General features: G+C 39.4%; 10 protein-coding genes and 1 pseudogene across 11 annotated transcripts in view; 6 read left to right on the top strand and 5 right to left on the bottom strand.

Annotated features, from left to right (window-relative positions):
* Window positions 1-4,767, bottom strand: part of LOC146450043 (putative inactive peptidyl-prolyl cis-trans isomerase-like 6) — a 10,691-nt gene extending 5,924 nt beyond the window's left edge. The window contains exons 1-5 of the mRNA XM_085100866.1: window positions 4,613-4,767; window positions 4,426-4,524; window positions 1,985-2,109; window positions 1,663-1,726; window positions 550-612 (exon numbers count right to left, since the gene is read on the bottom strand). Of these exons, the coding sequence (XP_084956992.1) occupies window positions 550-612; window positions 1,663-1,726; window positions 1,985-2,109; window positions 4,426-4,524; window positions 4,613-4,693 (432 nt within the window). The 5' untranslated portion in view covers window positions 4,694-4,767. The remainder of the gene's footprint in view (window positions 1-549; window positions 613-1,662; window positions 1,727-1,984; window positions 2,110-4,425; window positions 4,525-4,612) is intronic.
* Window positions 4,768-10,413: 5,646 nt separating this feature from the next.
* LOC146450044 (uncharacterized) lies at window positions 10,414-12,420 on the bottom strand. The gene is made up of 2 exons (XM_085100877.1): window positions 12,273-12,420; window positions 10,414-12,164 (listed from the first exon to the last, which is right to left on the bottom strand). The coding sequence occupies exon 2, from the start codon at window positions 12,161-12,163 to the stop codon at window positions 11,528-11,530; it is 636 nt and encodes a 211-aa protein (XP_084957003.1). The 5' UTR covers window position 12,164; window positions 12,273-12,420; the 3' UTR covers window positions 10,414-11,527.
* Window positions 12,421-15,327: 2,907 nt separating this feature from the next.
* On the bottom strand, window positions 15,328-18,246 carry LOC146450045 (lipase ZK262.3-like). Its single transcript, XM_085100799.1, has one exon. It carries the CDS (start codon window positions 18,132-18,134, stop codon window positions 16,878-16,880), a length of 1,257 nt encoding a protein of 418 aa, XP_084956925.1. The 5' UTR covers window positions 18,135-18,246; the 3' UTR covers window positions 15,328-16,877.
* Window positions 18,247-25,705: 7,459 nt separating this feature from the next.
* LOC146450046 (uncharacterized) lies at window positions 25,706-27,287 on the bottom strand. Its single transcript, XM_085100808.1, has one exon. It carries the CDS (start codon window positions 26,756-26,758, stop codon window positions 25,706-25,708), a length of 1,053 nt encoding a protein of 350 aa, XP_084956934.1. The 5' UTR covers window positions 26,759-27,287.
* Window positions 27,288-34,545: 7,258 nt separating this feature from the next.
* On the top strand, window positions 34,546-49,323 carry LOC146450047 (uncharacterized). The gene is made up of 6 exons (XM_085100764.1): window positions 34,546-34,834; window positions 44,092-44,223; window positions 45,126-45,213; window positions 46,872-46,981; window positions 47,674-47,823; window positions 48,217-49,323. Exons 1-6 carry the CDS (start codon window positions 34,709-34,711, stop codon window positions 48,484-48,486), a joined length of 876 nt encoding a protein of 291 aa, XP_084956890.1. The 5' UTR covers window positions 34,546-34,708; the 3' UTR covers window positions 48,487-49,323.
* Window positions 49,324-49,952: 629 nt separating this feature from the next.
* LOC146450048 (uncharacterized) lies at window positions 49,953-51,630 on the top strand. Its single transcript, XM_085100765.1, has 2 exons — window positions 49,953-50,136; window positions 50,222-51,630. Exon 2 carries the CDS (start codon window positions 50,236-50,238, stop codon window positions 50,812-50,814), a length of 579 nt encoding a protein of 192 aa, XP_084956891.1. The 5' UTR covers window positions 49,953-50,136; window positions 50,222-50,235; the 3' UTR covers window positions 50,815-51,630.
* An 890-nt stretch (window positions 51,631-52,520) lies between these two features.
* Window positions 52,521-60,178, top strand: LOC146450049 (uncharacterized). Its single transcript, XM_085100883.1, has 2 exons — window positions 52,521-52,628; window positions 59,180-60,178. The coding sequence occupies exons 1-2, from the start codon at window positions 52,548-52,550 to the stop codon at window positions 59,846-59,848; spliced, it is 750 nt and encodes a 249-aa protein (XP_084957009.1). The 5' UTR covers window positions 52,521-52,547; the 3' UTR covers window positions 59,849-60,178.
* Window positions 60,179-64,804: 4,626 nt separating this feature from the next.
* LOC146450050 (putative G-protein coupled receptor No18) lies at window positions 64,805-65,822 on the top strand (annotated as a pseudogene).
* A 6,862-nt stretch (window positions 65,823-72,684) lies between these two features.
* On the top strand, window positions 72,685-87,738 carry LOC146450051 (PR domain zinc finger protein 13-like). Its single transcript, XM_085100861.1, has 4 exons — window positions 72,685-72,745; window positions 75,607-75,808; window positions 76,419-76,659; window positions 85,898-87,738. The coding sequence occupies exons 2-4, from the start codon at window positions 75,647-75,649 to the stop codon at window positions 87,388-87,390; spliced, it is 1,896 nt and encodes a 631-aa protein (XP_084956987.1). The 5' UTR covers window positions 72,685-72,745; window positions 75,607-75,646; the 3' UTR covers window positions 87,391-87,738.
* A 14,930-nt stretch (window positions 87,739-102,668) lies between these two features.
* On the bottom strand, window positions 102,669-114,108 carry LOC146450052 (putative G-protein coupled receptor No18). The gene is made up of 2 exons (XM_085100803.1): window positions 113,987-114,108; window positions 102,669-104,608 (listed from the first exon to the last, which is right to left on the bottom strand). Exon 2 carries the CDS (start codon window positions 104,442-104,444, stop codon window positions 103,404-103,406), a length of 1,041 nt encoding a protein of 346 aa, XP_084956929.1. The 5' UTR covers window positions 104,445-104,608; window positions 113,987-114,108; the 3' UTR covers window positions 102,669-103,403.
* A 7,478-nt stretch (window positions 114,109-121,586) lies between these two features.
* LOC146450053 (SH3 domain-containing protein Dlish-like) lies at window positions 121,587-128,715 on the top strand. 2 transcript variants are annotated; one of them, XM_085100863.1, is made up of 3 exons: window positions 121,587-121,921; window positions 123,943-124,560; window positions 127,686-128,715. In XM_085100863.1, exons 1-3 carry the CDS (start codon window positions 121,894-121,896, stop codon window positions 128,144-128,146), a joined length of 1,107 nt encoding a protein of 368 aa, XP_084956989.1. In that variant the 5' UTR covers window positions 121,587-121,893; the 3' UTR covers window positions 128,147-128,715. The 2 variants fall into 2 exon arrangements, with proteins under 2 accessions (XP_084956989.1, XP_084956988.1); XM_085100862.1 differs by lacking the exon at window positions 121,587-121,921 and adding an exon at window positions 123,433-123,834.
* The last annotated feature ends 15,464 nt before the right edge of the window (window positions 128,716-144,179 follow it).

The following is a 144,179-nucleotide window of genomic DNA, read 5'->3' on the forward strand; positions in this document are numbered from 1 at the left end:
GTGTAAGCCTTCCTACACAAGATGGAGAAGTGAAAGGACAACTTGAGTCTCTCTCTTTGTTAATGCTTTGTCTCATAATTGAGTCCTTACAGTAAGTTACACTACTTAAATTTCTGATTTGCACAGATACCTAAATGATTTATTGTGCTTCTCTTTGATATTTTGACAACGAAAATGACTATACCGAAAGGCCTATAATAATACAGAAAATAAGTCTAACTAATTAGTCACAACTCGTTAATTTTCAACTTTTTTGTTTCCCTTGTGATTTCTTTACGTATCCTTAATTTTTCTATCATGATTCTAAATGTTTTTAAATGTTAGTAATAATAATAATAATAATAATAATAATAATAATAATTAATAATAATAATAATAATAATAATGATAATTTTATCCTTTAATAGTTGTCAGTCTGGCCCACCTAGATTAGCATTCGCTACCTGCAGGCCAGTCTACTTCCTTGTTTTTCTTGGTCAGATTTTTTGAATACACTTGAATTTTGCATGTAAATAACAGTCCATCTTGTTAACAGAAAGATGTACCTACCTCAATCAATAATCGTCCGATTTTTTTCTGATTCACTGCTATGTCCATATAAACAAACTGATGCTAAAATGGAACCATAGAACACTTCACACTTAGTGAAACCTCAAAGAGAAGCTAACTGCTTAAGCCTGCCACATACTTGGGGAAAGAGCTGAGCAAACTACCTTGCGAGGCATCGCATTAGGCCACGTGAGGAAATCAGCTCAGCCATTTCCTCAAGTGTGCAGCTGAGTTTCGTGAGAATTTCACCTCGCAAGATGAAGTCTTAAATATCAAACATGACAGATACATGTACAGTCGACTCCCGATAACTCGAACCCTTGCTAACTCAAACCTCGCGCTAACTCGAACCAATTTTCCTTTCCTTCCAGGTAATTTTCTATATAGTTTTACCCTCGATAACTCAAACTCCCGATAACTCGAACCTTTTTCAATTTCCCTTGAAGGTTCGAGTTATTGGGAGTCGACTGTATTTTCCTCATGGCCCTTTGAGCCTAAAAGCTCACAAAAACTCAACCACACGCATGATGAAACAGCTGAGCTAATTGCCTCGTAAGGCAGTTTGCTTAGCTCTTTCCTCAAGTGTACGCCAGGTTTCAGTCTGAGAAAAGTTCTATACCTATCTTTATTATTACACGGTAAATATAATATTATTAATATATAAATTTTATAATGAATGATAAAACTTTAAAATTTATGGCATAATTTATGGAGTGTGAATAGGAAGCTAGATATTTGGAATGAGCATCATTGAAACAACCATCCCTAAATTTCATGTTAGTTCTAAACTGTAAATAGAAATGAGAACTTAAAATTATGGTACCCATATCTCAGCCACAAAAGCAAACAACTTAGTCTTGACAAATGGATGTTTTTATTATTTTCTTTCCATAATTTCACAAATGAATATCATAATATTAAATAATAATAACTCTGTGTCAAAAAGATTTAGCACTCTACCACTCTATATCTCAACGCACTTTTTAGCTCCCATATGAAATGCCAACATGGTGAAATATATTGTAAGGTGGCAGACTACACATATTCATACTTCATGTATTGAGGGACTGTCCAGCAATAGATTTTCGAAGCACATTCTTTGCTGTGAATTACCTTTGTTTGAAGAAGGCAGTTCTTATATGCCTCTTTTGCCATAGCATGCCACAATGGAAGGGGCCTACAAGGAAGATAACACATTAACATTAGAATATCCTTGAAAAAATAGGGGTGTGGGAAAAGATTTTTTTGTGCCCCACAAGAATATTCATAATTTTACAACTTATGCAAATTATGCAAATGGTTAACATATTGTTTATTATTTATCTTACGGACATTTATCTGTTTGTGGTCTTCGCATAGCGTATTTCAATTGACTAACTGCGGCTCAAGAGCAAGTTTCTGTTTTCAGGAGATAGTCAAAAGTGTTTCATCAAACCTGAAGTCCTTGTATCCGTGATTCTCTACTGCCCACTTTAGAAATTCCTCGTGTCCTCCGATCAACTCATCATCCAGAAAAGTGATAACATTTTCCTTGAATCCCCACACTTCCTTTCTCATTTCCTAACAAGCAAATTATGTTATTTAGATAACTAAAGTATTGATTAATACTGCAGGGGGAAATTTTGCTGGGCATGTGCCACAGGGTTCTCAGAGCTCTAACATAGCCCTTTATATTATAACAGTACATTCCACCGCCAATAAACCTCATTCCAAAATGGTTTTCATTAAACATTCTTTTGTTGGCACACAAATTAGCCCTTCTTGCCTCGTTCAAGGTAAAATACTCTTTTTATTTTGAGCTTAAGAACGAGGTAAGAAGGGCTATTTTGAATACAAACAAAAGAATGTTAATGAAAATGGTAGCCATTTTGGAATAAGGTCTATGAGTTTACAAATCAACCTTGCGAACCGTTTGAACTACAAGTCATTTGGAAGATGGAGACTCATTTCATCTGGGCAATTTAAGACTTTGAATTCCCAATGAGGCATGAGTCAGTTTGAAAGTTTGCAACACAATCCCAGGATATCACCACACCCTATTACTAGGAAGTCCCCTGAGTATTAAAGTGTATCTGACTGATATTTTTTTCTCTTTGCTTGATAAAATCTTCATCCTGTTTTTTAATGAAAATAATAATAAATAATAATAATAAAACAATAAAAAATGTTCGTTATCAATTTTTCTCCCCCCCCCCACCCCCGTTTGAGGCATATAAAAGTGTTAAATTACACTTCCGCCAGTCTTGCGATTTCTCCATTCCTCAGTTGTTTTTCATGTGCAGAGGAAGATACTGTGTGGACAAAAATATGAATTTAATACACAGAATGAAACAACTGAGGAATAGAAACTGCGAGGCCTTGCACTCCAGTATTGATGTCACAGCCACACTATTCCCAGTCTCCTGTCTTGCACAGTATTCCACCTAACTGGGAGTTGAAGTTGCCATTACCAGATTTCTATCGGCCACATATTTGGACAAATATTTCCTTCCTTTTCACATAATTTCAAACAAAGTTCTAGCTTTTTTAACCTTGTTGTCAGGCCACTTGCAATGGTCTTTGTCCAATTTTTCATCATTCACTTTTGTGTTCCTGCGAAAATTTGTCCACTACTTGCCAAATCAGTTTGCAAAACTTTGTTGACCAGTCACTCTGGCTGGACTCTAGACTCTGATCACATGCACTGATCACACCAATCGATGACATCATTTGTGCGTCAATTTAACAAATCGATGGCAGTTTTCTATGGTCTGTACTCTTATAGACCATAAAATGACGTCAAAATATGTTCAAAACTCAAGTGGAACCACGAGCCGCAGGGGAGTGGTTTGACTGCCAAGTTTTGGACATTTTATGGCATCATTTTATGGTGTATAAGAGTATAGACCATAGAAAACTGCCGTCGAAATGTTTTTTACAATAACATGGAAAAAGTACGAGCAGAATTGGCTATTTTTTTCGTTGAGAAAGCGCGCGCGTTACATCTGGCGTCATTTTTAATGGCTGTACTCTTATAGACAATAGATACGAGCCAATCAGCGTGCGGGAATTTGGACAGTTGTTGTAAAAACTGTAATCACACACTCTGCTGCACCAATTAAAACGCGAGCTTTACACTGTTCATTGTATAAATCTTAATAGCATTATAGGGATGGACTGATCTTATATTTAAATACTTTCTATGAAGAACAGAATATAGGATTTTTGTTCAGTTGGTCATGAAAATGAATGTCTTTAATCTTCAAGGTGTTCTAAGTATAAAAGCCTTATTTAAAGTAAATTACTAAAATGCACATTTTTGGTAGTTTAGAAATTTCATCTTAATGTAGGGTATTTGCAAATTTTTCCGCTCGGCCCAGCCACTTAGCTCGATTAGCTTGCTATTTCTAAGTGGCTGTGCCCTCTTCTTTAGTAATTTTTCTTTCCTGTTTTAATGTAAATCTGTATAATTTCTGGGCACAAATAAAGATTGTTGTTGTTGTTTTGTTGAGAAGCGTAAATGCACATCAAAGTCGTCAAAGCTTAGTTGTTCTCCCCATGATGATTCAAGTAGTAATATAAACATTAATTACAAAACGGTTTTACTCTTTTATCCTTAAATCTTACTCATGTGTTTAGCTAAAAGGAATTCCTTCAAGATCAAAAGTGACCGTTTAACTCGTTGTCATTTAACGGCAGGTTCAATTGACAACAATCTAAAGCTCTGTTTATAAAGGTTGAGCCCAGAAAATCTGAGTAAGTTGTCAACAGCAGATTTTGATTTGGAAGTTTGCGTGCGCCCAAGGGAGAGGAGCTAGCCTTATCTTTCAGAGAAAAATCTTCGATATAAAGTAGAGATTCACGTTAAAAAAACAGAATTCTTAACAAGTGTCCTACCTTCTTTTTCTCGCGAATAAAGGCATCCCAGTCACACTCAAGCAAGCTGAGAACGTATGGCTCAGTACAAAAAAAGTCGGGATCTTTTTCAGAAACTTTCTGATGTAAGAAACACAAACAGCAAATAAGATGAAAGCATCAAACCATATTTGACGGGCACATATTTAACAGAAATGTCGAGATATACCTCTGCAGCCCCTTTTATCATGTGAAATTCGACATCTTTGAGGAGACCGATGACAGAGATCCGATGCTTCACCGCAGCCATTTTGTTGTGCTTCTCATTTCCAAAGATTCCCGGGTTTCATGGTTGTCATAGTAACGAAGTTGTGCTCATGCTCCGTTCGGTGCAGATCATGGGGCCGGGCACGAGATCACGTGACAGAAGGACAAAGTTCAAACTTGGTAAGCGGGTGGCATGGCAAGCAGGATGAGTCACAACGACAGTCGAAACAGAGCAGAGAACGGCCGGAGCACTGGGGACCAAGCAATAATGTATCACGAAAATTTTAGACCTTTCGGTCACACAAACTGAACTTTGTTAAAGTAGTACACCCACGGAACAGTTGCTCCAATCTGGAAGTTCTGGAAAATGTTTCTCCCAAGTGGCGGACGGTTCCGTAGCAAGTTTTCAATAAAAATGTTAAATACTTTTTGCAGGACTGGTTCCCCTCGATTAGCTTTTGAGCTAATCGCGGCCCAGTCATTCTATGTGCTGAATAAGGTCATGCAATGCAGGGAAATTTAGTTAACAACATCTTCCAAGTGAAACTGTTCTGGCTTGTCCCCTCCCCCCTCTCCTTAGAAAGGCCTGATACACAGGTCATGATACTGCCCTGCCCTGGCCCGGATGATATCCAAAGACGTCCGAAGACTTCCGTCTAGCCAGTACATTGATCGATGCTTTGAAAATTTATAACAAAGAGAAAGTCGATCATTTACATGGACTGGCGTGAGTAACCGTGGCATCGAAGTTTTCGATCCAAAAGGCGTGACAATCACGCCTTAGGCGTGACACCCGAGAGAGCGGCGGAAATCAAGTCTATTCTGACAGTGGACTGAGCAGGTGAGGGGCAGGACTGAGTCAATGCTTTTCTCTTCAAATCTGGAGGAATGGCCAATGCAAGTAGTTGAGTAGTTACACGCTTAATCCCGCTTAATCTAGAGCCCAGATACATTTCTCTGGAAGTTTCAAGGAAATAATCTTTAATTTGGCATCTTAATTTGGTGTTTTAACCTTTTTCTAGTTATGATGCTGACGCTAGCCGCTTAATTAGACAACTCGATTGGAAAGACTTGAGCACTCCATTTCAAATACAGAAAGCCTAGATGGCATACAAGTCTGATTATAGTCTGAGAAACACCTAGTTGGTATACAAGTCTGATTGTAGTCTGAGTATAGCTCTGGCCCTGAGGAAGACTAATTCTATTAGTCGAAATATTGGCCACTAATAAATCTGCCCTTTGCCGTAGTGCCAGCCTTGCATTCAGTTCTGTATTTTCACGTTCAAGTGACGCCTGACACGAGGTCTTTCACAAGAGAGATTCGGCAAAATTACCAGCAAGTTTAATTCCTGCGTTGTGTGGACCTCTGCGTTCAAAAGTTTTTCTTTTTGGTATACAAGTCTTTGGTCTTATTCCTGAATATTTATCCTCTTAATTTGTTAAACGAAATGAAATACATTACTCTCTGAGGGACTCTGTTAACATAACTATTTGTCCCGTTTCCGCGAACTGATTTCATGAAAAACAGTTTAAGGTGTAGCGGAGCAGTTCTCTGGAACAGCCTGCCCTGTGATGCGAGAGAAGCTGAGAAGATTAGTTAACCTTCATTTTTTATGTTAGAGTATACACGGCATTCATAAAAAACAGGTTTTAGTTTATAGATTAATTGTAGTATTTTTTTGCATTTTGTTTACGATAGTTAGGTTATTTCTAATTTTATACTCCTGATGGATTTTACCGTGTTTAAATAAAGAACCATTCTATTCTATTCCAGTTTCCAATTTGTTTCTCAATTCTCCGTTTTTTTCTGCAAGCGAATTGACAGTCCATCCTCCGACGTGTTGCAGGTTTTGCCAGAAAATTGTAAAGTGCCAGGGAACAAAAATTCCCGGAGTATCTATTTTTAATGTTGTTTTTAATAAGGTTTCTGGAGCAAAGAGCTTTAATAGTGTTGGCCGACCTTGCCAGTTCGTTGGGGCATGAACTGAAAAGAGACCCAAGTTTCTCGAATGTAAGTTGTTTGACCTGTGTAAGAATACTGGCTAGAACGCATGTCAGTATTGTGAAACTATTCTCGGGGATTGTGGAAAGAGAATCGCTGAAAGCGGCAAAACGACAGACGAACGCTAGATCGCCGACTGGAGATATACTCCTTCCGCGAAGCGTGCTAACACGCACTCAAGAGATCTACAGGAATCGACCAGCAAATCCTTGGCGGACAGACAAGTGGTGATGACCAAAGTACGTTGGGAGTATCGCCTATTTATATTTGTGGCCAAATCGATTCTGCCATGAATATCGACGGAGAACAAACAGTCATTAAAGTGTTAAGCTCCTTCGTTGTTTATGTCGTGATGTTCAATCGTCTTATGCGCCAGTGATTTTTCACTTTCGTGTTGTTTGGTGAATCAACGCTCGTGGACCAAAATTTATTACGTTTCTGGCCAGGAAACAGGATTTATCCTGACGAACGTCTGATATTTTTTCGCGATTGCAACTCCAGACGTAAACTGATCTCCTTTATCCTTATAATGATCAGAACTGAACGAGACGAAAGTTTACTGCGCCTTTCAACAACATACGGACTCTGAACTTCAACCCCAGCTAACGATTTGCGTGTTTTACTGCCGTCAATCATAATCACGGCGACAACCAATTGACCAGAAAAATACAGAAACCGACAAAGTGGATCGAAATCCGCCAATCACAGCGCACGAACATGACCTTTTGACCCTGTTGAGCCAAACGTTTTGTTTTCTACGAGGTCCGCTGCAGTGATTGACGGCAGTGAAAAGCGTAACGGTTGATTGAATTTTGAACTTCAGAGTCCGCATGTTATTGAAAGGCGCAGTAATGGGCTTATCTCGGCTCAATTAATTTAATGGGTTTTTCCCCAAATCCCTAGAAAAGTAGCTTTTTGCGAAAAATTATTCGCGAAAATAAAGTAAAAGAATTCTCGAAGGCGCTCCACATGCGGAAAATTTTTAAGAATGTTGTTTATCGCAGATTTGACACTCGATGAAAGGATCGCCGCCATATCGAATTTCTCATCTGCGTCAGCAACGTTGTAGCGTTGACAAAATCTGTCAAAATTGACCAATCAGAGGGTATACCAGATCCTGGTATACCGGAACGACCGTTTGTCAAGGGGTATCTGTAAAACGCGGACCGGATGGCTGCGGATGGCGGATGGGAAAATGCGGATGGAAAAATGCGGATGACAAAATAATAATAATAATAAAAAGGAAATAAAAAGTATAAACAAGAAGAAAAAAATTGAATGGAAAATGACAACAACAATTAACAAAGGACTAACGTTACCGTAAAAAACCACCAGTAAACAAAAAACGGCGCTGGGAAATCAAGTAGGGTTTGTTCTGTTTCACAGCTACCATGAGCCATCAGGAAACCTTTTTTTTTCATTTGCAAGCACTCTCGCAGGGAACAAAATTAGTCGAGTTTAAATATGCAGTTTTCAATAAATGCGCGCGGTTAGTTTTTAAGAGATAAAGCGCATGCGAGTCTATTTTCCTTTTACGAGCAGATTGTTTCGAGCATAGACTAGATAATAGTAATAATCTTTTATTAGGAAGCTTCCGTTCACTAAACGTGGTTTTCAGAAAGGTCCTATAAAGATTAAATACAAAAGGTTGAAATCTGTTGTCAAACCCGGCGTCATTGGCAACTGTCAATCAAAGCATCACATCCTACACAAAGTGTTGTGTCATGAGCAAGATTGCGGGGGAAGGTAACAGGTAATTGGCGAATCCATAGAGTTACGGCGTTCACGCATATGAGCTGTTTTTGCCGGTCGGTGAGTTATCACCCTTCAAATTCTGGGTGCCGAATTTCACTTTAATTTGTCTCATCCGAAAGTTTTAGCTATCCTGATGGGTCTTGCTGAAAGTTCGAGGACACGTAGTAGCAATAGTTTCATTAGAAAAGTCGCACTTTATGGCGTTTGAGTGTGTGTGTGTTTTTCTGAGTTAACGCCATTTAATCGATTTTTTTTATTCCCGGTTTAATAAAAGAAATACGAGTGAAAAACCGGGAAGCAAAGAAAGCGATACAACGAACGGAACGCAAGGAGTATTAACACGTCTTATGAAGACTACCGACTAAAAGCAAATTGATGGTTGGTTTAGTGGTCTCTTCAAGTCCCAGCGCCTTTCTTTGTTTACTGGCGGTTTTTTGTTAATTGTTGTTATTTTCTATTCAATTTTTTTCTTCTAGTTAATCTGTATATTTATATATTTATACTTTCTATTTTATTTCATTTTTAATTTTTTTTAATTTTTTTATTTTATTTTGTCATCCGCATTTTTCCATCCGCATTTTCCCCATCCGCCATCCGCCATCCGCATCCGCCATCCGCAGCCATCCGGTCCGCGTTTTACAGATACCCTTTGTCAAGTTTGCCCACAGGCGTTCTTTCGCTTCCCTTCGCGCGCTTTTTCTTTATTTTTTCGCGCTGCGCCCCAACTAACTGAACGCCTGGAAGAGGCTAGGAAAACAAACATTTTGCACCTACGTCACGTTCGTTCTTACGTGTTCTCTTCTAGAAGATGGGAAAAATATACGCCAAAAGTTGATAATAAGTAGATTGTGGTAGACGACGATGTAATGCTCAATTTTCGAGCGAAGGCATTCTCGTCCCCAGAGCCTCCTGTCCCTCTCATGCCCAGCCTCCAGCGGCTAAGAAGGCCAGGGCAGCTCTGGGGACGAGAATGATTCAATCAAAGCAGCGACCATCACCAGTCCCCTCATCATTCACCCTCGGGTAGCTAAGTGATTCGGGGGACTAATGATGTTTCTTATTAAGTCACGCAATTGACTTGAATATGTTAGAGCATTTTTGTTCCTAATGGAAAATGATAACATTTTCCAGCTCAGGAAATGCAATGTCATATACCCTTCTCACCAAATGAGTCTAGTTAATAATGACATAACATATTTGAAAAGGGCAAGAAGGTGAGTTTCTGAGAAAAAAAACACTTTTATTTATATGAGAACTTCTATAAATTAGACTTTGCAAAAAAGTATATATATAGCATTTTTTGGTTGATTCTGTTGCATACATAATAAACAAAATTATGTACATTAACCTCTTAGATTAAATCTTTGTTCCTACTTTACCTGGCCCCACAAGACTACAAATAATCAAGGTTTGAAATTAAACCCAACATGATGATCTTCACCTTAACTGGCAAATTATCTGCAATTAAGTCCTTTGCAAACTGCAATTCACATAAAGTTTGTAAATTGCAAATCGCCATTCTTAGTAAACTAGTAATCAGTTTCTTCTTCTTTATATTAGTAAATTTGACAGAGAGAACCCTGGAGATCCATGCACAAGATCTTCGCTACACCCTCATCAGAGCATCAGTTTTGTACAAAACATGGGTACCAGATCAGAGTTGCTTTTCCTATGCATGCACATGGGGTAGGATCATCAACGACCACAAGCTGACAAAAATATGAGAGACTGACCAGAACCAAAAGCCATTCAAGAAAAGCCTCACTGCCATTGACACACAAAATACAGAAATTAAGATATCAAGTGACCACATTGTGCATGAAATAAATAGAGCATATCACATGACAGCATGGAGATACGAAATTTCTCTTTGAGTGTTGAAAAATATTTCACGAGTGAGCGCAGCGAACAAGTGAAATATTTTTCAACACAAGAAGAGAAATTTCGTATCTCCAAGCGGCCATGTAATGTTCTGTTTATTATATAAACACCAATGAAATACTAAATCAGTACAAAAGGTATGATTTATTATGTAACCATAGCAGTGGTGATCTTTTCACGCGTGAAGATATCATGTTTTCGTGCTAAAGCTCACATGGTATTTCATTGGTATTTCTATAAATAATTATTATAATATATTTTATCTACACTTTGTTATTAAATACAAGATAATTTGACATCAGCAGCATTCATTACACTGCAAATTGTTAGCTCACTGCAAAAATACAATAAACAATAGAGGGAAAATACCATCAAATGAAAATTAAAGTATTTCTGATATTATAGCCATCCATAAACACACTTCCCCTAAAATAACTATTGCTCTTATGAAAACAAAAGCTATCTTATATTTACTAATAAACTGTAGATATATTGTTTCACTCATGATGAAGTCACTTGATTTCTTACTTCATGCTAAATTTTTATGTTTTACTTACACACTCTGATAATAGCAGCTAAATTCCGGCAAAAATAAATTACAGACAGTTGACTGAGATAATTTCTTGTCTTAACAGAAGATGGATAACGTGCAAAATGTATGAACGTCAGCTTTAAATCCCAAAAGGAGTAATAACAATGCATCGTTTTTACCAGAAGCCCATAATTTCAGAAGGTATCCGGTCAACTCGCCTATGTGCAAACTCGCCTACAAACAAACTCGCCTACAACTTGTCAGCTCGTCTACACTATACGTAGGCGACTTCGCTTCCTGAAGTAGGCGAGTTCCCTCAAGTAATGTATGCCTTTTATAACTTTATGTTCTATCTAACTCACTCTTTAATCCATGAACTGAAATAAGCGTGCTATGTTCTAAATTCTCCTATGTAGGCGAGTTCACCAGTGGGCGTAGGCGAGTTGGCATAGGCGAGTTTGCACGTAGGCGAGTTGACCGGTAACCTTTCAGAAGTACTCCAAATGGAATGATGCGTACCATTTGATTTTCCAACTTTTTTTCCATGTAAATGGTAAGCACCCCATAGCACCACAATTACCAAAACGAAAACCCGCGAGGGGATTAAGCCATATATCTTTCTACAGGGGAGGAAGACTGTGGAACAGAGGTGTTAACTCTGGGTTTTTAATTGAGGGAGACCACTTATTTGACAAAAGATGGCCTCCTCAGAATCTAAAACCCAGTGAATGAACCATGATGAAATAAAAATTATAACAGGCGGAACAGAAAAACAAGACGAGCATACACCTTGAATTTCGCCTTGCACGCTTCATGGCGCTCAAAGCTTTCCTGTTAAAAGCTTGGAATTTCACTTTCCCTTCGGACACATTAACAAATCCTATCCCAGCCCGGTAATTCTCCAGTGCTAGTCCTCGCAGTTCTGTGATAGTTACTTCGTACAACGCGTTCAGTGAGAGTTGACCGTCAAAAACAGGCTGACTCAAAACAACCGGAAGTGATTTTCTGTTGACGATTTCGTGTTGGCTGAAAACACCGATGAAAATCGCACACACCACAAAGCAGTAAAATGGTGTCCCCTTGAAATAACCTCCTTTAAGAGCCAAGGCACCGAGAAAAGACGCCAAAAACATCAGCCGTGTTAGGAACAAGAAACACACACAGTCGAGATAAGTCGTTAACCTTCTTCGAAAGTATGGTCGACTCTGGGTAATGAAGTGGTTCGAATAAGCGTACACTGTGTTTCGTATCCGCACAGTCTTTCCAACATCTTTTACCGTCACTTGCGTATGCTGAACTTCTCTGACGGCAGTATGGGGTAAAAGCGGATCTCTCTCGGACATCCTGATGGAAGAACCAAATAATCAATCAACCAATATAAAACTGAACTCAGTTGAACACTATAGCCTGACAGGCACCTTGCCAAGGCACGGCCTTAAAATGCTATGATACCTGGTCAAGAAATTCGCATCCACTGAAGAAGAAACGCAATCGTCGCCCTTCAACAAGGTTCATGCAACGTTAGGTTCGATGTTTTTCCGGGAATTCGAAAGCAGACCAAGATCGCATGAAAGGCCTTCTAAGTGTCACACAATATCTCTTCAGCGAAGGCCAAACTCGTACCCAGTCGTAAACGAGAGTGGATTGCGGCGCGCGGGGTTTCATGGGGAGGGACGACATTCCTCACTAACCATGACACCTTGCGTGCCTCAAGACTTCTTCATCAAAAACATATTTTTCTAACCCCATCGAACGAGAAGGTAAACTCGCACTGGCGATAGCCTACACCACGATGGGAGCTTTACTGGATTCTTGTAGCAGTGAGGAAACATACCATCACATCCATTTCGCATCACATTTACCGTATTTACTCGAATAAGCGCCGCGGCGCTTATTTAATTTTTCGTGTCTCCTGTGCGGCGCTTATTCGAGGGCGGCGCTTATTAAAAGGCTCAAACCACAAAGCCAAAACATTTTGATTGTACAAGCAAATGCTGACTATCTCCATACTGCAAATGTTACAGGGAAGAGAAAGAGGGAGGTTGGGCTTGTCGTACCGGCGAAGTTTACAGCCTTCACGCAAGAACTGAAGAACGCGAACATTTTGAAGAGAGAACTGAATGAAAGAGCATCTTGAGATATACTCACTTCGAACTGAAAAACATCACTATTGATGAAAATAAATTCCCATTGCTGGCTAAGAACCGCATTGCAGCGATTGCAGTGTATTTTTATCATCTTATGGAAATACTCGAATAAGCGCCGCACCGGAGCTGCGGCGCTTATTCGAGGGCGGCGCTTATTAACCATTCCGCGCTTAATCGAGGGCGGCGCTTATTCGGGGGCGGCGCTTATTCGAGTAAATACGGTATCCCATTGCGCATACGCCACACGTTGACATTCCAATCCTAGCAGTATGCAGGATGTTTGTTCCATGGACCTAGTTTAATGGCCTTAGCTCCCACGAGTCTCCTGTAGCTCAGTGGTAGAGCATCCGAACTAGTAATCAGTAGGAACGGGGTTGGAGCACTCGGATATTCTTTTCCCGAGTATGCCAATGTCCGGTTCACTGAATAATACATCATTCTCAACAATAAAACCTATTTTGTTCTAATATTCTCTTTGGGTTCTCCTGAGTAAACCCCGGATGGCAGTATTAAGTCCAGGCCCCAGTTGTTAAAAGAGCGGATAACTTTATCCAGTGGATAAGTCACTATCCAGCGGAGCAAATCTACTCCAACCCAAACTTTTGACAAGTTTTTCATACAATCCTATTGTTAAATTTCACATATGCTTCTACTCTATTCACAAACTAAAGGACTATCGGGAAAATCTTGCACACATTTTATCTGCCGGATAGCGAACTATCCAGTGGATAAAATTGTCCGCCCTTTGAACAACTGGGGCCAGGATCGCTTGATACCATGACGTAAAAAGACGTCTTGGGAAAAGGAGGGAAAGCGTTTCCAGATCTATGTTCGTTTGCAGTCTATGCAGCTGTTAGCTGTCGGTCAAAAACTGATAATGATGATGATCATCGTCATTTTGACTATTAGTTGTTGTTGTTCTTTTTTTAAATTTTATTCCTTTTTAATGATATAATGCAACAAAAATGAACAATTTTACACTAGTTACTATGTACAAGATATTATAAGCTAACACTACAGCTTTTTGCATCTGAAGGGGCTACCCTGAGCGGTATAAATCAATAAAGATTCTTCTTCTTCTTCTTACATTACTTTTTATGATTACAAAATAAATACAGTCCTTAAATTACAACACCTACACTACAAACTATGGATAATGATGACGACGAGAAACGATTCAAGTTAGATAACAGCCACATAGGAGAATGTGTCATTTCTCCAGTGCCTGGCAAAAGTGGACGGAAATTAATTATCGCCATCTGTATCGCCTGAAATTTCTTGCAGAGTAACCTTAAAAGAAAACCCTTCACTGATCTCCTAACATTTTAGTAGCAGTACAGTCGACTCCCGATTAACTCGAACCCTCGCTAACTCGAACCTCGCGCTAACTCGAACCAATCTTCCTTTCCTTTCAGGTCATTTTCTATATAATTTTACCCTCGGTAACTCGAACTCCCGGTAACTCGAACCTTTTTCAATTTCCCTTGAAGGTTCGAGTTATCGGGAGTCGACTGTAGTTTATTCAGCCATGTTACACAGACTGAACAAAGTGTTCGTTTAAATTTGGACGCGGAAATTACATATATACTAAAAAGGGTAAAACAAAGTAGGGATAATACATGTTAAAATAATAAATGATTGGCTTTAAAACACGAGCAGCAGTGTTTTATCGGGATTTAAAACCACGAGGCGCAGCCAAGTGGTTTTAGACAGGTTTTAAAACCACTGCACGTGATGTTTTATCGACCATTTGATAGGTCAATGGGCTTAGGAATTATTTATGAGTTTTGAATGAGCAAAAATATACAGTCGACTCCCGATAACTCGAACCTTCAAGGGAAATTGAAAAAGGTTCGAGTTATCGGGAGTTCGAGTTACCGAGGGTAAAATTATATAGAAAATGACCTGAAAGGAAAGGAAGATTGGTTCGAGTTAGCGCGAGGTTCGAGTTAGCGAGGGTTCGAGTTATCGGGAGTCGACTGTAATGGTGTTCAGGATGCATAGAGGTTTCATAAAGCAGGCACATGTAGTGCTGGGTGAACAAATTGATTCTTTTGTTACTTAGAATTAAAATTTCCTTTGAGGATGTGGTGCTAAAGCTACCAGGAAGGTTATTCACATGCAGAACTTAGTAGTAATGCTAGTAAATGACCTGTGCAGAAATTTAGTATTATAGATGAGGGACCAAAGAAGAAGAGTCGGCTCTAAAGATTCTTTCAAAACGCACATTTTGGAACAGGTTGCGCAATTTTGAACGAACACGAACGACTGGAGCTAGAGCAGTCAGCTTTGCGTGCCTATGTCTTATATGAGACAGCTTTTTCACGGTAGTCATCTTGTTAAATAATGTTACACCAGTATAAAGTCGAAAATTTATAATGCTCTATTTTTAAAGTGAAGCACCCTGTCAGGTAGGCATGATAACAAAGAAACATAAAAAAATGGAAATGACGTAAATCACACAACGCAAAAACATATTTACACGGAACTTTTCTTAAAACATGCACGATAAATTTTAAGTTGCTACGAACTAAACAATAGTTGAAGTAATAAAGGACTTGAAATTTGACAGAGCGATTTTTGAAAACTAATCAAATTCAAGATGAACTGAACTGTACCTCAATCCCAGGATAAGTCCTGAAACCAACGCGTTCAACTTCAAATTTTTTGTTTCTATCATCTAACACATTGTTTATATCTTAACTGATTCTCAAGCTTTTTCTAGGAATCACACTATAAATGGGCCAAACCAGCAGTTTCCCGAAGTAGTAGTCCATGTAACAATTATACTCCCAACTGTTAAAACATACCGGCAGATCGTTCTGTAAAGGCTGGTTTCCATATGATCGCGGATCGCAGATCGCAGATCGAAATAAGGTCTGCGATCGTCTGCGATCATATGGAAACTACTTCTGCGATCGTCTGCGATCGCGATCGCAGACGATCGCTGAAGATAGAACCATGTTCTATCTAAAGGCTGGTTTCCATATGATCGCAGACGATCGCAGACCTTATTGCGATCTGCGATCCGCGATCATATGGAAACCAGCCTTTAGACAAGCCAGCAAAAAAAAAGTACTAGGGACCTTAAGCAGCGACGACGACGACGGCAACGAGAACGTCAGAAAACAATAGTTTTAATTAGCAAAACACTGGCTCTGCACGTGCATTATACACTTTGGTACATTTCTTTGTCGTCCTCTGCAAAACAGCAAAGTGAAATGACTAAATTTAAGGTTTTATGGAGAACGTCAACGAAAATTGATTAATGTTCCTTTCTCTTTCTGAACTTTGAAGGCGCCCCTTCGACGTCAGCTCCTCGATAGTTTGGCTACATTGCACAAACTGAGAGAGTACAAATCATCGCGAATTTATTCAGAAGACGCGAAGGTAATTTTTTAAGTTTCGTTTTCGTCGGCGTCGTCGTCGTCTCTGCTTAAGGTCCCTAGTACTGATACTGATATACTTCGGCCTTGTGCAAAACAAATCCTGGTTAAAATGCTGTTTCTATTCTCCAAGTCAGTTTTTTGGCCTTCAGCGAAGAATGTTTGAACAGGTTAACACTGCCGGTTTAATCTCGGCGTTTCAGTTGAATTCTTCAGTAGCTGAATGCATTCAAGTGGCAGAAAACTTTATCGATTCCGAATTTCCGAGGCCGCTGTCGGATTTCCGGAAATCCCAGCTAGCCGGCCTTGTCGCGCTGCACATATAAAGAACATTTTTCTCCCTAGGAAAACGAAAAGGATTATAATTTTTATGTTCAAGTCTTAGGCGATGATTTATTAAGGAAAACGTTAGTTATCATCAGCTTGGGTCAGAGTAGCATTTGCTCAGTACAAGGCTACGCAGCCAGTGTGCACGTCTAAACATCGACAACATCTGACTGATGCCGGAAAAAAATGGCTTTCAGTTACACGACAGCTGTAGCTACTAGGGCTAATGACACGAAACGAAACGATGCCATTAGCATTACCGAATTAGTGCTGGATGAACTGACTTCTTGAGCGTACAAGCCCTTCTTGTATTTGTACTTCGTGCAGCGATCTTTCAAAAACTGGAACCTTTTCGATGTATTATTATTGGTGTCGTCCGATGTTTCTCGTTTCTTGCGCATCGAGCGAACACATTTTGATTCCCAGAATGTTCCGACTGGAATGCTGAAGTAGATTTTGTGTCGCTCAAAAGATGCTAATTTTGAGAAACTGCATGACGCGTCTTCGTTGTAAGGTTTCTCGTGACATTCCTTGTGTTCAGAATAAACACTTGTAGCAGTTTTGCTGTAGAAAGCTTCGACTCCGTGGTGGTAAGGGCCGTTAAGAACGGACACAGAGACTACAGAAGGGAAATGAGGAACAGCATCATTGTAATTGACCACTCTCCAACTGTTGTTTACAAGCTTATCGTGATGATAAGCGTAGTCGTAGTTCCCAACTCGAGGCATTCCAAAAGTGTACGAGATGATGTTCTTACGAGCAGCAAAATTATTGTAACTGAGCCAGGCACTTGCCAAGGATGCCATGGCGCCACCCAGAGAATGTCCTGTAACCCACAACTGATACGAAGGATTCTCTGAAACAAGGGCTTTCACTTCCGCCTTCATGCACTGCCATAATGCCTCGAATCCTCGCTTCCAGTAGCTTTGAACTTCGCCGTCCAAAAATTTTATTTTAGGGACGGCTAAGGCCTTTACAAATTGGATAAATGCTTGGCCGAAATTCTCGGAACCTCTAAAAGCGACCACAATGACCGCTAATTCATGGGAAACGGCAACATAGCCAGAGCATTCGTTATCGAAGAAGTCACATTTCTTGGTAACAACAGCTTGAATTCGGAAGTTGGCGGAAGGCAGAGAGTTGTCAAGACATTCCTGAGGATGATCGGGATCATAAGCTACTGCTGAAAGAAGCAGCATCTTCATGGATAAGTCTGGATCATAACGGGACAACACGTCACTGCAGTGAGATTCTTCGACGATATTTTCTGCCCCCTTGCAAGGGTTGGTTAAAACGGCGCCTGGCGTGTGACATTTGTTATCTCTCTTACACCATCTGCAGTTAAAAAGATGCCGGGATGAGTCGACGCAGTCTCCGCAGTTTTTGTCGCTACAAGAGCCGAACACGATGGTTAGCTGAAGAAGGATTACATAGAAGCAGAGGGGGGTGAACATTTTGATCAACTGACAATACTGATCAGCTTGCAACTGACGCAGTGAACGACCGGAGGACTTCACCTTACTGAAGGCAAATTATGACTTGCGCAGTAAGCATACTGAAAAATAAATAAGACAAGGATTAGCGGTGAGGGTAAAAGGTGGAAAGAGTTTGCGGAATGGTATGTGGCATGGCGTGCGGAATGGCATAATTATGCGAAATACGATTTACGCGGGGAATAAATTAACTGAAGAGCGCATTCTGTTTTCGCGTCAATTTTATAAGAGCAGCAGTTTTTTCGATGTTGCGGACTATTAAACAACCAAACAACAGATCTAGGATTAGAAAATATACGCCTGGGATAGAACATGTCTGATCGCTGGTTAGGAAGTGAGAGTGAAGAAATCGATGAAGTTTCGCATTCAAGGAACTAAGAATAAATTAAATTTCTAGTTGACAAAAAGAACGTGGCAGCGAGTAGCCTAGACAAAAAGCAACACCAGACTGGAGAAATAAAATCAGTTCAAGGCCAAAACTATTATGTGAGAAATTTTAAATTTAAACTCGGTCATTTTATCAGACTCTTTGATGGTTACAATTTGTACAACTCATGGGAAAAATATGTTCTACTTTTTCTCACCTTACATTTTCGTCGAGCGACGAGTACGCAAGTCACTGTTGAGCTGCTGAGCTAGCTACCTAGCTATTCAATACGGCGATTCAGGTAGCTATAGTTCAGTTGCGCGTTATCGAACTAAACATATCCGTCTTTAATTAAGGTCTTTCAGTGCCAGACGTCCCAACCTAAAATGAGATTTAAAAGCGAAAAAGCCCTAGAGCAAAAAAAGCAGATGACAAGTATGGTGTCTAATTATCGACACTGGTTGTGTGAAAGGTTGTGAAACTATTCTTATCACAAATGCATTTTGGTCAAATTGTTGTTCATTTTCCCGCTCATGATAAATGAATCATCGAGCATACAGGGTATGAGAATTAATCTTTTAGCGAAGGTTAAAAAAAAAGAAAAAAATGTTTATTATTTGCCCTCGGTAAAGGATCAATCTTTGTCCTGAGAAGACTTCACGCTGCCACGTTATTTTTGTCAACCGAAGTCGCATGGAGTAAAGTGAACATGAAATTTAATTTACAACGGATTTATTCATAGTTCCTTGAATGCGAAAACTATAAACAGTTTTCATCGCTTTCTTTACCCTCACTTCTTCCAAATCAACAATCAGACGATCAAATCCTCGAATTGTTGTTAATATTTAGCAAGAGTCGGCAGCATCAAAAAGCTGCTGCTCTTATAAAATTGGCGCGAAAACCGGATGCGCTCTTCAGTTAATTTATTCCCCGCGTAAATCGTATTTCGCATAATTATGCCATTCCGCACGCCATGCCACATACCATTCCGCAAATTCATTCCACCTTTTACCCTCACCCAAGGATTAGGTATTCAGTCAAATACGACAAAACAGTAACAAAAATACATTATGAAATAATCAAGAACAGAGGGTCGAAAAATGAAGAAATGTATAGAGCAAATAATGATAAAACTCCTGAAAACTGATGAGAATTGTGCCGAGGCACTCAAAGCTTTGAGCCACTAAAAATGAGAATTGAATTACGTCAAGATGGAGGAAAATGGATGAAAACGTTGTTTAAAAATTAATGATTTAAAATTAGCCTAACAAACGTTTAGCTATTTGCATTGGAAAATGAAATTTTTTTAAATAACTAAGCCCCCATTCAAATTAGCCAATCAAAGTTACATACAATTTTCCACAAATCACGAAATTATAAATGGATCGAAATAAAATTAATTAATTTTGGAAATTAACATTTTTATTCTTAATTTTGAAATGCGCCTAAGCCCTCACGTTGCTAACTACTGAAAAGGGAATAATTTTCATAATTAAAGCAGTTTCGATTGTTTCTAATTGAGTGGCTAAACGGTTTGTTACGAAACGTTTCAACACGTTTCGTTGCCGGATCTCTTGTGGTAGAAATGTACGTGCCAGACGTCACTTTACATGTAAATAAAGCAACTCCTAACACTACAGCAAAGGGTAATTTATTTGGACAAATATTTCAACCAGCACAACTAGTCTTCTTCAGGACTAGTCTCCTCCGCAGCTGTCGTTTGGCTTCGTCACGTTTCCATTCCTGTAGCCAATCACAGAATCGCTCATATAATTCTAAGTGAGTCGCACCAAGACTACTCTTCCAATCCCAGCTCGTGTTTTATCGGTTACGCGTGACAAAAGAAAATGGCGTCTCTCGAAGAAGCTTTCGTTTTGACGGCTTCCAAGATAAAACTCCCAGCTTAAATAAGCATCAGAAGCAGGAAATCGAAATAATCGTTTTGCCAATGAAAGATGTCTTTGTCAGTCTGCCAACGGGGTTTGGAAAATCCCTGATTTATCCGGCCCTTCCACGTTGTTGTTGACTTGTTGGGGCGTTGTCATCCCAGAGGAACTAACGGCCTCATGTCTGGGACACAGTGGCCCAGCAAGTTGAAGTGTTTAGGAAATGCTGCTATAGCATAAGAATGGTTAGGATTGTTAGTGGCTTGTCTGTGTTCTTTGAAGCGAGGCATACGTTTAGTTTCTCCTATGACTCTAGAGCTTTTCTTAGTATCATCAGGTGCCTTTCGCTATCCTTTTCGTGGGCGAATTTGAAAAGAACGCTATTGCAGGTTATGCCCACAAACCTTCTCTCTCTTCTCTGGAGCACACTCGAGCTGCTTCCCAATCCCCACCCCCTCCCCCCACTTTCCCAGGGTGCTAGATTGGCGCGTGCACTACAAACATACACTATGTAAGTTGCCGGAAGGGTCTGAATTATGCTGGGGCTATAGATATCCATGCCCAGTGACAGAGTACATTAAGTGACTGGACCAGTTAACAGACAATGAAAATCATACATATATTAAGGACGGTGCCTACTATTTGTAAGACGGGAGAACGGTCGACGCAAGGAACAATAGATTTGAGTAAAAGATATACGAGTTTATTAATCACGCGGTCGAACGTCTAAAAAACGGGAACGAGTAACACAAGGGTTATTGATAAATTATAAACATCTGAATTACAACTTGGGGACTTCAGTCCTGCTTGGTGACTTGTTCTTGTGAAACCGACTAATGAACTGAACTAACCGAGCCAAAAGGAGGCTAACTTATAGTAGTCTAAAGTACAAAATCTAAACCATAAAAGGCAAGGGTGATCTGTAACCTACTAAAACAGGATACGTGGGAGTAGCTATTACACAACAAACTAAAGTGTGTGATGAAACCAGAAAATTCAGGAAAATAACTAAATAATGATTAATTCAGAATAATTAAACAATGCAAAAATAATTTGGACTTGAAACTAAAATAGACTTAATGTGACCCGGTCACACTCCTCCCTGCTTTTGCTTGCCATGTCCTCATGCGAGCAAAATAAAACAATAATAAAACTAGAAAAAAAACCCATTTGATAATTAAGAGTAGAATAGACTCCAGTTGCTTAACTATTGGTATTAGTGAAACACAGTTCTTATTTAGGTTGATGGTGTGGGTTGCTGTGATGTCCCTTGTTAAGCCTTGCAGAACGGCGCAGCTGTGGTCTGTCAGGCTCTGCTACTGGAACAGGTGCAGGTCCATGAGGGGCATCAAAAGCAATCACAATGTCATCATTATCATCCGAGGAGTCATCAGAACTTGCACTGTTGTTTCTCCGTAACGGTGCTCTAATAAGTCTGGGGTTGGGTAACACTGTCCTTGGTTTTGGCTTGGGGCAAACTTGAATCTCTGAGCGATTGACAATCTTGGTTGCGCCATCACCATCAGTAGGCTCAATCTCATAGACGTTGTCACGCCGGTTGACAACCTTGTAAACCTTGGAGTTCCACTTGTCCTGGATTTTGGATCTTCCTTTGGGGTGGCTGCGGGTAAGAACTCTTTCACCAATTGGTAGTTCATCCGGCTTCACATGTTTACGACGGTCAAACTGCTGCTTCCGAAGGGTAGCTTCAGCTTTCAGTTTGTCCTGTGCCTGCTGGTGGGCTTCACGCAATCTGTTCTGATGTTGGGATAACCATTGTTCAGTTGGTGGGTTGTCATCTTCATTATTTTGGAACATCAAGTCAACAGGCAATTTAGGGTCTGTGGCAAATAACAGGTAATGTGGTGAGTACCCCGTAGAGGAATGTGGTGTTGCGTTGTATGCATAACACAATTCCTTGAGGTGCTCTGGCCATCTCCTCTTCTTCTCAGGGGGAAGGGTGCACAGAAGATCATGAAGGGTCCGGTTGAAACGCTGGCACTGGCCATTTCCTTCAGGGTGGTAGGGAGAACTTCTGGATTTCTTGATACCATACATCTGGCAGAGTTCTCTGACAACCTCAGCTTCAAAGCACCTGCCTTGGTCAGAGTGGATTCTTTTGGGGACACCGTACACTAGAAACCAATCTCGAACCAAGGCTTTTACCACAGTGCTGGCTCGCTGGTCTCTGGTCGGTACTGCTACAGTGAACTTAGTGAAGACATCAGTCAACACCAGTACGTTCTCTCTTCCATCAGATGCAGGTTCAAGTACAGTGAAGTCCATGGCTAGTACTTCCAGGGGCTTAGTGGCAATGATGCTTGTCATTGGTGTCTTGACGGGTAGGTAGGGCCCTTTCGCAATTATACACCGCTCGCATTCTGACAGGTACTGCTTGACATGGTCATGTAGTCCAGGCCACCAGCAACGTTCTCTTACCAACTGCTCTGTTCGCTCTAGTCCTTGATGACCACACTGATCATGGACACCAGCAAGGAGTTCAGCGCGGATATTGCAAGGTAGGAGAAGCTGTAACTTCTGGTTGCCATGGTTGTCATAGTGACTTCGGTAAAGAATGCCATTCTTCTCTGCAATACGGTCCCACTGGTTCAAGAGCTGTCTTGCTTCACGGGTTTCGGTTCTTTTCTCACAAGGGGAAGGCTTGCGGCCAAGGGTGCGGTAATGGATGAGACGCTTAATGGTAGGATCTGCACTCTGTAATCTGGTCAACTGTGTCGCATTCCAGTAGGGTAGTGGTATGGTACTAGATAGCTGGGGAGGGTCCATTGTTAGCTGCTGAACTGCTACACTTGAGTTCTCTGCCAAGCATACTGCTGACTGGAGAAGCTCCTCTCTAACAGACTCCGGTACGGCAGTGGTGCTGAGGGATGAGGCCAGGGAGGCTTCAACTTCCTTAATGTCACACTCTCCACCTTCCTCCTGGTTCAGGCGACTGAGTGCATCAGCATTGGTATTCTGCTTTCCTGCTCGGTACTTGATGCTGAAGTTGAAGTTAGCCAGCTCGGACACCCATTGTTGCTCGACAGCTTTCAGCTTACACTTGGACAGCAGATAGGTCAATGGGTTGTTGTCAGTTAACACTGTGAAGGTGGAGGACATCAGGTACTCTCTGAATTTTTCCGTCATGGCCCACTTGAGTGCAAGGAGTTCCAGTTTTCTGGAGGAGTAGTTTTCCATGTTCCTTTCAGCTCCTCTGAGGGAACGGCTGGCGTACGCAATTGGTCTGACTTTACCATCCTGCTCTTGTGACAGCACTGCTCCTAGACCATCATGGGAGGCATCTGTTTCAACAATAAAGGGCTGTGTATAGATAGGGTAGGCTAAGACTGGGGGGCTTGTAAGTGCTTGCTTGAGGCTGTTAAATGCTTCCTGGCACTCTTGGTTCCAACTGTTTCCGATGGACTTGTTTCTCTGCTTCCCGTGCTTGCCACCTTCATACAGCTTGGACACCACCTCATGTAGGGGTCTGGCTAGCTGTGCGAAGTGTGGAACAAATCTGCGGTAATAGGACGCGAAGCCCAGGAATGATCTCAGGTCCTTCAGGGTCTTTGGCTGGGGCCAGTTTGTCACTGCTTCTGTCTTGGCAGGATCAGTGGCAACACCATCAGCAGACACCACATGGCCAAGGTAGGTGACCTTTGGGCGAAAGAACTGGCACTTCTTGGCCTCGATCTTCAGTCCATGCTCTCTCAATTTACGGAACACCATTTCCAGGCGCTGCAGGTGGGTCTTGATGTCTTGGCTAAACACAATGATGTCATCCAGGTAGACAATAAGGACCTCCAGGAATTCATCACGAAAGATGGACTGCATAACTCGCTGGAAGGTTGAGGGCGCTCCTCCGAGACCAAACGGCATGCGGTTGTACTCGAACAACCCAAAGGGGGTGGTGAAGGCTGTCTTGTGACGGTCTACAGGGTCAACTTCTACCTGGTTGTAGGCTGAAGCCAGATCAATGGTGGAAAAGTACTTGGCACCTCCCAATACGTCCAGGCTCTCGTCTATCCTAGGTAGAGGGTAGGCATCACGCTTCACTTTGCGATTAAGGTCTCGGTAGTCTACACACAGACGCAGGGCACCATTTTTCTTCCGGACTAGGACAATCGGCGAGGCGTAGTTGCTCTGGCTCGGCTTAATGACCCATTTGTCTAGCAGGTCTTGCAGGTGTTCCTTCACCTCTGTCAGTTGGTTTGGAGGAATCCTTCTGTGGCGTTGGTTTACTGGGACATCATCACATGTCGGTATACGGTGCTGAATGGCTGTGGTTCTCCCTAAACTGTCTCCATCTCGTGCAAACACATCTGAATAGGTAGTGAAGATCCGCAACGCTTCTTGCTTCTCTTCTGGGGTTCCGGGGAAATCTGTCAAGGTGATTTCAGCAGGGAGATCTTGCTTGCTCTGGGGGGCTGCAGGGCTTTCAGGCTCTGGTGGGGAAGGCTCCTGGCTCTCTGCTCCTAGAGGGCAGGACACTATCACCTCATTGCTGCGTACATCAAACTCCAGCTGGTCTCCACTGGTGACTTTTGCTGCACCACGTACCGTTCCAAGGCGTGTCCTCGGCTGTAGCCACACATCCTTTGGTGTAGAGTTCACCACTTGGATCAAGAAGCACGTCTTAGAGCCATCAACTAGGGTACTCGCTACCTGGATGTTTCCTGGTACTGGTACACTGAGAGGTTCAACCAGTGCGTTAGGACCACAGGCTGGGCCAGTCACAGCTATACTTGCTACTGAATTTGGGGGGACTAGAACTGGGTATTTTCCGGCAACGCGCACAAAACCAGAGGTGGGGGTTTCTGAGTTCCTTGTCTTGACATGAGTCTTTTGCTGGAGTAGGTCACCAAACTTGGGAATCTGCGCCAGTACATTAGTACCAAGGAGTCCAGGTACCTCACGTCTCTGATTCGCAGTGGCAGGGGTGTCTTTCAAGACGAGTACTCCACACCTGGGTATCTTCACCCCATCCACCTCTACGTCTAGTTCAAGGTATCCCAGGTATGGAATCTCGAGCCCGTTAGCAGCACGCAGGGTCAGCATTCGCCCATCTTGTTGTACGCGCCCACAGGTTGGCTGGAGTTTCTTCTTATAGAATTCTTCCGTAACAAAAGACACCATGGAACCAGAGTCTACCACGCACAGCACGTCAATACCACCAAGTTTTGCTTGGACTGTTGGGGTACCACCAACCATGTGAATTGGCGTGTGCTTGTCGTCAGGCAGAGGTTTAGAGCCACTGTTCACTTCCTCCACGGCATGGCTCACTGCCGTGGAGCTTTCTCGTTTAACGCTGGTGGCTTGGTATTGGGGGCACTCTTCTTACCACCACCTCCCCAGTTTCTCCGCTGGTTACTTGGACAGTCTCGTTGCAAGTGTTGCTTTGATCCACAACCATAACAGCCGGGTTGCCAGCAGTTTTGGTTGGATGACATCAGGCTTTGAATAGCATTCTGCTGTCTGTCCAGGACTGCCTGCTGGTTACGGATGTGGTCAGCCAGAAGTTTCTGTTGCTTCTGGAGGCTGTCCACAAGCAGCTTCTGGCCTGCAACAAGGTCATTGACCACCTTCTGTAGACTAGCTGTCTCCTTGACTTCACAAGAAACTGCCTGGTCTGGAGGATCTTCAACAGCAGCTTCACGTGCCACAGCGCTTCGTCGCGGGGGTCTGCTATCCTCATCCACCCAGCGTTGCACTTCCTCCCTAACTTGCTGGAAGGTCCTGGTGGGGTGTTCCCGCTGCCAACGTTTGATGTCCCGTCTCAGCTGGAGATCATAAAGATTCCCAGTGAACTGGTCACGGAGAAGCTGGTCTCTATCACCCACGCTCTCAGGAGCTAGTCGCTCAACCCTGGATAGGAGGACCATAAGAGCGTGTGAGTACTCCTGTATGGTCTCCCTCTCCCTCTGGCGTCTCTCGTAGAACTTTTGCATGGCCTGGTAGGGTGTGAGCCCCTCACCAAACGAATTGCGAAGAATCTTGTAAACGTCCGCGCTACTGGTGCGCTCCTCTGGTGGTCTCAGCCTCACTTCTTCCTTGGCAGCCCCATCTAGATGATACAGCAGGAAGTCCACAGCCTCAGCGTTGCTCATGCCCGTGATGGCTCGGTCCGCATCAAGGATCCAGTCTTCTATCAAGTGGTCGTCACGGCTACCCACGAACTTGCGCAGTTTCCGCTCGCGGGGGACCTTCACAGTGATCTGCCCAGGAGCTGTGCCAGAGGGACCAGCGGCCTCAGTTCCTGGTTGCGCCTTCAGCTGGGCCTCCAGTGCAGCCAACTTCTCTGTGAGAGCTTGGAGTTGTTCCGTCGTTGACATCCCTGATAGGTTAGCTCGTTCCCGTTTCTTAAACTCTACTTAAATAACTCAAATCCCACTTCTGACACCAAAATGTAAGACGGGAGAACGGTCGACGCAAGGAACAATAGATTTGAGTAAAAGATTTACGAGTTTATTAATCACGCGGTCGAACGTCTAAAAAACGGGAACGAGTAACACAAGGGTTATTGATAAATTATAAACATCTGAATTACAACTTGGGGACTTCAGTCCTGCTTGGTGACTTGTTCTTGTGAAACCGACTAATGAACTGAACTAACCGAGCCAAAAGGAGGCTAACTTATAGTAGTCTAAAGTACAAAATCTAAACCATAAAAGGCAAGGTTGATCTGTAACCTACTAAAACAGGATACGTGGGAGTAGCTATTACACAACAAACTAAAGTGTGTGATGAAACCAGAAAATTCAGGAAAATAACTAAATAATGATTAATTCAGAATAATTAAACAATGCAAAAATAATTTGGACTTGAAACTAAAATAGACTTAATGTGACCCGGTCACATATTGTTACTGCGCATACGTTCTGCGCATCTCGAGATACTCGGGTTTCCTATGGGTGGTGCCTGCTAATACAGGAATATTTTTGCGCGGTTTAAAACTATGCGGAGAAAGCAGAACTTAGCAAACGCTTTTGGTATCTCGAAAGAAAATTGGGGGTAACCATGCATTTTTCAGAGCTTCAATTTAGGAAAAAAATCCCATACATTGCTTCATATTTTGGCCCTTTTTAGAGATATTATTGCTTAATTATATCTGAAAAATGCGTGGCTACCCCCAATTTTCGTTTTGGATTCCAGTAGGCCTTCCTAAGATCTGCTTTTCCTGCATAGTCATAAACCGCACAAAAATACTTCGATATTAGTAGGCACCGTCCTTAAACTACAACTCTTGCTAAAGGAAAGTTTGAAAAGCCCACTCCCTGCTTCAGCCAACAGCAATTAGGCCACACGTTGGGCTACTAAAAGCTGTATTCAAAAGATGATAGAAGGTCCAGGTCCACCGTGAGCGACCTGGACCGTCTGAGAATCAGGCTACGAGTGACGGTGCCCTGACTACAGGCCCAGAGAAAATAATAAAGGAAACCGAAAGTTTTTCTGAGTTATACGCAGCGAATGACAGATCAGTGAATGAAAACAAAGAAATGAAATTCCCAAACTTTCCTCTCAGTGAAATGAGAAGTATTTGCGAAGGAAAGTTGTCCGCAGTCAAGGGGTGCTTTTATAATCTTCAGTCATTCGAAAAACAAATCAGCTGGTAACGTCTCTCTCTTTCGCAGAAGCTGCTTTACAAAAAAGGAACGAAAATCGGAAAATATGGAAAAAAGGGGCGCGGCCGCGCGCGCTGGAACCTCCGCTCGGTCCGCGTGCTCCTCGTTATTTTACTGTCTCCAGTCCCTTATTCGACTCTTCTCGAGCGCGAAAGAAACTTCTGAGCAGGAGGAAGCCCCTACAATGAAACCGCTAATCGAATATGACGACTGACGGCTCCTAAGCAGGTTTGTGATGTCACCCCATAGCAACCAGAATTCGCGAACATTCAGTAAGTTTACCCCCGTCCGGCTCGGCTCTAATCTCGTACAAAATATTAACGGCAGACTGATCCCAACGGCGGAGGTGACGAGCTTGAGAGAACAAACAACAAAAGCTAGAATAACTGAAATATATTTGTTTTTTAAAAAAACAAATTTTTTTGCCCGATATTTCGGTTTGCAATTCAAACCTTCCTCGGGGTTTGAACGAAAAAGAAAAGTGAGAAACATAAAAGGATCGTTACAAAGAAGATTTAAAATATAAAATGCGTGACAATGATTGGTTGTTTAGGACTAAGTTACAAGTGTGAGACATGTCGTTGGCGTGTTTCGTAACGTCTATTTATACCAAGAGGGTGCAATGTTTTAGCTTTGTTGATTAAATGAGCTTCACGAGCCTTTCTAGCTGAGTCACGTTTGCTGCGTATAAGTTCAAGCGGGATTAGTTGGACGTCGTTGATTGAGTGGCCAGGTTGGTTGAAATGTAGCGAGACAGGAGTAGGGTTGAGTAGTTGATGGTGATTCAGGATAGATCTGCGATGCTAGTCCCCGAAACGTTCATTAAGTTTGCGCTTTGTCTCCCCACTGATTGGGAGTGGCACTTCTTACATTGAATTAAATAGATTAGGTTTTTGGAATTGCAAGATATGTAGTCAGTAATTTTGCATGATTCGTTAGTGTTGAAAAAAGTGTAGTTCGTTTGACCTTCTTGGAGAAATGAGCAAGTTAGGCATCGTGGGTGGTTGCATTTATGAATTCCAGCGGTTTGTTGATTGGAGGGCTTGTTTTGAGGTAGCTCGGAATGGACCAGGAGATCACGTAGACTTGCGTTACATTTGTAGGCGATAACTGGTGGATGAGGGAAAACTTGTTTGCAGTTGGCGGAGGACTGGAGGATGTTGATATGTTTTTTCACAATAGATGAGATTTTGGGAAGAGCAGGATGGAAGGATATGACGAAGGGTGTTCTGTCTGTTTTTGTGGCTTTCTGTTCTTGTGGCTGTAGTGTTGCGTGACGTGGGATGGCTCGTACGCGATTTGCATCTTTTTGTAGGGAATAGCGGCTATAACCACGTTGGACCAGGTGCTTGATGAGTTCTTCGCTTCGTCTATCAGAGAAAGCGTCAGTAGAGCATATGCGACGGATTCGCAGGAAAAGGCTGAATGGAATAGTTTGTTTAGTGTGGTTCGGGTGGCATGAAGTTTTGAGGAGGTATTGATGCTTGTCTGTGGGTTTTGTGTGGAGATCTGTTTGGATGTGGTTGTTGCTGAGGTGGACTTGGACATCTAGGAAAGGGAGTGTCTGATGAGAGGAATTTGAGTATTCATGGGTAAATTTGATACTCGCGTGAATAGAGTTTAAGTATCTGATGAAATCTTTAAGGTGTTCCTCTCCTTCTGTCCATATCATAAAGACATCATCGATGAACCTCCACCAAACGAACGGTTTGAGAGGAGCGTTTTCAATGGCGTGTTGTTCAAATTTACCCATGAATAGATTAGCGTATGAAGGTGCCATGCGGGTTCCCATAGCTGTCCCGTGTACTTGTAAATAGTGTTCGTTTTTGAAGGAAAAGTTGTTCATTGTTAGAATCATTCTTATGAGATCACATATACTTTCAGCAGGAAGGGATTTGTTTTGACGAGTATTTAGAAAATGGCGGCAGGCTTCGATGCCTTCGTTATGAGGAATGTTAGTATACAATGAGGAAACATCCAGGGTGACAAGGAGGGCGTTTTCCGGTAGAGGTCCCAGTTTCTCGAGTTAAAGAAGAAAGTGTGTAGTATCTTTTATGAATGAAGGAAGATTCTGAACAAGGGGCTTTAGGTGGTAATCGACGAACTCGGAAATGCATTCAGTAGGGTGGCCATTGCTGGATATGATGGGTCGGTCAGGGTTACCTTGTTTGTGGATTTTGGGAAGAATGTAGAAACGACCAGTCTTGGGATCAGAGTTGGATGAGAGGTATTTAAATGTCTCATAGTCAATGAGATCATTTTTGTGTAAACGGGTAGTGTATTCTTTGACGCGTTCGTGTATTTTGCTTGTAAGGTCTGAAGATTGTTTTTGGTAATATTTAGTGTCATTGAGCTGTCTGCGGCATTCATCAACATACCAGGAGTCGTCGATTATAACAGTTCCAGAGCCCTTATCAGCTGGTTTGATGACTATATCTGAACGTTTCCTGAGTTTTGTGAGAGCTGTGCGTTCTTCCATAGAGAGATTGTTGTGGATAGTGGCTGGTTTTGAGGTCATGATCTCATTTTCGACTGCATTGATAAAAGTGTCAAGGGCTATGTCTCTTCCATTAGAAGGAGTCCATGATCCCTTGCATCTGAAGCGCTTGACTTCATGATCAGATGAAAGATTTGGATCAGTTAGGTGTTGTTGTTGTTGTTGAAAGAATTCTTTTAGTCGTAAACGTCTTGCAAAATCGTTGATATCTGCTTGTATTTCTGACCAGTTGACACTTTTGGGGGTGGGGACGAAGGTCAGTCCTCGTGATAATAGTTTGGTCTCAGAGTTTGAAAGTCGTACAGTAGAAAGGTTGATCACTGTTTCCTTGTCTTGTAGTGGTTGTGATATGTTATTGTTTTGGGAGCGGGTTCTGCGATTTTTTTTGTGTTGGTTGACGTTTGTTGGTGTTCTAGGAGTGGAGTTGGCTGTATTTCTGTTGGGAGGATAGGAAGGAGCAGTGATGACATTGCGTACAGTGTTGGTACTTTCAGCATCAGTTTGTTCCGCATTATTCATCGATGTTGGGTTACAAATATATTTCAGTTATTCTAGCTTTTGTTGTTTGTTCTCTCAAGCTCGTCACCTCCGCCGTTGGGATCAGTCTGCCGTTAACATTTTGTATTTGAGATAATTTGCTGATCCAGGTCTACAAGTGATCCGGCACCACTCATTGGTTTGTCGCTGTGGAATTGCAGATTTTATTCTAATCTCGTACCCAGATCTCCCACGTTCGACATCTCCGAACCGACTGAGATCTGGGTACGAGATTAGCTCGGCTCGTGATGATCAGATTTTTATGATCACGTTTATTACATTGCAGATGTGCCATACATGACATTCCAATCCTCGCAGTATGCAGGATGTTTGTCCCAGGAACCTAGTTTAATGGCCTTAGCTCCGACGAGTCTCCTGTAGCTCAGTGGTAGAGCATCCGAACTGGTCATCGGAAGGTCTTAGTTTCGACTCCTGATAGGAGCACTCAGATTTTTTCCGGGTATGCCTGTGTCACTTATTAAATAATACACCATCCCCAGATTTTAAGTAGTTTCATGACGACGATCTCGCCACTTGATCGACTTCGCTACTCGCTATAGATCTATCAAGGCCATATACTTTGACTGATACCGTACGCGCCGTTGCCATGGAGCGAAATTTCATTTCCAAGCTTGTCACGAAAAACGCCGTTGTCATTCCAGTCCTCCTTGGTCAAAGTACGAGTGAGCATCTCGTCGCATTACATATATTTAAGGAGGCCCGTAAGGGTTTCTCAACTTACCAGGTCACTCTTCTGCGGACATACGACTCATTCCTCTCGAACTACAACCCCACCATCAATGCCTCCCGCCGTAAGGCACGCGAGGCTTTTCTAATTTATAGAGGGAAAACGTTATCTCCAGAAGGCATTAACAGGAAAAAAGAACACTGAACCTTGATTATACACTTCTATATCTTTGTTATCTCATATTTACAAGTACGCTGTCTTCATGTCATGTATTAGCCAATCATTTTTTCCCATGTATTTTTTCAAACTTTAATTTTAGGAGCCGTTACTATATTTTTGTTATCTCATATTTACAAGTACGCTGTTTTCATATCATGTATTAGCCGATCATTTTTTTCCATGTATTTTTTCAAACTTTAATTTAAGGGGCCGTTACTATATTTTCCTTCAGTATAGCTCTGGCCCTGAGGAAGACTAATTCTATTAGTCGAAATATTGGCCACTAATAAATCTGCCCTTTGCCGTAGTGCCAGCCTTGCATTCAGTTTTGTGGTTTCTCAGTGTTATAGCGTTTGCAACTGATGATGAAAAATTACAAAAATTGTATTTGATCATGTGGACAAACTATAAACATCTTTGTAACTCAGTTGTTGGGCAAAAGTTTAAGGCTAGTTCTGACGTCATATCGGTTACCATAGCAACAGGTCAACTGAACAAAAAGGACCTCTAAATTACAGTTTCTGCAAAATATCTCAAAAACTAAGTCGGTGACTTTATTGCTTTGTTGGAAAGCACCTTTAATTCTTTAACTCCTCTGGCAATGTGACAAATCGTATCGAATAAATCTTGTGTTATATCAAAAAGGCATTTTTTCACCTACAAAAAATTATACTGGATAAGTTTCTCCCAAACGTCTCTATCTGAAGTGCAAAAACTCAAGATTGGTCACCGAGCAAAATTCCGTTCCATTTCCGGTGTAGTGCGCGCGCGATTTTTGATAGACATTTTGATTCTTTCAGCTAACGCATACGCCTTTGTTATGGCGTGGGTGGGTTACGAGGCTGAAGATGACTTTGTTTTGATAAAAACTCCCTGTACTCTTTATTAGTGTAAATCTGAATGTGCTTGTTCTTATGCGGACTACTTTGTATTTTACATTTTAGAAGTACTGAGGTTTGTATCAAAGACAAAGTTAACTGAAGCCTCGTTTCTACCAAAAGGCCAGGTCACTGAGCACACAAACCAAACTGATGGGCTGACACCACGGCAAAGGGCTTATTTATTTGATAAAATAAGCAGAGACCGATACAACGTAGAGTTTACAATACATAGGAGAGACTAAACGACGCTTAAAAGACCGCTTTAATGAACACCGCCGCACCATAGATAAACCCTAACACTAAATCTAAACCCACCACAGCCGCAGAACACTTCCTCACCGCTCCTAGCCACACCGCTAACGACATGCAATTAATCCCCATAGAAAAAGTCTACTCTAACCGAGACTCAATCCGTAAGGCCAGGAAAGCCTTTTTAATCTCAAAAGGCAGAACACTTTTTCCACATGGCCTTAATATTCGCGAAGAAATTTACTAGCTTTTTTCCTTTTATTATTTACTTATTTTTTTGTTATTATTATTTCATTTGCTTCATATTTTTATACTGTCAATCAATTTAGTTAAACGTAGTTCCGCTATTGCGCAAATATTTGTTAGCTATATAAGCGTATATCCCAATGTAAATTTTCATTGTACCTGAAGAAGGCTGGTTTGGCCAGTCGAAATATAGTAACCTTTAAACCGTAATTCTACGTTGTATCGGTCTCTGCTTCTTTTATCATTTGTATTTGTTAAGCCGATCAGATCAACAATTGATCCAATGTATACCAGCAGGATTATCGTCCACGGTTGTTGCTTAGACTTTACTTATTTATTTGGGCCAATATTTCAACTAGTACAACTAGTCTTCTTCAGGGCCAGAGTTACAAAGCACCCAAGTGTAAACTAGACTATTCTGCGAAGAGAAAGTGACAAATGCCCGACAAATACTCGGGCAGGGAGGGGGGAGACGTGCTGTGGAGAAGGGTTACGTTTGGAATTGACTGAGCCATTACGGCAACCTCGTTCCCAGGATTTTTCCATTGCGGTCGACATGGGCCTGGGTTTGATTGTTTTGTTGATCACGGTCACGAATAAATGAACTTTGTGCAACTGATGCATAAAGCTCATTTTTAAAATATTCAACTTGTAAACAAAATATTTTCTCCATGAATCCTTGGAAATACTTGCTGTCAGAGACTATCTTTGTAGGGGAATTTTGAGGTTACCCATGAGGGTCCTTAGATCTGATAAAATTTGATGGCTAAAATCTTTTCGTCGCAGCTGGCAGGGAGCTATTTTACTGTACGAGGAGTGTTTACAAAAGCAACACAATGGCGAACAAAAAATGTCTTTATTATACCGAAGATTGTAATTATAAAACGATTAGCTCTGTAACGCCTCAAGCGAGACCAGATCTTTAAGCTTTCCACTCCACTGACTACAGGCACAGGTAAAGTTGGTTGAAATACGAAACTAAGAATATAAGCATAAATAAGGAAACTGGGTGTCAGCACAATACAAGATTGGTTCCCTCTGAGTGCAGTACAGACAGACATCAAATCAACACTTCAGATTCGCTTAAATCGAGCAGATCCCTTAAATTCTGAGAGAGCTTTGATGACAGATGAGATGGAACAGCCGAGAAGATTTATGCAAACAGGATCAGTTTGGGGATTGATAAGCAGCAACTGAACTGAACAACCGGTTCAAAACAGACGAGTTTGCGCGGGGTGTACGCGCACGTCATCTCCGCTTCTTTTAGTTATCACGTGAAACAATTTCGACGAGTTTCACCAGGGATCCTGGCTCATTGAAGTTCTGATCAATGACTTTTCTGCATGGCACGCAGACGAAACGCTCTCCCAGTGATATCGGAACCGACTTTAGATCGTGAACATTTGACATCTTTACTGGAAGAAGCACCTCGCCGCAGACACTCCACTAACTCCGTCCCAATTGATGAGGTCAGTGCGAGTAACCTTGTTGAAAGTAAACGTGTGTTATGAAAGTCTATATATGTGTTTAATGTGCTGTGTTGGAATTCAACACATTTGAAAACGTAAATAGTTTAACACGCGCGAATCAAATTCGACATTCATGCCGTTATGTTTCACCGTTATATTCAACGTTTCATGATATTAATTCTTCTGATTTGGGCGATACGGGCAGTCATTTTGTTTTGCGTAATGATTTTACCAACATTGTTTGAGTATAACTTTTCAATCACGTTCGTTAGATTAACACTTCATGAGTGCTTTTACATCCGCTAATTAGTATGTAATTGTTCTTATTCATAACCTGCACTAAAAGCCGCATTCAGGGAAGCGAGATTAGTCACGAGACAGTTTTATCAAAGATTGTGGCTCTGCTTCCAGTTCGTCACGTATATCTATCGTCTGGCTCCGTGTCTCTGATAATATTATCAAACCAGGTTGTCGTTTTTAATCTGATAGTTTTTGCCGAGTGGGTGGAATATTGGAACTGGCATTGACTACTTATGTGGTAAAGACGTGATGCGGAACTTGAAACGGTTTCCTATCTGCATTTGAGTACTCTTCTGAGCACAAATTTTGTTTGGAGATAATGAACATTACCTCAAACAAAAGAACGTCTTAAAATACTCCAACCCAGCGGGGGACGAATTTTTTCGTTCTTGACTCCTGTCCTCAATTCCTGACTTGTTTTGTTCACTTGGCCAGTTTCACGTCATTTCTCTTTTTGTGACATGCAATCGAGTGTTGAGTAAATATGGAGACAGAAGAATCCAGTTCACTCCAAGTATTCCTTTCTGACTTCACTGTACCAGCATTCATCATCATCCCTAATCCCGTTGGCCGAATGGCACTTAACGTGGTCCTGAAATATCAACATATAAAAGACCGAGATAATCCTTTCGTCGTATAAACCACACGAGTTAATTTACGTTGTGGAAGTTAAACCTTATTGTTTCATTCATGCATGAAATAATGAGGTGATAAATTTTATGAAATCATCAACAAGGGTTTCAAAAAACATCGGCTGAAAACTGTCGACTGAAAATTCAGGGAAAGTTTTCCAAAAGTTTGCCTTTGCATCATATTAAATGTCCGCAGGCCAGTGAACCGGAATACAACTGGTTCTCTGCATGAGCCAAAACGTGTGGGAAGTAAGGCTGGCCCAAAGTAATTATTCTATTCTATTTTTTCCCACCCACACTTCTCCACGCTGAGTTGCTGCCCGTCCTTAAATCAAAGAGCAGAAATTATTTATGAAAGATTTAAAATCGGAAGCAGTACTCTTCTCTTTCTTTGCGTGTTCCTTTACATTATCGAGCCCGCATTTCAAATGCTTGTGGAACTTGCGGTCAAGATTAAATGCATCAGCGTGGATATACTGCGACATTAGAAATATTGGCTCGATTTTATTGTCATCATGCGTATATATTCATATTTTGCTAATTCACTGTTCAAAGGAAAATTATTCTTTTCACTCCAATGGGCCGTCTTGATTGCATTACAGGAGTAAAATTCTTTGAATATTATGTCCAGCGAAGAGCAAATTTCATGAAAATTGCGCTGGAACAGCGCCAACGATTAAGACTCGTTCATTCATGGGTCCTTTTATTAAGCCTTGAAAGTAAACTTTGCCAGTGACAACAGTCATAATTTTTTTTTTTGCTTATATTAATTAACTCGTCGTTATTTCAAACGTAAAAATGCTAACGTTTGGAATTGCTGCCATCCGCAAAATAGTACAAAATTGTGGTAAGGAATTCAGCGATAGGAATTTAAGTTTTGACGAAAGGGTTAGCATAATAAACTGGTAACTGAGCTGTCAAAGTATTTTATAATGGGGGCAGATGAGGCGCTAATGAAGCCACGTTTTGGAATGTTAAATATTTAATTTAAAAAAACTTTGAAGTTATTTGTGAAAATTCAAAATCCGTAAATTATTTTGGGCACTGATTCTGAAATATCAGGAAAGTAGAATGATGGTTTCTTAATAGATAAATCTCCCAAAGAACCTCTCCGGCATACAATGATAATGTCATTTCTATCAATCTTACGGTCAATATTTAACAACACTGCCTTATTCAGCGTGTAGCAACATAACAATTGTACTTTAGTATGGGTAAAATACTGATTAATTATAATTTTAGAGCGAACTATGATTTAATATTTTCTGGAAGTATAAGCGAAGAGCCTTAATAATGCAAGAAAGTGATGCATCATTACGCGACCCCTCTTCATTGACTTCATCCGTTATATAGGCGCGCGGACACAATACCACCGCAATTGCTAAACACAACTGATTTGTCAGCCTGATGGCATGGTAAAACATTTTTGTTAGCCTGACTTTCAGCTTCTCAGGTCACTTTGGTCTCCTTTTGTTCGGTTGAGACAGCTGTAAAAACTATTTTGGTAGCTCTAAAATTAGCTTTTAAGGACAGACTTACTAATAAAGGAGTATTTCCGTTTGGTTTATGACTATGCGGGGAACGCAGATCTTAGCAATCCAAAAAGAAAATTGGTGGTAACAACTCATTTCAGTTAGACTCGAGTGAGCAACAATTATTCTAAAAAAAAAAAATAACAGAAAAATACAAAGCAATGCTTGGTGTTTGTTCGGAAATTGCATGGCTACCCCAAAATTTTTTTTTGCATAGCAAGAGCACTTGTTAAGGATAGGATAGGATAGGATAGGATAGGATAGGATAACTTTATTTATACACGGCTTTTCCATCAGCTACTTAATTATCATTATCAACTATCTATCTACCCGACTAGGATTATAAAAAGTTAAAAATAACAAAACAAAGCTAAACAATAAATGCTGCTTTCTTGGAGGCCGTGTTTAAAAATGTTACTTACAACTGTGGCGTCTCAATTTAGTCCTTAAGTCATTCAAGGAAGTTGTTTGCCGTAATTCTATTAGTAAACTGTTCCACAACTGAGCTCCACTGTATGAGAAACTTTTCTTCAAATAATCAGTGCGCGGTTGTGGAAGAGTTAGCGTGTTTTCAGTATTCCTTGAATGATAAGAATTCAAATTATCGCGAAAAACAAACTTGATCTTAAATATTCTGGAGTCATCCCATTTAAAGTTTTATACATCATAATGGGTTTTTTTATCCAATCTTTGATGACAGAGTTTTCGCCACCCTAGTGCCCGGAACAAATCATCCAAATTACTATCATATCCAGCGGACATCAAAATGCGCCGGGGCTGCGCGATTTTGAAGCTTTTGAAGCTTATCAGAAAGGCCTTTGTTACAATTTCCCCACACCACATTACGATAATCAAAGCGAGGTTGAACAAGGCTATGATAAACATTGATTAAAATATTAAATGGCATTAGATGTCTTATGCGCTTAATTGCACCAATGGCGGAAGCAATCTTTTGGAGATATTTCCAATATGACATTCCCAATTTAAAGTTTGGTCGATGTAGACGTCCCTCAAGAGATTTGGCTGATGCTACCTGTTCCACAGCCATGTCATTTATAGCTAGAGAGGGTCTCTCTGAAATATTCGATAACTTCTGCCTAGATGCAATTAGCATAAACTCCCTTTTTGTTAGGTTTAAAGTAAGCTTGTTGGCTGATAACCAAGTATACACTTTGCTTAGATCATAATTAAGACAATTATTCAAATGGTTAACGTCAGTACTAGCAAACGTCAAGCTGGTATCGTCAGCGTACATCCTAGTCTGTGAAAACTGCAAGCAATTCGGTAAGTCATTGATATATAACAAAAATAGAAGAGGTGCTAGAATTTTTCGTTGTGGAACACCGCATGACAATAATTTCGGGGTTTTTAAGTTCTGCTTTCTCCGCATACTTCAGTTTAAACCGCGTAAAAATATCCCAGTATTAGTGGGCACCACCCATAGGAAACCCGAGTATCTCGAGAAGCGCAGAACGTATGCGCAGTAACAAAAGTAGGCACCGTCTTTAAAGGGGCGTACAACTTGCAGTCAGATCTCTAAACAGAACAAACCCGACAAATTTCATTATTCTGAGCCGTGCTTTGTCAGTGTAGCGATGTAACTGTGTAACTGGCTGCGAGCATTACAAATAAGTAGATTGACCATTAAAACCTTAAGCTGCCGAAAACTCCAAATATAAACCCTTCTGCTGTCTCAGACGCGAAAATCTTCTAAAATCCTTCCGATGTTTAACCTCCTCAGAAAACAAGCCAGAAGAGTAGCTGTTTTAATCTGTTTATTTAGTGTTTCAATCTGTTTTTATTATCAAATCCGACGAAGTCTGAAATCAAATACTAAGCCAAAAATAAGCTCCGGAAAGAATCCTTTATATTGGGATAATTACTGAATTTCCGGATCTAGAGCTGTCTCAACGAATGCATTTGTAGAAGGCTTGTTTCCTGTTGTTTCCTAAGAAGTCAATACAAGGCAGCTTCAGTCTGAAGACTGACTTATGACGATAAACTCTTAGGCATTTGTTTAAAAATAATCCAACGTAAGTACACCTGTAACCTAGATTTTGCATATATCTCAATATCGCGATATAAATTCTCTCAATTCATCCTTAGGTATTTTATATAGTTGTAGTCAGGCGAAAGTGTTTAAATTAGCACCAAGCCTGTTTTCTTTGTTGATCAGTGCCATTATTCTCCTGACCTGCTGTATTTTTTCCCAGAGGGGGAGGGGGGGGGGGGGTACTCCGGATTTCAATAGACGGGGATGATCGAAGGATTTTTTGGGGTTTGAAATTTTCGATTTTGGGATTTTTTTGGGTAGCAAAATTTGGCAAGTATTTTTTTTTTGGAGGTTTGATTTAAGTAGCGATTTTTTTGGGTATTCAAAACAATCTGGAGATTCGTGGTGTACAGTGCCCGCGTATTCCGGCCGCGTTGTCATTCTGCATAATGTAACAGAAGATGTTGTTGGGTGTCTCGAGTGTTGTTAGAATGACTACCAGATGCAGGAAAGATTACTTCAGATGGTATGATGAATAAATAAACACAAACATTCAATTTCTAATGTTTTTACTTTTTGCGTTATATCATTTAATGCTTTCTGAAAATTTTTAAGGCTCGGAAATTCGGCATGGGATTTTTTGGGGGTTAATGTTTGGTTCTCGGATTTTTTTGGGTTTTGTTGGAAGCCCTGGGGATTTTTTGGGGTTTTGATTTTTGCAGCCATTCGTTATCCCCGCAATTGAAATCCGAGGTACCCTCCCTGCGATTTTTTTAATTATAAAGTTGATATTACCCAGAAGAATTTAGATGTTAATCACTATTACCGTTGGGGTATGAAGGCTTTTAATTTGACGCAAAGTAGAGGGAAATAATTTGAGGGAATTTTTTTTAAGAACCCTAACTGAATACTGAAGCGGGTACGATTGAAATTTAGAAATGCTACGAAGTTTGTTTTGGTCAATGTTTCTTGCTGAGGATAAATATAAAACTCGAGTTGGGTACTTTAATTGCATGAAGACTATTTATGAAAGTAAAGGTGAAATGTTACACGAGAGAAGTTTTTTTTTTTACTTTTTTTTAACCACGATTTTTAACGCAACATAGCGCGCGGACAACTTTTAAGTTGGGCATTATTTGGTTTTGAAGATTAAGGTCCAAAACTTGCAATGTGTTGCCGAAACACAGTTGCTTCGTAAAAAGTTGCCCGCGCTCTGTTGTACGGTAATAATATATGTGCTATATTTGTAAATACCTCCTATGCTTTATTTACTATTTTTATTATTTATGATTTGGTATTTATTTGTGATTATAGTAGGTCTCGGGTCCACATCAGCAATTGCTGCTATTTCTCTTACTTAACTTGCTTTATCAAATAAAGTATGTATGTATGTGTGTCTGTATGCGTATGTTATTGCGTCAAAAATCGTACCTTTTAACATTACCATAAGCAGAGCAAGAGGATTGAGAAAGAAAGAACCTAAAATAACAAAAATAATTTATTCCATTGTATAATCATCTCCATGCTACAAGTTCAGAAAAGTAGCATCCCAAACCGAGCTTGTGCTTCACACAGGTGCTTCTGATGTTAATTTCGATAAAAGATATAATTTACATATCTGGAACTGAAATACGGTAAATTGTGCTGTTAATAAACCATTTGATCGACAGGAAATGGGACTCGATCGACCGAAAATATAAATGTTGCCAGGCAGCGCAATGAATAATTATGAATTTGAATAAGCTAACAAATGATTTTTACTTAAGCGATTACGTTTAAACGCCTTCAAGGTTTTCGTATACTTAGCAAACGTTTTTACACTATCATTTCTACTTGATGCGTCCATCAACGGGGAATCGCTCGTGATGATGAATTCACACAAGCATCGTAAGCAAAGAGCAGTCAGCCTTCCATCTGTGTCGTTCAAGGTTAGCTGCCATTTTCATTTTTCGTTTTGCTTCGTTCGTCGATTTTAGCATATTAAATGTTTAAGTGATTACACTTCGTCGCCATTGCATCGTTATTGAAAGGGAAAAAGAGCAAGTATATGTATTTGCTTTTGACGAGAAAACGTTTCTTTTCCTGAAGGTATTAAATAAGAACAAAATGACTTAGCACGATTAGGAACGGCATTGTCTTCACAAACAGACTGTAAGATTTCTCCTTTACTTTGGATCAACACAACATGATGAATAAAAATTTTGTGCTGAAATAGGACTTTCACCTGATAACATTAAAATGAAAATATTGGTACTTGTGTCATTTATAAGAAAGAAAATAATATTGAGAATACAAGATATTGCTGGATACAATGATGGCTGCTGTCATGAAGGAACAGGTGGTACAATTTAATCGGAATTAAGTACTGAACTTTATCACCCCAGTTTTAATATAACGATACATGTTTGGTTTTCGTTCTGAGTTGAATGTCTGCAAACTGGCTAGGTAGTTAAATGCACTCAGTTTAAAAAGACATTTACTGCATCGCACATTCTGACTTCAGGGTCAATGCTCAGTGCCGTGATGTGGGCAGCTTTCGTAGCGCGCGCGAAGTTAAAAAAAAGTGTGTATTAGTGTCGTGGCCTATTTAAATAAATAGGTAGATTTTTTTTTTTCTGAACAAAGCTCACTGAGTTTTACCAGTGGAATTTGAAAATCTGTGATTTGTGATTGAATTATTTGAGAAATGCGACTGAAACAAACTAAATTACTGTGCACTGGAGGGAACAATTTAACGTAAACAAAATACGCGTAGCCGATTTTGACTTTGCTTTAGTGAAAAGTTGGAAAGTTATCAGTTTAGGTGAAGAGCACACTAAATTGAAAGCTCGAGATACTTAACATTCTGGACCAGACTAATGAATCTTGTCAAACATATTTTCACACACTTAGGGTTTCTAAAATCACAAAAACATTCGATCAGTTATAACGGCCAACTACTCTAACGTTCCAAGAACGAAGAACTACAGCAAGCATAATGTCTCGACCACCCCATTAAGTGATCGATGTCAACGTACGCTTACAAAGAAATGAGAGAGATAAAGCACCACACGTTTACGGCAAACGGCAAACGTGAGATTCGCCTTTATGTTTTCTTGAAAATACAGTCAACTCTCTCGTAAGCAGACAGCCTCGGGAATTGAAAAACGTGTCCGTTAGTAGAGCTGTCCGCTTACGAGAATTATTCCCGTAAGCGGACACCAAAGAAAAATAGGGTGGATGTCCGCTTACGGGAGAGTTAATTAGCGGGTGTTAATCGTGTTTTATTGCGTAGACAAAAATAGCAACTGAAGATATAAAGCGAAACTCTTTATTGATGTCAAATGTTAAAACTCGAAAAAATATATATACAGTATTTCTTCTACATTTAACAAACCGTTCAACGGTACAATCAGTGATTGAAAACAGAAACAAGAAGTAAAGTAGACCATGACGAACGTGGCCATAACTAGCCCCTTCACGGACGTTTATTTTTTTCGTAAGATATTGGCGAGCGCCAATATCTTACGAAAAAAAAAACGTCCGTGAACAGGCTAGGCCATAATTAACGTGACACTACAAATGTTTCGTCGGATTCTTGTTAATGTCAAACGAACGGACAGCTTGCTTTGCCGCGGACAAATTGAAATTTGTAAAAAGCGATCCCCGCTGTTCTGTTGCTATGTTAAAGGTCATATTTTTGTTGATTTATTGCAAATTAAAGACAAATTTCATTGCCAAGAGTCAATTACGTACATGGTGCGTCCGCTTACGAGAGAGCGTAAACAAAAGAAAAATCCAATTTTCATTTTCAAAAGTGTCCGCGTCCGCATACGAGAGAGTGTCCGTTTACGGGAATGTGTAAATAGAAAGTTTGACTGGGAGGCAAAAACGGGGATTTAAAAAGCCGTCCGTAAGTAGAGCTGTCCGCTTACGAGAGTGTCCGTTAGCGGAGAGTTGACTGTATGAGTACGTAGATGAAAATAGTACAAGATAATTCTGACCTTTAATTCTAACGCAAAAACACTCAATTTTGTGAGAAACTGAAAAAAGCGAGCGGCAAATGAAGGATAAACATGGTCACGTGGTCACTTCTGTCTATTATGTCTACTTTGCGCAAAATGGATTCCCAGTGAAGAGCCTATGCAAAATGTCCCTTGTGGGCTTAGCATCTTAATAAGTGTAGCCTCGAGCGGTATACATTTCAATCTCTTAATCCGAGAACCGCGTAGATTTAGGCCCCATTCACACTTATGCGCTTTCAAAAGTATCCGTTTTCGTCGCGACGAAAATGAAGTAAAATATTTTTATTCACACAAGCGTTTTTGTATCGTTTTCACCTGTCCACACCAAAACGCTCGAAAACGATGAAAACGACTGGGACCTGGGATTGCGCATGTGTTAACCATCTTCCATCTTGGATAGATGCTCCGATTTGGACTAACCAATGGCATGTGACGCTTTTTACGTCACCGTTTTCAAAAGTCTCCGTTTTCACCTGTCCACACTAGAAACGGAACGTTTTCAAAGTGATACGTTTTCAAACGTCTCCACTTTTGCAACTGTTTTCGAAAGTCACTGTTTTCATCGGCGTTTTCGGGCGTTTTAGTGTGGATGATAGGCGAAAACGTATCAAAACTAAAGTACGCGTTTTCAAACGAAAACGCATTAGTGTGGATCGGGTCGGGGATCATTATTATATTTGCGGGCCTGTACAGGCCTTAAACGAAACTCCACTCTTTTTGCGCCCCTTCGGTTGAAATCTGGAGATAATGATCAACCCTAAACAGTTTTTAAGTTGTTTATTTATGATCCAAACAGAGTGAACAAGGAAAAAAACTGCTCGTTGAATGCCCATGTCACACAACAGAGCGTTACAAGTTATCAGTGGTAGGAGACGGGCAGTGTGGTAAAACAAGTTTGCTCAACGCACTTGTCAAGAGCGACTTCGATGTAAGTAGCTTTGTTCAAGGTACCAGAGTATTCTAAAACCTTCATTTCAATTGCCCTACTTTATTATTTTTTTGACATGTTCAAAAGCTTGAACCACCTTGTACATCAAAATTGGAAAGGGGGAGGGGGGATAGGTGGGTACTCCATAAAGCGAGGCATAAGAGGGGCTCCACCCTAAAGATGTTTGCTACGGTGGTAGCAAATTTTAACATGTCAGAATTTAAAAAAAAAAACTCGGAACCGACCGAAAGGAAAGCAAAACCTAGCTAGAAATTCCTTGTGTACTGAATTTAAATAGCAAAGAGCACGCTTACTGTCATGTGAATAAGACCTGCTGTTATGTCAACCGAAGGGATACTCTTCAGTCGTCTTTGGCGTATTTAATGCTTAACAAGGGGTTCCATGTTGTCGCTTTATGTATATCAAGGGGGTACTACCATTTGGACAAGAGTTCGGATGACAAAAGGTACGGGATTAAACCTCCGAGCGGACCCCTATGAAAATAAACTGATTACATCCTGGCCCCAGTTGTTCAAGTGTGGATAACTCAGTATCCAGCGGACAAAATGTACTCTAACTGACACATTTATCCGCTGGATAGCAATTTATTCACTTTGTAACGTTATCTATTCTTGAAACAACCGTGGCCAGGATCATAACATAGCATTACCACAGATTGTTACATGGTAGTCGTGAGTAGCTTCCCTTCCAATATCATTCTTGATGTCGGGGTCCCAAACGTTCAACCTCGCCTAGTGTAAAGGAAAAAAAACATCAAGGACGGGAAACCTTCTGTCCATTAACTTTCATCCGTGAATGGCCAAATATTGTATAGCAGTTTCATCTACCAACGTAGCAGTGAAGGATCTTTCATGTAATGCTGTACTTCATATCCTTTGCAGGCAGAGGAATCTTGTGTATTTGACGAATGCGTAGCAGACATCATAACACAAGGAAGCAGACTTGAACTTATGTTGTGGGAGATATCTGGTAAGGAAACAAAAATACTGATATTGCGATGATTTTAACTTGATAGCACGGCACGAAGATGTTAGTTTTTCTTGTAAATTCAGTCGCGCAAACGCACGAAGAACCTACTTAGTGACAATTCTGCAACTGGCACTGACCTCTGCATCAGGAGGTTGATTTTTCCGTCGTTGGTTCAGTTTGTTATCAATTCCCGTTTTCTAGCCTCCTAAGCAGCTACTATCTTTAACCAGTGAACAATACCTGTCGATCTTATCATTTTAAGGTGATGCCATTGAATTGCATTGTGCCTTCTTACTGCGCATAATTTCTAACGTCACTAGCGCGAGTTAGGCGCGCGTACGTTGAAAACATTGTGTGTTTTATGACTGGATGCTAAACCCAGACGCCAATTACTAAATGGTTACAGTAAAAATCCGCGTGTAAGAACCTAGAAAATTAAGAACCTCCTGGCAGAAATTGGCTACTCTAATACCCCAAAATATAAGAACCTGTTTAGCCAAAAAAATTTCCAACAGGTTCTTATATGCGGGGTTAAACTATTTTATTTATAAAATTTTACCAAAAAGGTTGTCTTTAGAGATCAAAAAATTGCACAGTGAAACTAAAAATGCACAATGTATGTTAAATGTGAACTGTTGTTATAAAACAATTCGGTTACAATTGATTATAAGCATTTATTCTATAAAATACTGTAACAGTTTATAATGAAGAACAAACCATATATTATACTACAGTATTATCCACTCCGTAAAAATTAAGAACCTAATTAAGAACCTACTTAGCCTAAAATGCCAGTAAGTACCCCAAAATATAAGAACCTGTTTTGCCAAACTCTAAAAAAGTAGGTTCTTACACGCGGGTTTTTACTGTATTCCCAAATTAGCACCGTCACCTATCTTATTTGTCTCATTATATTAACTTAGCTATCATCCTCTTTATGTTAATTTTTTTTAGAAAACAATTGACGATAGAAACATTAGTTTATTGCCAGAAATATGATCTTTCCCACCACTCGCGGGCATAAAATAGAGATGCTAAGAACTCGTACACAAGAAACGCTTTGGCGGGTCGGTACTCAGTGCTTCATCAGTTGTGCTTCCCCCGGCGCCAAGAAATTTATCTTTAATTGCAGATTATGCTTCATACATTCTATGTAAAACGTTTTTCTAAGTTCTGCTTTATCTATATAACTCCTAGCCTGTTACCACCAGACATGGCAATAACTTATCAAATAAACTCATTTTTGAAAGTGAATATTGCAAGCGATTATGAGGTAAATTGAGTGGGTCATAGCTCTTTCGCCGACACCGTGACCGATCTTTTCTATAACATTCCTTGAGATAAACCATTTATTCGGGACGAGATCACTTGTTCGGGATCTTTCTTTCCTTCTCTTTCCTCCGATCGAAGCCGGCGATCAACCGATAGTGAACGAGAACCGCCAGGGCTCATGGCAAATGTGTACACTATAGTAAATTGTATATACATGTGCAGTTTGGCGTTGTAATTATAAAGCTTTACTAAATGGACTGATTACTTAGCATAGTCTTCCTAAATAAATCTTAAGTACGAGGCTGACCCTAATTCCCCATGCTATTTTTTTAACACATTTAGAACAGTTCTATAATTTTAATACTGTTTTCATATTTTGTCTTCAGGTCTGGATGATTACGAAAGCATAAGAAGAGAGCTGTACCGGGACTCTGACGTCATACTTATATGTTTTGATATCGGCCACCCGCCATCTTTACAAAGTGTGGTCAGCAAGGTACATAACAGTACATTTCCGAATCGCTTTTGGCCTCTTCATCAAAGCAAAGCCTTGACAAAATTCACTGGCTTCGCCGCTCTCATCAACTATCGCGCGTTCAAGAATGCATTAATAATTCATAGCCCATTGACCTATCAAATGATCGATAAAACAACACGTGCAGTGGTTTTGAAACCCAATAAAACCTCCTCCTTATTAACATGCGGTGTTTTTAAAATGTTTTTCTCGTATGCTAATTTCCAACGTTCACAAAAGCATCATTGTTATGAACTCTCTTGACACACGCTTTTCCAGGAATGTTTTGGAAGCCGTTCAAAAAACTCGTAGCACTTGTTTTATCAGGTCTAAAACCACTCGGCAGCGCCTCGTGGTTTTAAATCCCGATAAAACACTGCTGCTTGTGTTTTAAACATGACATAAAAATTTTGAGCTCCTAATGTAATTGTTGAATAGAAGGCAAGACCGATCCTTACGGTTACCGCAGTAGAAACGACGGAAACGAAGAAACTGGACACATAAAGGGAAAATTAATGGATAAACATTGCTCGATATCTTTGGTTCCTAGTGAATTCAGCTACTAACGAAGAAAAAGTTACGCCTTTCTTTCACTCAAGTCACGTGCCCAAGTCACGCAACCAAGTCACATACTCAAGTCACGCTCTCATGCAATGTTTTCGTATATTTTGCAGTGGGTACCTGAAATCAGTGACGCATGCCCAGGAGTACCTTACTTGTTGATTGGTTGTAAGAATGACCTGCGCACTGACACTGCACTTCAGTATTATCTGACTGTACCAGGACAAGGGACGGAAGAGAATGACAGCATCAGTAGAGCCGAGGTACAGTACAGTGTCTCTCACATGAATGTGTGATCATAAGATAGTTTGAAATTAAGCTCATTTTACTTGTCCCACGTTACTTACCCCTTTTTCTGGTCTCTGCATTACTGTGTTGTTTCTGTAGACAAAAAACTTTGCTCCACATTGTCTCTCTTCACTCAGGTGTATAAACTAGGTACTGGCAACATACTGCTCTAGGTACTTGCAAGTCACGCACCCAAGTCACGCTCTCAAGTCACGTAAAATAATTCAGATAATAAAATATGTCGACACTGTCCTTTTGCACTAACACCTTATATAGTAAAGGGAATTCTGGTATTTCAGAGTAGGGAGACCGCAAAAAGAGTGAAATGTTATCGAATAATTATAAATGTTTTAATGCTTGGTTTTCAGGCTATTTCTGTTGCTCAGTCTACAATGGCACGTGACTATGTTGAATGCTGCGCCAAGACCCGCTGGAATGTGAAGGAAGTGTTCAAGAGCGCTGCCGACGCTATTCTTCACAAAGACGACGACAAAGTTGAAGAGACTAAATCTCAGTCGGTACTTCGGAGGTTTTCGTGGTTCACTCGGAGATCTTCGGGTTCTGATATTACTGACTATAACAACGTTCCTCGCTCACCATCGAGTAGTCGGAAACTTTCTTTGTTTTCAACAAGCTGACAAAAACCCTCTGAGACGCATTCACCGCCGGTTTACGCACCGGTCAGCAAACCCAGCACAGAGTTTGTTTCAGCTCAGTTACTGATGATCAGCTTCAAAGAGGATTTGATCTTCTGGGGAAGACCGTATACTCTAACAAATCCTTGCGGGGACTTCAGAAAAAATATGATAATTGTCGAGAATCTGACGACAGCAATTGATTGCCCATGCCAGTTTAACAACCGACAACCATCAAAATGGAGATTTGAACAGCTGGGCTCCTGTGAACACCTAAAGCAGTAAACATTACCCTATGGTCACGATTTGTTTAAAAATGATTGATGAAAAAGGGATGAGCGAGACTAGAAGTAAATCTAGACAACTTTCAACATTGACGCCAGTGTTTTTGTTTGAAGTAGAACCAAAGCGACCATGAGCATAATGGCTATGTGCCTTTAAAGCAACTTGTTTGTTTACAAAGCAAAACTGGAAAAACAAAGGTTTAAATTAACTGGTTCGTTTACAATTATGCGAGCGATTCGGCAAGCAAGAGGCCTTTTAACGACAGCCAGCATTCATGTTTATCGGTACTAGGGCGCAAAGTGGGTCATAATAGGCAATTTTCGTGACGACGTTATTTTACTATAACTACCAGAATCCTCAGTCTTAATTTTTCTAATTCCAGTGAGGTTTAGAGAATAAGATCCCTTATTTGCAAGAGAAAACAACAAACTGAAGGATTCTGGTAGTTGTGTAAACGACGCCGTCGTAGAAAATGGCCTATACTTTCCTTTAATCTCATCCCTTATATTAATAATGTTCAGTAATAAAACATAAAATAAATCTTCTCTCAACCAACGGTTTTATTTTGATCTTTATCGTCGTTTTGGTTTTCAAACTGAAGTTAGCGAGTGTACGAGAAATGTAAGTTTCAACGCTGTGAGATAAATGTCCGACTTCAGACAATGCAGGTTCAATAGCGACCAGTCATCGTTCCTCGGCCGTTTTCCGGGTCCTTTATTTGGGCGTTGTCCTGACTCGGCTTTTTTCCTTATTTCTTCTACTTCCTTAAAATAATTCTACAAATAAAAGCGTTAATGACAGAAGGGAATTCTTTTTACTAAAGAATTTATCAGGATTCAGGACGCAGTTAATTTTATCCCACATAAAAATACGAGGAATGCAGCATTTTCGACATGTAAGGCATTTATTTCACACGTTGAAATTTTTCTTTTTTATCCATATTGTACCTGAAGCTGCGCAGAATATCTTTTCAATCATACACGTGATACCTTGGGCGAAACACGTGAGCGAGCAAAACACATCACCCCTGCGAGGAGACGCGAAGTACACGCAATCCATGAGACAGCAAATGGGTGCCTTTAATTGGTACTCCGTGAAAATGTTTACAAGAGTGGGAGGAGTCCCTGGGACATGAAGCCGGAAGTTTAGATCCTGATACAGTTTTCCTAGAAAGGCTTTGTTGACAAACACCACAAGCGTTCCTTGTTAACTACAATAGGTTGTCGTTGTATTATTTATCGTAAAGTGGCGAAACGTACTGTGCGTCGTAACTTCTTTAGATTTCCTCCAATAATTCCTCTTTCCGTGATAGCAACGCATTGAAGTCAGGAATCTTTAGAGTACGACTACAATTTCCCACTGAACGAGGTATGGTATCTTGATACGACAAAGAAATTTAACTCTATGCTATGTTTGATTTCATTTTACAACTTTCCGTTCCTTCTGCTTGTAGGTTACCTTACTAAAATGCCTGTAACGAGCGCTCAGATTAAGAAAACAACAATTGCAAGTTATGGCAACAAGGTGGATATTCCGAGAAAGTCCGTACATCGCTACACGAACATCTTTATCGAGGAGAGCAGGCCTTTCTATCCGAGGGAAGTGTTACCGATTTATCGCGTTCCTCCGTTGTGGCTCATAGTACTCATCTTTCTGTTTAGCTTAACTGGAGCTGCTAGTCTAGGCGCTTCAATAATTTGCTTGATCTTTGATATTCCCTTCATTGTCGTCTACCTCCAGAACGAGTGGGTCAGTCACATGTCACTTCCAACTGTCAAGAAACAGAAGATCATCAACGAGCTGCAGACGTTGAACGCCTTGTACGAGGCTACATACGCGGAGCTTGAAATGATGGCTATTTCAACAGATGATACAGAAATTGACCTCGTTCGTACCGCGGTTGGAAAGTACAAATTCCAAGTTTTCCACCCAGCTGCTTTCCAAATCATGGATAAAGCCAAGAGCACATCGCGCCAACTGCTTGGTCTTTTCCTTGGCTCTGCACTTTATAACATAATCTGCATCATTGTGCGTTCTTTGATCTGAAAAAAATTGCCAACGACCAGCTTGAAAGTGAAATTATAATCTCACTGAAGCAGTCTTCGAGAACTGAAAATAGGGCTATGTAGAAAGTTCTGAACGGTGGTGGTGGTGGTGGGGAATCCGATTTCCCAGCCAACCCAGATTTTGCCTCAGCCTCCCATAACTAGCGCCCAAAGTTAATAACCATATCCTATTCCCAGTTCTTCAAACTCTCATTTCCTCAAAGAAAACAGGGCAAATCCCATTTCGCACTAAATACCTCTTCAACATCCTCCAAGGGTAATCTCGTGTGTTCTTACAGCTAAAGGTTACCTAATTCGCGGAAACGTAAAACGAATGTAAACTAGAAAAGTTAAGTGCGTTGCACCATAGGTTAAATGCGTAACGCAGTAACACAACCACTTAATGGAGAGGAAGCTTTATTGTAAAAAAGACTCGATCAGTCTCCTGTTTTCGTTAACTTAGGCCATGTATTTAACGTCCCATACCGGAAGTAAACCTGCTATTAGTCTAAAAGGTTTGTACAAAGGAACTCAGTTTACTCGATAACGAACTCCGCTTAAAGGGACAATATTGAGAGACTTTTGTTCAGCAACAGATGTAAGGAGTAACATTATTGGCTCTTTTCAATGTAATTATGTAACTCAAGTCATGATATTATCCTTAGTTTCACGATCAAGTTTATTCACTCCAAATAGCCAAATTTATGTTTTATTATCAAAATCAATTATTACCTCCAATGTTTTTGAATTTGTTTTTATCAAGTAGCCAAGTGCATAATTATGGCACCAGAACAGCCAATTGCAATCACTATCGATCGCATAGCCCACTTTGAAAAAGAGTGATAGCCTGGGTCGAGAGTAGCTGTCCAAGCGATTGTGGGAAGGTTTGGGGGACGTTGGCTATTATCATCGCATTCATCGTCCCCCAAAACAATCCAACAACCGCTTATCACTCATTTTTAAAGTGGGCTATTCTTGTCGAACAAATCTAAAGCAATTTACAGTCCTTTACCAAGGTCTCAAAATCTGGAACTCTCTCCCAATATCAATTACTTCTTCATCTAGTTTTTTCACCTTGAGAAAAAAAAGGTTGCAGTTTTTATCTATAAAATAATGAATTGACCAAGCCGCACTTACGCAGTACCATATTTTCTACTTATAAATATCCTCGTCTTAATTCCTGGGTTAATTAGAACTTAACACCTGAATAAGTTTTGTCCTTTGGCTGTGATATATTCTTTTGTACAGGATAACATCTCTGCTATTCCATATCAAAGAGTTCCAAACCCTTCATCGTAAATATTCCGGTCAAAAATGTAAAGCTGCAAAATGAGATAGCAAAGACTTTGTGCAAAAGTGGCTGACATTTTAATGATTATCCTGACTAGCCTCGTTCAAGGTAAAATATTCTTTTGATTTTTTATCTCAGTCAAGAACGAGGTTCGTAGGGCGAATTTGAATGCAAACAAAAGAATATTAAGATGTGAGCCATTTTGGCATGGGGTCCATCGTGAATGTTGTTTTAATTTATTCCAAGCCTGACTACAAGTTTTGGAAAGTTCGTTCAGTACTAGTCCTACGCAGCCGTTTTTAGGGTCGGCTGCGTGTGGGACTATTTTAGTACTGATCGTCGCCCATTTGTCAGCGGCCTTTCTTAAACTGAATGTCAAAGACGCACTCCCCGACACTCTCCCGTTTTCGCGCCAGGAAGTCGTAACAGCCACATCGTTCATTATGTCTCAAGCCGCCCAGATTTCTTCTGAAAACGTGCCGGAGAGTACTTCTATTTCTGCCACAGGAAAGGAAACTCGGGAGGTGATTACCGTCTTATCACTTATTATAAGTCTCTACAAGAGAGGATGAAGGTAAGAGAGGTAATCCTCCATATAGGCCCTATTCCCATCGTAATCCCTCTGGAGTTATTTTTAGATCTCCCGCGAGATCCAGTGTCCCAAGAGGGTTAGGTGATAGCCAATCATATATCCTGAATTTTACCCGCGTTGACAGCTGAGCCGATGCCCACGCAATGCTACGCGTCTTTCGCGAATTGATCTAAAAACAAAATGGCGGAACATGCACAGAAAGCGTTGCCTGCATATGTTTTGTGGACGAATGCGAGTTTAAAGTGGTTGTATTTGGACAACGCAGATTGGAAAAGAATCGCTCCGGCATGATTTGTTTTAGAGCCCAGCTGTGCGGAAATTATGCAAGAATATTACAATACAATTAGCTGGCGAAAATTGAAAGCCGTGATTGAACAGACAAATACAAACATCTCAACCTCCGGCACGAATTTCGATTTTTTTATCGCAGTGCGTACAAAATCCCTACAGTCATTGACATCTACGTTTTATTTACTTTCTAATCACGTATGTAGTTAAGAGATTCGTTGGAAGAAACGCGAGAACAAATCTTTTTTCATGCAAGAGTATTTCATTTAGCTGTCGAAACATTGAAAGCCGCGATTGAACAGACGAGTATAAACATCACAACCTCCGGCAAGAATTTTGATATTTTTATCTCAGTGAGTTCAAAATCCCTTTGGTCATTGAAATCTACATTCCATTAGCTTTCTTATTACGCATGTAGTTAAGAGAATTGTTGGAAGAAACGCGAGAAACAAATCTTTTTTCATGCAAGAGTGCTACATTTTAATAGCTGTCGAAACATTGAAAGCCGCGATTGAAAAGAAGAGTATAAACATCACAACCTCCGGCACGAATTTTGATATTTTTATCACAGTGAGTACAAAATTCCTTCAGTCATTGAAATCTACGTTCTATTTACTTTTAAATCACGTATGTAGTTAAGAGATTCTTTGGAAGAAACGCGAGAAATAAATCTTTTTTCATGCAAGAGTGTTACATTTAGCTGTCAAAACTGCGATTGAACAGACGAGTATAAACATCACAACCTCGGCACGAATTTTGATATTTTTATCCCACTGAGTTCAAATCCCTTAGGTCATTGAAATCTACATTCCATTAGCTTTCTATAAATCACGCATGTAGCCAAGAGATTCTTTAAAAAAAGGCGAGAAACAAATCTTAGCTTTTATACGCAAGAGTGTTACATTATATTTGAATTGAAGCCGCGATTGAACAGACGAGTATAAAGATCACAACCGCGGCACGAAAATTTTGATATTTTTGTCACAGTGAGTTTAAAATCTCTTCGGACATTCAAATCTACATTCTATTAGCTTTCAAATCACGTGCATTTCTTAGAGATTCGTTGGAAGTAACGCAAGAAAAAATTTCTTTTATGAAAGTGTATGATTGTGATTAGCCGTTGTAAAATTAAAAAACGGCCAAGAAACGTAACGCGCGAGGTAACATTATCCGCGAGAAAATCGATACCGCCTAAAAATAACTTCAGAGGGATTACGATGGGAATAGGGCCTATATAGGGGATTACCTCTCTTACCTTCATCCTCTCTTGGTCTCTATTATTTTTATGTTCAATTAGTCCTTCGACATTTGTTTACAGCTCTTATGCGGTGTCATTCATCTTACGACTTTTGGCGGTGCCCTCCTTTAGCCTTAGAGCTACAATAGCTCTGCTCTTCCTGTTTCGTTCTCGACGTTTGTACTCTCGAAAGAACCGTGAATTAGATAAAACGCTCAAAAATATGCGAGGAAAGTTTAGCCCAGCATTTTTAAAGATGTAGCGACAAAACCGAAACTTGGGTAAGAAACATCTGATTGTACTTTTAACACTGGGAAATATTTGATATATAGAGGATATTACATGGCCGCGCGGAGATACGAAATTTCTCTTCGAGTGTTGAAAAATATTTCACGAGTGAGCGCAGCGAACAAGTGAAATATTTTTCAACACGAGAAGAGAAATTTCATATCTCCAAGTGACCATGTAATTTTCTTTTTATTATATAAAATCCTCACAATACAGCAAAATATGCTCTGTTCTTTATTTCAAAAACTAAGGTTTGAAATTGAGTTCATAAGCTTACAGTCAGTTGTTTATTTGTATCAATCGTAAACCAGGCCGAGTTATGTCAATTCAAAGTAAGACTAAGCGAAAAGGCCACAAATAAAATCTATATAAATAGAAAACCGATAAACAGGTAGGTTCCTGGTATAAACTAATGGCATATTAAATATGCTTAGAAATTTGGCTTACAGTAACAAGTAAATCTGAACATACCGTCCTAGCTTTCATCGCTGCTTTCAACTACCCTCACACAACTCGACGTCGTACGCAGTTTTCCTCCTTGTATTCGGATTTTCTTGTTCTTCTACGAATTCGATCAGTTTCTTATCTGTGCAAATCTGCTTGAACTTGTCTCCATTTTAGAATAAACTTAACTTCGACTCGCGAAAAGACCAACTCAAAAACTCCCAAAAGACCAAACGACAGCTAAACGGCGGAAACCCTTCGGAAAACAACAAGTGCTTGACAGCGCGCGAAAATACTGCAGGGCTGATTGGTCGAAAATGAAATCACACATGTGTGGATAAAAATGATATCGCCACTGGCGGGATAGCGTTTTTATTGATTTGCTGCCACTCGGTATACCACTAAATTTTATATAATAAATAATATTTTTGAACACTAGGATGAAAGCGTGAAAGATTGGCAAAAGGTTCCTTTAATGTAAGGCTCTTTTTCAGTTTCTGTTATTTTGGATCATGATTCTGACTTCCGGATTTCGGCATTTAAAGACTGATTATAGCTTTCGGTTTCGAAGGGGCCTTCCCATTCGACCCAACCCGATCAGGTTAAAATTTTCAAAACTTCCGCCCGTATGGAGCAGAATTTTTTGGACAAGAGACTGACAACTTCGCGAGGCGTACTTCCGCGGCTTTTCAAAAAAGTTCTTCTTGGGTCAATTTTTTCTCCCCGTTTTTTTTTTTTTTTTTTAATTTCGCTTGAATCGTTCGCGTTTCGGTTACGCAACAATTTTCCTAATTTCGAAGAGCTTTCCTGAAATTTTTCGCTCCGATGATTTTACTACCAGAATTTTGGTCGATGAAAGCTCCCGAGGATTTTTGAATAGATACAGAATATAGAAAGTGAAAGCCCGGTGTAATGAATCACGCACCGATCTTTCGATCGCACTGGCTTTCGATCCGGAAGGTCAGTGAATCGAGCTAGGCCGGTCTGTACCCGACAAAATGGTTAAGATACAAACTATAACCATCTTGCATTTTAATTTTATTTATTCATTTTTTGTTTTGGCGGGTCGTTGGTCTTAGTTTTTGGTGGTAACGGCAACACCGGAACAGACCAGTTAAAATATGTTTTAGGTCCGGTTTCAAGATGGCCGCCATGTTTTCATTTGGTCAGTACTAATTAATTACTCGGGCCGTAAGGCGGACCGAGTTAAGGTTTCGGTAGCATTATCAAATTCTTTTTTCTCTTTGGTGTCGCGATGGGCCGAGAGAAAAGACTTCGGGCGACGAGTTATTGTTCTCGGTCTCGTTTTTTGTACTCGGCTGATACGAGTTACGTTTTCTGTCGTGTTATCAGATTCTTTAAATTCTCGGTCGCGTTCTTTGTTTTCGGGCCGTGAGGAGTGTTTACAATATGCGAGCCAGACATGCGAGGCATGAACAACCCCAACATAAACTGCTAACCGTTAAGCTAACCGGGGAGCTATTTAAGCTAAGCTAACCAAAGTGCTATTTAGGCTAACTGGAGTGCTCTCTAGGCTAACCGGAGTGTTCTTTAGGCTAGCCTGAGTGCCTCAAGGTTAGTTTTGTTTAACCGAAAATTTGGCGACTAAATCAGTCTATGACCTCGCGGGCCATGCATGGGCCAAGATAGATAAAGATGTCTCACGTTTACTATAGAAAAACAATCAATGTAGAAATGGTTTCTGTCTTCAAATGAAAGGTGAATAACAAATGCTTTCGAATTCCCCTAAATTTCATTTCAAAATATAAACAGCGAAACATTGAAAAACGTACAAGGATATAAACGTACGCGTGATGCGTAACGTTACTCTAGATCCAGGGGGGGGGGGGGGGGGGTACTCAACAGATGCTTGGGTAGGGAGGTGCAGCCAGGGCGTTCAAGCCCTGGCCCTGTTTAAGACACAATTCTCCGATTTCCCTATCCCGTTTAAGACAGAATTCAAAATTTTCAGGCCCTTTCTAAGATATTTAACCCAAAATCACACCCTGTTTAAGACTATAATGAAATAAGAATACAGTAGTTTCTTACTGTATTTGAATGCATTGGCAATCACAATCTGTTTAAGCCATTAGATCATGTAGGGATGTGATGAAAAGTGATGAAATAGATACCCCGTTCAAGACAAAACACCCTGAAAACCATTCCCTTTCGGACCGCACGTTCCCGTTAAGGTAACACAAGGGAGTACCCCGCCGGGTCTAGATCATACCGAAAATTACGATCCGTCATTGCCTCGGCGTCACATACATATTAGGACCGTACAAATGGTTTCTGTCTCTAAACTAAAGGTGAAAACGTAAGGATTAAAGCCCGGGGATTATAAAAAGCATTCGTATGACAAATGTCGTTTTCCCCTGTATTTCATTCTGACGGCAAGAAATGCAATTCTATCTAGTGGTTACTTATTGCCAAACTATATTTCTGTCAGGCTATCTATTTGGTAGCCTGCGAGCAAGCTCTCTTGGGGGTGGGGGGCAGGAGGGAGAAAGAGGATCCACCCCCAAGAAAGCTTGCTCGCAGGCTATCTATTTGGGGGAATTAGCGATGCTGGAGGTTATCACTGTTAAAAGATTGTAGGCTTTACGCACCACACAGTCAAATATGGCCCGAGTATAAGCTGGAGACAGCTTCTTGTTTCACAAGTATTTTGGTTGGTTTTATCAACAGAGTTGATAAGGTAATTTGGCTATTGAGCTCGAATCCCTTTACGGTGGCCAAATTAACTTATCAACTCCAATGACATTCGTTTCCACTCCCCACTTACGCAGCGCCACAGTTTCTAACATCCTTATACAGTTTCACAAGTAGCTTGATTCAATAACGACCCATTCGAGAAGTCGCCTGACAACTTACAAGTGAGTATTTAAGGGCAACGCCCGGGCAATGGGGGGAGTTTAGGAAAAATAACTGCCTAGACTGTACGGTCCGAAAGTTGTCAAAAGCTCAAAACAAATGTCAAAATCGACGTGGAAAAATAAACCCAAAACCAAGTTTTAAGTTCAGTTCATATTTCCCTGCAAGCAGAGGCCACTTTTCCTTTGTATTCGCTGAACAGAAGGGCGGGAAGAAAAGACACCTCTGCCCTCGTTCGAAACGGACTTTGATTCAACCGCCCATACTCGTGGACGACGCTTTGTATTGTTTGCTGACTGTGACTTGAGCCCACTGTCTCTCGCGCATTCGTTTACAGTTACTCCGCTGTCATTTAGTGAGCCCGCACAGTAACATTGCATCACGTGACAGTTCGGTCGCTAGGTAACCGTGGCGCATGCTCAACACAGTCCGGCAGAGGTCTCTTTTCCTCACGCCATCATTTCAGCGAATTCAACGGAAAAGAGGCCTTTGTTAGCAGGGAAAGTTCATATAGGGGGTACTATAGTAATTGTAAGTGCGTCTATAATACAGACGACAAAATCAGAACTTTTATCTAGTATATTTCACTGACAACGAGTTGACTCGTTACCGCATCACCAGAATCAGGGATAGAAATGGCAAGCTCATGATATGGGCTCCTACAATACAGCACTCTTACTAAAGTTAGGGACTTTAGGGAGCTCCAATAAAATTAAAAGGAATTTGCGTTTATTCAAACGTCCTCGCGATTATTATAACTCATTTTAAATGCCTGATGTTCCTAGATTTCCTGTTTACAATACTAGTTTCAACGTAAAGATATTTGTCCTCGATCTTTTGTCAATGTTTAATGTATTTTAAATAGACTTAATTGTATGTATATTTTTTAATCTTTTTAGTAATTTTTATACATTGCACAATTTTAGATCAGTCTCTGTTACGATTAGTTGGGTGTTCCTTATTAGCTGAGGGCTTACCCTCTCCTAGATATTTTATTGACACGTTAATAAAGTTCATTCATTCATTCATTCATTCATTCATTCTTTCATTCATTCATTCATTCATTCATTCATTCATTCATTCATTCATTCATTCATTCATTCATTCATTCATTCATTCATTCATTCATTCATTCATTCATTCATTCACTCATTCATTCATTGACCCAACGGTCGAGTTTTACCCATTTGGGTCGACCCAAATTGCAATTTAGTCCGTCTCGTGCGAAGTTTGACGTTTGACCCAGACGGTCGACATTTGCATAGAAGAATGTTGTAACAAGGATGCTGTGTGGGAAGTGGAAACGGTGTATTGCTTCTAACTACCAAGTTACGGTTTCTTGTTTTCTCCAGGTTGAATCAGCACCACTCAGCGATGTGTCAGTCCAGGACACAGAGATCGCCCAAGTTCGGTCCACTCAGATTCAAGTAGAATCCACAGGCTTCAGCGCCAACATCAGAGATTCATCACATGCATCGACAAACCATTACATCAAGGAAAGCAGACCTTTCTTCCCGAATAAAAAGCTTCCCATCTACATCGACTTCCCTTACTTCTATTGCTTTTCACGATTGCTGTGCTTTGCAAGTTTATTCGGTGCTATGGCCGCAGGTGGCGGATCAAAGTACTTGTATGTTCCTGTCGGCTTCTTCTCCGCGTGTTTGTTGTTCTTCTTTATCTACTGCCAACACGAGTGGGTCAACCAAAAATCTCTTCCTTTTGTTTTAAAACAACCTGTTATCGAAAACCAGCGAAGTCAAAACTGCTTCTACGAGGTAACTGTTACCGAACTTGACGGGATCGCTCTTCATAATTACGAGGCTGGTGTTGGCTTCGTGCAGTTATCACAGGGTACAATTCAGTTCCAGGCTTTTAATAGGATTGCGATTCGAAAAGTATCAAACTCAAAGCGCCGGTCACGCTGGATGCTTTGTCTGTTGGTCGCTGCCTCCCTTTACAATTGCTACTTCATGGTAGCGTATACTTTCGAAGCCGGGCCAGATTGGTTGCTGGGTAATTGACCCTTTCACTCTCGGAGCGCCTAGTTCGAAACGGGACAAAGTTAGTGTCAGTAGATATTGCAAAACAAGTAGGACTACACAACACATTTGCCTATGGCCCACTCAAAAGCTAATTAGGAATGGCTTGCGGAACACAGTAAACAGCACCATAGAAAGGTACTGCTTAATAGCGTTCATTTGAATGGTCGCACTCTAGGATTTCATTCACAGACTCAAAAGTTAGAATCATCTTGTACAGCATAATAAACAGCACAACAGGAAAGCACTGATCAATAGCTTTGATTTGAACGATCATACTTTGATATTTTATCCACAGACTCAAAAGCTAGAACCACCTTGTAGAGCATAATAAACAGCGCCACAGGAAAGTGCTGCTCAGTAGATTTCATTTGAATTGCCACACTTTATAATTTTATCCACGGACACAAAAGTGTGAACCACCTTGCATGTCCAAGGGTTCGACAGTGGAAGCGGGAGAGTTATCCAGAATGGAACCGACACCAGACGTGCTTTTCTCATGCAAGAAAACGGAAGGACCAAAAATAATTAAATATAAACTGTAGTTTTGTATATGTTTGATTGTTGTATTTTTAGCGGAAAAGCATGCATCCGATAGGCGATAGAATCATTGCACCTTCACCGGCATAAAACTTAAAACGTATTCGTCGGCTGAGTAACCATATCAGCAACTTTTTCGCTTCTGCCGAAGGTAAAACAAACGTCTTAAAATAAGATTTTGGTTTTTACGGAGTTTTTACTGTCATAGAATATTTTATGATTGTTTCTCTTGCTTATTTTGTAAACAAATTTTATCAATGTGTCTTTTTTGTGGGAATTTTTAACTGAATCTTCCGATCCTCTTCAGCGCGAGGAAATAGATTTATCATCACCTTCTACGGCAAATGCCAACCTTCCGAAGCTTGTTCAGGCTCCGGACTTCGAATATTACCTTCACAAAATCATTCTAGTAAACTCAACTAAACGGCGAAGGTTATACTTAATAGGCCATTTTCATGATGGTGTCATTTTACTACAACTACCAGAATTCATTTCGTTTTCCTTTTCAAATTCAAATTTTGTAATCCCAGTGGAGAGCAAAGAACAATAGCTCTAATTAGCACGAGAAAACAAAAACCAGAAGGATTCTGGTAGTTGTAGTAAAATGACGCCATAGTGAAAATGTCCTATTGTGACAAGCTAAGCTTAGGCTCGACTGTCTGTGCAACAGGTTTCTTTTACTGGTCACAACTACAGGTCACTTTGATAATTGTTTATAAACTGAACAGGGTCTCCTAGCCCTAACCCCATACTAAAAAGCTAATTAAGGCCTGGGGCACGCTGATCCTCTTTGTTATATACCAATACAGCAGGGACCTGTACTCGTGTCCTGTGGAATGTGACCTGTAAAAAGGACCTGTCTCTTCCGGGAGACTATATAGCGGCATCTTACTCTTTTGTGACAGTCAGGGACCAGATCCACAAAGCCCTTCTTTGTATTGTTTTTTAACAATAGGCTGTGGTTAGTCCAACAATAGCCTTTTGTCAAGAAACAACCTCTTGAATAAGGAGACCTTAGAGAATCTGACTCCAGATCTGTGCCTTGCTAAGTTAACCCCCGTGGAGTAACGGGACTCTACTGTACTTGGACTACAAACGCTAAATTCCAAACAGTTCTTTCTATCATTCCGTCCTTCCGAGTCGATTCCTGTTAGAGATTGGGGAACATGATAAACATTACTGATCTCTTTCTTATTTTGTTACCAAGCTCCATGCACGCACTCCACGCATACAACACGATAAATTAGAGAGATTTAGCCTCGAGTTTACCTGAAACACGAACGGCAAAAATGACTACGTGACCACAATTTTCCCGCCAGTTTTCGCGATTACCGGTTGCCGTTTTTACGTGAAAACAGGCTATTTCACGTTTACCGTCTACGTGAGAACTACGTAAGTATTTCTTCCTTTTTTTCTTATACACATTATAACTAGTTAATTGTTGAAAACAATTACCCAATAAATTTTCCGGCAAGTCATACTAAGGCAAATTAAGTTTCATGTTTAAAATCCTTCATAACTCACTACTCACTGCACTTTTCTTCATCAACTCGCCACAGTGAGTCGCAAATCAGCTTTATCGAAACTCGCAAAATTAAACTTAATGTCGAAAGGTTCACGCTATTTTACGTAAAACGTGAAACGACAAGGTGACGTTTGCAGTTTCACGTAAATGCGAAGCTAAATCTCTCTAGTTCCTTTGAACGCTCTTACAAGTCTGTCCATTTTCCTGGGACCAACTTCTTCGCCGGGAGAGAACATCTGGCAAATCCATTTTAATGACGTCATGATGAACCCAAAATGTGACACATTGCAAGAATGCGCACGTGCAACATTTGCAGTAAAAATACTTCGCTCACGGATGGCTCACGTGATGAAACATAGAAAACCCAAATTAACCAAAAGATTCAACACTGGTCACTTTGTTAACGTCGGTAATATTTCACCTAAGGCAATATTTAGAAAAAAAATCAGCGATTTGAAAGTGATTCCAGGCGATTCCCCTCGAACTAAAGTTATCGAAATTTTTTTCTCAAACCAGTTCTGTAATTGTTTACAACTATGTATTACCAAAATGCAATAAAAAGATAAGCCACCTGGCCCGTGAAGAGCACAAGTTACCTCATAATTGCTTGTAATATCAGCTTTCAAATATGACCCTGTTTGATCATTTCTTGTCATGTGTGGTGGTAACAGAAATTATATGGATGAAACAGAGCTTGGAGAAACATTATAGATAGAATGATTGAGGCATAAGTAGCAATTAAAGATAAATTTCTTGGCAGGGAAGCGCAATATAAAACAGTGTTGACCAAAATTCCTTTTTCATTGCGTGCTTGTCAGCTATCAACATCTCTAAAATTTTATGCCCTCGAGTGGCTGGTAAGCAACGAGTCATTTTCCTGTTGTCAATTTTTTCTAAAAAATTTTAAACATAAGGAGAAAAATAGGTAAGTTAAAATAACGAGATAAAAAAGATAGCACACGGTATTCGCTTTGGATAAAATGACCATTTTGCGATTGGCTGTTCTTGGCATCACCGACGGAAAACCTGCTATGTTTTCATCGAGCGAACTCTTATGAGTAAGAAATTATGCGCAGTAAGAATGTGCAATGTTATTCAATGGAAGCACCTTACGGTTTACTTTGTCAAGATTCTGGGAAAAGTAGAAACCCACCGCTCAAGTTTTGTTCACAACGGTGCCAAAAAGAGCTCTTTACTCTCATCTATTATTTTCTAATATTTTTATCGTTTTGTGTCCCCAATTAGTGGACCTCTGGTCGACTAGAAGATTTCGCACTTTAAATATAGTCGTTCATTGATTGATGGAAAAAAGAGCGTGCGCTGTATTACGCGTACAAGATAGTTCTTTGCGTCAGATTGCCAAGCAAACGCCTGAAAAATTGTTTGTTAATAAGAGCTAAGCATAGCTTGGTGAAACGCTTCGTTCAGATCGATGCAAAAAAACACTTTCATAAAAGTGTCAAGATTGTACTTTTGGGAAGCTGACGCGTAGAAAACCGAGGTTAGAGAATCCGCACGAAAATGGTGACACTACTGTCATTGGATCATTTTCATTAACCAATCAGATTGGAGAACGTGACCGGCTTTACCAGATGTTTGCTCTTTGGGATGTGAAATTATGACCGTCCCTACAAGAAGAGCTGGAATAAAAGGCCGAAACATTTAGATTCAAACTTACAATCAGTTTTGGTCTTCCTACCCTACTTTTTTCTCCCAGACATGTTGTTGAGATCACTGCATCTATTCGTCGGTAGCCGATCCAGGCTTCCCCACGTTTTTATTTTGCAGCATGCCTTGTTACCTTTTCAAGAAAATGTTTCTCGATAAGGCAGTATAAAGTCAGAATCACAGCTCATCTGAGCAAAGCAGCTAGATTTTCTAAAAAGTAATTTTGAAATTTAACATCCCACTGTTTTTATCTTTAACCTGTCGATTTCATGAAATGTGCGGCAAAATTGCGATAAGAATCCTTGCTCCTGTTTATTACTGAAATTCCCAATATTATTCCAGAAAAATTTCCGCTATTGTCAAATACAAGGTGTCATCATATACTCCTTTAATCACTTTGTATTTAGAAAGGAATATTATTTTGAATTGAAATGCTTCAAGCAAGCGAAGAAACACCCTCGATACAAGAATAAATTGTTTGCATAAAGACAGTAACTAATATCGCTAATATTGTACCTGAGTAGTTAACACTTCCTGTCAGGAAAATAACGAAGACAGACGATAAAAAAAATATATATATAATAGAAAATTTCTATCGGTTTGGATAGAATGTATAAAATTATTATACGGCATAACATTTTCGAGTGCAAACTGAATACGGGCCAAAATGAATGCACATATATGAGACCGTATTTTACTCTTCCAGAGGGCGCGCTATTAAAAGCTAACGTTTGAAAACTGCTTAGTTAATTGCGTCCATTTGCCTTCGCTCAAAAATAATACGAACCAATTATATTTGTTAATACATTTTTTTTCTAGTACTTGCCGCTAGTTAATGCAAAGGTACATATCCTAGTTGTATTGATCATAAATTAAAGTTAAAAGCACACCTGCCTTTAAATTAGAATATTAAGAATCATCTTAATTCCTGTCATTTCTACGAATCATTTCCTTGACCAAGAAAGTCATCTAAACATTACCTGGAAATCAGGGGAAGTCAGAAGAAGTTTACCTTAGCAGTTGTTTTGTATTGTGGAGTGGACATTTCCGAGCAACAATATAATATGGGATGCTCTATGAAGATAACTCAGTTCAAGCAAATTTTTACTGGATTTAGCAACCATGACCCTGCTTCGATTAATTAAAAAAAATTGAAAGGAAGCCTCAATATTTAAACGAAAAAATAACTAAACGCTTGGCTTAAAATGACCTCGTACTCGCTTGAAACCATTTTGACGTCCATCTTCATGATCACTGTCTCCCTTGTGGCTGTTATCGGTAATTTTATGGTCATCGTGGCAATCCTGTGGAACAGAAAACTTCGCACAGTGTGTAACTTTCTTTTCCTTAATCTCGCTGTGGCAGACATGCTTCAAGGAGCTATCTCCATGCCTCTTCGTCTGGCTGATCAACTCAATCAAACAGACATTCACAAGCCACTGATTCCATGTCTTGTGGTTATACCACTGACTGTGTTTCTTTTTGGTGCGTCAAACTTTAACCTGACGCTAATAAGCCTCGATCGATTCCTGGCATTAAGACGGCCTTTCCTGTACCCCTCTTTGGCTGTACCTTGTAAAGTGAGCATAATTATCGCAGTATCATGGATACTGATTTTTGTCATGGCGTTTTTGCCCATAATGGGATGGGGAGCCGCGGACACCGCTAAAGTTGCTGATATCTGCTTGTTTTCCACTACGCTTAGCAGAGAGTATCTTTTCATGTTATTTTCTATCGTCAATTTAGCAGTGATAATAATCCTCGCATTCACCAACGATTTCATCCTCAAAGCTACAAGAAGGCAAATTCGTCAGATACTTAGCATCAATGGAAACCGCGGCTGGATTTTGAAGAAACAGTCGTCAATCGCTCCCGTCAACATCCGATCATCTGCCGACAGCAACACGACTAACCTCCGAGCGCACATGCCGAGAACCGGCGTGGGGAGTAAAGAGCGTAGGGCCACAAAGATTGTTTTGATCGTCGTCGGTATCTTCGTGTTTTTGACAACGCCAATCACAGTGATTGACATCATCAGTTTGTTGGGCTGTCCCACATGCACTCCGCTCACCGTTGTCAAGGTAACAGTGTTTATGGCGTACGCTAACGCTTGTGTCAACGTGTTTATTTACGCGGGCTTCAACACAGAAATGAGAAATACTTGGGTGGGATATTTTCCGGAGCGCTACACAAGGAGTTTTGAGTCGTTTCAGGGGAGAATAAGTGCAGACGTGAATTAAAAAAGGGATGATTAGAACGCCGTCTGAATCTGCACGCTGTTGGCTGCCTTATAAGCATCTGACTGTCGCTACTGCGAGTGGAATAATTGTTTTCTTAAAAATAACCAAGAAATATTGCTAGATCTGGCTGATTTCGCTTTGTAAGAATAACGAGAGGACAACTTAATGGACGCTATTTCTCGGGCATACTATAATGGATCATATGCCATGACCGCCAATCAAATCCCTGGAACTGCATTATACAATGATCCAGTTTTTAATAATTGATGTTATTAAAAACTGGATCATTGTATAATGCAATTCGAGCGATTTGATTGGCTTAGAGGCCATGGTATATGAGGCATTATACCATGCCCGAGAAATAGCGACCATTAAATTGTCTTCTACTTGTACTTGCGAAGCGAAATCAGAAAAATCTAGCAATATTTCTTGATTGTTTTTAATAAAACAATTATTCCACTCGCGCTTGTTGGATATGGGATGATTATAGCCAACTCGGCGCTACGCGCGTCGTTGGCTAACTATCATCTCTTATAATCCATCAAATATTTTCGCTCGCGCGCGATTGGTCTAAACGCCTCACGTGACCGAGTATACCCCAGCTAAAACTAGGGAATATCCGATGATATTCCCCAAGTGATATTCCCCAATTTCAAAAACTTCAAGGCGCGTCTTGTTTACAATTAAAATTAATGTCAAGATGGGGGAACGGTTTGCTTTTGTGACAAAAGGAGAGATAAACCTGCTGGTCGATAAAGCAGTATCAGAAAACAACATACGCTCTAAACGTTTTTGACGGTAAACTGTTCTTAAACAAAATGTTCAAATACTCAAGCTCGTTGCTACATGTTGCGAAAAATATTTGAAGGTTAATAACCGCAGTAGCCTCTATTTGGCTTTAAAAATATGCTCAGATATTTGTCCTTGGACATTATCTGTTCCTCGAAGCTCACAGTTTTCCTCGAGCTTCGCTCTAGGAAAACTGTTCGCTTCTCGGAACAGATAATGTCCGCGGACAAATATCTGAGCATATTTTCGCACCAAATGGAGGCTATTGTTTATATATCCAACGCGCGCTCGTGGAATAGTTGTTAATTACTCCTTGCGCGGGAAATGAACGCGGGGGCCTTCTGAAAGCTTCGCGCGAGTTCCGGTTAGTTCCTAATCCTAAAACCTTCTGAAAGCTTCGCGCGAGTTCCGGCATGGTAAGCAAACAGCGACTCTTTAATCGAAAAACATGCCAAAGCAAGGGACCTGAAGGCCTATCCCAGAGAGAATGAAATCCCTGAGCACTTCACTACTGATAAAACATGGGTTATGGGCAAGGAAAAACGGTTCCAAGGGCTTTCATCTTTTCAGTGACGGTCACAAATCTTCAAATGCCCGCCCATGTGAAACAAAACTTGAGTCAAATGTCCGGGGAATGCTGGAGGTAGGGACTGATTACACCTGGATTTAACTCGTACATAAGCCTCCCTCGCTTATAACTTGTACTGCTGTGTGACGTGATACAGTTAATGGGGCCATTTACATCAGCAATTTATGCCGCCATTTTATCTGCGGTTTTAAATCGCCCGTGAAAAACTAACGACAACCGGCTTCTGATTCAAAATACAGCTACTTAGTCAGGGATCAGTTGTTTCAATGAAACTGAATCAGAATATGTGCGATATAACTGATCAGTTGACGCGTTTTTTGCTCACCTCACTACACATGCCAAAAGGTCCGCGCGTCTGAAATTTAAATAAACCAATCAAAGGCCAACACATGAAGTCTACATTGAAGGTGCAGGAAAATCGGGTCAGTTGGCGCGGGGGTATTAGCCTCATTTGGTTGGCAATGAAGTGTTACATTTTGGTAGAGGCATTGGATGACGTATAGACCTCTTTCATAAATGGAGGGCTTAACTGATTGTTATTCTTTTGTATGCATTTAAAGTAGCCTTCCTGGCCTTGCTAGCATGTGTAAAAACAAAAGTATTTTCAGTCAAAAGCGAGGTCAAGAAGGCTTATTTGCATGCACATAAAAGAATACTAATTATGCCCTCCATTATGAAAGAGGTCTATGAAAACCTGTTTTGACTGCCACTCCGGCGTCCTGCGGGCTCAATGTCTGTATGGCAGGCATGCGTTCTGCTATCATCGCAACAAAATCGCAATCAAATCGTCGTCAAATCGTCTCAGGGAATTTGTACAGGCGATTTGAGCAGTGATCGTGCTTAAAATCGTTGTCAAATTTAACATTTAATCAAACCTTGTCTAAAGGACTGAAAGATAAAGAAGTATATAAAATAAGGGAATAAAAATGCCTCGGAATAAAAAAAATGAGTTATTAGAAAAGGAAACAAAATGGAAACAAAGGAACTATTTCACGCTCTGGTCATCAAGTATTCTGAGTTAAGGGGGGATTCTACCTAAATTTGAATGAAATTTGAAGAGGTTTTAAGAAGGAATAGAAGAAAGAAAATGATTTTTGGAACACCAACAGACGCAAGAGCTCCTCAGGTTGCCAGTGGACTAACTTGGTGTCCGTCTATTAATTATTAACTACAAACTCTAATTTTAAAACTTCACTAAATCTTCAATATTTCTTATTTCTCTTAATTTTACCAATCCTTCTAGAAAAACTATCTCCTCCCAAATATACCCCAAAATTCACAAAACACAGATTCACGGGATGAGTGTAGAGTTTTTAGATTGCTTGAAACATGAACGAGATATTTCCATTAAAGCCATGTCAAGTGGCGGAAAAATGGCGTTTAGGTGAAATCCCCCCTAAACCAATGCGTTCAGTAAATGTAAATACAAATTGAAAGAATAAAGAGCGCTCCGATTACAAAGAAGAGAAATTGACCTGATTATTTTCAATAAAAGCCTATCAGTGGTCTATGACAATAGCCGGGTGATATGTTTTCATTACAGCCCTCTAGCTTAGGGATTGTTAGTCCATTTCATATCAGATATGTGGTTTGCTTGTGGTCTATATATTGGACTCGATATAAGCCCCACTAAAATGACCTGAGGTAAAAATTCCATAAGATAGTCATCTTAACGTTTGATAAAATTCCTTTAAATTCCCTTTTTCTAAATTCTTCTATATGAACAGAGGCACAGGAACAACCAAAAGAAGGGCGTAAAAAAGGAGGTTTTCAGAAAATGCAAAACAAACTTGAACTTTATTCTAAGATACCTCTAGGCACCCTATTTAAAATTTAGCAACAGGAAAGCTTAGAAATCATGATGCCTGTTGCAGTCTACACGGCGTCGAGAAGTTGAAATCTTTATGGTTTTTTTCTGAGGAAACCACAAGGAGTCCACAAGCAGGAGTCTAATTAACCCTTCAAGCCCTAACAGTGATCAGCGTCAATTTTCTCCTTGTATCTTGATCAATGCTTATTCAACCCCTGAGGCATGGGAATAAAGGATATGATCACCCAAGGTGAATTTTCTTCAGTGATGTTTTAATAACTTCTCCCCAGTACTTTTATAAGAAAAGTATTGGGACAAGATAGGAGAATTTGTTCTTTGATATTAGGAGTTAAAGGGTTACCAATAAATTATCTTATGACTGTGGCGCTTACACACGTGGAGGATTCCGGCGGAGATTGAATGAAACGCGTAGATTCCACGAAAAAAAAGTTATTGGTGAAATGTTAACAGACAAGACACCCACTTTAATCTCTATATCGTTATCTGTATTAAAGAATTGACAGTGAAGTATTGATCGTGGACTCCGACGAGAAAACGATTATTTAAAACGTCCCCAGAGAAATACTTGTGAAATGTTTGTGGCTAGTCTGATGCGGCTTTTCGTCTCGGCCAAGAGACTCTTCAGAGACTTTCACAATTCTCGTTGAGCATCGCGCCCAAAGTCCCGTTCGCAAATTCAAGAAGTTAGAAGTCTGTCCCTCTATCGCAGAAGGATTCCCAACCTCATGTACACGAGTTGAAAAGAGAAAAGAAATAGGAAATTTTTTCACAGTTTAAAACACTTTTCAATTGCCAGGTTGGCCTTCAAGAAAAACGTTCAACGAAACACTCAGTTTCTTTAAAACTTGGTTATGATCGTTGAATTCAATTTGATAAAACTACTACGCATTGTATCGCACCCATTTACGAAAACATTCACTGCAAGGTGCTATGACCAGCTCTTAAACTAAGGAACCTGTAACCTCAACCTGAAGTAATGTCTGTGAAACATAGACTGATACTTAGCCGATGGGGCCCATGGCCGAGCGGGCTAAAACCAGGAGATATTTTCGAGATTGAGCAGGACAATTGTTGTTGTCACTGAACATAAAACAAAGCAGTTTTATTGAAAAACTGGAGATGGTCTTTATTAGTTACATTCTTCTCCCCAACACACGAAATTATCTATGTTACAGATTGTCTGCTGTTTACAGAACATCACTAGTATTGGGTGCACCATGACCATGTTTAGACAAAACGTTTGGTTTTACAAACAGAAATGATAAGGTAATTTGGCCACCGTAAAGAGATTCGAGTGCTGACGTTTCGAGCGTTGGCCTTTCGTAAGAGCGAATCCCGGATTCGCTGTGTTGAAGCATTCGTTTCCACTCCCCACGAACGCACCACCACAGCTTCTTTAGAACCTAATTCCTTTATCCATATTTGGACAGCGTCACGATGTGTTGAATAATAAGTCATTTTTATTGGCAACACCTCTGACAAAAACCGCGGGCTTAGTCAATCGTCTATCGGGGTTCCTAAGAAAGGCTTTATGTCCTTTGGTTGTATCCTGGTTTGATCCTTTTTCAGCTTAAATAATGAGTGTGTGAGATTTTCGCAGAATTTAGTGTAAACGACTACTATATACCGAGTGGGTCTATCTCTTCGGTATGCGGTCATGTGACCTTTAACGGACCGCGCTTGCGGCTTCTTCACGGTTCGGTCTAAATGTACCAACGGGCCACCAGCACAACACCAGCGGACCAGGGGCCCTGCGATGAATTAGCATCATCGTGTCCACTTGGGAGAGGGGAAGTATTGCTCTTAGTCGCTTTAGGCGCTCCATACTACAGCCTGCCTCGTTTCAACTGTTGTTCAACCGTTGAACTGATAACGACTTACAGTCTCGAGCCTGAATGTAGGCTCGGTGATTTTTAAATCAAACTTTTGATTAACTGAAGTATGTAAATTGTGAACGAGAATAGATCAGATAAAAAATCGTTTTTTTATTCGCATTTTCTTAAGATTTTGCGAATCAAAACAAAGGAAACTACAAAAACCACCTTTATGATTTTTCTTGAACGTACTTCAGAAAACAAGCTTGTGAAATAAACTGGTTCAAATTCGCACTGTTTAACATTTTCTTGAACGAAACCTATATATTTTTTGTTATACATAGACTTCCCTTCCGCTTAATAAGAAGTGTTTAAATTTACTTGCGCAGGAAATTAAAGAAAAAGTGTCAAACAAAAACAAAAGGGACGTGAAAAGTTTACACATTGACCAAAACTAAACATTGATAAAAGATTTTTATTTAGATCGGGAACACTTTCCATTTTAACTGTCCAACTAGTGTTTTACTTAGCGCTGTTCGTGTTAATTGGGGCAAGGGACAGTCGATTTAAGCATTGCGTACATTCCAATTTTTGTGAAATCGGAAACGTTTTATGTGAAAGCTGAATAAAAGATACGAGTTTCCGTCTCAGTTTCTGAGCCGCATACATCCATGAAAGCAATGAAATGGTTTAAACTCAAAAAAAAAAAAAAAAAAAGATTTTCTATTGACGAATTTTGAGGAAATGGTACAAGAAATCAGAACTGTCATTGTGTAAACAAGCTCAGTAAACATCGAGAAATGAAATTAGTTCAGGTAACACTCGGCGTGAAAATCGTTCGGTGATCTTCATGTTAATAAGCAGGTTTTTTTTCTTGAGCTGACAAGGAGATTTTCTGAGAAGTCTTAAAGCTTCCCTGCAACTACAAAAGCTTTCGTAATTGGGTTAAACTTTTGGCCAATACAAGCTATTTCCTTTGCCCTCTCTGGCGTTTGCTTTAATTAGAAGGTTTTTGTACGTCAATTTAAAAGTTTTAATGAAAAAGTTTAACCATAGGAAGCGAATTAACAGCTGCTTGCTTAGTGCGGGTTAGTTTAAGGTAAAACTCGATAATGAATTTGACTTTGATGAAAAACAAAATTATAACAAGTCATTAGAATTCGCATTGCATTGAACCGTTAAGCAAGGAATTCAGAATGGCAGACCTCTCCTATCGCCTTCAGTAGAAAATTTAATTTCTCCATACAACTTAATTCGAAAACGAAATTGAAGAAGGAACCTCTTATTTAACCTATTGTTTGAACAGTACGAATATTGAAAAAAAGTGCAACATTATTACAGTAAAACCCTGGCATTGTCTGTGAATTAAACACGCGTCGCGCCTAACCAATAGCGTATCAATTTATCGGCGAATTGTTTACTTAATATTTTGTGTTTTAACCTGGTGTTAGATCAGGTATCGCGCCCACTGATTTCTTTCAGCTTTGTAAAATACCTGTCAATCTCTTGTGAAAATATCTGCTTGCACTTAAGCTGAGTACAGTAAAGAATTGAAACATTAGCTGCAAAGCGCGAGTGCTCTGAAATCAAATCCTCGATTCTTCGTTTGACAGAATTGTCAAAGGAAAGTCATCGCGGCTTCGGAGGAAATTGCAGGCTTTTAAGATGTTAATTCAGCGTATCCGGCAATATCTCTTGTTTGATTTGCAAAAAGTTTGAAATGAGGGTATTTTTCAAACAGTTATTAATACGGCCCGCAGGTGGAAATCTACAGGGATTGTTAAAAAGCTACTGCCATGTTTGGTGGTGTTTGTTTTTGCCGACTCGATCCACTCGGGAACAGCAGGTAGTGAATCTTGATATCAAAAGTTAATTCATCGTTGGTGAGTTGATATCTGTCTTATTTCCCTTTTTGAAATTTTGTGCGAGTGTCGTAATTAAAAGCGTGATAGAGTGCTTGACGCGAGAAAGAAAAATATCGAAAGCGATCGGGATATCCTTCTGGAAAGACACAGCATCGGTGAAGTTGTTATTTCGCGCAATCTAAACACAGCTAAGGGATGATCTTTTGAGCTGGAATTAATTTCAGATTTAGTTTCGTTTTCTCTCATAGCCAAAGTAAAATAAAATATCGCAAAACCGCTCTTAAACATTAAGAGACTTTCACAATGTGCGGAATCAAAATAAAGCTCTTTCTATAAAATTACCGTACAGTATTTCGTTTAAAATTGTAAATTCAGATTAAGTTTCTTTTTCTCTAATAGCCAAAGTAAAAGAATATATCGCAAAAACCGCCCTTAAGTATTAAGAGACTTTCACAACGCGCTGAATCAAAATAAGGCTCTTTCTATTTTCTATAAAATTACCGTACAGTATCTCGTTTAAAATTGGACACACCGTAGATAGATTTCAGTATACTTTAATAAGTATTCCGGACTGTTTCAACTATTATTTATATTTTTTTTTTCAAAAATTCAATCAAGGGCCTTACTGAGCCGATGAATCAAAGCTACTTTTTCCTTCCCTCGTTCATTTTCTGGGCGTTTTGTATCACTGTTAATTCTCACGTAAGTGAAAAATTGTTCATTATCTTGAAACAGATTGGTGGCTAGGACATTCGATTTTTGTAAACATTTATGATTTGACTGTATTTTAAACTATCTCTTTGATACAAAAATAAACCTTTCACAGTAAAGGAAAGAAAGTGTTTTCAGTGAAATTTTAAGAAAGTGAAGTCGGCCAAGCGGCAGTTCACGTCTTGTCTCAAACTGATGCGAAAGACAAAGTTATCTAACGACGTGTTTTAGAACATAAAATATTCCGGAAAGTTTCAACTACCATCAGTCAAAACCACCAATAACAAATCAGTCAGTTTATTGCACAATTTGTTTATGTTCCCTTCCCTGGCTAGCTTGCAGAGGCGATTCTAGCATTTGTGATTCGGTAACGTCAGGAGTTAACCGTATTTAGCTGATCTACATTATCCATTCATTTAGGCAAGCTCGAATAAATTTTCGCTGAAGAGACTAATGAGAACACCGACGTAGAATATTTAACTACAAGTTTTTGTCATAAATCAGTGTTTCTAGTTCGAGAATGAAGAGAAAATAAAACGTTGAACAGTGTCGCAATAGATATCGCCACGCCTTCGTGGTATGTATTATACGGAGTCCATCCAGGTTAAAAAACAAACAAAAACAAAACAGCACTTGTACATGTGTTGCATACGGATCTGATAGGAAACTGACCGCTGTCTGACAAGTTGTAACAAGAGACTGTAAAACTGAAATGGACGGGTTCTAAACAGAAAAATGGTTAAACTTTCTCGGCCGGCAATTCAACTCACGACTGCTAATTAAGTAACCGTACACATCACCATGACAACAAGCCGATTCAACCCGTTTCTTTCTTTATCATTTATCGCCGTTGAAATCGAGGTCCACTAGGTTTGTGGAGACGTTCAGCTTGTTGCTCGAGTTTTTTGTTTTCCATCGTGCAAATGATTTAGCTATCGTTTGTTTTGTCAGCATATGCCTAACGTTTCAAAGTTATCCAGCTAAAAAAGTGTTTTAAGGTAGCCATGAAGACGAATGGCCTGGCGCTGGTATATAGTGGTTACTCGATCTAAGCACGTGAACGTTGGTGAATTACGATGCCTCCATTCCTGGGCGCTTCTGCCAGTGCTCTTTCTATCCACTTGTATCAGTTAACCGCAAAGTATGACAGCACTGTTAGCAAACGTCCCATCTGTGGTGATTCTAGTGATTAGCAATTACCCTAAACACGGACTCCTATCTACAATGTATAATCACTTACATTAAATGTACGAAATAACAGGCTTATGTATCAATAGAATTATAGTCTTATAGTCCGTTTTTTAAGTAATCATCGTCTAAGGAACATTAAGAGATCAGTACTACGTCTTTCAAGGGGCTGAATGAAGGGGGGTGGGGGGGGGGGGGGGGGTTGGGGGCATATTGCACAGGTTGCTTCGAGACGGGAAGCTCATTATGTGCCAGATGATGTCAGAGACCTTTTATAACATTACCTTTCACAATGTATGTTCAGATGCTTTATTTTCGACAACACTAAAGGTCCTTTTAAACGGTTTCAACATTTGACCAACAATCATATAATCACGCGGTCAAAAGGAAACCCCCACTCCCCTTGTAGTCGCTGCGAGCATGGAGTCAATAAATCACAGTTGAGTTTTGACTTTCCATAGTTTTACTTGAACGGTACAAAACACCAAAATTTGTTCAACAAAAGTTGAACGGGTGTTGGGCAAATGTTGGATGAACGGAGTGTTCAAACGGTTTCAACGCCATTCAACGTTTTCAAGAACAAAGGAAATGTTGAATCTCGGATGTTGAATGAAAGTTCAAACCAATTTAAATTTGATTCAACAGACTTTCAACAAGCTTTCAACGTTTTTTTTTTAAGCTTTTAGCAATGTTTGAAAACCTGTTCAAACGCCCCCGACATTTGGTTCAACAAAGTGTTGAACGCATGTTGAAGAAAATGTTGAAACCGTTTAAACGGGCCTTAAGTAACAAAGGTTGTCAGATTTATACAGATCAGATTGTCACCCAGGCTAAACTGAAAAGTGAATCAGTCCAACCATAATCAGAGGACAGGTTGTTCTCTAGCGGTCTCTCTAGCGTTCATCGCGGTGAAAGTATCTTTAAATGTGGAACAAAACCAAACAACTTCAGGCTGATTCACGAAATGTTGTTTCCCTTAGCTCTTCGGGACAAGTAAACTGTTGTGTGACGTGTTACAACATGTATCTGCTCCATTGGTCAGAGATTGAAAACGTTCAGCGGTATTCCGGAGTATTTGCGTCATCGTCCATTCCGGCGTCATTGGCCTTTGGACCTTACCGAGGACCGTTAAACATCCTCTTAAAAACGAAAGACCATAAGCACTTGGATTACGTGCTCGAGGTGAGATACTATGATTGTTCATTTTATTTTATAATTCAATTCCTGCCATTTCATTGGCTTAGCGGCCATGGGATTTAAGCAGTTATACCATGCCTGAAATAGCAACCATTAAATTGTCTTCTGTTTATTTCTTGTCAAGCAAAATCAGCAAGATCTACGAATATTTCTTGATTGTTTTTAATAAGACAATTATCCCATTCACGCTTGTTGGTTATGATATGATTATAGCCAACTCAACGCTACATGCCTCCTTGGCTATCTACCATCTCATATCTAATGCGCGCTCGTGGAATAATTGTTAAATATACAATAGACTGCCAGCAAGCAGGAGATCATGAAGTCTGCAAATTAAAGCAGCCGGTACAGCTTTTGGCAACAACAACAACAGCAACAACAAGACATTTATTTATACTGCCAAGATAGATTAAAAGCGGCATAGCTGGTGTTGTCGTGCCATACTAAAGAATTATATCACAAAATTTAAAATTACAAGAAGTAAAATAAGTTTTCGGCGAGCGAATGCCGAACTTTTCTTCACGTAGTGCAAGTTGAATTCTTGTTGCTTTTTCTTCAACACCCTATTTTAATAAGTCCTGACTTCCAATTTCAGGTCACGTACAAATATGGCCAGCTAATCTGGGTTGTAGATCGCCATCTGTCTTGGGTCCCATTTATGAACTTCGCACGGTGCCCCGAGGAACAGAATGTGGAGGTGTTCTTATGCGAGGGCTCGTTTTACTTTCGCACCATCCAAAGAGTGGCCCCGGGTGAGGAGCTGTTGATATGGCCAACGGAAGGACTGAGTAAGAAGCTTAGGATTCCAAAGGTTGTGCTCCCGAGAAATAACCAACGTAAGCTTTAATTTTCATGTTATTAGTTACCGTATTTCACCACTGAATTTCACTTAGAAGGTTGTCCATTGTTAATACAGCCAGACCGGTCAGTCTGTAAATCGAATGCGTCGTTTTGAAGGGCTGGTGCTGCAAAATCTTGAGAAATAATCACGGCCGAAAATGGTGCGCACTATTTTCAAGAATTCGAAGAAATGGGATAAAACTAAACCGACAAATTGGTACATCCCGTTTACGAAATGACAGGTGTGGTCGTTCATTTCAGGCAAATTGTAAGCGCCCTTACTAGACAATGTTAGAGTCAATCCTAGCAGTATGCGCCGATGTTTGTCCCATGACCCAGTTTAATGGCTTTAGCTCGAATTCCACGAGTCTCCTGTAGCTCAGTGGTAGAGCATCCGAACTAGTAATCGGAAGGTCTTAGGTTCGACTCCTGATAGGAGCACTCGGATTTTTCTCCAATTATGCCTGTGTCACTTTTTGAATAATACATGATTCTCAATGTTAGAGTCAGTTGACTCGTCTGATGAATCGCGACCGAACGTTACACAGTTTAGCACTAGTGTTGGGTGAACTTGTAGTTCCCTTGTTTTTAGGATCCTTATTAAATATAGCAGTACCACACTATTATTTTAGTGACAGTTGACACGATTTTTGTTACACGGACTTCCAAGTTCGATTGTTCAGTCTGAACATTCAAAGCTCTTTCAGTTCAATATAGTAAAAAAGGTCATGTAAGCCACAACCTCGAAGCTATACCCAGGTGCCCATTTGCGGGAGGCGTTCGGTTATGTGAGATTAAACATCCTGCAGGGGCCCAGTTGTTCGAAAGCCGATTAACGCTAATCCCCGATTAAAAGTTAACTGAGGTTTTCATCTGGCTCCTTAAAAATGCTTTTAAAGGTTAATTTTAAGCTAATGGTATAGGAAAGTCCATGTCAAAACTGAGGAACAAAAATCTTTTGGAAGCATCCTTACTGATTAGCAATTAAACTCCAATCAAAGTTCACGTTAACCCAGGATTAGCTTAATCGGGCTTTGAACAACCCGGCCCAGTACTATATCATAGGATAGCCAAGGTTAGACTGTGTTTCAGAATCTTGAGCGGTTCCCAGCCAATCAGAACTCGCTTTCCTTCTTGCTTTTTTCACCTTACCGAGTATCACTTCAATCCATATTAACGGCATGCATGAAACATATCCAGCCAATCAAAGCACGTTGTTCCTTTTGCTAATCTTTGACTTTTGAAAGTAATGTTTTACCTACGTCTTAGCCGACAAAGCTTGTGAACATTTCTATATAAAATGTTGAAGCGGCTCTGTCAGTGGAGTGTGCTGCTGTTTAGTCAAATCTGTCATAAAATCGTGAAAATTACTCCTGCAATGACTGGAAAAGAGACCAAGTGAATCGACGAAAGGAGAGCAAACCGCAAGAACCGTCAGGCAATTTTTCTTAGACACTATGACATTAAACCGACTTGAAAAGTTTAGCCTTAACTTATCAGTTCGCAGCCTGTCTGAATCCTTGCCGCCCGGAACCAAATGCAAAATTGAGTAGATGATTTTTATGCGCTAAAAAAACTTTTTAACAACCCTGAACCATTAGTTTTAGGTTTCTCTGACGCAGGTATTTGTTATTATTGTTGTTGCTGTTTTCAAAATATTACTAAAACTGCGTGACAGTGCCTCCATGACACAGGATTATGCGGAGCTGTTCGCTCAAAAACTCAATTACGGAATCCTGCTTGGTCCGTATTATAGGGAAGCTTGCAATATTCTTTCCTCTATCCAAGTGGCCTTTTTACGGAAAGAATTGAAGAAAAAACATATCATTTTAGCCGGTCACACCGCAGAATTGAAGACTTTCTTGCAGCTCGATACGTTCGGTGGTTTAAAATTCAGACGGAAACTTGCGCTAAATCATGCTGCTCCCTACACCAGCAAAACTCCAGCCGAGTGAAATCACACCCACTCCGCCCGGTTTGCTCTACTAAAGGACATCAGAAGCTAGCTGACTCTCCCCCCCCCCCCTCCCCCTTCCCTACCCTGCCCTTGACAAACCCACTCAGAAATCTGTTTTCACGCTGCAAGGATAAACAAAAATTTTTTTCCTCAAGAAATTCATCACACAATTTGCTAGCCAGTTAAAGATCTGACAAAACGACACAGCATCTGTTCAGTTGCTTCAAATGAAACGTTTGCGTCAATAAATTGTAATTTTAAACGAGTTCCAACACAAAATGTTCAAAGCAAAAGAAAAAAGGCCGACCTCTAGCGCTGGAAATATTGCGACGTAAGCTTAAGCCACATGAGCTTGGTTTGGTATGATGTCACTTGATTAGGTAAGAAAAAAAAAAAACAAAAGGTATCTTCTGAGGGATTCAAATGCCTTCCACGAGTTTCTTAGACATAAGGATGCCACATTGATGGTTATTTTATACGAAAACGAAGCAATAGGGCATTCTTTCACTGCCTTCTGTTGAGAAAGACACTTCGTCATTGCATCAGTTGTTTTGTAGTCTTCAGATTTAACGTACTTTCTGCTTGATGGCTGATGAATAAAAAGGCTTTTTACGGCCATGCAATAAACTATTATTATGCTTTTACAGAACGACCCGTTACTTAGCAGATCCAGCGGTTCTAGAGGTATTTTTATTGTGTCTACAGTTAAACAGACTCAATAAAGCGGAGCATGTGTTTGTATTGTTCGACTTATTTAATGTAATTGAGTGTTAAGAGGTATTTCCGATTTAACATCCCTACCCTGTTTTTTCGTTGACGTGCTATTTGCCTTTAGATCCTGAAATTTGAAGTTAAAACGGAAATTCAGACTTCGCTGTCATCCCCCAAATTCAGCGTTTTGTAAACCTTGTCCTCCTTGTGTGATTGCTATTGAATTTGCAAAGCAACAATAGCTGACATTAGTACCGTAAAACCGCACTGGAGACAATCTCCGATATCGCGCTTGAAAATATGAAATTTCAAGATACGATATTTTGCTAGAAATAGGCTATCAGGTTCAGTCCGTTCTCCTTGTTCTTTTTTCTTTTTTTGGATAAGAAGGCTTAGTATTTCAAAAAAAATAAGCTGCCTCGCAAGATGTCTTTATTCGAAGTTTCTTTGTTGCATTGTTTACAGTTTGTGTAGTGTTGTATTGAAGTATTGTTTGAATAAACGGCAAGACAGCTCGCCTTTCTATCATTTGCGTAATAGCTCCATTGTCTTCTTTTGCACCTCTTTAGAAAGCCTTGTTTTCAACGAGGGTTAAGCGGAAAAAATCAATTATTCAATCGTTCTTGAGTTATACAAAGAGAGGCTCTAAGTTATAAGCAGAACTTTATATTCGCCTGTACTTTGTCTCTAAAATACAATTATGACTTCTAGTGTGTTCATCTTAGTTGGCGCATGAAGCTGGATTCCTTTCGATGTGGTTTTCATTTTTCTTACATCAGTTCTTTGAAATCATGCTGAGAGTGGGTTAGCGTGACCGATAACTTTCGAACTCTGATAACATGTGGTTTTATTGTTCTTATTGAAATTGTTGAGCAATCAGCTTTGAATCTCTCTTGTAATAAGGTCCTCTAGGGTGCTTAACAACAGTTACCAATGCAACCCAATGGCTCAGACGAGGGAATACATAGCTGTTAACGCCGCAAAAAGGCCGCAGTTTTTTATTGGCTGACACTGCAGAACGTTTTATCCGGAAATGCGTAACACTCAGGGCCCGGTTGAATAAATTTTAACCGTGTGAGGTCGGCAGCTCCAATTGACTTTAGTGACGAGATTAATTTCAAGATGAATGTTATTGTAACAGGATTACTAAAACTAAAACATCTGCGACTTCACAAAACCACAGTTGTTTTTCTCTCATAAATTATGTTTTGTAAAGATTTCAATTTCTTTTTTCATAATCCACAATCGATGCTCTGTCCAAAAACAGTTGACTTCGAAAGCCAACGCCCAAGCTGCAAGTTGGAGAGAGCGCACGTTGAGAGTTTCATCCAAGCATCTAAATATTCAAACCGTACTTCCACAAGTCTGCCTCAAAGAATATTAATTTAACAAGTAAATTAACGCCCCCGACAGCCTCTTAAAATAGGAGTTAAATAAGTGGGCCGGGTTATGTGTTACTGGGCAAAAACAGCCGGTACATCACTGCTAAATCAACCGACAAACATGTGGCGTATTGTACAAAATCACTCGCCTGGAAAATTACTTTCACATAGCAACATTCCCAATTATTTTAGCTTAGCTGTTTTTAGAAACGTTCTCTTCATTTGCTACGGTACGTTTAAAGAAAGGAAAGGTTAGTAACTTCCGATCCGAGGGCGATTCAAGTAATTATTTTTCAGCACGATCCTTTTTGGATTGATTTTAACACTTGAGAAATAGATATTGTGTGAGTATGAAACAAATTCGGAGGAAAAGTGATGTCATGATGTGAAATAATCGACAACGGGCAGAAAGTGATGAAAAAAAAAAAAGAAAAAAGAAAAAGAAGAGGAATGTGTCAGCGTGCGCTGACAATTCACTCGGCTTTCATGTGAAAATGCAAATTATGTTAAATGTTCAAAATTAACACGAGAAGGTTGCTAAAATGTACATGACTGTGCTATTTCGTGGTGCAAAGTTTACTTAAACGTGTAGAATGTTTACAGGAGAATAAAAATATCGATTCGCTCAAACAAGGCTCTCTGACAGGTGGTGTATTCATAATAAACATCTTTTAACCTTCAGACCGTTAACGATACAATGGCTTCATTGAAACCAACGTCTCCTAAGGTAATTAGGTGTCGAAAACGAATACGAAAATCACCATCATGGTTTGAAAAATTTTTAAATATATATCAGTATAAAATTATGATACTTTGAAATACTTGGCAGTCAAATGTCTGAAGAGGGCAACAACTTACTTTGGCACGTTTCGGCTGGAGGGTTTGCCAAAGTGAGTGAACAATCGGGCTCGACGATTGACGTCAAAGTTTGAGAGCAGCCTGACCGACTGAGCAGAATAGATTATATCAATGCAAATCCACTTCTCGTTGTTATAAGGTTATCAAGAAGCCCTGCTTGAAGTGAACACAAGGTGCCACACAATCGCATTGATAATAGTTTCTGGCAAGTTCAATGTATCACTCGCCTAGCAACGATAATTAATCATTTTTACAACACTGTTAAAATTCCGCAAAGTACAAGGTTCAAGCAAGTATAGAATGGGTTTAAAACAAGGAAAGCACCCAAAACAATCTTGTATAGAGAACAGAACACAGACTGTTAAACCAACAATGTTCCTTTGGAGGCAATTAACATGACTACAGTTAAATACGTGAAAAAAAGCTGGTACACGACTATAGTTGTTACCGGTAATCGCTTATCAGATTACTGATGATAAATGTAAATAATATCCAAAGCATTACTTTCCTGTGGAGAATTTACGCTTTCTAATGGCCCTTCCAGCAAAATATCATCTTTATTCAGGTACCTTGGTTTGCCTTCAAGTTATTAAACTTGTAATAGAAACGTTCAACTTGATTCAACTCCCATTTAATTGGCATTATTTCCCGTCAGTAAAACGGATCTTTTTTTTAACAATACAATTCAATTTCGAATTTGCGCAATACTTTCTGAACATTTTTATACAAAACCAGGTAGTTTCTTGAATAATTCTTTCTTGCTTGCAACCGAATTGAATAGAGAGAATCAAAGCAGGAAAGTTCTTTTTTTGTTGTTGTTTCAATGACGTCGTTGTCTAAGCCATAACAAAGATTCCCATAGTCCTAAATCTGTATTAATTTTACTATGGAGAGCCAGCGAAATTTTTATTTGCTCATTTCGACTGCAACTGATTGCACGTAATAGACGAAGTGGGTCTTCCGCTACTAAGCGAAGCAAGCTGTTCTTCTGGTATCTCTATTGTTCAAGTAACATGTGATTCTTTGTTTTTGAATACAAACAGAGCGCGCATAGTTAATCGCTTTGCGGGGAGCCAATCATATTTACGTCAATTGTTACGTAAACACTTCTTTAAATTGGATAATTCAAATTATCATTGCTAGCCTGTAAACAATATCTCGGATTTATTTGACACGGATTGGAGTTAAAACTGGTTCAATTGTAAAACAAAGACGCTCGCTTACTGATGACTAAACTGACAGAAATGGAATCTGCACGTGAATCCGCCGTGAGGAGAGCAGAAGTTCTGATTCTAGATAGTGTTCCATCTCGTGTCAAACGACTATTAAAGCAAAACTGTCAACGGAGGAAACTGCATAGAAACTGTTCACTTAAGCGTGTTGAAAAGGTGTAGCGCTGTTTAATATCCTTTTGAAAAATATAATGTACTGTCTGACCTGCCACAAAGACAGCTTCAACTACTGGAAGAAACTACGAAACTAAAGCAGGTTACTCATTTTCCTTTTTTTTTTTTTTTCTCCTTTTTGATATCATTATTAAGGTGTCTGAATACATGTGTCATTTTGAGACATTAAGATTTGTCTGTCAAAATAAACTGATTTTAGCAACTTCTAGGGGTTTTTTTGTGACTTTCTCCGCCTTAAATTTTCTGATTGTCGTTGTTCTGGTATCCTCTTGAAATCTTGATATCTTTCGAGGTACTTAAGCAAACCTTTTGTGACCTGACACAAAGGGTACAAAAGGGCTATCTAGGTTGATAAAACTTTTCTGTCCCTTTTGTGGTTTAAACTTGCGATTTTAAATGTCCTAACATTGTTGTTACAGATATTAAAACAGAATAACATGCACTTGCTTTTTTTTCAGTTTTGCTAAAAGATTATTTCGACCGGTACTCGACTGGTGTATAATTTTACATATTTTTTCGGCTGTTTATTTTGATTCTCACATCTGCATGCAAGTTACATGGATCAGGCATCTAATCTACGGTTGTCTCTTCTGCTGGAGGGTAGAATGCGTTTTTGGCGACATACTGTAAGGCACGCCTGTTTAAGAACACATTGTCGCGTGGTTAAAAAAAATGGAACAGGAAATAGCCATCAGCGGACGAACTTAAGCAAAAACAAAAGAAACATTTCCGCGCCCAAGGTAATTTTCCGCATCGATGGAAAATTTATTCACATTTACTTTTCTATAAAAGCAAGACATAAACATGCCAAGTTCTCTGTAAAGTCTGCTGAAAAGTATCTCAAATAAATGATACACTTTTCAGAATCGCTCAGAGAGTACGGATCAGTTTTATTGAAACAATGGTTAAAACAATCCGAGAAAGTGTTCCCACTTCGTAATTGAATAAACGATCTTCAGAATTGGTTTACAACAAGCGATATTTTACTGAAATCACGAAAGTTGATTCAGTTTATTTCAGGCCGAGCTAGGGTCAAACACCACAACCGTAAAACATTATTTGCAGACTTGTAGCGCCTATTATGAAATCAAATAGACTGTAAAAGCAAATCTCGATAGGACATCACGGCAGCTTGTTTAGCCCCGCGTACACATCCTTAATGACCTTAATTGATATGGAATAACGACAGTTATTAAAACATTCTCCCTGCATGCATTTTCGCGCATTATAGACGAATGAACATTTTGGTTTCGATCTTGAGCTAGCAAATCGGAATTGTTTTACTGCATTCGTAGCCCAATCATTAACTCGTATTCCCGTTATCCCGGTTCTATTTTTCACCAGCGTTTCTAAGCACGTTGAACAACGACAGTCGTTTAAATCAGCTTGCTTTTATAATCCATGTTAAAATACTATATGAGGTGGAAAGTAATGGAATTTTCCCTAGAAACCTTCGAGTCTCTGCGCACACTGCACTAAGCTGGAAACTGCTTCGCAAGACTAGCTGCGACTTGTATAGTATATATATTTTTTGCAATCAAATCGCCTGTCTTCGCAGCTAAATTCATGGATGTAAGTAAGGCTTCTTCCTAAGTTGACCAAAATGCTTAGAGAGTTGTCTCATATATTTTGGACACGTAATTGCTCATTTAATTGTGCCTACGATATTTGCCTAGGAGCCGGTAGCTTTTTGTTTGGTAACATCTTTCTACATTCTCTCACATTAAGCTCAGTTGCGGTTCCTAGGTACCTACTCGGTGGCGCTCGGATAAACAATGCAACACGTGCACATGGTATCACTTCTGTTAAACCGCAACCGTAAGTCATTTAAAGCCTTTTCTGTGCCTCCGGTACCCGGGTGCCTCAAATCACAAACTAAAATGGCTCACCCGCTTCGTGTTTCGTGCTTACTTTCGAGTTCACTGGTGATAATGATTTACCGGTTCAAGCTATCTGCTTATGTCCCGAAGGATCAGTTTTTGCACGGTCTGGGACTCCAATCTTGTTTTACATCTGTTGGCTTAAGATACATTCCAAGGACAAAAGATTTCCCTCCTCGGCCGCGTGTCAAAATTATATATGTATAAAGCGTGATACATCTATTGTGTGATTTGAGCAGCTATCCCTTTGTGGCAATTCTAAGATATTTAGGCAGTAAAGGGCGAACTAAACAAATCATCGGTGAGCCTGTAACGGGTCACGTGCAGTGAGTACGGCCACCATTTGGCACCTGTAAAACGGACGATCGTGAATCAAAAAGCGTGGTAAAACTTTCGTTTGCTACCGGTTTTCACTGGTTCTGCTTTCCAGCGTCCTAGCTCTTGCAGAGCCGTTCAGCTGTTTGCAAAGCTCAGCTCACGTTTTCTAAGCGCTTCCTGATTTCCCCCGGGCAACGGCGCCCATTAAAACACGGAGTGATTTCAAAAGCACGGCTGACAGCGTAATTTGATTGGCTGGAGTCATTAACAAAAGATTTAACAATAGGATTGAACGACCCTCGTGGCAAAGTTTATTGTCTGAAAAATCAGTGAAATTCACTTAGCATGGTACACTAATCACATCTCTTCTGTGCTTGTGGTATCTTTTGCAGCGAGCCTTACACGCGAGACTCGACAAAATATTTAAAGGTCTTTAAAAAGCACTCATTTCGATAAAATTCTACTTCCTCCAGCTAATAATTGTGAAGCTAATTACAGCATGGTTGGTTAATTATGAATGTGTCTTTGAATATTAATAACCTGACTCGCTCGAGCGCCAATATTATTTTAACTTCTAAGCCATTCGTGAAGGCGAGGGAACCTAGAGCCGCTCGCACGTGTCAGCGACTCGCTGCTTGGCTGTCCTAAAAAGGGCGTCTCTGATTGGTTGGTTTACTAGCACGTGTCATTAACTTTTGCTACACCTGTCGGTTCTTTCACAGGTGAATACCAATATATTTGTCACCACTGCTCGCAAGTGTTTGCATTCCCAAACACACTTAAAACGCACATCGCATTTGAGTGCGCCTCAAAGCGTGGGAACAGCTATAAAGAGACCCTGTTTCACAGTCAGCGAACACATTTACACACCAGTGATCTTCCAAGTAGAAACAACCCGTTCAACAGGCCGCCGAGAATGAGCACTTTGTTTCTAACTCCAAACTCCGATACGGACGGGATACAGGTATCAAAACCGGACAGTGATACACCGCTCAGCCTGAAACATGACGGAGAAACAAGCAGGAACCATCACCATAACGGAGGCGCGTTTTTATCGGACGTGTCTGTTCATGATGATAAGCCCATCGTAAACGGCGGTCATTCTTCATCTGGACTTAATTTATCCAGTAACATGGGCTGTTTGAACGGTTTAAATGGCTTTAATAGCTTCAACAACCTCTCACTGGCCATGAATCAATTTCCCTTCTTCTCCAATTTCAATACCGACTCGTTCCTGATGAAGGAAAGCCCAAAATCGTTGCAAAGTTCCGGAGGAGAGAGCTCATCTTCCAAAGCCTCGCCAACTGGCTTTTCGCTGCACTCCAGCTCCGATTTGCAGGTCGTTAAATCTCCAGACAAACTCCAACCTGTACTTACGCCGCTAACACCCGTCAGTCTACCTTCCTTCACTGCAGAAACATTCGGGATGAAGGATGGATTGAAAAGCTCGCCTCTCGTTCCCCAAGTCAACCAGTCGCAATCATTCAGCTCCGCCAGTTTCAACGGCTTTAAAAGCCCAGACCTTGGATCCGTGCCAGTTTCCTCGGAATTTCCCTCAATTTCGCGACCGCTTTTGAACGAACTAAACGGACTCAATGGAATGCGGTTCAATTTGACACAAGATTCCTCGTTTTCGCAGAATCAAATGCCGGACATGTTAAGCAATCCTGCCTTTTTGCTTCAGCCTAGGCCGCCGCTTTGCAGTCCGTCAGGGATGCCGTTTTTCAAGTACGGTTTTCCTCAAGCTTTTCCATCGCTAAATGGCCAACCAGTCATGAATCCATCAGGCCCTATGATGTTCGGAGCGGAGCAAAATGTTAACAGGTTACCAACATCGTCTGCGGCTCCGAATCAGGAGAGTTTGAATGGAGATCAAATGGCACCAGATAAACCAAAGGCATCAGGATGCAATGAAGAAATGATAAATGATCTAAACTCCAAGAAAGTTAATAAGGGTTACCTTTGTGAACTGTGTGGAAAGTTGTACACCCGTAAATACGGGCTGAAAATCCACATGCGTATTCACACTGGCTACAAGCCGCTCAAGTGCAAATATTGTCAAAAGAGATTCGGAGACCCCAGCAATATGGCAAAACACATCCGCCTTCATGCGGTAGGAGACACTCCCTACAAATGTCAGTATTGCGGAAAGGTGCTCGTAAGAAGGAGAGATTTGGACCGCCATATAAAATCAAGGCACCCGAACGGACGCTAAAATGGTAAAAATGTTTCCTTTTAAATCGAATTTCATATATCTAGTGTAAGTTTATTGAGAGAGGAGGAACTTCTGTGAAGATATTTACCGCGACATTGAACAGTCAATAACAATTTACGGCCTTTAAAGGTCCTTTTCATTTGTAACATTCGTACGCATAGCAGAGCCATCTTATTCGTATCTATAGTTCATATGTTTGTACAAAAATCTTCAGCGTGTCCAGTGTAAAGAAGAGAAAACGTTTATAATATAAAAAAAAGAAAGAAACATATATAAGTTTGTACGATAAAGCGAAAAGCAAAATAAAAAAAAAAACGTGCTATTTGAAATGGTTTGATGTTTCTCTGCGCGTAAAGACATAATTTATTAATTTGATATCTTCCTCGTTGTTTTCTTTCAAAACTCATTCACCAACCTGCGAAGTTAATTAAATGAATAAATTTCTCTGGCTATCTTTAGAAATTGCCTAGAAACCATTTTATCTTTGTTTTCAACTTTATTCTTGAACTGGAAGACAAAGAAAAACGCGACGAAACTTGAGGGGAAGACAACGTAATTTTAATCGTCCCGATTACGAAATGTGGCGCGTTTATCGACGCCTCAAAAACATTAAAGGCTCGTTCTAAGAGGAGATAAAAAATTGGTAAAACAAAGTCAAATTTAAGTATATCAAATTAACTGGTGGTACAATTCTCTTAAATACTGAGCAAAGATTTGGCTTTAAAAGTGAAGCATGGTGTTCGATCATTCGCTACAAACAACAAGCTTTTCTTGCCTTTATAACAAACCGGACCCCATATTGCTTTTGTTTTTCAAAAAATAAAACATTTTTTTGTAAATCGTTGAATTATTTGAAGATCCATCTATTTACCCTTTTTCTCGGCTCATTTAAATGCACTTTAAACCCTTTTCAGGCCAAAACAGCACGACATGACGGACCACTTTGTTTGGTGGAATTTAATTTCAGCACGTTTGGTCCCGAACAATACGTTCAATAACTTCACAATAGCGAGTAACTTTTGCAGGTTATTTTGTCTTAAAGAAGGCTCGTTTGCAAAACAAGAGTTGCCCAAGCGATAAGTTTCATTTCTCTTCCATGATTTCATGTAAAGACTCCGACAAATACAAAGGTTTATTTGTGGTGGGAGCGAAAAGCTACGCTCGCAAGACGGCCGTGGAGTTGTTTCTATAAATAAACTGACTTTTCAGTAGACAGTACCACACAAGTCAACATAGCACCTAATGAATGTGTACAAAAAAATCGATTTTTTTTTTCTCTCGAAAGTGATTGCTTTAATTTTAAGGAAAATGCCTTGTTTAATTTCTACTGGATTTAGTACGAGAATTCGTAGCCATTTCGATCAACAAAATTGCCCCTCAGGGCTTCATCAGTTCTACCTATCTACCGCATTTATTAGCGACGAGAAAAAACATTTGAAAATACAACGGATCCTGCTTATATCAGTTTTAAATCCAACAACAAATTGGAACAAATGATTTAGTTCTTATACAAAAACCGGATAGACATTTTCTCAGCGTTTTGTTAGCTTGAACAAGACATGCAACAAGCCGTACGCAAGAATGCATTTGGAATTAAATAACTTGCAGAGTCTTAAGATTTTCAAGTCCCTTGGAAATCATATAATGACCACCACGTTCTAGCTTACTTCAATTTACTGGTATTTTTTTAAACTCCGTTTTGATAAACTCAGACATTAACAAAGTGTTTAATTTTTCCGCGCTGAAAGCATGTGCTATGTGAACAACATGTGTTCATTCAACGGTTGAAAAATTTCATCATTGAGGTCAAACAAAAGACACAACTGTATGTGACTTGTTTTTTATTATGAGAAATTAGCTTACGGATGACTACAGTTTTTGTTGAAAATGAAGGGAATTCGTGACAGTGATTTAAAACGAGAACTTTGTGAGCACCTGTAGCCAATTAACATTGTTTGAAAAGTGACTAACTAAATGAGACCATGATTTTTTGTGGGTTTTTTCGACACAATTTTCTGGCGATTTGTCGGGAATAAAATTATGCGAATTTGTATCTAGTTTGCGTTCTATTCACTGATAGTCACATACTAGTGACTCTAAACCAGGAACAGACCTCAATCGAGTTAAAACACGAGTAATTTGCCTGGTCGGCGTATGTCTGGTATGTATACCTACCTTTGATTTATTTTTGATAGCTTTTCAGTCATCCAGCGAAGTTTCGCTGAGAACCTATTCATACTCCAGATTGTTCTATTTGTCGCTCAGAGAGTAAATAAAGAAAGAAAGAGAGAGAGGGAGAGAGCTATATGAATCATAGGAAAAAAGAAAGGACAGGTATTCACTAAAGCTTCTCAAACATCCAAGAAACTGAGAATTGAAGCATGTTTTTTTCTAATGTATTTCCTTTACCAAAAGAAACTTTGGCAACTTTGAAAAAAAAACCTTCCCCTCGAAGTCCACACAATCAAACGAGCTTACAATTTGATTAATTATCCCTGAAAAGAACAGTTAAATGGGTGGCTTACTTTTGACAGAGGCATCAAGCTGCAAGAAGCATGAACGAGTCCGGCTAAAAGTTATGTCAGTCGTGACTCTGCAAGGTGAATTGAAAAGATTGACATGGCAGCATTTTCCAATTTTTTTAAGGTATTCAGCAAAACAAAATAAGGTTTGAGGTTAAGCAACCAAAGAAAACTTTCGATTTAGAAAGAAAGAAACTAGCTAGCAACTTTTGTCTGGACTTTGTCAAACTTCTATAATGGCGACCATTATTGACTCATAAACGTTTGTGCTAAGGAGGGTTTTAGGTGGACCTCTAGAGACATAGGAGCTGTTTACATGGAGAGAGGAAGATCCTATCTCTAGGAAGATCCTAGCACTAGGGCCAAGTACAACTTTTTGCATGTAAACTGAATACAAAAAACATATGGCGCTAGGATGATCCGCCTTCTAGGATCTTCCTAGCGCTAGGATCTTCCGCCCTCCCTCCATGTAAACAGCCCCACAGAGATTCACGGCAATCAGTCGTTGAAGCTTTAGGTGTGGCACGTATCGAGATAAAGATTAGGCCCCCTGAATTACCTGGAAATGTTTACAATAAACCAGAAGAACAAACTAACATCGGGGGCCAGCAGTCAGATTCGCGAAGCTCTCTTAAGTATGTCCTAAGTATTGTTTCTTAATATTCTACTGTTAGAATAGCAACAGACTTTTGTTAAGAACAATTCTTAGGATATAGCGGGTTAGTTTCTTAAGAAACTGTGGTGCTATGTCGATGGGGAGTAGAAATGAATGTTTGGTTTATCAACAGAGTTGATAACCAAAGGTGAACTGGCCACCATAAAGAAATTCGAGTGCTGACGTTTCAGGCGTTAGCCGTTCGTCTGGGGGCTTGCCTCAATTTAGCCCCAGGATCTGCGTTGCTCGAGTTAAACTTGTTCAAAAACAAAATTCATAGGCTCCGGACCTTCTTTATTTTTATTATTATAATTACATGGTAAGTTTTTCTTTAGACACGTGTCGGATGTACTGCATCCTTCAGTCATCAGTTGCACATTGACACAACCTCACCAAGCTGGGGTGTAGTATAGATGCTGTAGCATTGAAAAGTTGAATACACACAGCGGTGTAACGAAATACTACCTTCACGTGCACCACTGAGTTAGCAGTGCTAATAATTAGTGCTACATCACTAATGATACTCATTACATTCGTCCAAAACGAATTGCTTACTTACTTTACTTTATTCATCCGCTTGTACCATGGGGGGGGGGGGGGGGGGGGGTCGCGGAAAGGTGAAGCTTTCGATCAGCCGCAAGTCTGAAAGCTGGAACGAGGGGGATGTGGTGTGTCTCCAGACTGTCTTTGACGCCCTTGATCCGAGCATTTTGTGGACGTCATCTTGCTTTATAACCTAACACTCTAGTGTTGTTTGCTTGCTGTACCAGCTGGTTGGTGTCCTTTCAGGTGTTCGAACCATTAAATCACAACAAACTGCATGGGAGTTTATTTCAAGCAGTTGCGCATTCAATTTATTGTACGAATTAAACATCACAGCGCCAAAACCCCCTTCCCCCATCCCCCGCGCCCATCCTCCCCTCCCACTAGCAATTCCAGATGAAGATTCTCGGAAGAGAATCGCAACATGGATTATAAACAGTTCTAATTTGCGCTTGGTCTCTATGACATAACCGCATTGAACCAAATGTTTCCTGTGGGCCTCTCCTACTTGGTAAAGGGATACGCAATATCTTTAGGTATGCGAAAGTGAAAAAGACAGACTGATCATTGAAGCTTGTGGCGATAACATTCTGATGAGAACTTTGTCTAGTTTCCTACGCCTCTCTCTGTCTTTCGTTTTGGTCAATGCTCGGATCACGTGGTCTCTCGCATACGTCACCGAAACGAATTGACTGTGAAAGGCTTGGGAGAAAGCCTTACTGGAACTAGGACAGTAAGAACTACAATCGACTCCCGATAACTCGAACCTTCAAGGGAAATTGAAAAAGGTTCGAGTTATCGGGAGTTTGAGTTATTGAGGGTAAAATTATGTAGAAAATGACCTGAAAGGAAAGGAAAATTGGTTCGAGTTAGCGAAGGTTCGAGTTATCGGGAGTTTGAGTTATTGAGGGTAAAATTATGTAGAAAATGACCTGAAAGGAAAGGAAAATTGGTTCAAGTTAGCGCTAGGTTCGAGTTAGCGAGGGTTCGAGTTATCGGGAGTCGACTATATAACTAAGAATGGTTATACTGATAAGGAAAACTGCAGTTAGTAACCAGGGGCCAGATTCACAAACCCTTCTAAGTTAAGAGATATCCTATTAAATTGTCAGAAGTTTTGTCACAAAATAATCTGTACATATTTACAGACGAAAAGCGTTTCAATGAATCATAAAGCTGCAGGTATGTAAGCTTAATTAATTAACCAGATCCTAGTTTGCTGGACAGCTCGGTTGGTAGAGCACTTTTCGTATCTTTCTCCGACGATAGCTTGGACAGGTAATGGTGGCTTCATTGCAATCTTTCAAGAACCACTAACATTATTCAGCCAGGTGAGTTTTTCCTTAAGTTCATTCTACAAATCTGTATACTCAGTTCGGGTAACAAGCTCTCATTATTTTAATTACATTCTCCTACATAATAATTTAAAGCAAAAGATGTCAGGCGCGCTTTTCAAGCGCGATGCGGGCTGCCATTGAACACGCGTGTTTCACACGAAAGCCGCCAGTGTGCGTCTCGTTATTCCACTCGTGTCGGTGGCATATTCAGTAAAGTTGATACGTTGTTTACTATCACTTCGCGCCTTTCTGTTGTCTTTTCAAAAACAAAAAGCAAAGAATTCAAAATTTTTGAGTCCATGTGGATTACAACAGGTGTGCCTTGTTCAGATTGACGAATTTTGAAATTTCTGTGACTAAAGCAAATTTAGGGGAAAAAAGAAAGTACTTTTAGTCCAACATCGAGATAGTTATTACGTTTGACTTTTTACGTCAAGTTATTTCAGTGCTTCTGTTTTTACTGTGGCTTATTAAGTCCACACAATTAACCACAAACATACCACAAGTCTGATATGAAATGGACTAACAACCCTTAAGGCTAATATGGGAAAATATCAACCTGTTATGGTTCACACTGATTAGTTGTGAAAACTGGTCATAGATCAATGCCTTTCTTATCAAATCTAATGTCTGACCTAATGTCGTTTCTTTTTAAACCTTTTCTTTTCTCATTTTTCTTCAGTGGATTTAGATCTAGAACACGCTGATAAGCTGATAAAAGATTCCTTTGTTGCATACTTAATGATCACTGACAGCAAGAATTTCTTTGTTTCTCTTGTTTTATTGTTTGTTCGTCTTCACAAGTTCAAAGATTTCAGACAAAATTGACGTGAATTCAATTGAGGTTTGCGCCTTTTTTTATTCCTGAAGTTGTTTACAACTACCGACCCGCTACCTGGGTAACACTGAATGAGAAGAACGCCAAAACTAGCGTCAAAAGTCGAACAATAGTTATTGTCCGAGCAAATGGATTTTTTTAATTCATAAGCCTATCAATTGAACACCATTGCAGCAGAGTGCTGTGTGAAAAACAGCCTTTTCATAAAATAAATCAAATTTCTTATTTTTGTAGCTAATGTAACTGTGATTGAGAACTAACATCCCGTTCTCTAAAAAAAGTTAAGAAGCGATTGAACCTGTTACTAAATGTTTTGAAAACAAAAACACCAGATATCGAAATTAAATATGCGATGTTGTTTTGTATGCTAAAAGTTCCTGCAGATCTAACCAAATTAAAACCCTATAACCTAAGAAAATCAATCCTTAAAATGTTTCTCGTTTCACAGCGCTCTCTTTCTCTCGGCGCTCGAAAAAGTGGGCCGGGTAGTAAAAAAAAAAAAAAAAACTAAGAAAGAAAATAAGCTTAAATATCGACAATGGTTATTTAACAATTATTCCACGAGCGCGCATTGGACAAGATATAATAGAGAGCTTTTGGAGGTATGGAGCGACGAATTGGCTAGTAATCATCTCATATCTAGCAAGCGCGAGTGGAATTCTTGTTCTATTCAAAACAGCTGAGAAACATTTGCTTTATCTTGTCGATTTAGTGATATTTTCTTTTCTCGCTGACGCCTACTCTTACCATATTTGTAGGTCATGGTATAATGGCTCACATACCATGGCCGCTAAACCAATCAACAGAACTCTGAAATTGAATTATTCGGTAATGAGCCAGGTAATGGTTTCTCTCATTATTTTTTCGTGAAATTGTTTTTGTATATAACAACCTAGACTATACAGATAGTATATGAGATAAACGTTTCCATTATAGCCAAGGAAAATAAAATGATGGCTTTTGATTATAGTTCAGGCTACAATTGGCACTGTTTAAGTGACAATGTTTTTTAAAGGAAGATAAACTAGCGGGTTGCTATTCCCCAAAACACCCCCTTTTAAGCGAAACTTATTTTTTTTATGAAAAGATTATGTTCCGTGCCTCGCACATTTGTCAAAAAAAATGTTCAGAATTGTATTTGAAAGTTTTTAAACATGAATGTATATATATCAACTTTCCCGGATTATCCGGGAATCTCCCGCCGTAAGGAACGAATTTCCCTGTTTTCTGTACGGGTCACCAAATCTCCGGATAAAAGTAACTTTCGATCTATGTTAAACCAACATTTTAACCCCGAAAACTTTGTTGTTGTTTATTTCAAATCCATGTTACGGTTCCTTGGAACATTTTCATGCTTAATCAGTGGTTACTGGCGTTTAAATAAACTAAAAAAACTGGGTCCATTTTGTGGGAAAGTCGTCCGGGGAAACTCAATTGTTTGGGGAGGTGGAGTGCGTCGAGTAGGGCCATTTTTTTTGGGGGGGGGGGGAGGGGGGAGGGGGAGGTTAGCACAAAAGAAATGAATCTCTTCATTTCAGATAACGACAGGTCCTTCATTTTAAATTTATTGTCTCGTCTGCCTTCTAAGTTCGTCCATTTTCAGACCGGGAATAATTTCGCAATATCCAACATCCTAGAAAATCGAGTAAATATTTACAAGCGCTGTTCATAACGCAACTATGGAACGCGCTTTTTATGTAAGGAATCAGTCAATCACAGTTGGCAAACTAGTAAATATCATTCCTGACATTGTTTTTAAATTAAATTTACTTAAACTTGAGGAAACAAAACCTGTTTGGACAAGAGCTGTTTACAAATTCCAGGTTAACAAAGACATAGCTTGCCGCCGGCGAACTTTTCGAATAAAGAGCGAGTTCACCTGCAAAGAACAATATGGCTCGTCATAAGAATGTTTCCCCTTAAATGATCTCGTCCTTAGACGGAAAATAATTTCAAGAATCACTGAAGCCTGACTCTGGAGGGCTTTTAATAAGGCATATGCCCAACGCCGTTTTACTTGTCTTGTAATATGGCTTTATGCAGGTTATATTATTAAAGCAATAATCTTGATTCAAACATTTGTACTAAACACGGGACAACATGCATCACTTCAATGTTTCGCCGGGAACTTGAATTTACACAGGAGAGCCGTACTTTAGAAAGAATGTTATGGTCAAATTGTAGATTTTTTTCTACCGCTTCCAACGTTGTCTAGATTCCATTACACAACTCTTGCTCTAAACGATGATCAAAGGAATTTTAACACCACAATCAGAAGAGGGCCAATTGATAAGGAAGATGCGATGAGGATCGATTAAAACAGCCAGCATTGGTTTGTCCAGTGTGGCACCGCTTTTGGACTGAAGAAACTTCGATGCTGTTTAGTTAGGTTTCATTCGGAAGCTTAAAGATTTGACAGAGAAAGCTAACGTTTGCGCGGTTCCACAATAATCACCCACGACTTGCCTCGTCTAGCCTCGTAGCTCAGTCGGTAGAACAACGGAAGATCGAATCCGGAGGTTGGGGGTTTGCTTCCCGCCGAAGTCAAAGATTTTTCCCTTGCCTCGTGCGGTCTCCCATTACAAAATACTGATGGCAGACTGATCCCAACGGCGGAGGTGACGAGCTTCCTGGGGGCTAAACGAAAAAGGCGTTTTCGTTCAGCTCTTGAGGAAGCTTGTCACCTCCGCCGTTGGGATAAGTCTGCCGTCAGTATTTTGTATTTGAAATAATCTTGCTGATCCAGGTCTACAAGTGATCCGGTACCACTCATCGGTTTGTCGCTGTGGAATTGCAGATTTTATTGTATTTAGTCTCCCATTCACGCTTACTAGAGCTAAATTCATGGGTTCACTTAGCACTTTAAAATACGCTGGAGAGTTAATTCTCTGATCCATCACTTGTGTCCCTGGTGCTAGTGAAGTGGATTTCTGTCATGTGATGCATTTATCTTCATCCCGTACTCGTGTCACTGTCTTGGCTAAAATGAAAACAAGAACTGAAAAATAGCCAAAAAAAAAAAATAATAATAAATAATGAAAACTGCAAAGTATATCGGCTCGTTACGCAATAGCCCATTACCATCATTACTGTGATTATTAAATCATCATTACTTCATTCCTATAGTTATCCATTATCATTGTGCACGTCCATGAAGCTTTAAAGACCAATTTAGAATCAATATCAACTAGTAATAATCAAAGATTAGGGAGTGCGTTCGATTATCTCGATCCCAGGCTCTCTCTTGGTGATGATGCCATCCGCCCCTGCAAAATCTGCGGGGAATGCCAGATACGCTTCCCAAGATCCATTCATTCCTTTATTGTCCCATACAATCTCTACTCCAAACTTAATCAGGAGTGCGTTCTTTCTACGTTGAACGCAATAAATATCCAAAAAATATTATTTATAAAGGTAATTTTTACAAAATAACTGACATTGAGGTGTAATGGAACTTATAATACTCTCTTGACTTGTAAATTTCTGTTGAATAGAATTTCAGTACAAATTGTTCTAAAAGATGCATCTTTAAGTCTCTAATAAAATGTTAGATGCGGCCTGCGTAATTGAGGGTTGAATGACACTGCACGGTGCAGAAAGATACACTGACCAGCGGCGGATGGATCACATTAGTCAGCTCTGTTTTCGTCCCTAGAGTCCTTAATAGAGCGGATTTCAATTGAGTGTCGAAAGAAATTTCACATTTGCTTTAGTTTTGCTTTACTTCGCTCTGTGATTTGCCAGAAAAACGCGCGCCACGTTCTCAACCAATCAGCAGCAAAACCAACACCAATCGCGCCTTAGTCACACGCGTTTTCCCGCGCTTGGCGCCGGTTACCTGGAGTTCTGATTGGTTCGTTGCGCTGTTTGTGTCTGTTGTGATTGGCCAGGGTAATTACTTTGGTTTTGGTTTTACGAGACTCAAATGAAAACCGCTCTATTCTAAAATGATAGCTACTTATAATTTAACATTCTTTTTTATGTTGTTCCTTGATAAAAAACAAATTAAGCTAAGTTATGAGTTGCAAGTTATTGAAAAGTGTAAATCTACCAAGCAGGGCCGTACATAGCGGGGGGCGGGAGCAGCTTCCTCCGCAAGGAAAACTGAATTTTTTCTAACATAGTGTTTGAGTTGTTGAGCTATTTCTTGTAGCTATATTGGTCCAAAATCATAAGAAAATCGACTAATATGACTTAAAAAATTTCCCTTCAAAGGAAGTCCAAATGATTATTTTGGAAAATCTTTCGAAACAAAAGCCAGTTCAAGTTTTCCGATGAAAACAATGATTTTGTAATTTGGGCTTCCTGTGGTTTAGAATTGTGTAAATAAAGAGTGGCAAGCCTACGCGACTCCCTTGCGCATTTTTTAGCCTTTTTAAATCCAGCTAACATGAGTATGTTTTTCAGAGCTAAATTCTGCGTAAATTGGTTTTCAGTAAGGAAACAATAAGCAAGGAACCGCACAACGAAAATGCTGCAGGTATACGCAGGATCTGTAAAAGATCTAATCAGCCAAAAATATAAATGACTCAAATTTCTGCAAGTATTCGTAACGGATTTAGACGATCTCTTGTGTTCACAGTATAGCTTGATGGCATATAAATCATCATCGCTTTTTCAAGCTAAACAAGGTTTTTATGCCATAATAAATCATGACAATTTAAGATAAACACCAGTGTTTTGTTTTCTTTAAAGTTCTTAGAGGCAACTTTCTGTGTAGGGGTGAAAACAAAAACGTCCAACTAGAAACCCTGTATGTATACAGGAGACCCCTGAGAGGGATGTATGGAGTTTGCCCCCCCCCCCACCCCCCACCCCCAAACAAAAAATCCTAGGTACAGCTCTGCAAAGAGTAGCACGTAAATGGTTTCGTGAAACACATTACAGAGTTTTTCAGTGATTAGACAAACGGGATTTGCTGTCAGCCTGAGGTAGAACAACCTTAATTATCCTTTTATTGTTGACGCTGGCTTCCTGGCTTTGCAGTAAGCTGTTTCTTCGTTTTTCACAAGTAGCGCAGCCATTCCGTGCAGAGACACATTTCTTGTTGTCTTCCTTGTTTTTCTGTGAATTACTTTCATCTTCTGACTCTCTTTTAGTTGTGAACGATCTCTGTCTCCTTTTATCGTTTACTTTGTACATTTTTAATCCCTCTACAGTTAGAGTCTCCCAGTCTTTTCCTTCATTTCGTTCTTGATCATCAGAGGCCAAGTCAACCTTTCGTCCACCGTGTTTTTCAGCCATGCAATCCTTGACAGTTTCCCGCGCAAAATGTTTCTCAAATCCTTCATTGTAGCGCGTTTCATTGTGGAAATGTCTGCAGAGTGAACAATAAGTCCTTCTGCATCTTTGTTTGTGTCCCAGTTTTCTTGAGCTGTCCCTTTCACAAAAAACGTAAACTAGATGCCTGGCTTCTTCAAGCAACAGAGGAGGGGACACCAAAGGAATGCCACAAGACGTCATGTTGCCATGGAAACAAAGCGTGTAGTCTGGAAAATCCCTATCCGTCATCTTTCATTAAAATTATCTTCAACTAATGCTCCAAATTGATGAATTTGACTTCACCAAGTTTTTAAACAACTCGATTGCGTTGCTGACCTTCAAATCGGTACAACGATGAAAGAAAATTAACTGGGAATGCCGCCATACAACGAAAATTATAGTGAGAATAATTACAGGGTTCAGAACAAATCGTAAATTTACAGTTTGCGCCCTTTACAGCCTTTTCTTGGTCGAACCAGGCAGACAGCGTTTACAATTCACCAATCGAAGCGATGCTATTCAAATAGTTCACATAACGACGTTAAACAAGTTTTGATACATAAGTGTTGTAAACCACTTATTTGGTTGCAGTGATGTGACGTCAAAAGTAACTGAATACCCGCATAAGAAAGACAAGTAAATATTTAGGAACAAACCAGATGAATTCACAAACGCAGCATCCACGCTTACAGTAGAAATGGGTAAAAGGAAATCCACGAAAACAACTTTTCTTGCTTCCAGATCTTTCGAGCGGAGTGAAAATTTAAAGCGACGTTTCGGCACAGCAGGTGTGTATTACCTGATATAAAATATTTATTACTTTAAGAAGTCATTTTTATAAATAGATGAATTTATGCAAATCTTGGGCAAACGGACGAGCCAAGTTTAGAAAGGCTTAATTTAAGCTAAGAAGCTCAGTATGGAAGGTCAGCTTGTGTAAATACTTGCGAAAAATCACGTTCTTTGACAAAAGCGAAGAAATTTGAATATTACAAAAATATACACTATAAGGTCCGATGACTACAGCAAGGCTGTTGCGCTGTTTTTGTCTCAATACCATGTTGCGGGAGCCAGACGAGAATTTTTCGTGGGATATATGTTGATTAAACTTTACGAAGAATAAAAGTAAGATTGTCATAGGAGAAACATAAGATGCGGCATTTGAGCAGTTGCGCATGCGCTACTTTCATTGCTCTCAGTACAAGATCAGAAGTAATAGAAATCCTTTGTAAACTCGGAATAAATCCAACTAAACTAACTGCCACCATGAGAAGCTAGCTCCATTTCGGCAGCTGTTTTAACTTTTCTTTGAGAATCACTGTGTGCCTGTGATTATAATTATACCTACTGGGGTTGAGTCACAAAGCTCTCCTAATTTAAGAAGTATCCCAAGAATTGTTTCTGAACAATATATTCTATAGTTAATCCAACAGTAGGCTGTTGTTAAGAAACAATACTTAAAGTGCTACTATGATCAAATTTTTCCCTTTGGAATTTCAAGGTTTATCACATAGAATTCTAGGAAAGATTAAAAACTGCAAAGAATGAAGCATTTCTGAAACAAATTGGCTGAGATATCTTTTCTCATAACATTTGATCAAAATTCGGTTGAGTTTATGACGTCATCACTTGGCTAATTTGCATATTTTAAAAATTTGAAAATCTCTGGAACAAAAAAAGATATTTGAAAATAGTAAACAGCATTCTTCTTCTCGTACAGACTACTTTTTTATGTTTTAAAATGGCTTAGATTAGAAGGACGCGAATTTCGTCATAGTAGCACTTTAAGGAACTCGTGAATCTTGCCCCAGGATTCTATTCCGTCCTTCAGGGTCTCAGTGCGACTTGCATTTATATTTAAATTACTCAGAGAATATTTTTTCACGTGTGTCATTGTAATTACCGGTCCACGTCAAAAAAACCTTTTATGGCAAGGCACTCAGCTGCCACAAGCTAGTTTACATGCCTGACTTCACTCGTAAAATGAGAAACAAATCAAACATCCAACTCGCACGAGCCAAACCAGCTGGTAAGTTACCAGCATGGGCAAAGATTTGAACTCGGAGCCACCAAGAAACAATTCCAGCTCCCTCCCTCCCTCCCTCCCTCCCTCTGTCTTCCCTTTTTTTTTTTACTTTAGCTTTTGTACAATATATTTGTTGTAAGAAATGTGACTATTGGTTATTGTATTTGTGGCTTTAGTTTATGCCTGTACCTCTTTTACAACAAGTTTTGTAACTAATCAAGTATAACGAAAAACCCCACCAGGGGAGTGTCAATTAAAGCTATTGTATTGTATAGTAATGATTATATCGTCCTTTCATGTCACGTGATTAGCTGGTATTGAAATTTTGCCTCTGTTTTTGTCATATCCTAAGCTGGAGGGAGCCTGGACCTTATAAGCCCCCGGTTTCAAATTAAGGCTTCCCCATCACAAAACCTATTTGTTATGTGTGGTGTGTAATATTTAGGGGTGACGAGACAAATAAAAAAATCTTTTAGTATCTTTTGACATCTAAACCAGAGCGAGCTTCGGCCGTATATCGGGATTTGAAGTCTGGTAACCACTCGGCTGCCTTGCCTTCTTGTCAGCTGGTCACACGGTGCAGGATTGCGTAATAAATGGCATGTGACTTTAGATACAACCACATCTGTCAAGTCTAGCCGAAGCTGTTGTATGGATTGGAGCACTATACCAATTAACAAATAGATTCAGTAATGGATCACAGATGACGTCAAAATGTGCTAAGAACAAAAAAAAAAGCACACGAGGCGCAGCCGAGTGTGTCACTGATGTTCTTACCACATTTTGACGTCTTGAAGTTCTGTTACTTAACAGACGCACGGCAACATGGAATCTATTTGTTTTACATAATAAAGAGGCAAAAGTTTTTAATAGTGACGTCATCTATGCGTCTGTCCTTCAATAGAACGTAAGTAAGAACCAATCAAAATGCGTGTAGAATTCAGATCATTATACAAGGCTGATCGGACTGCGTAGAAAACTTTACACAACAGCGACATGATAGAGACCAAACCGAGAATCAACAGAACGCGGCAACCGTGGACAGCTGTTTCGAGCTGGTTGGCTCTCGTCAGCACGGTGTAGCACAGCAAAAAGTAGAACAACCAACGCGAGTCGAGTGGTCTACCAAATGCACTTGGTAGTGATTTCGGATGGGCCCAAATTCAGACATCCGTCCACATCATAGCGCGTGACTACGAACAATGAACAAAGAAGTGAAATATCATGTCGGTGTCGCAACAAGTTAAATGAGAAAAGCAAACTTTCCTTCACAGGTACATGGCCAAAGCATGTTAAAAAGTACAGCATATCGGATCTTAGAAGATCTACGGTCCAAAACATAAAAGCAAAAAATAAGCAAGAAACCGCACAACCAACAGTTCGGTAGAACAGTTTGCAGAAATTTGAGTCATTTATATTTTTGGCTGATTAGTCTTTTATAGATCCTGCGTATACTTGCAGCATTTTCGTTGTGCGGTTCCTTGCTTATTGTTTGTTTATTATATAACATTGAATGCTACCCCCAACGAAGTAGAGTAAAGGAGTCCCAGGAGGGAGGGACAGGTGCGAATTATAAAAGGCAAAATTTGGGAGCCCCTAACCCTAGACCCAGAAGGGTCCAACGGCTCAGGGCAATGGCTTGAAACCAAGTGTCAAATAAAACACGTGAGATGAGGGCTCTTACTAGCTTTAAACACGCGATATGCTAGGATATAACTTTTTATCACGTTTTTTTTTTCATATTTCTTTAATGACTTATTTCCTGCTGTTATACTGTATTTAAATTATTACTATTTTTACTACTATTATTAGCCTTGATTACCATATAAACTAGATAGTTACGTTTATGACAGTCAATAGGAACAGACACAATTGTCATTTCTTGTGCTAATTATTGTGAGTTAATCTCTAGTCTTAATTTTTATAATTTGTAATTATCACACGGCATGTCTGAAAACCAGCTTGCTGGGCCATTTACCGTGTTTAAATAAAGTTGATTGAAATTGAAATTGAAATTGGAGTGCCCCTCCCCCCCCCCCGTCCACCCCCCCTAAACAGTCTCCGGTGTTGCTCATGTGAATTACGTTCTTACAGTACGGACCTCGAACTTGGTTAGTAAGAGGTATTTATAGAATTTAAGTTACAAGCCTTTACTAGTAAGAGTGAAAACTGAGATAACTACTCTCAGTGAGGTCCTACTTAAGTTGTACCACTTTCGTGCCGTTTACTTTAGTTTTGCGTTCTATGATTGGTTAATATAGACTCGTGCTACTTTCTTAACCAATTAGAAGTTAACAAATGAATGATGACGTGGGAGCATCGCTGTTGACGCAATTTACTTGCATTTGTTCCGAGTTCTGATTGGTTCGCTATGTAGCTTTCCTTTGTTGTGATTAGTTAGAATTGACTACTCTATTTATGTGACCAATTGCACTTCAATCTGCTTTATGCAAATAGTTGTGTTTGTGCTTAAACAATGAAGATCACTCAGTGACTTAATGGGTTGATTCTTAACTACGCCATCTTCGGCCTAAAAGCCCCTGGCACAAATCTTGTCTCTGAGGACAGCAGAGTGAATGGCAGACCCATCCAGACCCATGGCTTTCCACGCATACGTAAGCTAGCTGAATAGGTTTGACTGCTTTCGAAGACTGGATAAATAGGAATTCTGGCTCCAGTTATTCAAAGAGCGGATAACTTTATTCAGCGGATAAGTCGCTATCCAGCGGATAAAATGTGTTGGAGTACGCTTTACGCGGATAGCGATTTATCCACTCTATCCGCACCTGGCTGACTAAAGTACAAAAAAGTCTCATAAATATTTTTTTCTCTACATCGCTTGTCCTCTTCCAAAACGGCTCAACACATCTTGTTTAGCCTTCCGGTAAATAGCCACCCAAGTATTTCTCATTTCTGTGTTGAAGCCCGCGTAAATAAACACGTTGACACAAGCGTTAGCGTACGCCATAAACACTGTTACCTTGACAACAGTTAGCGGAGTGCATGTGGGACAGCCCAACAAACTGATGATGTCAATCACGGTGATTGGCGTTGTCAAAAACACAAAGATACCGACGACGATCAAAACAATCTTTGTAGCTCTTCGCTCTTTCCTTCCTCCGGCCCTCGGCAATTGCGCTCGGCTACTGCTCGTGTCACTGTCGTTACAGGTTTGGATCGTCACGACTGTGGCCAATGCGTCTTCATTGAAGATCGCAGACGGGCCATCTATAGCAGAAGTGTGACTTTTCTCTACGTTAATACGACGAATTTGTCTCCTTGCAGTTTTGAGGATGAAATAGTTGGTGAACGCCAGGATTATTATTACGGTTAAATTGACGATAGAAAATAACATGAAAAGATACTCTCTGCTAAGCGTAGTGGAAAACAAGCAAATATCAGCAACTTTTGCGGTGTCCGCGGCTCCCCACCCCATTATGGGCAAAAACGCGATGATAAAAATCAGTATCCATGATACTGCGATAATTATGCTCACTTTACAAGGTACAGCCAAAGAGGGGTACAGAAAAGGCCGTCTTAATGCCAGGAATCGATCGAGGCTTATTAGCGTCAGGTTAAAGTTTGACGCACCAAAGAGAAACACAGTCAATGGTATAACCACAAGACATGGAATCAGCGGCTTGTGAGTGTCTGTTTGATTGAGTTGATCAGCCAGACGAAGAGGCATGGAGATAGCTCCTTGAAGCATGTCTGCCACAGCGAGATTAAGGAAAAGAAAGTTACACACTGTGCGAAGTTTTCTGTTCCACAGGATTGCCACGATGACCATAAAATTACCGATAACAGCAACAAGGGAGACAGTGATCATGAAGATGGACGTCAAAATGATTTCAAGCGAGTACGAGGTCATTCTTCGTCAAGCTTTTCACAGTTCTGAGCTGAATTTCCACCAGTTCTTCTTTTATTGAAATCCTCAACTCAAATTCAAGCGGATGCGGTTTCCGTTTCTCATAAACATCATTTCATCTTGATTGCTCTAGTTTCGTTTTCTTTTCTCGTCAAATACAATTGTACCTGTCAAGAAAAATTGGAGAAATGAGCCACAAAATGACCGAACTAATTTTCTTTTGATCTCCTACGTGACAAAGCTACCTCTTAAGATAAGGTTTTCAAAATAAGCCCGTGGTCTTTTCCGGAGAATTTCCTTCAAGCATCATTAACTATCCCTTCATTAGGCATGTAATGAATATTCTTTCCAAATAAACGCTGCTTTTATATCAACAAACAGACATGACACACCCACGTGCATTGTACGTGAAAAAAAAATATTTGTTGTATTCACTTAAATGGCGGGTACCAATTTGTCCATAAATGGCTGAATATGCTTAAAAGAGCCTTATAGATTAAATCCGGTGCACTCGCGGAAGTTTTCGATCTACCGCTGATTTCCATGGCCCCCGCCGTTATCAAGTGAACATTTTTTAGCCCCTTTTGAGATCGGTTTTTCTCGCTATAACAGAGATTTCATTGTAAAGCGTTTGCTCGTTGTTTTGTCACAGTTTGTTTTTGTGGTGAATCGAGAAGAGCCTTAACAGAGACAGTGAGTTTGATTTTTTTCTATGTTTCGAAAGTTAACCCGAAATTGTGTGTTATGTAAATTTATATTATAAAATTTAAGTCTATTTTATAAACGTTTTCAATAATTGCAATTAACCGTTAAATCGAACAAAGAATTTCACTGATCCGCCTGTGATATTCATCCTGCCTGTCGCTAAATAGTATAATTAAAGCAAGAATACACAAGAGGCACTAAATATGAAAAAGACAAAACATGATTTAATAAGTTTTAAACAAAAGATTCTTTAACAATGGACGACTCCGATGTGGAATATATATGTATTACGCAAACCAAATAGTCATCTTTTATTTTTAGTTTACTAGCAAGGTTTTACAGAATGAAGTGAAAGAAAATTTAAAAGAGGATTCTATCATGAGAACCCGACGAAGAAAATTTTCGAACATGGGCATTACTTTGTTCCTTTGATATAACTGGTCGTTACGGTGATCTTATGTGAAAATATGGCTGATTCACTTACAACGAATATTCCCTGCTGTCTTTGTTTCATTTTCAAATGATGTCGACACAGTTTGATATTTTAGAGAAATAGTCAAGATGCAGAAAATTTTAGCGGATGACACCTACTCGCACGAACGTATCCACGAGCTTCCGAGCCGGCTTTCCAAATATTCTTGCTGGCCATAATTCGCTAGCTAAACGCTATTTTTCCTCCCTATAAAATCAAAAGGAATTATACGTTCCCTTCTTATGAAACTATGAGGCGACATTTCATAAAAGAAAACTCTACTTTTATCACAGTTCAATCCGAAAATTTCAGGCGATTCATTCTAGTTTCCAAACACTGAAAGATATTTACCGTATTAGCGAACCGTTGGTTCTTCCTGCATGTTGTATCAGTCAAAAAGAAAATTAAAAAATTAATTTAAAAAAGAAAAAAACAAGCAAAACATTCATGGAGGGAAATAGGGGAATTGTATTTCAAATCAGATATTCTTGGCAATTTATAGGTGGAAATATGGCTACGAAAATGGTTACCCAGGCAAGAAAAGGCTCTCATTTGGAAGATCGGTAATTAATTTCTAACTAACTATTAATCTCGCGCGGTGTTTTGCTTTGAATATCACAGCCTTGAGGGGAATAAGCTGCAAATTTGCTTTTAATATTACACGCACGGCCTTTAGGGGAATAAACTGCAAATGTTTCTAGACCAAAACCCAACAAGAAGATATCCAGAGGATATTAAAGAGGTTGTTAAAGATAAGGATTGAAAATACCTCTTGAATTTTCAATTGAAAAGATCGTAATTAAACACAGAAATGGTAATGTTTCTAGAGAACGTGCAAAATATTAGCTATAGATATTTTCAAAACAGACAGCCGATAGATGATAATTTGTGGTAATAAGACTGAGTGGAGTCCAGTCCGGTCTGTAATGATACGATTGATTAATAAAATTAGACGACCGCGTAGCGGGAGCGCAATTTGTTTTTAAATCACTCGTATGATTACAGACCGTATCCGGACAACACGAAGTCCTATTACCAATTAATCTTTTACAATAACTGTCCAAATTTCCGCGCGCTGATTGGCTCGTAGCTATTGTCTATAAGAGTACAGACAATAAAAATGACGTCAGATGTAACGCGCGCGCTTTCTCAACGAAAAAAAAAAAGCCAATTTCGCTCGTACTTTTTCCATGTTATTGTAAAAAACAAATCGACGGCAGTTTTCTATGGTCTATACTCTTACAGACCATAAAATGACGCCATAAAATGTCCAAAACTTGCCAGTGAAACCACTCGCCTGCGGCTCGTGGTTCCACTTGAGTTTTGAACATTTTTTGACGTCATGTTATGGTCTATAAGAGTATAGACCATAGAAAACTGCCGTCGATTTGTTAAATAACCACTATATAGACTCTAGAAACATTACAATTTCCTAGAACAAATAAATATGACAAAAAATACAGAGGGACATGAAGGAGGAAAACTTGCAGATTAACGTTTAATCAATCAAAAGCATTGCAACCCAATTTCCGAGGAAAAAGTCTTGAAAATTCATTTCATTAATTGAAAGCAAAACAGAACAAAAATTTAAAAAAAGGAGAAAACTTTTTTTGACAAAGAAAAGCTTGTGAGTTGCTGTTGTTATAGAAACTGTAATAATTGTGATTGGTTGATTGAGTGCAGAGCTTTTAATGTGAAACTTTTGAATGCAGGGGACCACACGACGAAAACAAAAGTTCTGAATACGTTTTGAGGAAAACAAAATGGAGAAAACTTTGTTTGACAAAGAAAAGCCTGTGAGTTACTGTTGTTATAGAAACTGTAATAATTGTGATTGGTTGATTGAGTGCAGAGCTTTTAATGTGAAACTTTTGGATGCAGGGGACCACGCGACGCACAAATTAACTGTTCTGAATACGTTCCGTTGCCGGATCTCTTGAAGAAGAAATGCACGTGCCAGACCTCACTTTACGTGTAAATAAACCAAACTGATTGCAGGGCTGACACTACGGCAAAGGGCTCATTTATTTGCGCCAATATTTTAACTTGTGTAACTAGTCTTCTTCTGTGCCAGAGTTGCTATTCCTCTGGACCTTTTAAGGGAGAAAACCCTGAAGTTCAGAACGCTCCTAGTTTTGCTGTGTTCACTTCTCTTAATACTAGAAACATATTACTTCTTTTAGTGTACATTCTTTTTTTCATCTTCTTTTTTGCTTTCCTTTTGTTTTTTCTTTTCACTTTTTTATTCTAATCTAATGATTATTTTCGTATATTAGAAGTATTTATATATTATAAGATGGATAGTCTTGCCGATAACAGACTTTTTAAATCATATTTTAACATTAGAATTATGCGAGGTAGTCCGTTACATAAGCCTTATTGGCTTCTTCGGGCTACATTGCCTTGTTAATGTTTAATTTGTTAATGTCGTATTTGAGTGTGTGACGGCAATTGATAAACTGAACTGAAGAGGACTGGTTACACCCGTTAACACATTGGTCCAAATAAATAAACCCTTTGCCGTAGTGTCAGCCTTGCAATAAGTTTGGTTTCTTTAATGTGATTGGGTCACAGAACCGTTCGATTACACTATCCGATTACAGCTCTGTAGGTTAATTAGTGCAAAATAAAGCAGTTTTTAAGCCAATCACATTCGACGAAATTGTAATGGTTGAAAGCAAAACAGACCATAACAATTTTTGAAAAATAAAAAAAATTGGAGGAAAATTTGTTTAACGAAGAAAAGCTTGTGAGTTACTGTGATTGGGTCGCAGAACCGTTCGATTACACTATCCGATTTCAGCTTTGTAGGTTAATTAGTGCAAAATAAAGCAGTTTGTGGGCCAATCACATTCGACGAAATTGTAATGGTTACGATCAAAGCTGAACTCGTGCTTGACAGGTGTAAGTAATCACAAGTCTTGCTAATATCAACACGAATAACATTTTAAGGAGCAGGAGTTTTAAGACATTTAGAATAGTTTTTGAAAGCAAAACGTGTTAAAACCGACTGCGCATGCGGAATAAGAAACACTTCGTTGTTCTCCTCTGGAATGATTACGGCCTTGACCATCAGAATCACGTGACCGGATGCAACTATGTTTCTTTCTCGCAGGAGGAAAACTAGACCCTGGTAAGGAGATGGCATCATCAGTATTAAAAGGTCATGTTATCGATATGTTAACACGGTAAAAGGCCAATTTCATGGAACTTGCTGTGCGGAATAAAACCTTACCTTTGTACCGGCTCACAAAGAGAAGAAACGAACACCTGCCTGACCAGTTTAAAACCTTACCAGTACGATGTAAACCCGTTGCTCTATATCATAGAATAATACGTTAGATCCGATGCAAGCTTTGTACCAGTGGCTCAGTGCAAACATAACATAGCTGTATGTTTTCTGAAATATTCTTCGGCGATAGATAAACGAGTTCAGTTGAAAACAAGAAAAATGAAGTGAGAAAGAAGAGTTTAACAGTTACTGAATGCAGAAACATATTATCACTAACGAGCATTTACAACGCACCTGCAAAATTTAGCGAGATTTAGAATACGTATTTGTCTGTCTTTCGGTTTAGTAAATATTGCAGGTTAGAGAAAGATCTTTGGAGACTCGAAATGAATATATAAACTTGCCCTCAGATTAAAAAAAACCTTTCAGTGAAACATATAAGTAAGTCTCTCGTCTGATTTCAGAAAATATACTGAACCATCCGCAAATATTAAGTAACCAGGTTTGGCCTGTAAAAAAAATTGGTATTTAAAAATAAAATAAACTTAGCCTGGACTGTATTTTTACCTTAATAGCGTATGACCTGGGATTTGCTTGTCTTTTCTCTTGCACAAGCAACTCAGCAGCAAAACTTAGCCTAATGTGAGTGACATACTGAACAGCTTCTAACGTTTCTAAGGAATATTTGTCACTCAAAAAGAACTTAACTTAATTTATTATATTGTCAGCTCAATAATTTTTTTTATGAAACTAAACAAAAAGAATTTAATTAAATCCTCTATGAACGAAATAAAGAAAACTTGGAGTGCTACTTAAAGTCGAGATCATTTATAACAAAGAAAAACGGCTTCGCTTGAAAGGCAATGTATTAAAGATGTATGGTTTTAAACAAATAACTGACCATGTACTTCCCGAGTAAGCGTCAAAAATATCATCCGTAATGTTTAGCTAAATTAATTGCTTTTCATAAACTGAAAACGAAATATTTTGTACAATTTAACACCAAGATTCAGTAAACTAAAAAAGACGTAATTCTAAGCTGAAAAAATTGCTCTTCATCGGGTAAAGTTGTTCACAATAACAAAGTTCTTCGAGGTGGCAAAGAAAGCATTAAGGTTGGTGATATTTCACAATCATCACATCAGAGTAATTGACAAGAGAATATATTACATAATAATGTACAAACCAATGATATCAAATGGTAAACCAAATTGAACGGCGGCCTCGTATTAACTCTAAGAACTCTAAAACTACGTTGATATCGCCCAAGGGTCTCGAGAATTTAAACTCGGGAATAGCTATAAACGGTTTGACTTGTCTTACCAGAAACAGGGGCCGAGATGTTTCAAGTTTTTTTCTCAAATGTACATTTCTCGAGAAAAGTCTAACTGAATTAATATCATAATGTTGCATGCAGCTCTACATTTTAATTCCACTGTTTTTTTTTTAACATTTTTTTGGAGGGGGGGGGGGGGGGGTGGTGGTTAAAATATCAGAAACCATTGAACTCGAAAAAAGCCAGGAAAAAAATTGACTTATATAGCCGGGATTACTTTGAATGTGACGCGCCCTCTTATTGGCTGTTTCTAAGTCACGTGGTAAAGACTAAAGCGACGAAGCCGTATGCCTCAATTAAAATCTTTTCAGTTGGCAGTCATACTACAAACGCTCTTGTCTGTTTAGTGTGTGAAAGTCAACTTGTTAACATCGAGACAGGTTCAGGCCACACTCATCTTACGTAGCAATCTCGTTCCCAGAGGCCGCGATCCTTTTTGGTCAGCGCCAAGGATCCGTTGGGTGCAGGCAATAGGGAGCTTAAGCAGCGACGACGGCAACGGCAACAAAAACGTCACCTGAAAATATACCTTTATTTCATTTGTGCCACCGCCGTGTGCTCACGTTCTCCAAAAAACCTAGAATTTGGTCATTTCACGTTGTTGTTTTGTAGGGGACAGAGAAGAAATGTACCAAAATGTAAAATGCACGCGCAGAGCGATTGTTTTTGCTCATTAAAACCTATTGTTTTGTCGCCGTCGCCGTTGCTTAAGCTCCCTAAACTCTCGTACCCAGCAGAGTCCTCAGGGTCTTTGGTCAGTGCTTTGTTGCCAGGAGAGACTCTGGGGAAATGAATTTTTTTCACCGCAGGATTTCTGCGGCAAAACAGTGCAAGACGATACGGAGCAGCCAGTCAAAAAATTTTAAATGTTTTCGATTTCCCCAGAGTCTCTCCTGACGACCAACCGCTGGCCAAAGAGCCTGAGGACTCTGGGTACAAGACTTGGATGCAGGTGTTAATGAGACGTTAATGAGTTTATTATTGCTGTTGATAAAGCAGGACACAGTTAATAAAAGGCAATGGTTCATTCTATGGTTTTGTTAGCAGTTTTGGCCTTGACCAAGCACAAACCACGATAGATTTTTTAAAAAAGTGTTGGAGCAACTGACCTATAGAAACGTTCCTGTTATTCAACTGTAGTGTGAACATTAAAACAAAGAATTGTTCCCTTCGCGGCCATTCCAGCATAAACTGCAGCACCATTGTTTTCATGGCAAGGTGTCATAACCAGTCCCTCGATTAACTATTAGCAGGGTAAAGGAGTGGTCGTTTGTTTTGTCATTAGAAAGATTGCTTTGTTAATAGTTTTCAAACTGGCGTCGTCTGGGAAGTTGCGTTTCTACAGAGTATCAAATAAGAAATTTAGCTTCAAATCAGCGAAAGAGGATTCAAAGGACAGCCATAAAACGACAAGAACTGAAGAAGATAATATATTTGAAACTAAGGTACAGCATTTTGTAAGGAACACGAACCAAATACAACCTATTTTACGGACCTGTACGGGAAGGAACATGTCTTGAGGCACGGGTATATGTAATTTGTTTACGAAACTCCAGTTATATAATAAAAACAGCTAATTGCTAGTCCCTTAGACAAAGCTACAGGGTTTCCTCGTTTTACAGGTCAAAAACTTCGAGATTTTCGGTAAATCAAACTGTTTTTCCTGGAATCAGAAATAAAGCTTATTGTTTGCCAAAGCTCAACTTCAACATGATTCAATAAATTTCAAATCCGAGAGCCAAAAAATTAAGTTTTTGAGTCAAATCTTTTTTTAAAAAAATAAGCAGGGGTGTTCATTGATGAACGGCTTTCTCTTATTTTATACCATCCCGATGGTTTCAGTGATTTTTCGCCTCCCTTCTTTGTTTTTGTCCCACTGTATATTTCTGCGTAGCAACTTTGAATAACATACTTCATTTGTAAACACAACCGGGTAAATAGGAAGAAATTAAAAAGAAATTGAAATTAAATTTCATCGTAAAAAAGTTAGATCTACCTTGTACAGCATAATAAACAGCACCACAAGAAAAATATTGCTCAGTAGCTTTCGTTTGGGGGGAGGAGGGGGGGGGGGGTGGGGTGGGGGATGGGAGGCAAGTGTTCTCACCACTGCGCCACCAATAAATGTGGCCCAAGCTCGATTCCCGTACTCAGCGTCATATGTGGGTTGAGTTGGTTGTTGGTTCTCGTTCTTGCTAAGGGAGATTTTTTCAATGTCTCCGGTTACTCCGCTTTTCCCCTCTCCTCAAAAACCATCATTTTCAAATTCCAATTCGATCTGGATTCTTGTCAAGCACTTTAATTTATCTTGAGCCTCTGGCTCGGGAAATTGTGCAAACACACCCCGTGTTATTGACATGAAATAAATTACTTTACTGTACTTTTACTAAATCATGGTCACCGACTTCACGGTTTTATCTTCAAATTTAACAGGGCCAACTTATGTAACGCAACAAACAGTGGCAAAGGCTCAACTGCTTAGGATTTTGACCTCGGAAGAGAGCCACTTTAAGATGCAACAGCTTCGGTTTTAGTCTTTTCTTTTTTCATGACTACAGTTATTTTCGGTAAGTAGCGCTTTTTCACATTCTATCAGATGCTACAGATATTTTATTAGAACCTCTGTTATATCTCACGTGAATATGAAATGAATGAATCTAAGGCGGTGCCATAAATTCGCCTGCTTTTTTAACAAATAAACAAATAAAATAATTAAACTCACCTTTTCACGTAAGACCCACTACATCTATATTACATAAGCTTAAGGTTGCATCGGCTTATCACAAATATATAACATTCTATCACTAGGCAGGACATTAACTGTCAAACAACCTTCATGAAATAATTTGCTTCCTTACCGTTCTGCACTTTCGTCCTAACAAGCCGGATATCTGCCGCTATATGAGTTCTTTTTGCTAAGCTACTAGTTTAATGGAAGTATCGTTTTTCCACTGACAAATGCATATTCTACTTTTTACAAATACAGAAAACAATGCAGAGACAATAATTTCCAAATTTTCCTCGAAAGCATGGTTAATGTACCCATTAATGTTCCTCGGAAGTATTATGAAAATTTTCACATGAATACGATTCAGGGCAATTTAATTTGTGCTTGATATTGTCTCATTATTATTTCAAACCTTTTAATTCACCGATATCGATCTACATCCATTACTCAGCTTGCTTCGAGAGAGGCAATCAGAAAGTAGAACTTATCTTCCCTTTTTAATGTAAAAAAACAAAAGCGACTGAAAGCCACTATAAGCACTCATGCAAAAACCCACCCTTCAAAACTGCTTTCAAATGCAGATGAAATTACGTAATGCCGGATTTGGCGAATTCATTTTGTTCGACGAAAGTGCATTCGCTGTTGAAAAGTCTGATTAAAGATAAAATTGACGTAAACCTCACACGCCTAAAACCTGGCAACTAAAACGCAGCCTTTGTTTTCAAAGGCGGCCTGTTTTGTCATGAGGTTCAGTTAGTCTCACCTATAACATTTTCACTCAGTAAATTTTACTTTCCTTTTTAATTACATTTACTGGTATGACATGAGCAAAGGTTTCAAATTTGTAACTATAAAGGATTTACAGCTAAACACGCTAAACCAAGCACATATGCATACACCTGACATCTGGCAGAACACTATATTTTCAACTGATAGTATGCAACGAAAGGGTTCGGAATATTCTCAAATCTAACGACTTGTTTTTGAAATTTCGAAAGGTTGTAAAGTTGCGCTGATTCACAAATCAGGAAACATTAACCATTTTTAAAAAACTCATTAATGGAATACTCACCAGTAATTTGATCAGCTCCCGTTGCTTATGAATTTCCGGCTAACATCAGTACACACTCGGGTATTGACTAAATTTCAAAATCTTGTACGACACTGCCTCCTGATATCGGCCATGTTGTCAACTGTGCTGACATTAGAACACTGAGTGGCCAAAACTTTATTAGCAAAAATTTATATCGATTAAGGCGATTAAAATCCCACTCTTTGCAAATAAAAAAAACAATTAGCGACCGTTATAAAAAAAAAACGAAGACGAAGCTGAGTTGCCACGCAGATTTAATAATTATCTCGATTCGCAACTCCCTCGGCGAAAATGATCTCCACGATGTTTACTGAATTAACGACGCTTTAAAGAACTTTGATATTTTGTTTCTCTGCGGTTTATGTAATTTATTTTCTAACTAGAAGAAAAGAAAATGAAAAGATCCTGTGGGTGGCAGCAAGACATTCAGATTTTTATGCTAATTGACAAGACTACGACATCTGAAATTAAGGACAGTTGATCCTCGTTTTATTTCCCAGCTCGTGACGGAGAATTTGGTGATTAAACTTTAGCCCACTCTGCTAGCTTTCAGCCCAGTGCTGCTTTCAGCCTTTTCGTATTTCCAGGTGATAAAATCAGAACATGAATTGTTTAATTCTATCACTTATTCTCAGAGTTTGCAGCTGTAAAAGCGTGTCTCAAAGCGTACCTCACCCAATTAAAGTTTTATTTTGTTTGTTGCTGTTGTTGTTTAATACGCAGGAAAGTCGCAAGGCCAACTGTGGAAGTTGACAAAACGACATGGAAACAACGAATCAACGTAGCACGATTCTCTACCGAGAGATAATGACATGGACGATCAGATAGCGATATAAGGCTTAGTGTAAAAACACAATTTTTATTTTCAATAAATAAGTTGACATACGTTCTGTTGTTTCTAAGGAAACATTTGTTGATGACAAACAGACAAAAATTGTGAAGCATTACGCACACATCGTTTATCTATAGCAATTTTATCGGTCATTTCGCGAGACTTCACTGCTCTGTACGTGACAGGAAAATACACCGGTATTAAAATTCTGTTTTCCTCCGAGGGCGTACGTTCGTAGGGGCTCAAACAGTAAACAGCTTTAAAGTATTATTAGTGTGATAGATTAACCATCGTTTCCGTACTCGTTTGAAAGTATGGCGCTCCAAACTTGACCAGACTAAGACCCAACAAAGATACTCAAATCAAGAAATTCAAAATTAAGTTAGCAGAAGTGACATATGGTACAGCCGATAAGTATATCAAGCAGCACCACAGAAAACTCCTGTTCAGTTTTACTTGAATGATATAATCCATAACAACTTGAACAGCATTATAAACTGAAAAAGTTATGTAGCTGATGGAAATACCGTGTATATCATCCTATCCTATACTATCCTATCCCGTATCCTACCCTATCCTATCGTAATAAACAGCACCGCACTGAGTAAAGTACTGCTCAATGGCTTTCATCCGGCAAATACTGACACTTTTGAATTTCACCTTCAGATCACTTACAGCATAATAAACATCACCATGAGATATTGTATGATCTCTCGGATAGGATTACTTTGCCATTTTTCTTCAGCAGGATTTTATTGAAGGCAAATGCAATCACAAGGAGTGCGTTCAAAGGGTGAAATTTCCGGTCAAGATTCAAACAGCGCATTCTACAGAACTTTACTCAATCGACCCATTAATTCCAATTTCATAAAGAAAAAAAGCAAACGAAAAAATGTTTCAAACCCGGGCTAATAAGCGAGCAACCTATAAAACCATCTAAATTCTAATGCAAAAATAACTTCGTCTTATTTTTTCCTTTGCGCATCACCTTGATTTCAATGGTGAGAAAGTCGTTTACATTAAATCTTTTATACCACGTATGAGAAATTAACTTTACTTTGGAATTTTCTGTTTTTAAACCATTTCCAGTGTTTTTTTCTTTAACTTTCTTCCGTGTTTTTTATCCGCTTTCGGTCGATTTATAAACCTCAAAAAATAATCTTCTTGTGGAATTGCAAATGGATCATAATTTGAAATGTGTCAAACGAATGCGAGTTCGCAGATGGTTTTTACCGGCTGATTCGGTCTCAAAGCAACGCGTAGAGAAAATTCAGTTTGAGTCATAGATCATGAGTTAACATTATTCAATAAAACAAGTTTACTTTATTCAATGAGTGACACAGGCATACTCGGAAAAAGGATATCAGGAGTCGAACCTCAGTAAGACCTTCCGATGACTAGTTCGGATGCTCTGCCACTGAGCTACAGGAGGCTTGCAAGAGCATTGAACTAGGTTCATGGGACAAACATCCTGCATACTGCTATGATTTGAATTTCAATGTTTATACTGTTGAATCTGAGCTATTTTGTGTTTGCACTCTATCTCAAATGCATAAAACACGAGCACTGGTTTAAATTTAAATTTGAAATTTTCATAAGTTAAATTACCTTAAGCCTAAACAAGCAGTACAGATACTTTAACGCAAATATTAGGATCTGCAGATATTAGACAATTCAATAACAAGGCATGAAAATTTTACCGTCATTCTAGCTGAGTATGCGTCATAATGGGAAAAGAAAAGAAAGAAAAACTTTTAAATAGTATAAACAATGTTCGTACCTTCTCAGTGTAGTACAGATTTGGACTACTACCTCCCCTGCAAATGATTTCTACCTTCACTGTCGCAGATGTGATTATTCTTGATTACAATGTATGAACCACAAGTGCAACAGAAGCCGTGTGATGAAACAAGCCGCAAACGGTGGACGTATTAACATTGTATATCAGGGTGACAAACGCGATAGTCTTACACAAAATACTGGTGACTTCATTCGATCAGATTAAAATCATGTTGTATGCTGATTGGCAAGCTTCAGATCCGTTTCTTCACGTGTGAGGATGCAATAAACCGCATTAAATCTTACGACAAAAAAAGCGAAGATGCACAAAATTGAAGTTTGAGTGGTTAAAAATTGAAACGAAGGTTAAGCCTTCTCGTCGATCATTCCGCGGTTAGTAGAGCTCGTATTATATATTATTTATGTTTAGTATTGTAGTGCCTCCAATTTTCACTTTTCTAAATTCACCGATAAAATCAACATAAGTGAACCTGTCGCCGAACATAATAACACAAGAATGGCGTTAATTAAGACACCGGACAAATAATATGAGATAAAGGGAGGTTAGTGCGATAACGCTGCGTGCAAATTTCAGTATTTTGTATGTGACTATATTTTTAATGGCTACATTTGGTAGCGACTTAAAATTGGACGTTAGTTCATTTCCTGCGGGAAAAAAATTGAGAAAAGACCAAAAAAAAAACAAAAAAAAACAAAAAAAAAACCGTGGTTTTTCGTTCAAAGGCAACGAACACAAGTGGCCATTCTTATTCAATAACTGAAGTTCCTACTTTAATAGAAATCGTCCGATTAGCACTGAGCGGAACGGAGGTTTAGACAAATTTAAAATTTACAAATAAATAAGTCGTTGACCCCAAAGAAAAAGTTTCGGGATTAAATCGAACCTTGAACACTAAAAAGGTTTATAACTGGAATCGTATTAGCTGGCTGGAAAGCCGTTTAAATTTTTTTTCTATGCCAGAATTATTTTCATTCGTAACAAAGTCGATTAGCGCATTACAAAGGGGACTAATTTAATTATTGCTTCTAGCACGAAGCTATTCTTCATTAGGCCTGACTAATAACACATATAAACTTATAACCACCAATAAAAGATCCCACTAAATTATTAACATAACGAAAGCAAGAATAATTATATTTCCATGAGGTTTTTTATTTCCTTTTAAAACCATTCTGAATATGAAATCGCGCAGAATGATTACCCGATGCTGAAATCAGCCGATATTTCGCAAGGAGAAGGATAATTGCTTTAATGTTCAACATATTGATAACAGAGCACAGTTTCATGACAGAAAAGTTGAACATGGTCTTGATCTTTTACATTTTTCTCCGCAACAAACGAAATCATGATCGACGATTACTGAGCGCACAATGACCGTATTTGGATGATGTTACAATGCGCTGAATACCCTCTGTAAGCTTCTGTACAATAACAAGTACAGTAAATGAAGTATACCTGTGTCACTTACTGAATAATACATCATTCTCAAGTACAGTATTGTTACAAGGTGGCTGTACAAGGTGGTTCTAACTTTTGAGTCTGTGAATGAAGCGTGGCTATTCAAATCAAGACTATTGAGCAACGCTTTCCTATGGTACTGTTTATTACGCTGCGCAAGTTGCTTTTTTATGGCCTTATTAATACAGAAAATGTTTTTCAAGTATTACAAAATTTTATACAGGAAAAGTGGACAACAATTACAAATAGGAAAACAAATATTGATGTGTAACGAACGAAAAGAGAGGGAAAGTTGGCTGGTTAAAAATGTTCAAATTGCTTTCTATATTTTACAGCCGCTAAATCTAATTTAGCTGTCAAAAACTGGTAAGGCATTTGAGGCGGTAATATGTCAAAAAGTTTGGGAAGATTTTTATTTTAGAGATTTTACATTGAGTTTTATAAGCCCATATAAAAGTACCTGGCAGTTAACAAGCGTCAGCAATATTAAGCTATAGTTTAATGAATTTCCTGAACGAAATAAATAGAAGTTTGTCGTTTCTTTTAATAGTCAAGTGAACAATTCTCTTCTATTCTGTCTGTTTCGCATGCCTCGAACATTAAGAGAACTTATTTGAAAATTCATTTCTATAGAAAATTATCCAACTTTTGGAGCACATACGTAGAAATGAAAAAAAGAAACAAGCCGCCATACAAGGAAAACAAAATAAGCAATGCACAAACGTGTGAAAAAGTAACTATGAAACTCATTAAGATGCCGTGAAAACTACACTGACAATACGAAACAAAATTTTAAAAGACTAAGAGAACAGACGATTAGGTGACTGCGCTATTAAATTTAGTTGTTTTGCTTTGTACTGATTTTAACATAGTTGTGGGTCAGTTATTTGTGTGATGAGTGCGTAAGCAGTTGTATCGGCGTGATCAGTCGGAAGAAGAAAAGGAGCCGCTACACTATGAGGTATTAAATAAATAAAATTAAAATAAATGAATCACTTTATCTGGGTGTCAATATATTTAGCGCAGGGCACTAATTGGGAACACTTTCCAGATGGAATTGGAATTTAGCAATTTGGTTTTTGAGGAGAGGGGAGAACCAGAGAACCCGGAGAAAAACCTATCGGAGCAAGGACAAGAACAAACAGCAAACTCAACCCTAGACTTTCTCAAAGTCGCTCGCTCGCTTCTTATTGAACGGACCTGCTGCGAGCTCCAAGGGCTCTCGCTCGCTCGTGTCCCGCGCTCGCTCGCTAGGGCTCTGACGATCGCGCTTAACGCTCTCTAAGCTCGGCTTGTAAGCGAGTCTCACTAAACCCACGTAAATATGACGCCGTGTCCGGGAATCAAACCAGAAATGCACCTAACCCTGAATTTGGGTACTTCATATAAAACAAGCCTTTTTTGTCACCACTGCGCCATCCCTGCTCCACCCAAGTATTAACATTTTTGTTGAATACTAAAACGTGAAAAGAATTGTTATCTCAGGATCCTTTAGACTTGAAAAAGTAAAAAAACGTACCTTTCCCGATATGAAGGACGGCCGAGATACTCTACAATAAACCAGGTAAATAATACATGATCCTAATTTGATTAGCAGTCATTTATATTATGAAGCGGGCTACTTTGATACATTAGGGACGGTGCCTACTAATAAAAAAGTATTTTTGTATGGTTTATGACTATGCGGGGAAAGCAGATATTAGAAACAACACAGTAAAAAACAAAGCACTGGTGGCGTTTTGTTTTCAAAATTGAAGCTTCGTTATCTCTGAAAAATGCATGGTAACCCCAAATTTGCCTTTTGGATACCAAGAGCACTTGTTAAGTTCTGTCATGGCTAATTTGGCGAGCAGTCGAGAGAAAGGGTTCAAAATCACAGTAGAAAACAAATAGAAGATGATTTTAAAAGCAGCTCAAGAAATAAGACAAACAATAATTTATACGAGGAGATTTGCGCGTCAAATCGCCATTGGTGGAAACAATGATCTCAAGAAAGACGTCTCTCCACCATGATGTCAGACCAGGCAGTCTCCTCCGCACAAGTTTTTTTTTTTTTTTACTTTGGAATCCGCGGCTAAAATTTAGAACTTTGACCAATCAAATACAAGCTACCAGCTACCAATCACAAGCCAGATCCGGTTACGAAAGTGCCTTGTCATCCAAGTAGAATTTTTCCCCGGCTGTAGTTTGCCTGGTATAATATCGTCTACAATACACAATAGAGAGATTAATAATCGCGTTTACGGCCAACGGCAAACGTGAGATTCGCGTTTCTGTTTCCTTGAAATAAAGAGTACAAAGATGAGAATAGTGAAAACTGACTCTGGCCTTTTGATGCTAACGCAAAACTGTAAAAAGTAAGCAGCAATATAGGATAAACATGGTCACGTGGTCATATCTCACGTTTGCCGTTTGCCGTAAACGTCATTCTTCATCTCTCCAATATCGAAAGGAAATGTGATGGAATATTTTAGGCCTATTGAACAAATAAGAATGATGCATTATTCAGTAATGACGCAGGCAAACTCGGAAAAATAAATTCCCAGTACTGTACTGCTATCAGGAGGCGAACCTATGACCTTCCAATTACTAGTTCGGATGCTCTACCACTGAGGTACAGGAGACTCATAGGAGCTAAGGCCATTAAACTAGGTTTATGGGACAAACATCCTGCATACCGCTAGGATTGGAACTTTCTCCCCCACCCCCCCCCCCCCCCCCGTTATACGAAAAGCTTAATCGGCAGAAGCCTCAATTCTTAAGTTTACCTCTTGGTTTTCCCTCTTCACTCAATATTCAATTTCAAAAACAAGAGTGTTATATTAGGTCGGGATCCCACGCGTTCGCTTATAGATAGATTTAGAAATTACGTTTAGGGCAAAAAGCAAAGAACACTTATCACCGCCGGCGTGACCATGTTTATCCTAACATTTGCCGCTCACTGTTTTCAGTTTCCCAGTCAGATAATTGAGTTGCTTTGCTTCAGCATCAAAGACCAGGATTATGCCATCTATGTGCTAATGTTTTCAACAAAACATGAACGCGAGTCTCATGTTTGTCGTTTGCCGTAAACGTGATTTTAACCTAATGACTCGACTCCACGTGTGTCAATACGAGACTATAAGTTAGAGATAGCGTTGTGAAAATTTAATGAACAGTGCGACCGCGTGTCTACGAAGTTATCGCAAAGGGTCTGCATACATGTCACCATACATCGGAATCAAACGAAGCTAAACAATTAAGTCTTACAGTTTCATTGAGAATTACAACTGCTACAGTCGAACCTCCCTTAAGCGACCACCCGCAATGCAAAGATTTAGTGGTTGCTTATGGGAGGTGGTAGCTTATGAGGGTCGAACCAGAGGGGGTCTCTTCCAAGAACAGGTCTGACACATTTACTTATTCGAACAGAATTTATCACATACATTTTCCTAGTTACAATACGAGCATTGCTAGGTTGTCACTAAAAGTTCTGCGTAAACTCTGAGTGGCATAGCGCATACAGCGAACATAGAGATCAGACCACTTGTCAAGTGGTCGCCTACAAGAGGCTAAAAACAATGAAAAATTATAATGCCGTTACCTTAAAAAGTGGTCGCGGTTGCTTACAAGAGGTGGTCGTTCACGAGAGTTTTCAACTGTAGGGCTTTGACTGGGAAACAATTTGGTGTTTTGGATAGGTGGTCGTTTATGGGAGGTGGTCGCTTACGAGAGGTGGTCGCACATGGAGGTTCGATTCTAGTTTCTGAAACAATTGATAACTGCATTTCTTAACTTACGGATTGCCAGGGTGCAATGAGACCAGGACGCTGTCCTAAACTGGGTGAGTTTTTCAAAGTTCTTCCCCTTTTTCTTAAAAACATTTAGAATGTGAGAACTGAAAGGTACTCTGAACTCTTAGGTCGATCTACTTAGGTTTTAATTCCAGTGCAATTTTAAGTCAAAGACGAAAGAATCCCTATGGCATAGCCGTTTCAAGTGCTTTCCATATTTTCCTGATGCTCCAGTGAGACTTTTTCAGTTTCTTGGTGCTGAACCATCTAAGATGTCGCGCATTAAGTTCGAAAACGTCTCGACATTTGCTACAGGGCCTCCTCTGATAAAGTATGTGGGTTGCAAGTTGAAATGGAATGAAATAGACCACACACGTAGCCTGCAACATTAGTCGTGCCCTCGCCCAACCCGTGTGGGCACAGGGTTGGTATGCACAGGGCGCACAATATATAAACTCCGATATCGCAATATTCTTAAAAAAAAAAAAGAGGGATGTACGTCACAATATTAGCCACTAAAATGCATCTTCACACCTCTGGATTCTTTAACTTGCAGCATATCGGTACCGCGGATTCTGAAAAATAGATTCATTATTTCTTTTATCCTGTTTACTTAAGTGAGCAAGCATGGGAATAAATAACTAAAGAAGCCTAAATTCCAAATTACACTAAAAGTATAAAGCGGTTTTAGGGAGTTCGCATTTTAGCCAACTTTTCTTAAAACAGGAAGCCACCAAAATCTACCTCCTACCGAAACTGACTCTAAAAGCACACGGCACTTCACTATGAGCCAATATTCCGCGGTAGTGTCATCTTTCCGGTTTGTTTAAATATATTTGAAGTGCGGGATCTGGTTTAATTAAGGAACCAACGTCATTGTTTTCTCTTGTATTGATATATTTATTTCTTATCGTTTCTGTTGACGTTCAACTCAAAAGCGGAGATTAGATCGAGCCAACACATTGCAGCATAATGGAAACAAGTTAGCCACTCAGCTGAAGGAAATGCTCTTAGAGTTAGACTAGACTCATTTACTAGGATTGCTTGACCACGAAATGATCAATGCCTTTTTGAGTTTCTCCAGCCAGAAAACTCTGTTTTTATGTTTTTGCGACTGATGGCCAGATATACAGAAGCGATCTTTGGTGCCAGCATGGTGTTATTTTTTACAATATAGGCCCCATTTCGGCGCTCCTTCAAGTGCCCCCTTGTCAGCGCACGTGACCAGTGCTTCTGACACCAGCCAATTTTTTTCCAAGCATAAAGTTGTATTGCGTTCTGTGAAGGAACATGCTCTACATTGTATTACGAGTCAATCGGTGCCTTATTATAAACTGAAGTTTGAATGTAGCAGCCGCAAACGGAAGCTAAGTGTCGGAACGTTTGGGGCGTAATTCGTAGCGTAAGTACTCGATTAGGAATTCCGCAAATAAGCAATATGGGTTGGCGTACGTATGTTTACTTAAGATCAACTTACCATTTTTCATAACCGAAACTTTTTTCACCATATCAAGGCAATCAATATTGGTATTTCTTTACCCTTGGCGTCAGGCTAGGAGTTGCGTCAAAACTTGCTAATATGCGGAAATCAGCATGGGCGGAAGCAGTACATCAACTTTTTCCTGACGCGCTGGATCGAGACAACACTGGATGAAATTCTGCAGTCTGATTATTCAACTGGATGTTCTCTTTTGTGGGGCCGTTTGCCGGCAATTTAAACTTGATATTTGTTCTATCTGCCTGCCCCTCCCTCCCCTCCCCTGAGCAAACCACAGGAATCCCATTGGGAAGGAGCACAAAAGGAGCTCTTCCCACAGTGCAATCAACTCATGTAGTGTACACATCAACATTCTTTTGATCTCATGGTTGGAAGTTTTACGCCGATCTTCGCATTTTCTCTAGCAGTTTTATTTAACCATGGCCTTTTTCTGCCCCATGAGAATTCCAAGAAGACGAAGGAAACGTGAGTAGTCAAGTTTAGCGAGAGGCTGAGTTGAAACTGAAAGCGGTTAAGCTTATTACTTTATTGTTTACACGCTGGTCTCACAGCGATTGTCAATATCTTTGACAGGGTATCGAGATGAAGAAGACAAAAACACCACTCGAAATGGAAATTCTAAAGGACGGATCACCGGTAGCAATAGCGTAGATTCACTTGTTGAACTGGGAAAGGAAGAAGACGACAATGAGATTGAATTTGAGCCGCGAAAGATGGTCGTCTTGCACGATTTCATCCCTTGTGTCGAGGACGAAGTCGCGGTGAAACGAGGCCAACATGTCAAAGCTTTGTACCAAGAAACCGACTGGATTTATGTTTTAACTAACGATGGAAAAGAAGGATTTGTTCCCTTTACGTATTGTGTCGCGGAAGAAGAATACGAGAAAAGGAAGGAAAAACAGAAAGGACTTCAAAGGAATAATTTTCGTAACGCTTCGTTTCTCGACTCACTTCAAGTTCAAACAGACGTGTCACCTGCGTTTAACTTTAAGAAAAAGAACTACGGTGATTTCATCGTAAGATTTGATTTCATAGCTTGTGACGAGAACGACATCAACGCTCAGAAAGGAGATAAAGTCACTGTTTTGAACAGGGATGATAAAGATTGGTTTTGGGTGTCCAACATTCACGGAGATGAGGGATTTATTCCCAAAGATTTTCTGGTTCCGCTCGACAAACTTCAAAATGGCGGTAAGCACTGATTATTTAAAGCACTCTTAAGTCTTTGTGTTGTTAAGTATTGTGGGAATGAAGAGAGAAGTTATGAAATGAAACACTTGCTGTGTTCTTTTGAACAACGAGTCAATCGATCACAGCGAGAAACATGATTCGAGTGTTCCCTAATTAGTTTGCGACGTATTGTATTACGCTAAATCGTCTTTTGTAAAGTTTAATAAACAAAATTGAAAGTTTCGATCAACTTTGCAAACAAATAGTTTCAAGGCCTTAAGTTTGTTTTGAAAGTCTGGACCCCTGAAAGCTGTTATCGCAGCTCGTTTGAACTTGTATATCAAAGATTAATTAAAAGTACTGCAACCCAATGCAATATTCAAGAGAATTGCAAACTGAAATTAATTCACCCATGTTTATCGTGATCAATTAATGATCAATTAAGTGTTTTCCGAAATGGGAAAGGTAGTCTTTGAAAAACCGAAAAGCAAAATCGATTCTAACGTTCCTATCAACTTAGAATTTCTACAGGGCAAAAGATCATCATCAACTTAAATGATATTAAAAATATCGGCTGTCTGCAGCAAATCATAATGTTTTTTTTTAATTTTAAATTGTTATATTTTCTTGAGTGTACGTCCAATTTTTGCAATATTGATGTTTTTTTAAAAGTACATACACCTTCAAGTGGCTGGGAACAGATAAATAGTCATGTTTAAACACAACAATACTGAAATGTAGGAAATATTGAGCCGTAATAATCTCAGCTTTTTTTTTTTTTTTTTTCAACTAGTAAATGCATTAATACATTTATCTCTAGTAGATGCATTGCTGTCCTAAATGCACTGTTGAGCTGATGTTAAAATTGGTATTTTACTTTTTACATTAGAGGGTGTACAAGGTGGGATCATATTAATTTTGTGGTGTATTTAACATGATGTTCATTCATACATTTTTTACATATATCACTCACTGACTGAGGAATTGTAACATAAACCAAGTGCTCAAAAATGTGCGACATATACAGCCAACTAAGAGCAATTTGTTTGCCTTTGGCATTTAACATGTATAATTTCTGTTTCAGTGGGTGCTTTTTAAACTATCCATACCCTACAACAAGCAACTGCTTCATCTAGATTCCCCCCTCCTCCCTTGCCTTTGGAAATTCCAAACTGCACAATTCCCTCTTGCCCTTGGAATTCCAAACCGTTCTACCACCCAATGCCTTCGGAATTGCGTAAACATCCAAACACCCCTTTGGAATTTCTGCTTTTCCTTCTGATTGATTTCAAAAGCCCTCTTTAAATTCCAAACGAGTTCTTTAATGTTTTTACCTGCAAAACTTCATGATACTTGAACGGTTGTAGTCAAATTTTTTTATGTAAGAGGAAAAACTACTTAAGAAATTTGTTAGGCTTGGTTCAAACATCAATGCATGAACGCTGGACCTGATATACATAACATTATAGTAATGGGTTATTCCAGAAAAAATCCACACAGCCCCCTCCTGTCTGGATTTCCAAAACAAAAGACCCCCCTCCCTCCTGGATTTCCGGAAAAAAAATATGAGGCTTAAATTTAATTTATTTTTAATAGAAAATATGTACAATCACATCTAAAAGACATTCTTTTTTAATTTCTAAGCTTCGGATAATATTAAAAACTATCGCGTGGAACTAAAAAAAGAAAGGAGCATAACAATGCAAAAATAGCGAACGAGTTCATCCTTTGTGTGCAATGGACAACACCCATGGAATCTTAAAACTGCACAGAAAACGCACTGGCTGCTTGTTCAACTGTGCTATGGACGATGGGACGATGGGACTTACGTTTCCAAACATTTTTTCGAAGTACAGATGGCTACAAGTTCCTCTCGAGTATTTTCGAGGAAGAGGGAATGTTTGGACCAAAATTCTTTTGAATTATCTTCTTTAGCTAATAGCTCTGCATCCTTGCCTGCACAAGTAAAAAATTCTTCTGCCTGACGCGGTGGAATCCACGCTAAGAATGCAATGGCGGACCAGACAACTGAGATTTCAACGGGGCTAACGTGAAATTACACAACGGTGGCGCACTGGGTCTGGTGTTTCAAACTCTTCGTTACAACAATGTTGCGACTGCTTGTTCTCTAGTATCTTGTTGTTCACGTTTTCTGCTATAAAAGGACCTGCAAAGGAACTTAGATTATCATTTATTTTAGGTGAGAAATGTGTAAACAAAATATTTCTACTATTTTCAGGGTCTGAGAGCGCTGAAGTGTCACCAAACTAAATGTTCGAATCGCGTGAACTATCGGTCGAAATGACCCCTGCAGAAGACTTTCTTAAGTTCAACCCCCCTCCCGCCTGGATTTCCAGAGTCTTTGACCCTCCCTCCCTAGAGAATTTCCAGAATCCCATCTGTCGGAGAGGTGTGGATTTTTCCTGGGACAACCCAATGACCATAGTAGTTAGTTTGTCAGTTGATTTAGACATCAAACTTAACATGCTAAAGCTTAGTTCTTCAAACCCATAAGAATAGTAAAGCATACAAACCACAGAAATACCTGTGAACTTACCAACTTGATCTCTCCTCCAATCCACCCATTTAAATCCTAGCTCCATTATGGAAGACAGCTCAGTGTACTTTGAACAGTTTTTGGTTACTTTTTGCATAATTCTTTCTGGAAGAATTCGATCTGAAAGTATGGCTAAGGAAGTGAGGATTTTTTTCCTTCTGTTTATTCTGAATTACTTGACTGTGAACTTGTATGGAAAAACTTGTTCCAAGTATAATGGCTGATGCATGTTGGTAGTCACACTCAAGGAATCTACACCAATCAGAGATGTTTATAACATGTAAGCATGGCACACACATTAGGTTTAGCACATGAAAAGTCCAACAACTGAAATGGTGTCAACTAGAAAAGAAATCTGTAATTTAATTCATTCATACATCAAACTTTTCATGATTATGGTTCAGCTCATAAAAGGTTTGAAATTTGAACCGCATGTAAGTTGGGATTATTGTCTACCAAGGGGTGTATAATATTTATTGAGATTACTAAATTAAATGATGTTATGCTAATTTTTTTCAATTCAAGTCTTACCAGAGTCTTCTTAGTGTTAATGAAATTTGTCATCTTTTTTTTTTTCAATTTCATTTAGATTTAAGTCCAGTCTCAAACCAAAGTCTTCTTAATGGTAGCAGAAGTTCTATCGAGGCTCAGGTTTCCCCATTATCAACCCATGTTGGAAGTCCTTACAGAGAAACAACTCCAGACTCTGTTAGATCAAACACACGTTCATCTGCAGAGCCACTTTACTCAGTTGTACCACTGTTCAGTCAAAATGGATCCAGCCCTGTTACTCCCAACCGTCGGGCAGAGGGTTTCCGTCAGCGTCGAAATACCAATGAGCTTTTACTTTATGGACAAGAACTTGTGTGCATCGATACATATGTTGGAAGAAGGGTGGATGAACTTACCGTTAATAAAGGTGACTGGATATACGCTGATATGAAACTCAAGGATAGCAGAGGGTGGGTATGGGCTTATTCACCTTCAAACAAGACACAAGGCTATGTGCCTAGGTCATGTGTACGACCACCAGCAACTACACCACTATGATGTCAGCCAGTGTCTGCAGGTAATTTGAAGGAGGGCTTTACAAGGACAGATTGTTAGTTACAGTGCAACAAACTCAACTGGGGCCACCCAACATTGATCAGCCAATCGCAGGTCACGAAAAAAGGAGTCTGGCTTTGGTAGCTTGTAAATCAATCAAAAATGAGAACTTTTCTTTAAATTTCAAAGTGTCGGTTTTTTCGGTGGCCCCGGTTGAGTTCGTTTCACTGTAAAAATACTTTTAAGCTCAGAATACAATCCAAAGAGACCAGGTCTGACTTACGAATGGTCTACTGTGAGAGGGCCCAAACTTGGCATCTTGACTGAAGAAACTTGATGTCATGGACTACTGAATATTTCTTTACCAGAGTTGGGCACTTGTGGAGGTTTTCCCTGCATTTAATTTGTCACAATATAATTTTCTCATTAAACAGTTTTCTGTATTCAAGGTAGTTTTTCTGAGCTGCAGGGTTCTAGGAAAAAAAATTTTAAAGGCACTCTCATACAAGGGCATTTTTTTGCACCTTTTCTCACAATTTTGTCGCAAGACCAGTTGCATAAAAGGATGGCTAGCATTGTCTAAATATCATAAAATCAATTTGGGGAAAACTATACTCTGACCATGGGTGCTGAAGACACCTGGGACAAATTGCAAAAAATTGCAGAATTGGTAATTTTGAAAGCTCTAGTATTTAGCTCAAACAGGCTTTAGAGAGGGAAAATCAGCTTCAAAAGTATTTTTTATCATCTTGTCTGCTACCTACATTTAGTAAATAAGGTTTTGGCCAACAAATTTGATGAAATATAAATTGATACAAACCCTACCTTGAAGGTTTTGGGAATTTCTTCAGGATGCTTTCGTCGCGTGGTTCTCTCCAGTGTCTCTCCTTCGCACGTTCCGTCTTTTGACCAAATCTAGCGCAGACTAACAGTTACTCCAATCGAATATCCAGTTTGCTGTGTTTCAGACCAGAGATGATGATACAAGTAGCCCGCATACACTTTACAAAGAATAGTTGAGAAGGTCTAAAACATGGTCGTAATACTTGCGATTTCTGCCGTCTAGCACCTAAATTTATCAATATTATCCAACCAGGAAGTAAAGTTAATGTGTCGAGATCGATGTACAAAGCAAATGCATGCCTTTGAACAATCCAAAGTAACGTCTTTGGCTAAAATCGAGTCAGATATTGCGATAGTCGACAAGCCAAGAATGGTAAATAAACTGAACGCATAGGCCGGAAGTCCGAGAAGCACGACTGCTGACCGGATGTAACACAATGTAATGGGATGTAACACCGGATTTATGTGTAATGATATCCTCTTGAAATGGGGTTGTTTCACAATGGCAATGGTGAAGAATGCCAAAAACAAAACAAAAACAAAAACAAAAAACAAAAAACAAAAAGAAAACAGAATAACCGAATGAAAACAAAAACAAAGGAAATGAGCTGAACTGAAGCTTGGGTGAAAATTGAACGCATGATCATAATAGCCGCACCCGAAAAAAAAGGTTGCTTTTTAGACTGTGAAAATGCAATTAAAAATTCAGTTATGATAAGCTATTCGTGACAAGAGAATGAAAAATTCACGCGTGAAATGTTACATTTACTTACCTGCAAAGCAAAGAATTAGATCCATTTCGTCGCTGATTTCATCACGGTTTATACTAAGTCCGTAGGCTTGCGCGTGCCTGGAAATATCCCTTTGACATTGACTAAATTTTATATTGTTTTCACTGCACTCACAAACCGAAACGTCCCTTTTGGGATTTGAAAGAGACCAACTTTCCATTATCCCGACCAGGACATTTTTCTTCGCACGACGATATGCAAATTTCCCTTACAGTGTTTTTGATTGACGGCACAAATTTACGTCCGGTCACCCCTTCCCCCACCAGAAAAAACGACAGCAAAAAATAAATAAATAAATAAACAGAAAGAATGCCAAAATTTGGGCAGGTATTAGGTACTGAATGTGAAAATTTATCGGCTTGGAGAGGACTTATTTATTTCTGGAGGAGAGGTGGGTCAAAAATCCCAACTTCGTAACTTCGAATCTGTTCGCTAATGCCCCAGATCAGCGACGTATCTTACATGCAGGCCATCCTTAACATCCAATAAGCAATAAATAAAAAAACAAACAAACAAACAAACAAACCCAGGAAACATGGGCGGCTTATGTGGTTGCGTAAAACGACTAGTGAAGCGCTTTTATTTTGTCCTCTTTATTCACCTCTGTAAAACAGTCATAAAAGCGGATCAAAAGTCGTCCTTTTATCCCTCTATCAATGATATATTGTACCAAAAATATCTAAAGAAGAGATAATGCCATTACGACAATTAGCCGAAGCTACAAAACCAAACAAACAAAAAGCGCGTATATCGCATTTAAAACTACATCCGGTCAGCAGTTTTGCTACTCGCATTTCCGGTCTACATACGTTTGGTCGTCAACAGGTCGTAAACAACGATTTCTTTGCTTCTCAACCATGCACCACGGAATGTACGGCTCGATTTAGCCAAAGACTTTATTCAGAATCGTCGCAGACATGCATTTGCTCAGCTGTGATGTTGATGCATCTATTTAACTTCCTGGATGGATTGTATTGATGAATTATTTCGATACTCGACACACTCGGACTGTGTTTGACCTGTTGGACTGTTCTTTATTCGGGTTAATGCATCATCATCTTTGGTCTAAAATTAGATGTTCGGCGAGGCTAGGCAGTTAGATTTGCCCTTTCCGCTAGAGTCTGTGCAAGATTTGGTCAAGAAAATGGAGCGTGCGAACTGAGGAGAAAGCATCCTGAAGAAATTCCCAAAAGTTGCAAGGTAGGCTTTGTTTTAATTTATATTTCATCAAATTCGTTGACCAAAACCTAATCAATCAAATGTAGATAACAGATAAGATGAATGAAAAAACCTCTGAAGCTGATATTCTCTATCTAAAGCCTGTTTGAGCCAAATACTGGAGACCTCAACATTTCCAATTTTGCAATTTTTTGCAACTTGCCTCGGATGTCTTCAACACCCATGGCCAGAATATAATTTTCCCCAAATAGATTTTATAATATCTATAAACTTCAATATCTATGTAAGCTCTGCTGCTAATTTGGTTTATGTGGAAAGAGTACTTTCGGAGAAATAACGGATATGGTTGTGCTTGTTTTTCCTTCTTGTCAAAATGGCTGAGAGGGAACATAGTAATACGAACATTGTCTTCTTGATTATAGAACCCAAAATACTCTAACGGAAAATTTTATAAACTGGGAGAGTGGTTCTACCATCTGTATGAATTTCATTTGAATTGGTTCACATGTGCTCGAGAACCAGACTCGTTTATTTTTACTATTTGAGAGTGAATTTTTGGGTCAAAACATAGACCTCAGGCCGACGTGATCAAGTGCGGTTTCCATGGCAACGACGCACCTGCCGATCCAAATATGGCTGTTTTTGTTCATCCCTCCAGGTAACCTACCTCCACACAAAAAATGAAGGGGGGTTAAAAATTTTCATTTCCAACTTTGCTTCACTTTCCTGGAGAATTGCTCTTAAGTTGGAAAGAGAAATTTGAGAAAATGGAAGATTACTTATTTGCAGAACATAATTTCTTTAAATTTGCTAGAGTTTGTGCCATGAAAGATAAATCATTGTTGTGGGTTTTGATTCAGACTTTCAAGGAAGTGTTTGTTAAAAGCAAAATGAGATAGTTGGTCCCAGTTTACACATTTGTTCAATATACAAAGAAAGGAACCCCACCCTCAAAGAGACCGTAAAAAAATAGTAAGTTTACCAAGTTTGGTTATGTTTCATTGCACAGTAATGAGACTGTGACCTGTCAAAGGCCGCATAAATTCCATACAAATTTCTCTAATTTCTGAGATGGCATCCCCCAAATCCTATCAAAGTATAGTTATTCAGGCTTTTGAAAGCCTTCTACACGGTTGCAATCTAAGGTCAGAACCTTTAAACCTTGGTAAAATGATTAATTTTAATGTGATCTTTCTTTTGATGGACTCCAATTTCTGATTAAATGAAAATTTAAAAACTCATCCCCAGCCTCAATTTGAGCTTTGGAAATATGGGCAATTGCAACAGAATGTTTCACCCTCCAGAGGAATGGCATGACTTGGCATGACTTATATGGTTTGTAGGAACGTATTGGGAAGACACCCTCTAATGGCTTGTTTTTCACCTTTATCGAGAATAAAACTATATTAAAGTTTTATTAGACAACATTTTACCCTATAGGTGGCAAATGGTAAATTCAAGACTTTGCAAGATGGTAAAACTGGCATTCTATGTGATTTGGAGGCTTTATTAGTATTGCAAAAGAAATTGAGTCTCCAAGATTATAAGCTTCACATAAAAATTTGAGACTGTGCCGAGACTTGCAAAATTTGTGGAAAATTTTGTGAGACACTTATTCTTGAAAGACCATTTTGCTGCCTGTACAATACTAAGGCCTAGTTCATACGTCGTATTTCAGTCAAATATAATGCAGACGAAGTTAAACAAGAAATTAATTTGTAGGTAAAGCAACATATGAAACCTTTCATGGAATTAAATTTGTCCAGACGGATAAAATGTCTGAAAAGTGTGTGAGTTTAGATGACATAGTTCAGATGCATTGAATTTAATGCATAAATTTTAAAATACATTAACCTAATATCAATCCGTCATGAAATGTATTATTCCAGTGGTGGGAAACTGGTGAATGTGTGATGGTAGTCACAGCTCAATAATTTTATTATTCAAGTCAACTGAATTTAATTCATTGTCTAAATCGAATCTCTATTATCATCATTTGACAGAGAATTTAAATTTGTCCAAATTATATTTGACGTATAAACTAGGCCTTATTTCTGTGGTTGAGATCTCATATAGGTTGCAATATTATTCCTGCTCTATTATAAGTGTTACTACGTCAATATATTCACCTCAGGTAATTGAGGACTGGCAATTTGTATGGGTGGTTATGCTTCTCACAGTGCATAAGGCACATCACAGCCCTAATTGGATAGTCCTATCTAACTGGTTGTGAGTTTGTATACAATATATTTACAATTTATACTTTTCTATGCAGAGCAAAACAAGCATTTTTATATAATATTTGCATGTGATTAGATGCCATTCATCCTTTGAGCAATACTCTAAGATTTTTTAAATAATTAATTTTGGTTTGCTAGTGGTGATATAGTTTTTTTATTATGCACAAATCTTTTGCAGGATGAAGAATCATTTAGTTGAATATTGTAAATAGCTTTGTGTTCATTTAAAATCTCTCTTCGGTCAATTTGATTGATATGACTTATTATATAACAAACATCTCAAATTTGATTGTTCCCGTAAAGCCCAATTTGAAAACAAATTGGACATTACATACCTCTCACTAACCAAGTTTGAGGTCTTTAGTGTAAGTAACGGACCAAATTTTTTCCCGTTGATGTATATGCGCAGGCCATAAATTAACAGGAAAAAACAGGGCTCTGTAACTTACAGTACGGACCAAGAAAACAAGGCCAGTAAGATATTTATTATATCTCTGAAGTTAAACTTTCAAATTTAGCAGGCCGTACAGTAAAATATGGCCCACAAAATTGACCAATGACACTGTGCATTCTAACTGAGAGATATAATAAAAAACATAGCGCTTTCCCTAGAGGGCAGTGCAGTAATATCCACTGAGCTTTATTTTCAGAGGGAAACAGACTTTTATCAACTCAAGATGTTTCTTACTTGATATTTCTCAGACTGAGATCTGAGTAGTTACTAACAGACAGAATTGTGTTTAGTGCTTATTTCAAATTGTATTTTTGACATCTGTAGTCTGGCTGTGTAGCTGACAAATTTCAGACTCCACTGAACACTTAATTCTCTTACTATTTTTAATCACAAGAATATATATATTTTTAGCAAATTATTGCAGTATTTATGTGAAAACTGAGTGAAGGTTTCCCTCAGTGTTTACTGTCCTTGGAATGGACTTAATGATCAAGTGTGCTGAAGTTATGGAATATTTAATGAGATGATAATGGTTATTAAAGTATTATATTTATTGCATTCCTGGTGCACTTTTAATTTTTCTGGACAAGAGTTCTGCAATGGGTGCAGAAAGTTTTTGCTAGCTCATGTGCTAAAATACAAAATTCATATACCTTTTAAGTTGGCAAATTTACAAAGACCAAACAGAACTTTGTGTCTGTGGGATGGGTCTTTCCAGGGAGTGTGGGAGGGGAGGAAAAGTTTTTTTCCCCTTTGCAGTCAATATATATTCCCCTCTTAAGAAACTATGCAAAGGCTGGTATAAGTGTGGGATTGTTTTTTGCTAACTTGCCTTCCTTCTTGGAATTCCCGGGGGGGGTGGGGTGGGGTGGGGAGGTACTCCCATAATTCTTAGCTGGGGGTGTGCCACTGGGACTCTGAGAACCTTAACCTATACTAGACCATGTTAACCTTTATTCTACAGCCATATTCTTGAGTAAACACCGGGAAACGTTTTCAGACTAAATTCTTCAAGCACCTGATTAGTTTCACAGAAAATGATACCCTATTCTAGACCACAACTCTCTGATTTCTATACCCTATTCAAGTGTAAACTCGCGGAAAACCATACCCTTCACAGCGACACACACCTATATAGCTCATATATGGGAGTACCCCTCCCCCCCCCCCCCCCTCCGGGTTGGAATTCCTTCAAAACAGTTTCATTCCTGTACCCTTGAATTCTGTAGTGGAGAATACAATGCCTTGTTTGGTGCCAAAGTGTTCAGGCACATTTTTAATGCTTTGTATTGTTTCTTAATAATAGACTATTGTTGGACTAACAAAAAGGCTATTGTCAAGATTCAATGCTTAAGTTGCGTAATAAATGCGAGGATCTTTCTTCTATTTGATCTTTCATCCGCAGTTCAAAATCTATATGTTTCATATATTTACATTCATTTATTCATCCTTCACGGGTATATTGTGAACTCACAATATGACCAGCTCCCAGTTGGCTTGATAGCTCAGTTGGTAGAGTACTGCACCGGCATCGCAGAGGTCATGGGTTCGAATCCTGTTCAAGCCTGAATTTTTTTTCAGGCTTTCTTTTCGCAACTGCTTAAGTTGCATAATAACGGCGAGGATCTTTCTTCTATTAATTTTTTGATCTTTCATCCGCAGTTCGAAATATATGTTTTATATATTTACATTTACTTAGGATGCATCTTCACATAAGAAGGTATCACAAATCAAGCCCCAGAATCCTGTGGCCGGTGCTTTCTAATACAGAGGCATTTTACGCAGTTTGTGGCTATACTCAGCTATACTGAGGGGTAACTACACATTTTTCAGAGATAGTTACAGCAATAATTCTAAAAAGCTGTGAAATACATAACAATATATGGTATTTATTTTATTTTTTTATTGAGCTTTGCCTTGAAATAGATACACAGAAGACACTCAGGCAGGAGAGCCGCTACATCAAGAACCAATTACAGTGGTCCCCTTACATTTAAAATAATACATAAAACATGGGGAACTGGTCTATCTCTGAAAATATCTCTGAAAAATGCGTTGCCTGGAGAGACTATGGAGAAATCGAAAATGATTGGCTGTCCTGTTAACGCTTGGAGAATTTCTGCTGTGAAAAAAAAAAAAAAAAAACAACAGTATATGTACCACAGTCAGCCCGGTGTCTCTCTAGTGACCGGCCGCAGGCAAAACAGCCTTACCAGGAGCAAAGATTCTACCAGTAGGCGAGTAACCTGTTATTGCTCAATAAGAAGTTGTCAGATTTTCTTTCCCCTCGGAGTGCATATCTATCCAGCCTCTTATTTCATCAGGTTTCTTTTACAGGTCACAAGTCACAATTGCTGTGACAATTGTATATAAACAAGCTAAACAGGAGGTGCTTACCATTTACGCAAACCACCCGGATGGAAATTTTCGGCATAAATATGAAATGATTTAGCTTGTCTTAACAGAAGATGGATAACATGCAAAATGTATGAACATCTGCTGTAAATCCCAAAAGGAGTAATAAAAGTGCATCACTTTGACCAGAAGTCCATAATTTCAGAAGTACGCCAAATGGAATGATGCGTACCATTTGATTTTCCAACTGGAATTTCTGGGTAATGGTAAGCACCCAGGGTCTCCTAGCCCCATTCTAAAAAAGCTAATTCAGGTCTTGGGCACGCAGGCCTGCGGCACGCTGACTTGCCATCATGGCCTGGGAATCATTCATAGCTGATAAAAGGAAATGGTTGTGAAGCCTGAAAAACTTCTTTGTTCTGTGTGTTTGTTATTTTTTTTGGCCCTGACCGTGCACAAACCACACAGTAGATTTTAAAGGTGTTGGAGCAACTGAACGATAGAAACGTTCCTGTTACAGGCCCGTAGCAAGGCTAAAACAACCGAGGGGGCTTAGCAAAATGGTGAAACAAAACTACAACACCCCCCCCCCCCCCCCCCCACTGTCACTCCAAAGCAGACGGGACGGGATTTGGGAGTTTAAGATGCAACGAGAACATCAAAAAAACCCGGTAGATTTAAGTAAAACAATAATTTTGCACCTAGATCACGCTCTTAGGTACATGTGTTTGCCTTTTGTTTAACGTGGACTACTACGTAAAGTTTCCTAATTTCACGTTTGAAGGACGACGCACACAAACGACGATAAATTTTTCTTTCTCTTTTTAAATTTGGAATCGGGCAGTAAGAATCCGACTGCAGGAGATTTTTTTTCTCTGGTCCTGAGGACATATTTGAGTGGCGTTTTTGTGTGACAACGCGGGAACACTCAATTTTTATAAACTAAGGACATTTGCGTTGCTTAAAATGGGCGGATGTCTTAGGAAACAAGTAGTTTATCTCGACAGCTTTCACGGCTTTAGATTGGTTGATTTCAATCCAGTTTGATTCTTATTTCTGATTCACAAGATAGGAGTGCCTGTTAGCGAAGGAAACTGACAGGTAGTAAACAGACTACCGAAGGTTGTGAAAAGGCACTTGCGGCGTCAGAATTCAACATTAATTTGTTTTAATTATATTTTTTGGGCACATTGCTTTTTAACTTTCAAAAATTCTGGGGGGGCTCAAGCCCCCCCTGCCCCTCCCCCCGCTACGGGCCTCCTGCCATACGGAGCTTGAGCCCGCAGTACGAGCGGCAGTCAAAACTGGTTATCCTACGTCATCAGCAAGTGACACTTCACTGTGGACTAAATGACGATACTATCGAATTTGTTGTTTATCACCGCTCCAATCTCGTTCCCAGAGCCCTCGTTACCCTTGTCCAGCGGAGCGGGAAACGAGAGACTCTGGGATAAAGCGATTTCGGATGACAAGATTCTTGTCATGAGTTCAACTGCGCAGGCGTAAGCATCTTGGCAAAATGGCGACGAATGTGGAGAAAGTATTCCACGATTGTATTGAATTTTCTGTGACAAAATTAGGAAATCCTAACCTAGAATTGAAAAAGAAGCAGTACGATGAGATTGGGGCCATTTGTCTGGAAAAAAGGGATGTGCCGGACTGTGTCGCCAACGGCTTTTGGCAAATCGCTCTGTTGCAAACTTGAAAGCGAAGGTAAACAGATCTAGAAAGACTCGATAGTCATCGTTGTGTCGCTGTTAAATGCAATAATCCGGGATCAGTTGCAGAAGTTAAAAGGCTGTGTGAATGTCTGTGTTTCAAAACAAGTATCGTGGAAGATGAAGGAGAGCAGAAGGTTACGGTCCCAAAAGATGTTAACAAATGTAGATTGCTGTTTGGTTATCCCGAGGTTTTTGTGGACAACAAAACCGTAGCGAAGATGTTAGGAATTTCAGAGGAGAGTGCGAGCGATAGTCATAGATGAGGCTTATTTGGTTCAACAATGGTATTTATATATTTTATTTAAAAAAATAAGAATGTTGTTTAGAATGTTGTTGAGTTATCATCTTTTATTTCATTAATCAAGGCCTCAGAATAAAGTTGTCATTTGGCTAAATAACAGATTACAGGGCCACTTATTTACATGATAATAGCATCTATTGTGTTATGTGTGTCGTTCTTATGTGTGTGGACCAAAGTGGCCCTGTATTCTGTAGTTGCTTCAACATAAACTCTATAAACAATCAATGGTGGCTTTTGCTATATTATAGACAGTCCCTTGATGAGCAATCCGGCTTAGCCACTTATTCCGTCCAGGATCTAGATGTTTGCTGTTAGCTCAAACTCTAGTCCTACTGAAAAAATACATTTGGTTTTGGATAGCAAATAGAATCTGTCATTCAGGGTTTCCCTGTACAATGTTAGTATGATGACCCGGATGTTAGAAAAACCGATAATTTAACATTTTGCAAGGGTTGTGTAATTTTTGATCTGCTTCAATAGACTGCCTTAGCACCTGCATGGAACACCTCTTGAAATCACCACGTTACTGGAATTTTTTTTGTAGTATATTAGTCTCTTGGTTACGCTAAACGATCTAACAAATCACCCTTGAGTAACCAATAGTGGGTGAGGTGCATGCCTGTAAATGAACTAAGTGAATTAACAAATACTTTTGTTTTCTGTTCTAAGATGCTCATTTAAGCCAGCTTAAGGGAAGATTAGGGTTCTGTCCAATTTGTTCCCTGCAGTAACACTTCTGGTCCTCACAGGAACTGCCACAAGAGCCACCAAGGGTGGTATAATAGATTCCCTGGGGCTCTCTGATCCAGTTATTGTTGAATCAAACCCAAACAGGGCAAACCTATATTATGCGTATCATGTTCGCCCCAATAGAGGAGATGGGAAACTTGAATCAATTTTGCAACCCATTGTTGTTGAACTAAAAGCTAAAAATAATCAAATGCCACTTATCTTAAGTTATGGGAATCTGGTAACTGGTGCCGAATGTTTCCTTTCCTTCAGCAACAGTATGGGTAAAGATCAGTACTACCCTTCTACTGCACTGCCTTTAGCAAAAAAACCAGGCTTTTCAGCCAGTACCATGCACAGTACCCTGAGCATGAACAAAATCTCATTGTTGAAGAATTAGTGAAGGAAACATGTATCCACGGCATACTTTTTGTGACCATTGCATTCGACCTTGGGATTGACTGTAACAACATCAGACGAGTAATCCACATTGGAGTCCCCCACACAATGGAGGATTACTGCCAGGAAGGTAGGCCGGGCTGGAAGAGATGGTCTCTCAGCCAGGGCAGATATCTTTTACAACTCCTACAATATCTCCAAATCAGAAAAAACATGTCTGATGAAATAAGGAACTTTGTGCAATAAAAACAGTGCAAAGGGAAAATGATTCGCAGCAATTTTGACCATGATGTCCTCAACAATCATGATCCTGCCCATGCGCTGTGACTTTCACAGTCTTCAGTGCAGGTGTGATGACTATGGGTTTGCACAAGCACTTGCAGACATAGTCGTTGACATTCCCCAGGAGCAACCAAGTGCTGATCAATCAGGTGAAGAGCTGAAGGAAACTATCATTGATGCTGAAGTAAAGACCCAAATCAAAATGTACCTTATTCAATACCGAGTCAACCTGTAACGAGAACTTGGCAGGAGTACTGTAGGTAGTGTGGGTCTTTCAAGTGGATTTTCCTTTTAATTGATTGATTTAGTCCTACAACACTTAACTAACACAATTAACTTCTGTTGAAAAGGTCCAAACCATCTTACCTGTCTATAGCCATGAGATTGCTACAGATATTTTCTGTATTATTCAGAAGAATACCTCTGGCAACCTTGAATAATTATGGTAGAGGTGAAAGACCATGAAATTCTAATTTTAAGCCCTGACCATTAGGCTTATATTTGTAGGACTTTATTGTGCACAGCCAGAGGGTTTAGGGGAGGAGGGGGGGGGGGGGGGGGGGTTAAAATATGTAGCTATCTCTGACAGTCCTTGGTTGGGCTTGGCAGATTAAAAGAATGATATTGTGATATTTTTTGAGAGGAGGCTTGTAATTCAAATTTTGTAGACAATTGCTAACTTGTCTGAGAATGTTTGGGTTCCATTTTAACATGCAATCTTCAGCAAAACCAGTGCAGACAAACATACATGTATGCATAGCACCCTTTGTTTAGCATGCACCCCTTTCCCCACTTGTCAATGTTGACTTAGAGGTTTAATGTAAATGTTATAGTCTAAAAATGAAAGTGATTAGAAACTAGTTTGATTTCTTTTCTTCTTTGTTTTCTTGTCAAATATTATCATAAAATGACAAAGGAAAACAAAATACAAGAATTTTGAGCCATTTCATTCAGGTACCTCAAAGGAAACAATATAATTATTTTTATTAAACATTCAAAATAAGTATCACTATGTGGACAGTCCATCAAAAGCCTTGTCTCAAACAACTATATAAACAGTGCATAGTTAGGTGCTGGGTACTCTGCACACATCACTGTTTCATATACTAGGAATGATAATAAATCTTGCATCCAAGCAAAGCTTGTACTGATAGAATTACAGCCTGTTAAACCAATTTTTGTGTATATCATGCATTAAGCAACATTTGACTATATATGAGCACTGACAACAAGGATAATATAATTATTCCGTTGCTGATCAAGCTCGGTCTTACACATCAGAAAGTTACATTGTCAAAGTCCTTAAAATGTCGGTTACAATTGGCTGTGAATCATCAAGTTGGCTGGTTGGAACTCTCTCAAATGTGACACACTGAGCGATCTAATGCATTTCAGAGTTGCGATGGTTGCGAAGAATTATGTTGGCCAGAATTCTGAAATCGAAGTTCTCAAATACAACCTTCGTCTCTTGGCCAGACTTTATTAATTTATTTACATATTATAATTCACAAAGGTTTCCCATCACTGTGAATGTGCATGTGAAAGATTAAAAATACAAGAAAAAAAGCGGTGCTATTATGCCACAAAAGAATAAATAGATAATAATGTATATACAAAATCAGTGGGAGAGACTAAAATAGTTCGTCATAGATGGCTGATCTAATAAAAAAGAAGGTAGAATGTTCTATTCTTTTAAGGTTCTGGTAAAGAAGTTGTACTTGTAAGACGTTTGCCTTAATTATCGAGGGCAGATTTAATTTTCATTCGGCCTGCTCAACGTGATCATCGCGTTTACCTGGTTTGGCTTCACGTTGCTCTGCTAGGGTCTGCTAGGGATGGACTTTCTGTTACCTTTTCCCCTGACCAAGCTTTCCTGGTCTGAACGCGACTGCAAATTGTTTTAGGCGGTTAAAACAACTTCTACAAATTCTCCGGAGAAAACGTCGCCGTCACAAGACTTAAGACCCATTACACTCTCTATAAGACTTAATAGATTCTCACTCTCTGCTTTGGCTACAAACAAATCAATCGGGTGGTTTGCGAAGCCAGAAATCGGCCTTCTCTTTTCCGCCATTTTGTTGTTCGTTCCCAGCCCCGTCAGAGCCGAAAACGGTTACGCATGCTCAGATATTCAACCAATGAGAATGCGATCCGAAACGCTTTATCCCAGAGTCTCTCGTTTCCCGCTCCGCAACGAGGGCTCTGGGAACGAGATTGTCACCGCTCCAGTCGCTCTAGAGTTCTCGAAAATGGCGTATTTCTCCAACCTAAAGCAAACGGGAAACCACTAGATACCTTTCCCCAGCATTCTGGAACTTTCCACACAGCCACTTAGCTTCACTTAGTGAATAACACCTCACAGCGTTAAAAAGAAGGAGAGCGAAAAACCTTGACAACCGCGGCCGTCCGACGCGGGCAGTGCTTTTAAATGAGGTACTCCTTAAACAGTTTGCGCTATTCTATGCGTTTAAATATAAAATATAGCACTAAATAAATTAATAAATATGTATACAAGTATACAGAATAAAATTATTGACACGACTGTATACGCATGATTTTTATTAAATTTAGTTTGCGGCTTTATGATGTATCCGCGAAAAAGTTTCAATTTCTATTTTTCATTTGGTTGTAATGGTTGATAGCAGTCATTACTCACTTTTTTCAAATCACCGCCCCGAGCTTGTTGTGAGTTATCAGCGAGTAAGCCGTCAGTATCTTTTTTAGCTGAGAATCTGAGTCTCACAACAGACATTTCCAGGCCAGATTTGGGAACTAGTACTGGAACTGAGTTCGCACAACATGTACCTCTAATATTTGCTAAAATATTATAAATATCTACCTCTTGCTCTGAGTTTCAAGTTCAGATTCAAAAATCCAACCAAGAAGAACAAGGTAGTGAACTGGCCCGCAGGTAGCGAGTGCTAATCTAGGCGGGCCAGACTTTCAAATCACTCTATTGCTAGTTAGTAGTTAATTAGTAGCTAGTTGTTAAAATTTCACCTATTTACATTTAGGCATTTCACCTATAAATTTAGACGTGATTCCTGTTCTTGTTATTCAGATTTATGAGATAATCCAAACCCTGATTCAAAACAGTAATAAGTCTAAGCCCCAAATTCGCATTATTTCCCTTACTATTAAAACTTTACACACCTGTCAGACAAGTAGACTTCATAAAACTGCAGATTGTTCAAAAATCAAGAATAATAAATTTAAAAATTCTAAATCCCATCAATTATTATATGTTCCTCTTGACCCAGAGTTTTAGAACGGTTTTCGTTTTTCCTCATTATTAAAGCAAACACTAAAGAAAACCATATTATGTTAACTGATATTAGTATTATTGTTATCAATCTTACATGTCCAGACAACTCTTGGCACTTCATTATTTTTTATCATGTTTGAAACTCAATGCACAAGGAACAACCCAAACTATAATTGTGGATGTGACGAGCTAATGCCGAATTTCTGACAATGGCTACATCATGATGCCCAATAATAATAATAATAATAATAATAATAATAATAATAATAATAATAATAATAATAATAATAATAATAATAATCTTTTGTTAGGAAGCTTCCGGTCACTTAACATGGTTTTCAGAAAGGTCCTTGATGGAACTTTGCAAGGATATATCCTTCAGAACTTATCCACAAAAGCTACTTAGAAACAGCTATGACAGCTAACACATTCATCTCATAGCCAGTATTCCCATCAACCTCATTATCGGCCTCCCAACTGATTGTAGCTTTCTCCACATGCTCCTGTTTACCATCCCTCATTCAATAAATATACTGTAGATGTTATCAATCACATGGGATCTATTTATGTTTGGCTATTTACTGTGTTGCATCTACTGTTTCGAGTCTCTTGTAATTGCCAAAGTCATTCTTCTCTTATTTAGTTTTGCTTATTTTTATTGAATTGCCACAGAAGCCAACGAAATATACAGAGAAAAACAACAACGACAACGTACAAAAGAAGAAGGGGTATGGCAGGGGGAAGTAACAGGGCTAGGTCCCAATTGACAACTGCTCCATATAACTAAGAAAGAGAAAAAACACCCTGAAAACAAGTCAACAAGAACCAAGAAAAAATAACAATAATAAAAAAATTAATAGGTTATTCAGGGAATTTTTTTATTATTCAATCGGTTAATAAAAATTGAATTTTCACAGGCGTGCATTTCCTTCTAATATTTTGTCTGGCTTTTTACTTTTGCTATTTCTTTGTTACCCTATCTAAAACTCGCCCTACATTGTACCTTCCACCTCTTGCTCATGGCATTCACTAACTTGATAAAAATGACTGATGTTTGGCATCCGTAAATTCTTACTCTAGCTCAAATGTGGGTGGGGGGGGGGGGGGGTCTATTTCCCCCCATTCAATTTCATGTTTGGGGTTCCACCAATTGCAAACATTTTATTTTAAATGCAATGGGATACCAAGAGCACTTGCTAAGTTCTGTTTTCTCCACATAGTTTTGAACTGCGCAAAAATATTCCTGTATTAGTGAGCACTACCCAAGGGAAACCCTAGTATCTCGGTGCCTACTATTGTTTGCGCAGTTACAATAGTAGGCACCGTCCTTAAAGACATTTAACATTTGACACTCTCCCACCAACGCATCCTGTCTAAGGGGTGATGGATATGGCTGGCAATACATTTACCAATGTTATTCAATTTATATAATTTCTTTATTTATAACAATTTAATGGCACAAATCGGTAAATAAAAA

The sequence above is a fragment of the Pavona decussata genome, unplaced genomic scaffold (genome assembly GCF_977016875.1).
Source record: "Pavona decussata unplaced genomic scaffold, jaPavDecu1.1 SCAFFOLD_510, whole genome shotgun sequence".
Classification (NCBI taxonomy): domain Eukaryota; kingdom Metazoa; phylum Cnidaria; class Anthozoa; order Scleractinia; family Agariciidae; genus Pavona; species Pavona decussata.

Excerpts from the sequence above, each read along its gene's own strand:
- LOC146450051 (XM_085100861.1), top strand. The coding sequence starts at position 75,647 with ATGTATCTGCTCCATTGGTCAGAGATTGAAAACGTTCAGCGGTATTCC. Across the intron at positions 75,809-76,418 it reads ACTTGGATTACGTGCTCGAG|GTCACGTACAAATATGGCCA; the intron begins GTGAGATACTAT and ends TTCCAATTTCAG. Across the intron at positions 76,660-85,897 it reads GCTCCCGAGAAATAACCAAC|GTGAATACCAATATATTTGT; the intron begins GTAAGCTTTAAT and ends GTTCTTTCACAG.
- LOC146450053 (XM_085100862.1), top strand. The coding sequence starts at position 123,789 with ATGGCCTTTTTCTGCCCCATGAGAATTCCAAGAAGACGAAGGAAAC. Across the intron at positions 123,835-123,942 it reads TCCAAGAAGACGAAGGAAAC|GGTATCGAGATGAAGAAGAC; the intron begins GTGAGTAGTCAA and ends TATCTTTGACAG. Across the intron at positions 124,561-127,685 it reads CGACAAACTTCAAAATGGCG|ATTTAAGTCCAGTCTCAAAC; the intron begins GTAAGCACTGAT and ends AATTTCATTTAG.
- LOC146450049 (XM_085100883.1), top strand. The coding sequence starts at position 52,548 with ATGTCTCAAGCCGCCCAGATTTCTTCTGAAAACGTGCCGGAGAGTACT. Across the intron at positions 52,629-59,179 it reads CAGGAAAGGAAACTCGGGAG|GTTGAATCAGCACCACTCAG; the intron begins GTGATTACCGTC and ends TGTTTTCTCCAG.
- LOC146450048 (XM_085100765.1), top strand. The coding sequence starts at position 50,236 with ATGCCTGTAACGAGCGCTCAGATTAAGAAAACAACAATTGCAAGTTAT.
- LOC146450044 (XM_085100877.1), bottom strand. The coding sequence starts at position 12,163 with ATGTCCGAGAGAGATCCGCTTTTACCCCATACTGCCGTCAGAGAAGTT.
- LOC146450047 (XM_085100764.1), top strand. The coding sequence starts at position 34,709 with ATGGCACGCAGACGAAACGCTCTCCCAGTGATATCGGAACCGACTTTA. Across the intron at positions 44,224-45,125 it reads TTGTCAAGAGCGACTTCGAT|GCAGAGGAATCTTGTGTATT; the intron begins GTAAGTAGCTTT and ends TATCCTTTGCAG. Across the intron at positions 46,982-47,673 it reads TACAAAGTGTGGTCAGCAAG|TGGGTACCTGAAATCAGTGA; the intron begins GTACATAACAGT and ends TATATTTTGCAG.
- LOC146450045 (XM_085100799.1), bottom strand. The coding sequence starts at position 18,134 with ATGTTCACCCCCCTCTGCTTCTATGTAATCCTTCTTCAGCTAACCATC.
- LOC146450046 (XM_085100808.1), bottom strand. The coding sequence starts at position 26,758 with ATGTCAACGACGGAACAACTCCAAGCTCTCACAGAGAAGTTGGCTGCA.
- LOC146450052 (XM_085100803.1), bottom strand. The coding sequence starts at position 104,444 with ATGACCTCGTACTCGCTTGAAATCATTTTGACGTCCATCTTCATGATC.